Raw genomic sequence first — 135829 nt, 5'->3', positions numbered from 1 at the left:
TACTCTTACCCACCCCTGTTTTTATTTTTATTTTTTTTGGAGATAGCAGCCCTCCATCCTTCCGCTCCGTGAAGGTGGAACACCAACTACTGGCCACTGGCATCCCGCTCCGTGAATGCCTCTGTGGCTACTGCCGCTCCGTGCAGTGTTTTGCTGCCTCCACTTTATTCATGCCCTCTAGACTTGATGGATCCACAGTGTTTATCCCACACCCCTTTGAAGTTGTTCACAGTTTTAGACTTCACCACTTCCTCCGGAAGGGCATTCCAGGCATCCACCACCCTTTCCGTGAAGAAATACTTCCTGACATTGGTTCTTAGTCTTCCTCCCTGGAGCCTCAGCTCGTGACCTCTGGTTCTGCTGATTTTTTTCCGACGGAAAAGGTTTGTCGTTGTCTAGTGGGCAGGGGAGGCAGAACTGCATCGTGCTCTGGTAAATCCTAAGCCAATAATACTGCAGTTGTCAGCAGGTGAGGGTATTGTGTGTATCCCCAAGTGCCTTGCCAGGGATTAATCATGGGCCAGTGACAACAACACTAGCTTGAAAGGCATGGGGCACTACTAACTGATCCTGGGATGGTCACACCTGTATATTAAGCCATTCTGTACTTGAAAGTAAGGGTGAATCATTCGGGTGTCTTTATTAATTGTATCCATGCCATCTACACAAAATCCTATTCAAATGCTTGTTTCAGGGCAGGGTCTACCCACTGCTCCTGTTGGATGTCAGGAAACTGTGCTTTGTTTGCCACCAACCAGTCCTCTTAAGTTTACGTCGGAGTTTCCCATAACGTTCAGGTTGGCCCTGGCGCGTTTCTCCCTTTATCACGGTGCCCAGGGCTTCCATCCTCAGCCTGGACCTGTGAACAATTCTTCACCATGAAAGGGGAATACCTCTTCTAGGTTTTGATGTGTTTCTAAGGCCTTTATTGTCTGTCTGTGTGGCTACATAAGCGGCTTCTTCCCCTTCCAGATCAGGAAGTCTTGGCAAATCCCATTCTAAAATCAACTGAACTGGTAGTTTCTTGATGACGGCTATGCTCAAGGGATCCCTACAGTCTCCAACCTGTACTTCCACAGAGCAAAAGGGGTTACATTGCATTTTCTCCATGAACACACTGGATTTAAACCCTGGGGACCACATAGTAAGCTCCTTCCTTTTTTTTCCCCCAAATAATGCCAATTTCCTATTGCAGGGTCCTGATAACAGTGACCAATTCCTCCCCATGTCCAACAATTCCATGAGCCAAGCCATTCTTTTTCACTTCACTCTGAAAAGGATTGTTGGGTTGATTCTTCAGGTGTTCAAGGGGGGTCTGCTTTTACCTCTATAGAAATGTGGTATATGAAGACATTTGTGATGGGTATGTCCGATCTACCCACAAGCAAAGCACCTCAAAGAGGAATGTCTGGGCAAGGTGTCAGCAGCGGCCCAGCTGGGTAGTTTCTGGATAGGTCATTTCTAAACCCGATCCCGGAGTGATGTGCAGAGGGATTGGGAACCTTTACTCTGGTACCTCACTTCAGAATCCCTCCTTCCCTGAAGGAACTTTTCCTTACACAGAGAGTGGGTGTCAGCTGGCCTGGCACCCGTTCTGGCAGTAGCTGCCTCAGCCTCTAAAACTTGTTCAGACAGCATAACTGTGGAGCTTAATGTAGTACCTTGTTTAATTACCCATTCCTTCATTTTAAATGGGAGCGCCGTACATACTATGCTAGTGATTATCTCCATAATGAACTTGTTCTAATACTCTACCCACCTGCATGTTGGGTCTGTCAGGTGTTGTGCCAACACTCTTTGTTGAACCCCTACCTCCAAACGAACTCCTCAGAATCTCCTGCAAAATGCTTCCCTGGTCAACCACAAATGATCCTGAAGAGTAGTCTTTACAGTCTAAGCACCAACTTGTTCAGCATTTAAAGCCCTATAGGCTACTTGGACTTTCCCAGCCTGGCATGGCACTAACCTAGTGCCAACCCGCTATCTCAGCCACCATCTCATACATGATGCAAATGGCAACAGGGTCATCACCTTTGCTCATTCCTGACAATTTCCAACTCCCCTCAGCGGTCAGTAGATGGCTGCCCCCCCCCCCCCCCCCCCCCGGTCTTGGTTAGACAGCATACTAACTACTCTGTGGCAGTCTATCAAGCAACGAGTTGTCCAGTGTTCTTAATTTGTCCTTCAGCTAATGAATTAGTGACTGTCGCTGTTGGTTCTGTTGAACGGCCAACTGCTGAGGCATCTGATAAGTAGCTTCCTGTTGCTGTTGTAACTGGGCGACAAGCCACCTCAGCTCATGTTGTAATCCTGAAACAGTAAGAAACAGAAAACCGAGGGCAGACCGCTATAATTCAAACTCCTTCCCACTCCCACATTCACTCTGGCATGACCTCCTCTAGCCAGGGGTACATCCGGCTCATCATACTGAAACTGAAGGTACTGTTGCTTTAAGCTTTGATTTCCTTTCATGCCAGTGGATACCAGGCAGATCCCAGCCCTCCTCCAGTATCAGCTGCTCCCAATTCACGTACCTTTTCATTTAATTTGGTTGAACAGAGGAGTATCTGGAGGAACCACTCCCTTATTACAGCCAGCATCTGGGTCATCACCTATGCATGAGGTCCATCAATCCTGACACCACTTTATTATGGTCAGTCCTCTGACAGGACTTCCCAAAGTCTAAAACACAGCCTGGATTGTTGTAGTTGGTTCTCCTCTGCAGAGATGGTAGGTCCCTGCAGAGGAGAACTATCTAACAAAATTAGCAATTTTTGACAGGTCCAAGGGCCACAGTTACGGGATCAAACTTGTGGTAAACCTACTCATAGCTTCTCAATATGGTCCTTGACTCTCTTTTTAACCCCAGGAGCTCCTGGGTGAGTCAGTGGGGGAACAGGGCACAACGAGCTGTGTCCACACTTTCCCTGACTGCATCAGTGTAGCAACAATGAGCTCAAAAGGCTATATACAGTCTTAAGAAAACAAAATAAAATCCAGACCCAAAAATCCTGGTCCAAAGGGTTTAGATGGGGCACCTGAGGTACAATTCTGTCCCCTCATTTCCCCAGGAGTTGTAAGCTAGGCTATCCTCTTAGCAGTAGCACTATCCCTGCAGTCCTTGTCCCAAGTAGAAATGAAAAACTGACACCCAAAGAGCTTTGGGGGGAAAAGAAAAAAAGCACATGTTCACAGTCCTTTTTGTCACCTTTAGCTTTGCTTCCAAGAGAGATCTATCTAGGTATGTGTTCCAAATCAACAATTCAAAAAAACAGGGAGACCTCAGTTATTGTCCATGAGAATGTCCTCAGCTGGATTGCCCTGCAGCGTAGTAAATCCCAGCTTCATGTCCTCCACACTGAGTGTTTGCTGTTGGAGAGGTTTAAAAACCCCTGCCCCTGGCTGCCGTGTTTCCCAACTTGTCTTCTCCATCACCTGTGTCTTCAGGGAGACTGCAGTCCCCGCTCTCCCCATCCTTAGGGACTCCATCCGTAGAGCCCCCTTTGCCTAAGTCATGCTTAAAATCCTAGGAAATCCAGTTCTTATGCGTTGCAGACCTGCTCTGGGATTTCTCTTTTTAGGTCTGGCCCTAGGTCCTACCCTTGAGGGGTTCTGCCCTGAGGCAAATGGGCCACTTCTTCACAATATTCATTGTAGCAATCCTGGAAACTTGATGGGCTAAGTGGGTTTCCAGGAGAGGGTTGGGAAACACTGATCTTTTGAAACTGGTTCATGCAAGCGGATGGGTTCTTCCAGAAGAGGGAGCAGCAGCGATCTGTAAGTGCTATTCACTCCGTATATCATGCTGCAAATTCAGAAAGTACATTTATTGTCAACCAAAAAATAATGATAAAAGCAATGCATCTGTTGCAGAAGTATCTACTGCTGTGACAGTGTGCTAGAAGAAGTATCCTTGACCATCAACATTTCTAGATGGGGTTTATATTCTTAGTTGTGGTTTTCCAAAGTGGTGGCTGGAAAAGTAGGGGCCAAAAAGTTAGCATTCAAAAAGCACAAAACACAAAGGGCCACCAAAGAAGAACACAGGAAAGAAATTGGTAATTGCAGCACAGGATAGTGGACTATGGACAAGCCGGTTCACAGCCAGCACAGAAAAGACTGGTAAAACAGACCAATACAGAACAGAACTAGAAACAGTTACACATCTTGTCACTGGGTATGATGGGTTTATGTCAGAAGGCCTGCATACGGGTACAGCACGGTAGCATGACTTATTCATTGGAAACTGTGTAAACATTATAACATTAACATACCAAACAAACATTGGGAACACAATCTTAATATTATAGAAGAGAACAAAGAATTTGTGATCACCTGGGAATTCCTGTTCTCACTGACAGGAAGATCAATGCTAGAAAACCAGATATTGTGCTCAAGTATCAGCACCCAGCGAATATTCTGTGGATGAAATGGAGAAAATAATGATCTTTAAGTACCAAGAGATGTATTCAGAAACCAAGAAGATGTAGCAGAAAGACACAGAAAAGTCCCAATTATGTTGGATTCCACTGGCCAGATTAAGAAGAATTTTCAAGGGCACTATAATATGTTGCCTATAAAAATTACACCCTATGAAGAAGGCTTTCTTTGGAACAATATGTCATGGTCAGTGAGCCCTTTGAACTGAGGCATGGTTGACTCATCCCAGCAGGTGAACCCACTAGGCCCATGCCATCAATATACAAAAGCGCTCGAGGACAAGGTCAAGACTTCACCTTTATCTCTTTTCCCGCGGGTTGAGCCCTTGGGTTTGGGGACCGGCAGGAAATGTGGTCTGAATGAGTAAAGGAGATCCAATGACAGGCCAAAAGTCAAGACAGGCATCATTCAGACAGAGACAGAGACAAATACCAAACAGAGGTCATGGCCGGTAGCGTTCAGAGAGAGATAACAGGCGAAGGTCAAGCACAAGAAATCAATCCAGAGGAAAACAAATGCATGGAAAGGGAGCAAAAGAGTGCAAGGCAGGAACTGGAACAGGCAAGGTGGAGAAATGGATGGAGCCAGGGAGCAGAATTAGGATGGAAAGCAAGGCTAGGTGCGGCAGCAAGGCTGAAACAGGAACTGGAGGCAAGACAGGGTCAAGAACTGGAGAGACAGAAACAAGAACTGGGAGCGAAAGCAGGATCAGGAGAAACAACATGCTGTTAAGATTTGAGGCTTGTGGAAAGGCCCCGTGAGCCACTGGATACCCCCCGACACCAACACAGCTGTCCAGGAGCTCATGGCAGGATGCTGCCAGACTCTTCTCATTCAGCAGAGGTTGCCGCCATCTCAGCCACTCTCCAAAACATCTCTAGGTGCATGCGCGCTGGATCATGCATTAGTTAAAGTGCCCACGTTGGGAAAGTGCCTGTGGTGCCCATCGGTGACATCACTTCAGACATATTTAAGGGCCTCCTGGACTTCCCTCCTCCCCTCAGCATCAGATCTCCATCATTCCTGTGCAGTGCATGTTGCTTCTCCTGCGTTCCTAGTTCCTGCTTCATTGCTCCAGCCTTGCCTTCTTGCCTTGCTTTCTAGCCCAGCCTTGTCCAACCTTACCTTCCAGTCCAGCCTCATCCAGCCTTACCTTGTCTCCCAGCCCAGTCCATCCAGCTTGTCTTCCTTGCTGTCCTCTTCGGTGTGTCAACATCCACCCTCGGCCTGTTGCTCTGGATCTTGACCTCTTGCTTGGACCTGACCACGATTGCCTGCCGACTGGACCTGACTTCCTGCTTGGACCCAATTATGATTGCCTGCCACCTAGATCTGTCCACGTGCTTGGTCCCAACTATTCTTGCTTGCTGCTTGCCTAGGCCTTGGCCCTCCTCTGACTTCAATAAGCCTGCTGTCCCCTCGGTCTTTGGTGTATCTCTGGACTCTTAACTACCACCTCTACCCTAGGGACCTGCCTAAGTCCTGCTGGATGCCAGAATCCCAGGGCTCAACCTGCAGAGGAGGTGGCTGGTAAAGGTAGAGCTCCAGATTGTCCCGCTACAGGGTGCATTCTCCAGCTGCTGGCGTCGGACTTGTAGGCTCATCCTCAAGGCTGCGTCAACTACGCCAAAGCACTAAGGGCTCACACACACCCCCCTTCCCTTACACATGCACTGCAGAGGAGGAAGACTTGTTGCTAAAGTGCTGGCTGGTTGCAAAGAACTTCCTTATATACACATGGAGAATGTCATCAGCCAGTGCCACAGGAAGTCTCAGCTGTAGGACCTATAAAAGGAGTTCAGAGCTACAGGAAGTTCAGTCATGTTCTTTGGACGCAACATGATGCTAGAGGCTACTCTGGGAGTGTTTCAGATTAGACGTGAAGTACCTTACACAATGCAAGTATTAAGAAGGGCATTAGCAGTACATCTGAGAGACTGAGATCATCCACAACATACCAAGTCCTATGAATAAGGTTCCTTCTTGTCAAGGTATGAGCAAAATAAACCCATAAAGAATATCTGGCAAAACTGAAAGAAGCAAGAAAAGAGTCAGGATGGCCAAAGTGTGAATGGAAAAAAAGACTGAAAAAGAGGTAATGAGAGATGACAAGACTAGGTCAGTGAAAGAAGGAAGGCCGGAAGTGGTATTATAAGACTGAGAGCAGATGGAGAGAGAAGAGAAAACAAATAGAAATGCTAATACTTCTGATCAGTTTACACTGAAGAAGGAGTTGGAGAAGGACCACTGATAGTTGCCAAGCATACATATGATAGAAGAGTATATTCAACACCATTTACAGACGAGTGTGTCTGTATACAACTAGTGAGACTGAAAGTAAACACAAGCAAGGGGCTGGATGGGATGCACCCTAAGGATAGATAAGCTCTGGCGGGTCCTCTGAAGAATCTGTTCAGTAGATTTGGAGACGGACGTGGTCTCACAAGATTGGTAAAGAACAGATGTGGTCCCTTGTCATAAAGGTAATAACAGTGAGGAAGTTGGAAATTAAAGATCAATTAGACTTACCTCAGTAGTGGGAAAATTGATGGGAAACATAATGGACTTTCTGCAATGCAGCAGATTCCAGGATCTGAGGCAGCATGATTTTTCTTCAGGCAGATCATATCAAAAAATTCTAATTAAGAATTAGATCAAGCAAATGCAGTGGATGTGGTTTACTTGGATTTCCACAAAGCTTTGAATACTGTCTCACATGGCAGGCTCTAATAGGGATGTGCAGAGCAAAATTTTATGTTCATATTTTTTATGTCCGAAAGGGGGTCCCACTTGCGGCCAATATGGACATAAAAAAAATCCAATGAGTTGGGTATATGTACATATGTGCAAAAAAAAAATTTAAACCCCCTCACCCTCCTTAATCCCCCCCCCAGACTTACCACAACTCCCTGGTGATCGAGCGAGGAGTGAGGACGTCATTTCTGCAATCCTTGGCGAGAAGCATGTGACGTCGGTGGCACGTCGAGTGACGCGGCGTCACGTGATTCCCGGCTCGTTCGCCCCGGACGGCTCGTTCGGCCCAAAAAGAACTTTTGGCCAGCTTGGGGGGGTCAGGAGGCCCCCCCAAGCTGGCCAAAAGTTCTTTTTGGGCCGAACGAGCCGTCCGGCGCGAACTCGCCGGGAATCACGTGACGCCGCGTCACTCGACGTGCCGCCGACGTCACATGCTTCTCGCCAAGGATTGCAGAAATGGCGTCCTCACTCCTCGCTCCATCACCAGGGAGTTGTGGTAAGTCGGGGGGGGGGATTAAGGAGGGTGAGGGGGTTTATATTTTTATTTTGGCTCAACAATCGCGATTTCCCACATATCGAACATATCTATGTTCGATATGTGGGAAATCCGATCGTTTATGTCGAATCAATTTTTTAAGTAAAAAAAAAATATGAGTTGCGTTTTACTAATGCGGTCAATCCGAATGCACACCCCTAGGCTCTAATAAACTGAGGAGCCTGGCAATGGGTCCCAAGGTGGTTGCTTGAATTAGAAATTGGTTGAGTGATTAACAACAGAGGGTAATGGTAAATGGAATTCACTCTGAAGAGAGAGAGGTGAATACCTCAAGGATCGGTTCTGGAACTGGCTATGCTCAATATCTGTCAGTGATATTGCAGAGGAGTTAGAGGGAAAAGTTTCTTTATTTTTTTTTTGCAGATGAAACAAAGATCTGCAACACTTACTACTTAGTAACTTCATTGTGTGTTCCCTAGTCTTTGTATTTTTTGAAAGATTTAACAACCAATTTGTGTTTGCCCATTCCACTCCACCTCTATCATAGCTCCCCTCAGTTGTCTCTTCTCCAAGCTGAAGAGCCCTAACCTCTTTAGCCTTTCATCATAGGGGAATCCTTCCATCCCATTTATCATTTTGGTTGCCTTTCTCTATAACTTTTCTAATTCTGCCATTTGTTTTTTAGATGTGATGTCCAGAATTGCACAGAATACTTAAGATGGCATCACATATTCTCTGTTTTACTCTCCATTCCTTCCCTAATAATTCCTAGCATTCTGTTTGCTTTCATGGCCATCACTATCACTAGCAGAGGATTTCAACATTATTATCCACAATGATGGAATCTTGCATTGTGTAGCTATAATTTGGGTTGCTCTTCCCTACGTGCATCCCTTTGCACTTGTCCACATTAAATTTCATCTGCCATTTGGATGCCCAGTCTCACAAGGAGTAACCTAATGATTAGAGCAGTGGGCTGTGTATTAGGGAAGCCAGGCTTCAACTCCCACTGCTGCTCCTTCTGATCTTGGGCAAGTTCCATAGTCCCTCATGAGAGGCTTCTAAGAAATCTAAAAAGTCATGGGACAGGAGGTGATGTCGTTTCATGGATTACAAACTGGTTAAAAGACAGGAAACAGAGAGTAGGATTAAATTGTTAATTGGAAAAGGGTATTAACTTTCCCTCTTCTACCCCCCACCCCATAGTTTCTCTCTCTTTCTTCCACCCACCATCGCCTGTCTCCCCCTCCAGAGATGATCTCAGCATACTTCCCCTTCATCTCTCCCTCACCCCAGCACTCTCTTTGCTCTCTCCCCCTATAAGTCTCAGCTCCATGACTTATGCATCCTCACTCTACCCATAGCTGAGTGAGTCCCAAGTCCTGGAATAAGAGCTGCAGGCTGAGTTTTCTGTGTGTTGCAGCCTCTCTCCAGTTTCTCCCCACATGCTGCTTGCAGTATTTGTTCTAGACTCACCCCACTTTTCCTGTTCTCTGCAATTTTACTGAGAAAGGGGAGTGGCTGAGCTGTATACAGAGAGGCCCTGAGATTTCTAGTGTTTCCCCCTGAGACCCTGCAACTGATGCAAATTCACAGAGTCTCAGAGTGAAATCCTGAAACTTCCCAGCTATGGGTACTAGGTAGGGATGTGAATCATTTTTTGACGATTTAAAATATCGTCCAATATATTTTAAATCGTCAAAAATCGTTAGAGGTGATATATAATAGGAATTCCCCCGATTTATCGTCAAAAATCGTAAATCGGGGGAAGGGGGAGGGGAAAGGGGGAGGGCGGGAAAACCGGCACACTAAAACAACCCTAAAACCCACCCTGACCCTTTAAAATAAATCCCCCACCCTCCCGAACCCCCCCCAAAATGTCTTAAATTACCTGGGGTCCAGTGGGGGGGTCCCAGTGTGATGTTCCACTCTCGGGCCACAGGTGCGTTGATAGAAATGGCGCCATTTTGGTTCCTGTCCCCCGACGTCACGAGCGTAGGAGATCGCTCCCGGTCCCCCGCTGGACCCCCAGGGACTTTTGGCCAGCTTGGGGGGGCCTCCTGACCCCCACAAGACTTGTCAAAAGTCCAGCGGGGGTCCTGGAACGACCTCCTGCACTCGAATCGTGTTGCCATAATGCAAAATGGCGCCGGCCGTATGGCCATATTGCCGTACTGCAAAATGGCGCCGCCGTATGGCTGGCGCCATTTTGCATTACGGCAACACAATTCGAGTGCAGGAGGTCGTTCCAGGACCCCCACTGGACTTTTGACAAGTCTTGTGGGGGTCAGGAGGCCCCCCCAAGCTGGACAAAAGTCCCTGGGGGTCCAGCGGGGGTCCGGGAGCGATCTCCTACGCTCGTGACGTCGGGGGACAGGAACCAAAATGGCGCCGGCACTATTTCTATCAATGCACCCGTGGCCCGAGAGTGGAAGATCACACCGGGACCCCCCCACTGGACCCCAGGTAATTTAAGACATTTTGGGGGGTTTCAGGAGGGTGGGGGATTTATTTTAAAGGGCCGGGGTGGGTTTTAGGGTTGTTTTAGTGTGCCGGTTTTCCCGCCCTCCCCCGATTTACGATTTACACGATATTTTAAAAAACAAAACTGCGGCGATCCGATTCCCTCCCCCCCCAGCCAAAATCGATCGTTAAGACGATCGATCACACGATTCACATCTCTAGTACTAGGATGCAAAGGGTCTGGGAGAAAGAGCAGCCAGGAAGGGGTGGGGGCAGGCAAGGAAGCAAAGAACCAGAAAAAATCATGGGGGGGGGGGAATAAGAGGGAGAGGAGCCTGGAACGGCTCTTCAGGCAAACTATGGTAATTAAGGAAGATATTCTGTCTTGCAGTATATAAAAGGCGAACATTTACTGTAGCTGCATATAATTTTCTGGCAATTAGTGTAAAGAAGAGGAAGATTCATTAGACAGCATGAAATTGGAAGGCATTAGGCCACTAATCAATCATAACACAGAGGTTCTTTGTCATGTGGTCTCTGTGAATAAGAAAGAGATGGGTAGGATGGAGAGGAAGCAAGAAGGCCATGAAGGGGGGGGGGGGGGGATAAGGGAAGAGGAGCTGGGAAGTGGGCCATGGTGGGGGAACAGGAGGAGCATAGGCGTGAGAAGAGCCAAGAAGGGGCCATTGGGCTACAGGAGGAACAGGAGTCAGAAAGGGACCTTGAAGGGAGGGCATTTATTTATTTATTTTAGATTTTTATATTCCGCTTTTCGGCACTTCAAAGTGGATTACATTCAGGTGCTGTAGATAGGAAGAAGAGGGAGAGAACCCATGAGAGAAGACACGGGATCAGCCTCAGATCTCTATGCCTAGTGCCATGTAAACCTTAGGCCCTATAAATAAATAAATAAATAAATAATCAGTTCTGGCTATGTCACTTCTGAGGGGAAACTAAATAGGAGCAGGAAGGACTGAGTGACTCCATTTGCTAGTTAATTGCCTTTTGGGCTAATGCCACTGGAAGGAGGCCCCCTGCTTTTGTGATTAGGCAGGGGGTGTGGCAGGACCCCTTCAACAACTGCTGTTCATTGTCAAGCCTCTGAATGCCTGCAGTGCTCATTGACCATATCAGTCACGGCAATGACAGCAAGGATGCTGATAAAAATCCAATACAAAGGAACAGGACTTCCTGGATCTTAAAGGCATGCAAATGTATCTCATGCATATTCATTTTTCTTGTCCTGAAAACCCAACTGGCCATGGGGGTCACCAGAGCAGGTTTGGGAAGCCCTGTCTTGGAGATTGCCCATTTACACACCAGCATGAAACCTCTGCGCCTCGTTTTGTTTGAGAAGACATATTTGGGGCATGAATCCTGAAAAGAAAGTGTGTGTTGGCTGTACTTTGGTTTGGGTGCAGTGTCACAGTTTCGTTCGCTGTCAATGGCCTTTTGTCTGCAGTTAGCTGAGCCCTCTCAACAGCATGCACATTAGGAACTCATCACATGGCCTGAAGGAGGTCTTAATTACTATGCCATCGAGCACTTGGTAAATGGCATTTAAATCATCTTTTTTCTATTCCAATTTCCCAAAGCTTGAGACAAATACAGAACTTGCAGAAAACTGCAATAACACAAAATGTATAATCAGAATTACAGTAATCATAAAAACATTTAAATAATCTGCAAATAACATAAAATCTGTATACCATGCTACTTACCTTGAATATGCTAAACCCTCATTTGCATATGTTGCTCTTTCATTTGGAAGAGGAACTCACTAATCTTGTATGTTCAGGTTAACATCTTTTCAAACCAATTAAATGAGCACATTAAGGTCTTATTACATAACTCACTTTTTTAACATGCACACAAGGAGCTTAAAGTGCACCCCAAAGTTTAATGCATAGTCCCCTTAGTGTCATGCGTGTTATATACATTGTAGCTTAAAGTAGGATAATCAACTTTTTTACCAGACCAGGGGACAAAGTACTGTTTTGTAAAACTTTTAAGGGTCACATCTAATTCTTATACTACAAGATCTTTGCTGGGACCCAAAAATTATAGGTCTCAATTATGACCCCCTTCACCACTAATATTTTCACCCCTTAACATTTCAATTACCCCAGTATGAAATGTCAATCACCCCAGTATTGGTTAGTTCAGTATCTCATTGAGAAATGCAAGAGAGGTTAAGTTCCTAGAAGCTATAAATGACTACTTCATGGAGCAGCTGATCCTAGAACCAACGAGAGGGGCAGCTGCTTTAGATCTAGTCCTCAGTGGAACATGAGACCTGGTGCAAGGGCTTACTGTGGTGAGACAATAAGTAAAACTACTGCAATAGGATATAACTTTAAAAAGGGATACTATGATCTTATCTATGGAGACAAAATGGCAACTGCCTAGTGATCACATAAATACCTATCTGCTTGTCCAGGCCATTTTTCTTTTTGATTTGGTGCTTCTCACTTGACCCGGATGGAAAAGAAACATAAGGGTGTTACCCAAGTGATTTCTGCAGCTTCTGGTCCTCTGTATCTAACGGGACTCATGGATGGGTTTGTAACCCACATATCAACTCAGCCCAGTGTCTCTCTGTTGGAGGTATCGGCAGAGGATGATGTGCTGTCTATGTTCCTGATATTTCTTTGAGTCCTGGGCTTCAGACGACACTCGCAGATCCTGTGGGACCGTCACATGGCTGTGCCCCAAGTGTGGCTGGTTGACATGGTTGTAGTGGGTCTGCAGGAGCTCAACAGAGCAGCCCCCACAGAAGGAGTGGAAGTGATTCTAAGAGAGGAGGGGAGTCCTGTCAGAGCTTCCCTTTTACAGATGCTGGTAAAGGAGAAACTCCAGGTTTGTAGGTTGACAGCTCCACTGCTGTCAGAAGTCAGCAACCAGCAGAATCTTCTAAGTATGAGTTGCAACTTGACCTGGATCCAAGTGGCAAAAGTAACTTGAAGCTAAAAGCTGTGTCCAGTGTGACTGTCTTGAAACCCACAATAGTTAACTTTGATGTTATAAGAGATTTCCGTATCACAACAGATACAAGATCTCTCAAATTCAATGGAGAAATTCCATGAGGTCCAGAAAAAAAAGTAGTGGATATAGATCAATGTTTGGGAGTGACTGAAACTTCTTTCAAAAAGGTTATAGGAGTTGCAGGTTTGCTTCTATGTGAAACTTCTTAGCTGCACCATAAGGTTGAAAATTTGGAGAATGTGGTGAGGAGGAAAACATGACATTTTATTAACTTTACAAAATTATCCAGTGTGATACCAGTAAACATGCTTCAGAGACATCTGCTTGATATCCTGTCCACTATTTCTAGGCTCTTTGTTGCTTCCATTTGTTATAAAAGAAGCTCAGGCACAGTCTGTTGAGACAGCCCCTTCATTTGATCTACTAAATCTATCTCAAGTTTTAGAAAAAGATGATATTAGGACCATGCAGCTGCTGCTTTAATTACTGACTTTGTGTTTGAGCAGGATAGAGATTGAATCTTTTGTTTATTTTTTTGAACACTGAGATGCTTAGTTTTGTGATTGAAAATTTGTATATTTCCAGATGTGGATTAGAGCAATGCAGAAAAGAAGAAAGCAATGTTTAATATTGAGACCTAGCGATTTGAGGCTAGATGGATTATTTTGGTTGCATTTTCCTTGCAAATGTTATATCAAATATCAGTCTAATGTATAACTATATTTACCATGAGCCATCCCAGTTAAGTGCCTTTTCTGAGCTCCAGATCAATATCTATCTGCGACTGCCTTCTCCTGTACCTGTGGTTGAGATATCTGCTCCTTAAGTCCAAAGGAATGGGTATTTGTGGATATGTGATGTAGTAAGTTAGTTTTTGTCTTTTAGTTAATTCGTAAACTTATTCTAAATTTAGTGATGCAACAATGGCTGTTTACCTTGAGTTGTGGCCTTTTTGTCTCCAATATTGTGGACTGGGTTATGTGAGTAGACTTTTTCTTCTTTAACTTTTTTCTTATTGCTTTCCTGTATTCTACCATGTATATATTATTTGAACAAAAGAGCCCTATAATTAAATTTACTGTATAAATTCTAATAAAAAAAAAGGGAAACTATGATAGTAGAAGGAAATTAAAAGCAACTAAAAGGTTAAAAGTTTGCATGAGGCATGGACATTGTCTAAAAATACCGAGCCCAATATTCAAAGTGCGTTCAGCACTATTTAGCTGGATAAGCTGGACCTATGCAGCTAAGTTGCAGCCACTGAATATGTCCCTAAGTTTAGCGGCTGCCGCCTAGCCATAAAAGTCCCTTATAGGGCTCAAAGTAGGAGTGTACTGGGTGCATTGGGGCAGAGTGAGTTAAGCCATATAACTTATACGGCTAATTATTGATATGTGGAGTTAGCCACATAATTATACGTACAAGTTTAGATGCGCCATAGAGCAGGTCTAAACTTAGCTGGGTAGACTTATCTGGCTAAGTGCATATATATATATATATACACGCGTATTTTCAGTGACTTTGCCATACTGCTGAATATACTTCGTAACTTAGCTGATAAATTCTAACTGGCAAAGTTACTTACACGGCCAGCTTTGAATATTTACCCCACCATCTAGGACAGTGTTCCCAAGCCTCTCCTCAAGGCACACCTAACTAGTTGAGTTTTCAGGATTGACACAATGAATATGCATGAGATAGATTTTTATACCCTGGGTCTACTAGATATGCAAATCTATCTTATAAATATTAATAATGGATATCCTGAAAACCCTACTGGTTAGGTGTGTCTCCAGGAGAAAACTGGGAAACACTGATCTAGGAAACCAGATAAAATGTATTCCATGCATTAAAAACGGTTGAAGGAAGACAGATGACTGCCAGCATAGTTTAATGGTGAAGTGAAAGAGGCAGCTAAACCCAAAAGGGCATCGTTCAGAACGGAAAGCAGACCCTAATAAGTACCAGCAAGTTAGATGTAAAACAGATGTAATACAGGCCATCAAAATTTGAGAAAATTGTCAGACAGGCAAAAGCTCATAACAGAAACATCTTCAAGTGCATTTAAAGCAAAAAACCTGTAAAGGAGTCAGTCACAGTTTGTCATAGTCTGGGAGCATGCTCCACCGTGAGCTGCCACAAGCTTTATCAGAGTCAGATTACTTTATTGGCATGATAATTTTACTTATGTTACCAACATACTATACAGAATGATTAAAACAAATGGATAGACACAGAAGGGTAACATTACAAAACGGTAATAAACCAGGGTACAGATTACAGAAAGTTACAGTATTGTCTCTGCTTTTGATTCTGGTCTGTATTGTTTCTGGTCAGGTTTCATTTCTGGCCTGGTGGCAGGAGACCACATATCTTGCTGCTATAGCTGCAGTTTCTCTTCTTTTCTCAGGATTATTAAGAATTTTTCCTTGCTTATACTTTTGTGGGAAGTCTTGGATTTTCTCTGTCAGCTTTGGGAATGTGTATCTCCGATATCTATGCATTTTGCACAACACAGGAGGAAATGCATTTATGTTTCTCTTTCTCCAGTATTGATTTGCATACAAAGTCTGGCTTCTTGGGGTTTCCAGTTTAGTTCTTGTCTGCATCTTTCTATTTCTAGTCTGTGATCACTTATCCTGTATTTGATGAGGGTCTGCCTGTTATTTATTTATTTATTTGCATTTGTGACTGACTTGAGATATTATGCTAGCGTGTTCATTTCTATATAGGGATCTGAAACAGTCCAGATTATTCTAATTTGCTCCTCCCAATAGGAGGTGTATTGGTGTTCTAGGACCTATTACAATATTTGCATTGTCATCTTTTGTATGCTGGGATGTAGTTATTTGAGTTTCGGGTGTTAGTGCTGGTTTGGTATGGCAGTTTTCCTATATAGGTGGTGAGTGTGGTTTTATTTGTCACAATAGAAGGAGATTACATGCTAATTCTACAAGAATTACCCTACCTATATAGAAGGAGATTGCATGTTAATTCTACAAGAATTACCCTACCCATATAAAAAAAATCCCTCCTTTATGCACTTAAAGCTTCTCCTCCCACAATTAATCTCATCTTCAATCCTCCCTAATGAGTTCCATCCTACTGTTCTGCAGTTGTTTTCCTCCATTGGAAGAGTATTTAAAAGCTCTTTAACCTGTATGTGGCCTGAGTGTTATTTAATCAAGGTTGCTGGGACAAGCCTTTAAAATGTACCTATTTTACAAACAGACAGGCCAATTCAGTAAAGTCTGTGGGAGAGCGGACGAACGCCTGCTCTCCCAGTGTGCGCGATTCAGTATTCAAATTAGGTGGTATAGTAGAAACGAGCAAAAGGAGGCGCTAGGAACACTAGCGTGTCCATAGCGCCTCCTTTTAGCCCGGAGCGGCGGCTGTCAGCGGGTTTGACAGCTGACGCTCAATTTTGCAAGCGTCGGTTCTCGAGCCCGCTGACAGCCACAGGCTTGGAAACCGGACGCCGGCAAAATCGAGCGTCCGGTTTTCGGCCCGACAGCCGCCGGCCCTTTTTAAATTTTTTTTTTCTTTTTTACTTTTTTTAACCTTCGGGACCTCCGACTTAATATCGCCATGATATTAAGTCGGAGGGTGCACAGAAAAGCAGTTTTTACTGCTTTTCTGTGCACTTTCCCGGGGCCAGCAGAAACTAGTGCCTACTTTTGGGTAGGCACTCATTTCTGAAAGTAAAATGTGCGGCTTGGCTGCACATTTTACTTACTGAATCGCTCGGGCATACCTAATAGGGCCATCAACATGCATTTGCATGTTGAGGGCGCTATTAGGTGCTGCGGGTTGGACACACATTTTCCGCCCCTTACTGAATAAGGAAAAATGCGTGTCCAAGAGCAGGTTAACAACGCGCTCCGTCGGAGCGCACTGTACTGTATTGGCCTGAGACTGAGGTAGAAATTCTCTACCTGTTTAAGCTAAAATAAGACTAAGCTGATCAGTAACAACATTCATAAACAGAGTTCTTCTTAAAACATTTCCAGATCCCAAATGTCAGATCAGATGAAACTCAATTAAAAGTTGCCCCGCCTCAGTTTAATCCCACCTGCCTCAAATCTTCTCAGTCATGGCCTTTCTGTCTTAAATCAAATCCTTTTATTTGATTTTTTTTGTTGTGTGTCCTCTCCGTCTTAATGATATTGTAAGCATCAAGGGACTGTCCTTTATGGGGGTAATTTTCAATAGGATTTATAGGCATGAATCCCAGTTTAATGCAAGCGAATGGCCTTTTAAAAATCACCCGGTGGGTTGTGCATGTGAAAGTGCATGCACAAAGGTAATTTCTATGCACACTGCAAGGAGGCATCCTGGAGGTGGAGTTGGGGTGGGAACCTGAACTCCATGTCTACTTTCTGTTTCCAAATGTTATGCACCTATATATACACGCAGAGAGCTAGCCTTCAGAATTATCCCCCCCCCCCTGTGTTTGTACAGCGTGACGTGCATCTGTTATGTGCCACACAAATCATCCTGACAATAAGGCAGGGAGGCAGCATGTTAGAGCCTCTGACTTCAGCTGACACTGTGGCAAATTGCCGTGCTCCCACTGTGCCTACAGATCACTGGTCATGTTATAAGCTTGGCTGAAATGCGGACGGATCTTGTGAGCATAAAGCGGCATTTTTTTTACTCTTCATGTGACTGTAAGAAAAAATGAACTGTGTGCACAAAACTGGGCACATGGTCACATGGTCGATATAGCCTGATTTCAGTGCTGTTATCAGAGTAGAGTCATTATCAAGAAACATAAAACATAGGGTCAACCAGTGACAGATCATATTCATCAACATATACTTTACATTGGTTGTCATGAGCACTGTTTTCAAAACTTTGCACAGGCAGAGTGGCTTGCCCATGCAAACTGACCCTCAGGCTTTGCCTCCTGATATTGTCAATAGTGGGCATAGAAAGGCAGTGAGCAGAAAGAGTAATTTAGTCTGTGTTCTGCCTACTGTTAATATATATCTTGTTGCTTTTGGATTAGTGTAATCCCTTACCTGATTCTGCTATAGCTTGTAAAGTTCAGGTACAGATTTTGTTGGAAAGTCAGCCAAAACAAAAAAAATTGGAAACTGCACAAGATTCTTGCCAGTTTGGTAGTTAGTATATGTAGGGCTTCTGATTTTAGGTGTTTATAAATAGAAAATTTAGTTTATTTTCCAGCTAATTAGGGGTTCTTTGGGATTACCAAAAATTGGTGTTTATCTGTGCTTTCGCAGCACAGGTGATGTTGTTGGGTACCTTTTCTGGCTGAATCAAAGACATACATTTGTGCGGCTGAGGAGTCAGCAAGGAAAAGGCACTATAACAAAATGGAGGATCCAGTGTAAGGAGGGGTGAGAGAGTACTCGGGGAAATGATGTTTTTCAGCTGTTTATCTAATAAACACCTATTTTATTTTATTTTTTCAATGGGAGTGTTTTATCAGGATTTATTGGCTAAAACCTAAAATCAGAAGCCCAAGGCATATACTCACTCTTGCTTTCTGTGGTTTTAATGTGCTCTTTTCAAAAGCTGAAAGGACCATATCCAGTGAGTAAGAACTAAGCAAATTAATTAGTTAAAACATTTTTGCATCTTTTCCCTCACCTTACTGTTAAATAACCCTACCCAACTCAGCCCAGCCATCACAGTGACAGTCTTTGGCCAGAACCGCAAATCGGGGCTTCCTCCGGGGCCCAGCTAATGTGGACCCCAAGTCTGGTCATTAGGAGGGACCAGACACACATAAATGGGCTTTTTGGAAATTACCCCAGAGCTGTACATGTAAAAGTAAACAGAAGTGATTTTGCACGCACTTTTACATGTATTTGAAAGAGGCACTTCCAGGGGGTATTATTGGGGGCAGGAAAACCATGTATATGCGTACTTTTGATTTTCAAACATCAGTGCCCAAATATGCATGCTTTGAAAATTAGGGCTGAAGTCTGCATGCACTTCCTACACATGGACTTCAGCGCTTCATGGGTTGTTATAAAATGATCCTCTAGGTGTCACCACTGAGCAACGGCAACTGAGACGCTCTCGTTCCAGGGTCTGTGAGCGCTATTTCTACAGTTTCTTCAGCCCAGCTGAATCAAGGCCTGGGAATCTATCTTTACTGGCAGCGCATGGCCCCAACACTAAACCACTAGGCCAGGGGTCGGGAACCTTTATGGCTGAGAGAGCCATGAACGCCACATATTTTAAAATGTAATTCTGTGAGAGCCATACAAGACCTACCAAATTAATTTACTACAACCCCCTACTCTCCTGAGAGCCATACAAGACCTGCCAAATTAATTTACTACAATCCCCCACCCTCCTGACCCCCCCCCCCCCCCCAAGACCTGCCAAAAGTCCCGGGTGGTCCAGCGGGGGTCCAGGGCTCGCAGACAAATCTTTAATAAAAAAGTAAAAATCTAACAAAACCCTCCACCCTCCTGATGCCCCCCAAGACCGCCACAATCAATAACAGTCCAGTGTTGTATAAATTCATTCTCTATAACTAAAACTATGCAAAACCTTTTCTGAATGCAGGAAGCATTTACTGGGTTTTCTGGGAATCATTTGCTCAGTGTGTTGGCAGTACTGTCTCTTTGCACACGTGTGTTTGCTCTTAGGCACACACACCTTGCCTCTTATGTGCTTACAAATTCCAGATGCTGACATAACTATAAAAAGGGAGTCATGTTTCCTACAAGGCAATAATCTTGGTGAAGAAGAGCTCATAGAAATTAGCGAACCAAGCAAGCAAATCTCTGTGCAACTTGAATATGAGACATTCCATCAGAAGTTAAAATCCCATCTCCTGCCCATCTCACAGAAAGATTCAGGTCTCTCTATTGTGAATCTGGAGAAATTAATTTAATGGGGTAGGCATAACTCTACTAAAACAGTGCTTCCAAACCCAGTCCTTAAGGCCCACTCATCTAGTCTGGTTTTCAAGATATCCACAGTGAATAAGAATAGACACTGAAGAGATACACTTTAGTTTGTTATTAGTTTATTTGATGGGAAGGCGCATGTCTAGTTTAGTTTAAAAAAAAGAATGTGGAATATGAACCGGCAAATGAATGAAATTTCAGATGTCTAAAGCTGATATCGCTTGTGGCCCATTGCGTGGTGAGAGGCGGTGGATGTACACCGGGTTACACCAATTACTTCTGATGCCGTGTTCTTTTTTTATTCTAATAAAATATTTCTATGAAATTAGACTAAATAATTTTCTTGTTTAATATCCCTTTTCTGTTTTTTGGTTGATTATATTGGAGAGATATCTGCCTTTGTGCTTTTAGACATTGAGGATTGGCATTGCTACTCACACGTTTCAAAATAGTGCTAATTCAGTCTCTTTTTTTTTTGTGTGTGTGTCTTTTACCAATATGTGCAAATGTATTTTTCTTTGCATACACTGGAATGTCTGAAGTGACCACCAGACCTCTTATATAGATCTTGAGGAGGTATTTCTTGCAATTTGGGACTTTCTTTTACCATATATCTTGTCAAGAAGTACACCTTCAAGTATTACCTGGGCTCATGTCTTCAGGCAGGACTTCCCAAACCTATCCTCGGGACCTCACAGCCAGTCTAGTTTTCAGGATATCCACAATGAATATGCATGGGTAACACAAACCTAGGGTACATAAAATATAACCAGGTACTAAAGGATTCCAATCCTTGCACTGGACAGTGAGTTATGAAAAGTGGTCAAGCAGATGGTCTAGTGGACTGGCTGAGGGCATTCCTTGGTGATTCTCCTTACTGGACAGGAGAAATAGTTTTTTCTCTGTGGAATAAGACTTCCCCCATTAAATAGAATGGCTGCTTCTTGGAGCAGAAGGCCACTGGATACATATATTTCAGGTGAACCCAAACCCTAAAACAATGAATTTAGTCCACTCCACATCTAGGTTTGCTTATTCCAATAATATCAAATGTATTTCATGCAAAAATAGGGGTCTTTAACAAGTTCACCTCACAGGCTTCTACAGTAAGAATTACAGACAAGTAGCAAAAATAAAACAGTAGCAAAATAATTCCTCAGAAAAGGGAATCCCTGATAGAGATGTGCATCGGGTGCCCAATCATTTCCGCTTTCGGGTTCATGTGGCCGCGGGAAAATGTTGTATTCCCGCGGAGCAGCTTTTTTTTTTTGTGAAAAATCGTTTTCAGCTTAGTGTGCATTCCCATTAGCACACACTAACAAAAACTAACAAAAAGTATCAAAAACGAACGGATTTTTGTTAGTACGCGCTAACGGGAAAAACGATTTTTTACGATAATTCAGGGAAAGTGCAATCATTTTATCGGTTTCCTGATCCATGACGATTTAGAAAATACCATATGAATTTCCTAATCGTCAAAAAACGATTGCACATCCCTAATCCCTGATGGAAATCCTCGACAGTGCATAAGCAATAAATTCATCACTTACTCCAAATCCAAAGTTAGGATAAATGGTTAGACTTCCACAATGGAGGCTGCCCTCTCAGATGTTGCTTTCATTTTCCTCTCATGGCTTTTCAGAAAGAAGAAGATCTTAGGCCTAGGACTAGAAGTTTAAATTTTTTCCCTCCATAGCAAAAATTCATCTAATTGTTCTGCCCCAGGTAACAGCCATATCAAAAGGCAAACAAAAGAATCAAACCCCCTTTACACCCACTGCAATTCTCACCCTTTATGCTGATGACATCAGAGCTTTAAGCCACAAATCCATTTCATAAACTCTAATGCTGAAACAAATTTTGAATTTTGTTTCTATAGTGTTCTGGGTTCAAACCATGTGGGCTGATATTCTGTCCAAGGGCTTTAAACTGGGAGCTAATCTACTGGGGACTACACTGGGAGTTACCTGAGGGGCTTATCACCTGCATGTACACAGGACTGATAGTTTACCCAGTGTAAACAAACAGACACACAATTACTGGGATTATACCTGGGGACTTTAACCCAGGAGCTTCTTCCCTACACAAATACTCATATGTACACTCTGACTCAGTACATCACAGTTCCAGGTCTTTATGAAAGTAGGTTTATTTAAGCAATTCGAGGATAGAACAGCGAATATTACTAAAGAGAATACCTAAAGATATAGATATAAAGCAAAGTTTACTTTCCAAAGGATCAGTCTCTTCTATCACATCTGGGAAGTGATCTCTCTTCTCCTCTAGCTATCACTCTTCAGTTCAGTATTCATTGCTTGTCCCTTTGCCAGTTATATCCTTTCTATCTATATTTCTGAAACAATGTTTTGAGGAATGCATGCAATGTTCCCAAAACGCAGTCTAGGCTCTTTCTTGTAATTCTGAACCCTCACATCAGATTGTGTGCATCTGGTGTTTACCACTTATTCTTACAGTAGTTACAATCATGTGATGTGTGGCTGTGTGAGAACTCTGAGTTCACTAAAGGCCTAACTTCTAAATACATTGTCAGCCAGATTCAGGTCAAGTAATTCCATTACAATGGTGGTGGTGGTGAAGTATATTTATATAATTAGACATGAGGATGATGTTTTTGGGATCAGGGTCACATATGACATACATTTACAGATACTGGACCTACAGCAGTGGTTCCCTGTCCTGGGGACCTCACAGCCAGTCAAGTTTTCAGGATATCCACAATGAATATACATGAGAGAAAATGTGCATGCACTGTCTCCATAACATGCAAATTTTCTCTCATGCATATTCATTGTGGATATCCTAAAAACCAAACTGTCTGGGGTGGTCCCCAGGACAGGGTTGGGAACCACTGCTCTACAGCATGCAAATATATCTCATACATATTAATTGTGGATATTCTGAAAAGCTATTTGTAAGGTCACTAGGACATATTTAAGAAACCCTTTCTTAAGGCGTAAGTAAAGCAGCCGTTTAGAGTTTTCTAAATTAACAAACCTGGCATGCCCTTAACTGAAAGTTAAAAATCCCAGGAATGACTTACCTATTTAAAACTTTGGGTCAGAAAGACACCATAAGAGAACTCTACCATAGAAAGAAGGAATTTGATTCTAGTCTCTTCAATATTAAAGTTATATTTTGCAAATATTAGTGTGACCCTGGTCCCAGAAGTGTGAGGCTCAGGTCTAAAGAGGTAGATTTTTAAACATTCACACAATTTTATAACATGCGCATGCATGTTATAAAATCTGGGGTGGGGCATGCAAGGGGGGATGAAAAAATGCAATTTTCACGTGGCAACGCATCACAGCTTCCTGAGCTGGCATAAGTTGCACAGGCTGGCAGACTGCCGGCATGTGATCCCTCGGCACAGCGGCAAATGGCCGCTGAACCAGCTGCCTCTAGCTCTTCCCCTCCCCGGACTGCCCCTTTTGCAAGGCCTGGCTCCGGGTGTGCGTAATGGGGGTTATGCGCGCGGCTGGGCCCCTTCTAAATTGCGTGTGTAACCCCCATATTTTACGCACGTAGGTGATTTAAAATTTGCCCAATAATGTGTGCAAATTATCTTAACCTCTACATAGGCTTAACCTTTACCCATAGAAAACAAAAGTTTTCATTTATTCATCCTGTCGAAGTTGCGCAAGGATGTTTGAGCCTTTAAGTCTTGATGATGTCACTGGTAACATCTAGAGATTTAAAGGATGGGTCTTGCAGGAATGTATGCTCTCTTTTTTCCTAATTTGCTTGGGTTTTTTCCTGGCCCTTGTACCACTTCATTTTTATTCCAGTGCTTGCTGGTACATATGCCAGTACCTGCACATGTTCCTATGGAGGAAGTAAATCATCTCCTCTGCTCCTAGACCTAAGGCCTTATTTCTCAAGAGCCCCTGGGACATGGACAAAGTAAAGAAGATCAGAGCTACTGAAGTTTCGTCATTTACTTTAGACTCTGAAAGGAAGAAATGAATCATCTGCTGTTAGAAATTACTTGCACTGAATTTTATCAAATGAGCTGTTAACTCTTAAGAGATTAATTGCTGCTATATCTCTCTATATTTTCTGCCTTTCTGTGAACATTACTGTAGAACAGAGCTTTCCAAACTTTTCATGTTGGTGACACACTTTTTAGACAAACATAATTTCACAACATAGTAATTCAGTCTACCAGCAAACCAGAAGTTAAAGGTTAAACGAACAAAATGTATTTGAACAATTTATGTATGTTTCCTTAAATATATACATAAATAAAATGTTTCACAACACAACCTATCTCATAATAAATATTTGCAGGCTTCCACTTCCTCCATGCTGATCTCGTACATTGTGAGATCGGCATAGAGATCTTGCACATTCCCAAAGATTACATGTGCCAATCACTAAAAAGTAATTTTTTTTTTACCTTTGCTGTCTGATCTTAGTTTTCTAATCGGTTGGTCACAGGCTTTTTTTTCCACCTTTCCTTTCTTGTTTTTTTGCCAATTCCTTTTACAGGGTCTTTTTTTCTATTTCTTTTCTCTCCATCTGTCTTCCCTCAAACACACAATCAGGTTCTCATTCTCACACGCTATCTCACACATTCTCACACACACAGGCTCTCACTCACATGCAATCTCACACATCCACAGCTCTCACTCTCACATGCCTCTCTCTCATACATACATACATACTGTCTCTCTCGTGCACATGCTGTCTCACTCTCACACACACAGGCTCTCTCACTCCTACATGCTCTCTTGCTCAAGCACAGGCTCTCACTGGCACATGCTGTCCCTCTGCACGGGTTGCCGAAGGATGGGCTCTTCAGAGGCCCTGATCTTCCCTGGCACTGACATGGGATCTGCAGCGGCCCTGCTATCGGGTTTCCTCCTCTTCTCGGGCTGCCGCGACGTGGGATCCGCAGTGGCCCTGCTATCGGGTTTCCTCCTCTTCTCGGGCCGTCGCGACGTGGGATCCGCAACGGCCCATTAATGCTGCTCTTCTTCTGTATGCAGCAGATGCTCCTCCTCCTTCCTGCCCACGCGGTTCCGGCAACGTTTTTCTTCCAGGGCTGCACAGGCAGGAAGGAGGAGGAGTGAACGTGATCCTTTTCTTCGGGCCGTGGTGATGTAAGCTCCACCACTGCCCGCCGATCTTCCTGCTATAGTTCCCTGCTTCCGCCGGCCCTGTGGACCGGGCGACACACCTCCACACTACAGGCGACACACTAATGTGTCCCGACACACACTTTGGAAAGCTCTGCTGTAGAACCTGTATTTTGAATTTTTGTGAAGAAATTCTATTTAGTGCTAAATTTTGACTTGTGGGAACCATCGGTCCAATTTTGAACTGAACTCTTTTCCCGAGTTTGAGTTCACCTGAGGTGCAGGTTGTTAGCCAGTTGGTGTTCATGAGAAGAAGCCAACACTTAGGGGATTGACTGTTCAGCCGCGGAGAAGAAAATCACCCCGTCCAGTAAAGAGCTCACCTTGGAAGCAGAGTCCACTAAAATCACAACTCCGTAACCACTCGTTTTAAGAATCCAGTAGCCAGAGAAAATGTTTGGATTTTTCCCTTATCAGTAGCTTGTTATATTTTATGAACATCAAGTTGGGATTACAATAGCCTGCATTAGTCAAGGTGAGACTTACAATGTAACTTGCTTTGATGTTTTATAATGTGAACTGGGCAATCAAATTTGAATAAATAAATAAAGTACAGTATGTATCACAGTTCATGAAGAGATGTTTTCATTAGCCATCAAGAAGGCTTAGAGACTGAAGGATTGGGGGGGGGGGGGGGGGTTAGGTTCTAGTGTCAAATGACACTAGGAACCTACTATACTATTGAGTTAATAATATGAAGTATTCAACTATGGTAAAGTAGATGTACATTGCTGCATTAGTATCCAAGCAAAGGAAATACCACAGAGGCAGGCACCTGCAGTAAATGAATGCATTTATTCTTCTCACAGAGTATGTTCTTTTACAGGTAACATCACAAATTTCATCTCCTCCTGGAGCATGCCTTTCAGATGTTTACAACAGGTGTCTCATAAATAGATTGACTTAAGCCCTATGCAGTAACCTCTCCTGTCTAGACTGCTAAACTCATTTGATATTTACCACATAGGTGGAAGCCCCCTCACCTTATATGGGCCTTGTCCAATTGGTCAGCTGCCTCTCCTCACAGCCCATGCCCTCTCCAGCTTTTCCAAAGGATTCTTTCTGCCTAAAACACACCTTAATTGGACCCAGCTCTCACAGATCCTGTCCTGTTGGAATTACATTGCATAACAGTCCTCCAGCTATAGTAACATCACTTCCGGACTCTCTTCCATTTTCCCCTTTGTGATTCCCTCTGCTTCCCTGTTGGGGGTAACTGCACGGTATCTCTAATTTGCTCCAGCTGACTGGAATCCTAATTTTATTATAGATTAAAATCCCTAAGAGTCTTTTCTTTAAAGTCATACTCCTTTATTACTACTATTCCTTTTTTTTTAATCATTTTTATGTTGCTAATAGCTTATCTGCCAGACATGTAGCTAAGGGTAAGCTATGATAAGCAACAAGGGGCTTACAGGACAAAAGGCAAAGAGAAAGAGGCAGCAAGCACGGGCATTAGTAGTTCCCATGGGGCTGGGTAAGGAGGTGCCTGAGAGTGGGCTATTGCAAAGCCCATGAGTTATGTTGCTGTTATCTCTCCTTACGCTGGCAGTTAGTGCATTTAACTCTTCAGCTTCTAGTAACCGATGCTGCTCTTTCTCCTCCCATGTGGTGCCATGATTTGATTTTTGAGCTGTGCAAGGCTCTGTAGATACAGAATGCCCCTCAGTTAAAAAATGAAGTGATTGCACTGCATGGGAGGGGGAGAATGTCAGGGCTGGAAGTTGTGGGGTTAGATGTAATGACCGCCAACACTGTAACACAGAAGAGAGAGGTGAAGGGTAAAAGGTGCAAGTTCCAGGAGGTGAGAACTCCAGAGGACAATAAGGACTCAGCAGTGATTGGGGGAGACAAGGAGGCTTAGGGATTTTGGGACTGTGGGAGAGTGAAAACTCTGGGATTGCTTGAGTAAGTGAGGGCAAAGATGATTTGGGAATTGGGTGGGATTGAAGGAAGAATGGGGATTTAAAAATTAAAAGAAAGATTGGGGACTTGGGGATGGGTGGGTAGGTTAGTGAGGGCTCATGGAATGGGGGAAAATGGGCAAATGGAGATTGGCAATATAATGAGTGAAAGAATGGTGGAATCTAGGAACAGTAGGATGAGAGAGAAAGCAAGGACTCAAACATCGTGTGTAGTCTGAGTAGACAAATGGGACTTGACATATGCATGGCAGGGTATGAGATAGGAATGTTAGATGGGTTAGGAGACAAGAGTGAGGTGTTTGAGTCATTCATATATATATATATATATATATATATATATAAAGAGAGAGATAAGGGAATGGATGCTTTAGGATAGAGATGTGTTGAGAGGTGGTGTGAATGGAGGGGGTGAGAGGCAGTAGAAAAGGATAGGAAAAAGATTTGAGAGGAGTGAGAGGCAATGGAAAGTTATGGGTCTGTGAAGGGGTGAAAGATCACGGAAATGTGTTAGGAAGGAAATGAAAGAGAGGTAATAGGGAGATAAGTAGGGGATAAGAGATAGAAGAAAGGAGCTGGAGGTAGGGGAGGGATTAGCAACAGGGAAAGAGCTGGGGAGGGTGAGGATGAAAGACAGAAGAAAGTAGAAGAGGACTAAAGAAGGGGTGAGTACAGTGTGGAATTGGGGAATAGAGAATGAGTGAAAGACTGGCATAATAGGCTGAGGAAAGAATGCTGGAGGGGGAATGGGAGGGTGGAATGGGAAGGGAGAGATGAAAGGTGAAAAGTGAGATTAAGAATTCAAAATGAAGACTATTGTGCACAAATTACTTCAGTCTGAGAGAAATGCATATTATTGACAAAGTTGTGACAATACGCTCCAGGGAGAACACTAAGATCACAAGGTACAGCAAAGCTAGAATTAACCCTTAGTTGGAACTATCATCTGCTTCAGACATGTAATAGAGAGGTCTCATTCTCTGCCCCTCATATGTGGAATGCCTTTCCATAAAACTGAGAATTGAGCTTGATGTAAAACATTTTAGAAAAAGTTTAAAACATATTTGTTCCAGGACATTTTTACATAAGGCTACTTTTATTTTAGTTTATGATATGTTTTATTGGCTGCATATGTTTTATGTATTTATGTTTATAACTCACCCCAAACAATTGTATTGGAGGAGATGGGAAATACATTTTATAAATAAGTAGATGCTCATTCATTGCGGGGTTTTTTGGGGTTTTTTTTGCATTTGTTGTTAATGAATGCACATCCCTAATAGGTGATACCTTCTTATTGTATTAATTCTATCCAGGGTTGATTACTGTATTATTCGGTACCTTGGCTTGCCTATGGACCAACTAAAGCAGCTGCAACTTCTACAAAATACCGTGAATAAGGAGATTTGTGGCTTCTGGAAATTTGACCATATCTCCTCTGCTTTGCAGAAGCTACATTTGCTTTTTGTGTTGCATATAGGGAAAAATAATCCTTGCTGTAATTACACAATGTTAGGTTCCATATTAGGAGCTACCATCCAGGAAAAAGATCTAGGCATCATAGTGGATAATACTTTAAAATCGTCGGCTCAGTGTGCTGCAGCAGTCAAAAAAGCAAACAGAATGTTAGGAATTATTAGGAAGGGAATGGTTAATAGAATGAAAAATGTCATAATGCCTCTGTATCGCTCATTGGTGAGACCGCACCTTGAAAACTGTGTATAATTCTGGTCACCGCATCTCAAAAAAGATATAGTTGCGATGGAGAAGGTACAGAGAAGGGCAACCAGAATGATAAAGGGGATGGAACAGCTCCCCTATGAGGAAAGGCTGAAGAGGTTAGGGCTGTTCAGCTTGAAGAAGAGATGGCTGATGGGGAATATGATAGAGGTCTTTAAGTTCATGAGAGGTCTTGAACGAGTAGATGTGAATCGGTTATTTACACTTTCGAATAATAGAAGGACTAGGGGGCATTCCATGAAGTTAGCAAGTAGCTTATTTAAGACTAATCGGAGGAAATTCTTTTTCACTCAACGCACAATTAAGCTCTGGAATTTGTTGCCAGAGGATGTGGTTAGTGTAGTTAGTGTAGCTGGGTTCAAAAAAGGTTTGGATAAGTTCTTGGAGGAGAAGTCCATTAATGGCTATTAATCAATTTTACTTAGGGAATAGCCACTGCTATTAATTGCATCAGTAGCATGGGATCTTCTTAGTGCTTGGGTACTTGCCAGGTTTTTGTGGCCTGGTTTGGCCTCTGTTGGAAACAGGATGCTGGGCTTGATGGACCCTTGGTCTGACCCAGCATGGCAATTTCTTATGTTCTTATGTTTTCAGTATATTCTAGGGCCAGCCACCTTATTTGGCCAACCTTCTTGTCCTCTATGCTCCAGTAAGAGTTTGACGCTCCTCCCAGCAGAAGGTATTACATATTCTAAATCCTTCTGTGCTGAGACAAGATGGAACATAGTGTTCTTCATTCAGTTATCAAGCCTCTATTTTACAGAATGCCCTGCCCTCTGATATTCATGCTGAGCTAAACTCTTTGACATTCAGGAAGATTGCCAAATTTTGGGTATTTGGCCAAGTTTTCATCTGTTGACTGCCTCTAAGTGTCAAGAATCCAGATGGTTATATTGAATCACCTGACTGTGTGAGCTGTGACCCTTCCTGAGGTTTTTAGCTATGGCTGTGTACCTGTTATGTTCTCAGTTGTTTATAGTTTATGTTGTTTTGTTTTTCAGTCTCGTGCTTTGTAATATTTATGTATTTTATTTGCTTTGTTAAACACTTGGTTTCTTCAGAATGGGAAAGCCAGCTGGTCTCCCCGAGGGCTGCACGCGCATGTTATAAAATCGGGCGAACATTTGTGCACGCCGGGTTGCGCGCACAAATGTCACCGCGCGTGTATGTTTTAAAATCTGCCCCTATATATATATTTAGGTTTTGGCTTAAATTTCAGCTTATTTGCTATTTGTGCAAACCCAGTATTATTTTGGAAACTGAGGACAATAAGAAATGGCAGACACTGAGGTGGGAATTAGAAATCCAGAACTACATTTGTGTATTAACTTGTACCTAGTTCCTATTTTGGAAGGTGCAACTCCTGTGTAATAGTCATTTGTTATTGGTGCCACTTGAAATTTCCAAGAAACAGTTCACTGTAATTCCAATTTCGTTATTGCACAAGTCAGTTATTCTTAATAAAATGAAAGTTGTAAGAATAGAAAAGGTTCATAGTCGTGGGTTGTCTCTGACTTAGCTGGACAAACCACGGGATTTGGAAGTCACAGTGCACTGATTGGGTTTGGTTTTATCAAGGTAAACTCTTAGCGAGATAAAACAAACTTGGATAAATCGGAGACACTTTGGGGCAGGCCCAGCTTAGCTGGATAATTCCAATATTCAGAGTTTAATTGAGGGTTAGGCCCCTAAATTAGCCATTTTGAAGGTGTAGTATGGCTACATTCCTAAATTTAGACCCTTAGTTTCACTAGGCTCCTAAAAAGTGGGTGGCTATGGGGGCAGAGTTAAGGCAGTGAAAAATAAATTAGGTATTTAGCACTGATTTCAGTACTAGGCAACTAAGGGGGTCATTTTCCAAAGGTATCACATGCGAAAAGTCCCTTTTCACATGCAATATCTAAATTGGGGCGGAGTCGGAGCAGAGTCCGCACTGGAAGGGGAGGAGTTGGGGCGGAGTCCGCACCAGAAGGGAAGGAGTCAGGACGGACTCCGCGACGACTTCGCTGATGGCAAAAGCTAAAACTCCTTATCGCCGCCAGTATCGCGCCCAATAGCATTACCTTTCACGGTGGCGCTATTGGGTGCGAAAGCCGGCAGCAATCGCACCGCGGAGGTGCGATCGCTGTCGGCTTTCACAGGCCAGCCCCCCGCTTCACCCCTCCCCCCGCCCCCCGTTACCACCAGATTCTCTAAGGTCTGCGACCTTAGAAAATCCAGGCCTAACTTAGGAAACTAAATCAAGGCAAATGGCTAGCAGCAGCCCTAAATTTAGGGAATTAAATGTAGGTGAATCCTTAGGCTGCTAAGATCAGGTGAAAATAGGCACCTAACTTATAGCTAGATTTATCAAAATCTGATAATTTTCACATGAATAATGCCCGTAATAAGGATAAAGGGCATGGCTCTGATAATTTTAGAGTTACCGCACTGCGCGTTATCTTGCAACATACATTAATGTTGTTGCACACCGTGATATAGTCATCTATTAATACCACTATAGGAAGGCCAGCTAGTAACTTGAGGTAAGGTTTTGGGGTGGTCTAGGGTTTTGGAGCCAGTTTTACATGCAGAGTGAGACATACGAACAGCACAGTACACATGAGTGAAGAGTTAATGTGATTTGGAGTGAGGAAAGTCACACAAAGATGAGATTTCTACAATGTTCTCTCGCCCTACCACTCCCCAAAACCTCACCTTAAGTTACTAGCTGTTACCCTCCTATAGTGGTATAAATAGTTGACTGATGTGTGGCACCCCGGAGGTTCTCTATCGCTCTCTTGCTCTCCATTTCACTTTTCTGGCATTAAAAGCATCTGTGACGCTATCGCTTGCTGTGATAATGCCTCTCATTTTCACTGATCCTGCCCCTTTGAATAAATTTAAAAAATTGGCATTCGTGCTACACATCGCTGGTATTTTTGCGGGTGTTAGGGCCCTAACACCCGCGATAATGCCGTAACACATTTTGATAAATGATCCTGTTAGGGACAAATTAGATGACTAAATTTAGGTGCTCAGCTTTTTATGAATATTGGCCTCATGGTGGTCAATTTTCAAAACACTCAGTGAATCACTTACATTCCAAGTTTTAGACATTGAATTTAATGCCAAGAAGTGCAGAGTCATGAATCTGGGACATGGTAATCCGTAGGAACTGTATGTGATAGGGGGTGAAGAGCTGCTGTACACGGAACAGGAGAGAGACCTTGGGTGATAGTGCTAGCTATCTAAAGATGGCGAAGCAATGTGACAAGGCGATCGCTAAAGCTTGAAGAATGCTGGGCTGCATAGAGAGAGAAATGTCTAGTAAAAAAAAAAAGGAAGTGATAATGATAATCCCCTAGTACAGGTCCTTGGTGAGGCCTCACCTGGAGTACTGTGTTCAGTTCTGGAGACAGTATGTCATAAGGGACAGAGACAGGTTGGAGGCAGTCCAGAGAAGGGCAACCAAAATGGTGAGAGGTCTTCATCAAATGATTTATGAGGAGAGGTTGAAAGACCTAAGTATGTATACCCTGGAGGAGAGGAGGAGCAGAGAAGATATGATACAGACCTTCAGATATCTGAAAGGTTTTAATGATGCACAATCAACAACAAACTTTTTCCGCTGGAATGAATCCAATAGAACTAGGAGTCATGAAATGAAACTCCGGGGAGGATGATTCAGAAGCAATGTCAGGAAATATTTCTTCACAGAGAGGGTAGTGGATGCCTGGAATGCCCTGCCGGAGAAAGTGTGAAGATAAAAATGGTGCAAGATTTCAAAAGGGTATGGGATAAACACTGTGGATCCCTAAAGGCAAGGGGGAGGGGAATGAAGTAAGGCATGGGGGTATCTTGCTGGTGGGGCAGATACGACCCTTAACAAATAGCCTTCAAAAAATGATTCCACTCCATCATTGGTCACTACTTCAGCGGCAGGTGGAAAAGAGGAATTGGATTCAGACAAAAACCAACAAAGACATTGAACTGTATGGTGTGGGAAAACACATGAGCATGGGGGTAACTTGCTTGATGCGACGATTACTACCCTTAACCAAAAGCCTGATACAAGACTTCTGATGCAACTCCAACATTGCACATTGTTCTCTGATTCAACAGTGAGGGTGGGGTGGGGGGGAGGGTGGATGAGGGAAATTGGTCTCAGACAGTAACCAACAAGAGCCCTAACATTGGAGGTCTGAGTAACTGATAGGTATGGGAAACTGATAACTTTGGAAGCTTGCTGGGCAGACTGTATGGGGGCCATAGGGTTCTTTTCTGCCGTCACTTTCTATGTTTCTATTTTCCTAGATTTAGGTTCCAAAATTAGATGCCTAGTGCTGAAAATTAGTGCAAGGCGAAAATAATTTCCCCCCTACCTTAATGTCATCCCTATAGCAACGTACTTTCAGACACCTAAATTGAGGTGCTCAGCCCTAGTCAGTTTTCAAAGAGGTCAATTTAGGTGCCTAGTGCACCTAAATTGACCTAAATTAGGTTCTTAAAGCCCTTGAAATCTAACCCCTAGATGAAAACCATCAGTGACAAGATCTGAGCCTGCAAACTGAACATTAACTCATAGATGTTAGAGGCCAACAAATTATCTAGCCTAACTCTGCATCAACTTGAGATCTCAGAAGAGGTATTGGGGGTGGGGGGGGGGGGGTGGGAAGGGGACAGTGAGGCACAGGGTTCATTGACCTTACTGTTCAACTTTCCAAGGCAGATAAAATGAGGGCCAATTGCAATGAACACCACTGTATAATGCTTTTTGTAGACAGGCTTTCTAAGATAAATAGATCTTTAAAAAGCAGTCATTTCAGATTTAAGGATGAAGCCAAAGTATGGCAAAAAAAGTGCCAAAATCCTGAAATTGGTTTGCTTGCACAAGTTATAAAAAGTGGTTGAATTAGCAAACATTTGAAGCTTGGGAGTAGTAGCACCAATTATCAATGGGCTTGAACCATAGCTACTGTCTATTTGCATACACCAAGCAAAACCATTAAAGGTTCCAGTGTAAGTGCTGCTCGGCCATTTCTGATCCAACATGAGGTAAAGTAAATATGACATATACCCGCCTCTTTAGATACCCTTCAGAGTTTTACTCAGACTCAGTTTTTCTTTAGTCACTAAAAACTGCTCGCAAGCAGGGGAAACCACCTTCTCTAGGTTGTGCTGCATTTTCCTTCTGGGATGCCCAGGAGCTCGGCACTCTTTCAGCATCTTCCCGCACACTCACAGCAAACACCAGACAAGAGCAGTCTCTCTGTCTCTACTCCCACCCCATCTCTCTCTTCTCTCCTGGTCCCCACTACATCTCTCTCTCTCACCAAAAGCTAGCCCAGCCGGCACTCTCCCCCCTTTCCCTCCCCTGGTTTGACCCCAGCACTCTCCCCAGTCTGAACCTCTTCCCCTTTTCCCTTCCTTGCAGGTTGGATCCTAGCATTGTCCCTACCCTAGAACAACATCACTGTGAACTGAAACAGGTAGAAAGCAGAAGGCTGAAGCATACTCTGGCAGCTTTTTCCGGTCCGGCCTGAGTAAAATCTTCCCCACTGGCGGCTGGCCATGACTGCCACTGTTCTATCCAGATCAGCACTGCACCTGACTGCTCACCACATGGCACTGGGGGATGGAGGAGAGGAGACTGTGGGGTGATTGGATCAGGTGTTCACCAGCCCAGCAGACAGCACAGTGCGTCAGGATCCATCACTTGTTGACACAGGCTGACACAGACAGAATACCATCGCACAGGGAAGCAGCACTGGGGAGAACTAGAGAAGAGGACCATCCCGGTGCAGGCAGTTAGAACGCATTCAGGATATGGAAGGGAAGAGTAGCTCAGTGATTTAACTTTATCCGTACCAACCACACTATAGGACACACATGCTAGTGGTGATCAGATTAAAGTGGCTTCAACTGTTCCTCAGTGGTGCATGTGCATTCCAATAGTCAGTCTGTCCACATGCAAGGTGCTGCAGTAGCAGCAAGATTATTGGCTGAGGAAGATAGGGCCTCATTTTCCAAAGCTATCGCAGGCCCGCGCTACTGAAATCGGGGCGGAGCCGGCCCCGGAAGAGGAGGAGTTGGGGGCGTCACCGGGGCCGACTCCGCGAGGACGGCGCACAGAGCGGAAAGGTAAGGCCCTTTTCGCTCGCTATTTCGCACCCAATAACTACACCTTCTATGGTGTAGTTATTGGGTGTGATGCCGGCAGCGATCTCACCGTGGCGGTGCAATCACTGCCGGCTAGCACAGGACCACCCCCCGCCCCAGAGTAGCGCAATTTTCTACAGTATCGCAGGCCTGCAAATAGAAAATGAGGCCCATAGTGTTCTTGCTGTGTCTGGGAGCCAGGCGGGCAGACTCACTCACTCGCAGCAGGGAACAAGATCAGAGAACTATAGCTCTGGTGTTTGAGGGCTTAAATCTAAACAATTTCTGGACATTTTTTCACCTTCCTCCTGGCTTCCAGACATGAAGTAAAAAGTCAGTACAGTCTGGAAAAATTCTATATAGTTGGCAATTCTATGTGTATACCTCTAAGTAAAAGACTTGTAGCAATACAAGCAGAAGACTATAGCTTTAACTAAGCATGCTTGGCGTAACATCTGCAGAGAATACTGACTAAAAACAGGATGGTGCTGGGCTTAGATTTACAAAGGTAGGTCAAAGGAATGCCCAGATACCAGTCATACAGAGCTGCACAAACAGTATGACAGCCTATGAATCTATTTGGCCTCTACAGATAAGGGAGTCAGTATTCAGTGGCATTTAGCCTGATAACTCACTAAATGTTGACTTTTCAATATTTCCCTCAATTATCCAGTTAAGGTTTGGTCAGATATCTCATTAACTGGCTAAAATTTAACCAGATCACAAAAGGGGTGTCCAGGGGCATTCCAGAATGGAGTTAAGTTAGCCATATATATTATCTGGCTAACTGATATTCCGAGTTAATTGGATAACTTATCAGACTAACTGAGGTCATGCTGTAGAGTAGTCCTAAAGATTGCCAGATAATCTTAGCCTGCTATCTTTAAGATAGCCAGCTATATTCAATAGTGCACCTGCACCACTGAATATCCCTTCAAAGTTAGCCAGATAAGTTAAGAAACAGTTAAGCACCTAATATAAATTTGTTCAAAATTGTTTGCCCCAAAATTGTGCCGGAAGTCTGTACCATATAAAGATATTCAATCTGATTGTGAAAAAGAAGCAAAACGCCAAGCAGGTAATATAAAGCAGATACTGCTTTAATGAAATGAACCAATCAGCAATGTAAGAAGAGCTACGTAAACTTATTTATATAATAATGATTGCTCTGCACACGATAAGTCAGATCAAACTCTCCTGCCCTTAGCCACTTCAGAGACCAAAGCCCAAGGAGGAAGACTGAAAATTAAGGAGTTAGGGAATTCAACTGGTTACAGTTCTTCTTTCACAGTTTGGAAACGCTTTCAAATCAAAAGGTTTCCATAGGTGGGACTTTTGGTTCTCTCTTTGTTAATGGTGTGCATGCGTGCTTAATAAAGCTGAAACCTTGTGGTCTCTAAGCACACATTAGTGGCAAGTCTCAGGGCAAAGATCCTGTGTTTGATCTTCCCTCTTCGGCAATTTGCTGCAGCTCTTCCTTTTCTTGTCCGCTGGCTGCCCCACATCCAGTCCTTCTTGATACTGTCACCTCCCTCCTCCACATGTGTCAATAAAGCTGTTTGATCAGCAGTAGTGGAGGAAGATGGGCAATGGAAGGAGAGAGAACGGAAGACAGAAAGACAGGAAGGAGGAGGTGGCAGAATAAGAAGGGGGTGGTTCGCCCTGGGTGACAACAGGGGGAGGGGTGCCATTGCTGCCAGCACCTAGAAGAGTCCTGCGGCGGCACAAGGGAAGAAGTGATGTGCTGACAGAGTCCCCACTCCCCGCCAGAAAAAGTGAGGTCCTGTGGAAAAAGAGGCTAGCGGCAGATGAAGAAGAGGCCCTGCGATGCCTCTGGCAGTTGAAGAAAAGGTCCAAAATGTGTGTGAGAGAACGAGAGACTGGCTCTGTGAGAGTGGGTGCCAGTGTATGAGAGGGGGTGTGTTTGTGTGTATGTATGAGAGGGTGCCTGTGTGTGTGTGTATATATATATGAGGGTGTGCGTGGGTGTGTGTTTCTGTATGAGAGGGTGAGTGTATATAAGAGTGAGTGTGTGTGTATATGAGGGGGTGCGTATGTGTGGTTTGTGTATGAGAGGGTGAGTGTATATAAGAGTGAGTGTGTGTGTGCCTGTGTGTGTGTATATGAGGGTGTGAATGTGTGTGTGTTTGTGCATGAGAGGGTGAGTGTATATAAGAGTGTGTGTGTTTGTGTGCCTGTGTGTGGGTATATGAGGGTGTGCGTGTGTGTATGTTTGTGTATGAGAGGGTGAGTGTATACAAGAGTGAGTGTGTGTGTGTGTATATATATATGAGGGTGTGCGTGTGTCTATGTTTGTGCATGAGAGGGTGAGTGTGTGTGTGCATATGTGTATACATACTCACACAGGTACACACATAAAAGCATCTTCAGAAGGGAAAGCTGCAGGTAGCTGCTAGTCTATGGCAAGATGGTAGGAGTGGAAGTAAAGAAGAAAGTAATAACAATCAAAGAAAATAGAAAATAGGGAGAAAAAAATTAAATGGGGAAATAATGAATAAAAAAAACCCCAAAATTATCCAGGCATATGAAAAAGTTGATATCTATTAAAAAAAAAAATGTTAAAAGTAAAATGTTCCATAAATTCTCTTTATTTCCATTAAGTAATATAAGCTCTACATTAGTGTATGGGAATGTGCCACAGAATTGCTTTTAAATCTCAAACAGCGCCAAAGAATTTTCTAATCCTTTTTGGAGAATTGACCATGAGTTGCTGCTAATCTGGGAGGTGGGGGGGGGGGGGGGGGAGGCAGGCTTAACAGCACAGTACTGGAGAAGGGCAATTTCCAAATACATTTATTTATTTATTTAACTCTTGATGTGAGTAATAATGATTTACCCATGTAAAGGCTCCATCTGAAAACTTCCCTCTCTTAGCGGTAGATTTTAATAGGGATGCGCCGATTTTATAGCACGCCAGCTCGCACATGTTATAAAATCCGGGGGCCCCACGCACATGCATGCCGGATTTTATAATCCACGCGCGGGGGGTAGGGGGGCCTAATTTTATAAAGGCATGCACAGCGACTAGATTCCTTACCCCCCTGCCCATACTCCTTCCCTCTTCCCCTGACCTTCCCATCCCCTAAACCCTTTTTCCTACCTTTTCCTTTTTTTGTTATGTTGCTTACTGCTCTGTTGGAGCAGAAGCAACGTCCGTGCGATGGCCGACTGTACCGACCGCCTCCAGCCCCGCCTCTCCCTGCCCCCTGGACCACCCCTTTCTCTGGGCCCAGCACTTATTCGCGTATCGGGGTTTACGCGCGTGGCCAAGCCCGTTTGAAAATTTGTCCGGCGCGTGTGTACGGCCTAGAATTTACGCACGTAGGGGATTAAAAATGCATCCGTTACTGTGACTGGAAGTATTTGTGATGCCCCACAATTCATGCACCTTTAATCACATTTGGAGGCGGTGTTCCTGAGGCAGTATTAGGTCAGAGGAGGAAAGAAATGTGCATGTGCATGTAGCTAGGTCTTGAGGTTAACATGGGTGGGGGGTAGAGGGAGAAATGAATTATCTCTATCATGTATACACACTCTTCTTTCTCCTACTCTCTATCTCCACCCACCCCCAACCTCACCTGATTATGCTCTCTCTCAACTTCCCCCCATCCCTACCAGTCTCTCGCTCTCAATCCCCTCCCCTCCCCCCAGACTGTCTCCTTCTTCCTCACCAGTCTTTTTTTCTCTTTCTCTCTGTCTTCCTTCCCCTTCACACAAGTGTCTCTCTCACCAATTTCATTTCCCACATTCTCTCTTATCCTAGTTTTCACTGTACCTCTTTGTGTCTCGCAGGACAGTAGCTCTTCTCCTCCACCAGGAAGGTGGGGATGTTCCACAGGGCCATCTGGTCTGGGATTGGTGCACTCTCCCTCCTGGCAGTGGCCTTGAGCTTTGGCAGCTCTCCTCCAGTACTCCACACTGGCAGGCTGGCTTTTGGTTCTTGTCACCCTCCCTTCACAGGTGAGGTGCGGCAGGTCAAGTCGAAGGAGCTCCAAAGCAACCAGCTTATTCGCACCCAGCATAATGAACCAGTGACTCGGGGCATGCACATACGGAGCAGTCGCTCTCAGAAGTTGCTGCGAATGCGCATCCACCATGTGCATATGTGTGGAGCGCTCTTGCAGACTGCTGCGAGTGGTGGTGGGGTGGGGAGTACGGGCTCCCTGCTTTCTTGGGTGGAACATCCTCTTCTGGTCACCGGGGGGTACAAGGAAAGAGCCCACACTCCCTGGCTCTGCTGCTGCCACTGGGAGGATGCACAGGGCCTGAAAAAGGAGGCAGAGCAGCAATAATAAAGCTGCCCATTATGTAATGATAAATTCAACCCTGGCCCCACAGGCTGATACCTAATTGGGTAGGATGGGTCCAAAGTGGAAGGCCCATAGCTCACTCCTGCCCACTTTTGGCTAACAACCCTCAGACACGGATTGCATTTTCAACTCTACACACATTATATTCCATAGAAAAAGTACCTGCAGAAAACGGAGGCAAGGTTCTTTCTGAAATGTTACTGAAAAAGCAAACAAAAGCAAAATTGTACGATCTTGCTTTACAATGGAGAGCAAGAACTGCTAGATCTTGGTGCTCCCATTTGTAATCTAGATGGACAACGCGTTGTCGTAGAAGATAAAGAGACTAATAAGGCTTAAGGCGAGCAATTCTGAAACCAAGTGCATGGCCCTGGGATTTCCACATCCCCTTCTGATTTTGATTTTGGGCCCAGCACATAAACATTTTGCCTGAGGGATGCAAACTGCATATAGAATGAGAGACTGGTATGAGCTGTCCTTTTGAAAGTTAATTTTCAGAAACTGGGCACCCCATTGGTTGAACTCTAATAGCACTAAAATAGGGATGGCCAACTCCAGTGATGGAGAGCCTCAAACATATTTAATTTACAGGGTGTAGAACAGAATATAAATGACAGGAAATTAAAAAAAAAAAAAAAAAAAAAAAGGATTTTCTCCTGCTACTTTGGCCGTTCAGCTAAATCAGAACCAGCCCAGTGCCGTGAACGTTCATCCACACTAACCCAAGGTTTTCCCCACATTTTGCATTCCCTCCTCCTAATACAGTGTTTCCTAACCTTTTCACGCACAAGGCACACCTACATTAAGAAACTTGTTATGTGGCACACCAGCCTCCACTGGATATGGGGGGGGGACTCATGTGGCCAAAAGAAGCAGTAGGAAAGCACTGAAAGCCCTATCAATCTCTCTTCTAAATTTTAAAACAAAGGGAAAGAGGAGGTGAAAGCATACAGTACTTGAACCCATCACGATGGACCAGCTTCTTCTCCATGTCTTCAACAGCTATGTGCCCATATTTTCTCTCTCATGCTCTTTGTACCTCTTCCCAACATCTACTGGAAGTCCCTACTGTGAAGCGTGCTCGTTCAACACCCACTAGAGAAAGGATGCTTGGGATAGCTGGTCCAACCCTTAGACTGAAAACGCGACCTGCTTTGTTTCAGAAAAACTCCTTAAAACTCCCTTGTTCTCCATGGCTTTTGCAGATAGTAGATGCCACTGATTCCATTCTGGGTTCTTTGTACCGGTCAAGCAGATACAATCTGTCTTGTCTGTTGTAATTATGCAATGTGTATTAATAGGTTTCTGCTGTTTGTCTTGCTTGTAACTATGTATGTATTTTTGTTACCCGCTGAGATTTGTGGCTCAGCGAGCTATGCATTGTATAAATAAATAAATACTGTAAATAGTGCATACCTGTGGTAAGTGTCAACGTGACTGTGCAGGTGAATTTTCTGCTTGAAACATGTGCACAGTCTGTGGGTGAATGTACCTGTGGACTTTATCCCAGTGCAGGTAGTTTGAAAATTTCTCCCCAAATCAATCTAAAAGGGACAAAGAGATATTACAAGCACTTTGTATTCTTTTGTTTTAATTCCTTGGAGCCTGAGTCCTGGACAGCTTCTGCTTAGTAAACATAGGGCATGGCATCATACTAGTAGTTTGTCCAGTAAAAACTAACTAAGGAGACCAATGAACTCATAATCTGCTCTTCTATTGATTTAGTATGAACTTGGACTGTGAAAATCTGTGGCTTCAAGTTTGCCATTGCTGACTCTTATGACTGTTCCAGAAATGTCTTCATGTTTTAGTTTATCCAGCTGACATTAGGTAATGCTTATTATCTTGAAAATTACTTCCCTTTTTGGAAGATAACAAAGAGATGAGTCATTAAAAGTGGTTGTAAGATTTCCCAATCCAGAGATAGCTGCTGTACCCATGCTTCTGTGCTAATATGCAGTAGAGCCAGGTGCTCCACTATAGTTTGGAGACCCTTCCTGGTAAGGCCTTAAATGTATTTTTGCTGCTGGATATCATCAGAATGCCTTTATGCTCCTCCATCTGGTTGCTTGTGAGACCCCTTGTCTGTATTAGATTCCCTTAGAAGCAGGGCCGGCTTTAGAATGATGGCACCCACAGGCAGTGAACCAGGGGTGGGAGATCAAATGGCAGCAGAGGGAGTCCCAGTTTTTGGATGCCTTCAGAATTTGGTGCCCAAAATCACTCGCCTATGTTGCCACTGCCTAAATCTGGCCCTGCTTAGAAGTTTCAGATCCATTTTTTTTGTTTTGTTTCTGCCAAAGTCTGCAGAAGGGAGCTAAAGACACAATGCCACTTTATTTTAGGTCCTGTAACATCAAGGAAGATTCCAAAGCCCTCAGCCCATGTTTTAGGCTGGGCCTGCATCTATGGCCCTAGGAGAATAATGCGGAACAACCAGCAACATCTACACCTTCCGGGAGCCCACTGCTGGTAAATCTGCACATGAGAATGGTGAGAGTAATATCTTTGTTTAGGGACCTGAGCATGAGTCAGAGCCCTAAAGCTGGAATGCCAAAGATTTCTGGGATTTCAAAGAAGCAAGGGAGAAAATCCCTCAGCTCGTGGAAGCAAGGGCGCTCAACTGACAGAGCTTCACCCAGAAATATGCCCTTACTAAGAGGTAAGGTTTGAGGTTTGATATGGCTGCTTCTGTCTCTCAGTTATAAAAGAGCAATCATTCATTGTGAAATTACCTGTGAACAGGACTGTATGAACAGTGTTCTCTAAATAAACATATCTTTGTGGCAACCACACCTATCGCATGCAGCCTGAACGTATTATCTGGGATTTAGCTTGATAGCAAGAGAAAGGACTAGAGGGCTCCCTTAGGTAAGTTCTAAGGCTGTGCTTCAGAAGGAACTTTTAATATCCACAGTGGTCTGCTCAACCTTGTGCAGCGAGTGATTTACCCCCGATCCCCTACAACATCTGATCTACCACCTGCCTAATAGGAACCCTAGAACTCCTGTTTTGCATGTACCCTCACCACAGGGTTACAATCAGATTATGAAGCCTGTTGAGATCCAGTTTTATGGAGGGTCCTAATTACATGTGTGTGCATATACATTCAATTAATAGCCCATTTAGGTTTGCTCTCCCAGTCTTTTGATAATATTTTCTCCCATTTAGCTGTTGAAGTGAATTTTTGTTTCATTAACATTGATGAGGGTAATTTTATAACTGTGAGGGTTGGGGTAAAGTCTGCATGTATCATTTGCTTGCAGGCTTTATCATGAATTTTCAAAGTGAAGTTATGCACATAGCTTTTGCCTAGAAAATGAGTGTATAAGTGCAGTGGTAAGCACGCAAACTCACCCATGCAAAGTTACACCTGCTTTTCGGAGGGTGTAATTTGTGTGTATGAACTTATATACATGTTTCTTAAAACTAAAAAGTATGTACATATGTACTTTTACATAAACCGAACCCTGTGCAGCCATATACGCTCAGAAAACCGTGGTTTACGCCTGGAAGTGGCTTTGCAAATTCAACCCTCACAATCACTGCATACCTTGTTTTTTTTGGATTTGGTTGGAAGGAGAAGCTGGAAGATAATATATTGAGCACCTCCCTTAGAGCTATTGACCTGAGGATCAATGAGTGCTGTTCTTTAAAATATAGGACTTAGAAAGACCTCTAACAAAAAAAAAAAATACTTTCTGGCGTTGTCAAATAAACATAATCATGAACAGATAATACAACTCAGAGACCCTGCATATTTCAGGAAAAAGAAACCCTTGATGCAGTTTTTCAAACCTTATTCAGACACCTGTCATGAGACTGCACTCTTAGAAAGGAGGAAATACATTTGAATGTGAGGGCTCCCAAAAGTGAATAAAAGTAGTGCAGGGAACTCCAAAAGTTACCTGGATAAACCCCTGGAATATTGACTTCTCAAATTTTATACTGGTCCACCTTTATTTTCCTGCTATAATAGTATCAGAATAGTTGTCTGCAGATAAAAACTTCTTGCCTTTCTCTCTCTCTCTACTTCACTAGTCTGCCCAGTTGCTCCTGCCTACCCAGTGCTGTATATAAGTTTCTTATTAAAGAAACTCTCATCAGTTCTGTGCCACTAAGAATGTAAAATAATGTATACTGTGTCACTCCAAACCATACTCAATCTTTGATCCTTTCCCTCCTCACTCTTACCACCATTCTCGTATCTGTATCATATTTTTTTTTTAATTTTGCTATGATTTTTCTTAATACCATGTTTGTTAATAGCTATTGCAAGCATCAATTCCCCTTTTTGTACATGATTTTAAATACAATTATACAAGTTGAATTCTACACATTTTTGACCAACATATACATTTCATTAAAATAAGCTGTCATCAGATCTGAAGATTTCTCAGCGTACAGAAATTAATTGCACTTCAGTCTTGTAAGGTTGTTGGGTCACTTGATTCTTTTGCCTTTGCATTGTCATAAGTTATTGGCTCAGACTGAACTTTGTAACCCATTTTCACCACACAGTAACTGTTCTTGAAAATGACGTTTCTCTTTCTTCTCATCAGCGCTACTTGGACCCACATAAAGATTCAATCAAAGAGTACCTTCAGAGTTCAGCTATCATGCTACCATATCCCTAGACAGGAAATTTGCCTGCTGGATCGGAGGGTTCTGTAAAAATATTCAGTCAACTGAATCTTGGACCTTGGATGCTCTCTTTCCTGCTAAGAAAAGGCGTCTTCATTATCTCGGTACCTTGTGCTTGTGCAATGTTGTGCTTGTGTGCAATGCTGCTTGATAAACAGTCCTGACCTGTTTCATTGAAGTATAGGCTGTCTTGCTTTATTTACAGACTCAATATACAAACACCACCAGAATGTGTGGGAGTGCCCAGCTGGTGAGCACATACATTTTGCAAGTGAGCAGCAGGGCAGGGTCCTCCTCCCTTGTCCTGAGAGCTGTTTCTATTATAGCAGCATCACTTACTGCTGCTACAGTCCACTACTAGGGTCCCAAGCTCTGCTTTCCTCATTTTCTCTCTGTGCTTCTCTTCTGTGTTTGTCTCTTTCCTCTTCATTACCATCACTTCTTACTCCTCCCTAGCTTGTCTCATATCTTTCAGTTCTCCATTTCATTTTCTTCCTTTCTCCTACACTTCTATTCCTGTTCTTTGCCTCCCATCCTTTCCACCTCTTTTCCCTGTTACTCAATCTGCACATCATCCCTCATCCATAAGCCTTTTCTTTCCTTTTCTTACCCCTTGCCACCTACAACCCTTCGTTTCTTTCTTCCCCAGCATCTATTCTCCTGTCCCTTTTCCCCTCTTCCCCCAGCCTTCCTGTCTCCTTCCCCCTCCAAGCATCCATCCTCTGTCTTCTTCACCCAGAATCCTCTCCCCTGCCTCTTCTCCACCTGCCTCCCATCCTCATCTGCTTTCTGTCTCCCTCCTCCACCAACATCCTTTCCCCTGCCTCTTACCCCTCCATCGTGTGTCTCCTACCTTTCTCTTTACCTCACCCACCTCTGCATCTCACCCTTCTTTCAGGTGCACATTCTCAGCAGTGAAGCCGAGCATCAATCTCTCTGCCTCTAGGATCTCCTCCCTGGTATCTGCTGCCCCCTGCTTCTCCCCCTTCCCTAGCATCTACTCTCCCCTACTCTGCTGCACACGCACACACCTTAGACAGAACAGAGCTCTTTAATACATATCATGTTTGAAACTGTTTGATAACACTTTACAGATAGTAGTTAACTCTAACAATGTGCATTTGTTTGAAAGAAACAGGTAAAATATGATGAATGTGCTAGGCTAGGCCCCACTGCTATGCTTTTCTCTGTACGTGGCATGGTAGGTCGCAGCAGTGTTTTCGCGTGCTTTTTCCTTCACGTTAGGCTGCCTTCTTCAGGGCCATCGGTGCGTGCAAGTACGTCTGGTTGTGCATCTATGTTGTGTGACCAGCTTTTGGGTGCTTAGTCAGATGCTAGCTTAGGCTTCCAAGTGATAGTGGCTTCCGTGTTAGGCACACGCTTGCCTGTGAACACAATTTGGGCCACATTGGTTGTGCACTTAAGTTTGGAAGGGCGGAAGTGCACCTAGTTTTGCAACGCCTAGCCTTGGGATGCCTACATTTTGTGCACCTAACTTTTGGATACATATATTTTAAAGCGTAATTTCAGCTGGACGCACACCTCCAATCTCCTGTTACACGTACTGACAGGCTGATGGCACCTGTGGCTAAGAAACCTAAGTGCCTTTCTCTCTAGGCTGCCTGTCATATTTGGGCATCTCAACCTGGCGTGCCCTCTAACTTGTGCCAGCGCTGCTTAGAGGCTCAGGGAGAATTATCTTCCTCTGATTTTCCTAAGCCTGGTTCTTCCCAGCCTGGGTAAAGACGTGTCTGGAGGGGCACCTGACCTTGGAACTCCTATCACTGGTTCATCAACGGGGGAAAGTAGTTCAGTGGGCACAGCACAGGTGCTTCTGGCTTTGGCATGGATCCTTCTGCCTTTTCTTGGGTAGAATTCTTTCAAAGACTGTGATCCTTTCTTCAGGCGCAGTCATCAGCCCCATCCAATACTGTCGGGCCACATTCAGAGGCAATGACCTCTCGCTCGCCTGGTACTACTATTAATTGCCGAAGAACACTTAGATTGGCAGCAGGTCCTCCCAACAGGAATCTGGATGGCACAGATGATGAGGCCAATCCTGACTCTCTGGAAGTTGGGGAAATTCCTCCGGGACTGGAACCGTATAGGACTATGTTGCAGTTCTTTCATAGAGATGAGCTACCAGCTCTGATTTCCCAGATGTTAAAAATGCTGGGAGTACCTGGGGCAGATTCCATGACTGAACCAAAGAAAAATCCCATTTTAGTTTCTTTGTGTAAAGCCTCTTGTTTTTTCCCTGTTATGGAGGCCACTCAAGAATTGATTGATCTTGAGTGGGATGCCCTGGGGCAGGGGTCGGGAACCTATGGCTCGCGAGCCAGATGTGGCTCATTTGATGGCTGCATCTGGCTCGCAGACAAATCTTTAATAAAAAAGTAAAAATCTAACAAAACCCCCCACCCCCTTGATGCCCCCCAAGACCTCCAAAATTAATTTACTACAACCCCCCACCCTCCTGACCCCTCCCCCCCCAAGACCTGCCAAAAGTCCTTGGTGGTCCAGCGGGGGTCCAGGAGCGGTCCGGGAGCGATCTCCTGGACTTGGGCTGTCGGCTGCCAGTAGTCAAAATGGCGCTGATGGCCCTTTGCCCTCACTATGTCACTAGGGTCGACCAATGGCAATGGTAGCCCCTGTGACATAGTATGGGCAAAGGGCCGTCAACGCCATTTTGATTACTGGCAGCTGATGGCCCTTTGCCCTTACTATGTCACAGGGGCTACCGCTGCCATTGGTCGACCCCAGTGACATAGTGAGGGCAAAGGGCCGTCGGCGCCATTTTGACTACTAGCACCCGACAGCCCAAGTCCAGGAGATCGCTCCCGGACCGCTCCTGGACCACCAGGGACTTTTTGCAGGTCTTGGGGAGGTCAGGAGGGTGGGGGTTGTAGTACATTAAATTTGGAGGTCTTGGGGGGCGTCAGGAGGGTGGGGGGGTTTGTTAAATTTTTACTTTTTTATTAAAGATTTGTCTGCGAGCCCTGGACCCCCGCTGGACCACCAGGGACTTTTGGCAGGTCTTGGGGGGGTCAGGAGTGTGGGGGTTGTAGTAAATTAATTTGGCAGGTCTTGGGGGCGTCAGGAGAGTAGGGAGTTGTAGTAAATTAATTTAGTAGGTCATGGGGGGGGTCAGGAGGGTGGGGGGGGGGGGTGGGGGGTGTAGTTAGTATGGCTCTCACGGAATTACATTTTAAAATATGTGGTGTTCATGGCTCTCTCAGCCAAAAAGGTTCCCGACCCCTGCCCTGGAGGCTAATTTCAGAGGGTTGGGTTTTGGAAGGCCTGTACCCCCCTGGATCCAGTGGTGAAAGAGCTTTTGTGCTTGTCTGTGCCGTCTCCAAGTGGACGACTATCTCCATGGAGGGAGGAGCAGCCTTGAAGGATGTGCATGATAGGAGGATTGAGGCCATCCTTAAGCAAACATTTGAAGCAGTGGCAATGACCTTGCAGATAGCTTCTTGTTGTTCTCTGGTGGTTCACTCTTGTTTACGTCCCTCTCAGGACGTCAATGAATCTGGAGTGAATTCCAGGGCAGTTATGAAGCCAGCAGCCACCTTTTTGGCAGATGTGGGCTGCAAATTTTTTTTTTTAATTTAAAGTTTTATTAAGGTTCTATTAAACCAACACATACAGAGCTACATACCACAAATAAAAACAAAACAAACAAAACAGCACATCCTGTCTGGTATAACTCAGAATAGCAGAACAAAGAATCAAAGGCACACTCTAATTAAGAAACAATACAATAATAAAAATACAGGAGAAAACACGGCCCCCTCACTATACCCACACAGAAATGATCTCATGTAAAATAAATTACTACAGTATTCTGATATGTCTGTCGGAACCAAAACATACTCCAACCCCATAAACCCAACCTCCCCATCCCCTTCCTCCTGATAGAAAGATATCCAGTACACAAACAAAAAAGTAATAGTAGATCAACAACCATTGATCATTAAGAAGAACTATTACCAACTAAAAAGAGAGACAAATATTAAATATCATCCATAGATTGCCTCCACAAATCATAAGGATGCCACACTTTCTCAAATTTATGCAAAGACTTATTGTTGATTGCTGTTATCTTGCTTAACCTATACATCTTTTCAAGCCTAGCCTTGGTATCACATATCTGGGGAGTTTTAGGCTCTCGCCAACACTTAGCCATGTCACATCTAGCAGCAATGCAAATATATCGTACCAGTGAGCTAACATATTTGTCAGCTTGAGAAATAGATAAAATTGAGCAGTGCATGTTGAAGAAGAATTGAGATGGGAAGTTTGAGAATACTCTCTATCCATTGAAACACTTCTTCCCAATAAATTTTAATGAATGGACATTCCTACCATAAATGAATAAAAGAGCCTACTCCCTGACAACCCTTCCAACACAGATCAGTGAATAATGGATTCATTTTATGAAGTTGAGCAGTACAATACTTTATAACCATTTTCAATAATATTAGCCGAGATAAGGCCCCTGCCCTTAGCGTGGAAAAAAGTTAACCACTGTTTGTGTTTGGAGGAGAACTCCAACCCCAAATCACTCTCCCAGGATTTAACAAAAGCTGGTTTAGTTGGCAAGTCACGATTTAAAAAGGTAAATAATTTGGAAAATATCCCAGGGACCCTATCCACATTCTTACACAGAGATTCAAAATAGGAAATCCCTTGCGCCAAATGAGTTGCCAAATTAGCCCTGGACACAAAATGACGAAGTTGCAAGTAAGAATAAATAGCAATATCTGGTAGGTCATAATGGGCTTTAAGTTCAGTAAAACTACATAGTCCCTGCAGATCCCAAACTTGTTCCCACTATAATATCCCATGAGATTGCCAAACTCGGAGGCCTGGATTCATCAGGCCAGGTAAAAGGTGTCGGTTATGAAAAAGAGATGTGTTGTAATGATAACCTCTTGTGTCTACTAGAACTGAGCGCCATCTATGCCACAATGATAAGGAAAGAGACATAGATGGAGACACTTCTCGAGGCATATCCCAGGCATATTTAGGTGCCATATCAATGAGGATAAAGGAACAGTATCCAAGATAGGCTGTGATAACATAGCCCAAGGTTTTGAATTCAAAGACTGGTGCCACTCTACTACTGCCCTGAGATTGGAAGCTGCAAAATACCATATCAGATTGGGTACTCCCCAGCCACTCTTTGATTTCAGCAAATATAGAATTCGCTTTGCTACCCTGGGATGCTTGCCCTGCCATATAAATCTCAATAACCTAGACTGCCACTTTTTCAGAAGTTAATCTTGTATTCCCACTGATAGAGTCTGGAAAAGATAGAGGAGCCTAGGCAAAACATTCATCTTAACAGTAGCTTTTCTCCCCAGCCAAGAGATATGGTAATGAATAACGATCCCATTCCTCCAAATCCTTGTAGATGCCGGCCAACAATGGAGGATAATTCAGAGTGAAAAGATCCTCTCTATTGCCTATAAATACACCCAGGTATTTTTTTTTTATCAGCCCACCTAAATGGAAACATTCCCCGCAATATCCTCTCACCCTCCAAGAGACCGTGATGTTTAGTATCTCCAACTTATCCCATTTGATTCAAAACCCTGAGATGGAACTAAAGTGTTCCATTTCTCCCACTGTAGCTGGAAGGGACTCGACGGTATTTGTTAAGGACAAAAGAACATCATTAGCAAAAAGAGATAGTTTAGAAGAAAAGGCTCCAAGAGTGATGCCTTGTATAACCTGATTATGCCAAATCTTTGAAGTGAAAGGTTCCAAAAATATAGCAAAAAGCAGTGGTGAAAGAGGGCAACCTTGTCTCATGCCCCGTCCTACTATAAACAAATCTAAATAGCCCCCATTCACCTTAATACATGCTCTGCAGTTAGTATATAACTACTGTAGCCAGTGTATAAAAAAAATCCCCAAACTGCATTTTCTCTAGGGTTTGAAATAGATTTTCTCTAGGGTTTGAGTCCGCACCTCAGCCAAAGGGCTGACTTTGGTAATAGCAGCCAGGTGTCAATTATGGCTGAGAGATTAATCAGCTGATGCAACCTCCAAAGCTAATCTTATGAAATTGCCCTTTAAAGGCTCCCTCTTGTTTGGGGGTGAGTTGGAGAAACTGGCCAGTAAGTGAGGTGAATACCCAGTTCCTCGTTGCCAGCGGATAAGAAGCATATGCCATGCTGCTTTGGCATGAGAGGCTGTGCCAGGGAATCCAAGTGTTTTCGACCCTACAGGGAAGCAACCTTTCAAAGGACTTGACCTTTCAGTAGGTTTCAGTTCTTTCGTCCCAGACAGCCCAGATGGGTCACAGGCTCGGGTAGTGGAACCTCCCGAGCCTCCCAATGAAGGTTTGCCGACCCAACCCCGGGAACAGGTGATAGGAGGGCACCTCTCTCTCTTTTATCAGAGGTAGGTCAAAATCACATCTGATCAGTGGGTCCTGAAGATGATACGAGAGGGATATGTGCTGGAGTTTTGCTTACTTCCTCAGAACATGTTCATGGTGTCTCCCTGCTACTCCCCAAAGAAGAAGCAGGTGGTGGAATGTACATTCAAGGCTCCTCAGTCTGAGGGCTGTGCTTCCAGTGCCCACATCTCAGGAAAATACAGATCAATATTCCATTTATTTTTTTGTGCCCAGGAAGACGGGCTCCTTTCATCCCATCCTGGATCTCAAAGGGTTCAAATGTAATTTGCATATGACTCATTTTCACATGGAAACATTGCGCTCAGTGATAATGGCCATGCAGTCGAGGGGATTTCTGACCTCCTTGGATCTGTCCAAGGCATACCTCCATATTCCCTTCCAATTAGAGCATCAATGTTTTCTGTGATTTGCGGTGTTGGGATGTCATTATCAGTTTTGGGCACTGCCTTTTGGTCTGGCCACCGCACCCAGAACTTTTTCCAAGATTACAGTGGTGGCAGCAGAGTTGAGGAAGGATGGGATCCTGGTATACCTGTATTTGGATGACTGGCTGATTCTGGCCAAGTCTCTGGAAGAGAGCTGTCTGGTGACCCACAAGGTGATCTCCCTGTTGCAGGAGCTCAGTTGGGTGGTGAATCTGGCCAACAGCAGTCTTCCGCCATCTGAGTCATTAGAGTATCTCAGTGTTTGATTCAACATGAAGCAGGGCAGGGTTTTCCTGCTAGAAACTATTTATTTTTGACTTTTGGCAATTGCCTGGGCCTGCCTTCCTGTCAGGGTTAGATCTTTCTGTAGCACAAACTCAACAGACTGTTTCCTGTAAATGTCTTTCGTGGCCCAGTTTCTTATCCATAATGGCTTCCAGTTTTCCTAGTCAATCACAGCAAACCCTTCTTGTTTCTCTGAAGGTATGTAAAATAAAATATCTTCCTCAGTTTTTTTAAAATGTTGATATAGAGGAATCATTTGGGGAATGCCCCCATGGAACATTTCTCCTGTGTCTTCATTTATGTAGGGGTAATAGCCTAACCGGTCATAGTAGAATAGCGTGATGCTTTGGTTGGTGCTCGTCTTCATTGTATTGCCTATGAACTGAAAGAGTCCGAGATCGACATTGATTTTGTGCTTTCTCATGCAGACCTCAGTTGGAGCATTCCAGATGGACATAAAAGGGGACCCCATATTCAGGAGTTGATGGTACAGGTGTCTGTTGATGAAGACCATACGCTCAACAGTGTGGTCCTATTTGCAGGTACTTGGTTTGAGTACAGTGACCCTGGAAGTGGTGCCATGGGCGAGGGTGCATTTGTATCCTCTTCAGTGCTCCCTGCTGTCTCATTGGAGCCCACAGTGACTATTTGATTCAGCTCCACCTGCTGATGGAGATCTGTTCTCAACTACAGTGGTGGTTACAAGTGGATCATCTAAAAAAAGGGAATTTCCCTAAAATCACCAGACTGGTTAGTATTCATGATGGATGCAAGCCTCCAGGGTTGGGGAGCTCATTATAATGAACTGACAGTGCAAGGGCGCTGGAGTGCAGAAGAGTTTCTCTGGAACATCAACCAGCTGGAAGCCCGGGCGGTCCAGTTGGCATGCTTGTAGTTCAGTGGCAGGTTGCAGGGCTGAGTGGTTTGCATAATGTTGGACAATGCAATGACAGAGGCTTACATCAATTGGTAGGGAGGAACCAAGAGCCATCAAGTGTCGCAGGAGATGGACCAAATTATGGAATGGGTAGAAGTGCATCTTCAGGAGATCTCAGCCTTGCACATTGCAGGAAAAGACAATGTAAGAACAGACTTTCTCAGCAGGGAGAGTCTGGACCAGGAAAATGGATATTGTCAGATGAAGCTTTTCAGCTGATAGTAGATCACTGGGGCCTTCCATTTCTAGACCTGCTGGTGACTTCTCACAATGCAAAGGTTCCTCAATTCTTCAGTCTCAGGAGAGATCCAAAGTCCTTCGGTATCAATGCTCTCATCAGAAATGGCCAGAGGACAAGCTGCTGTATGCCTTTCCCTCATGGCCCATGTTGGGCAGAAAGGTTTGGAGGGTTGAGGGTCACAGAGGAATGGTGCTTTTGGCAGCACCAGATTGGCCCAGGAGACCATAATATGTGGATTTGCGACAGCTCCTGGTAGACTCTCCCCTCCCATTTCTGGTGCACAGGAATCTGTTGTGGCAGGAACCTGTGCTTCCCGAAGATCTGACTCAATTTTGTCTTATGGTATGATCCTTGAGAGGGACTGGTTACTGAAGAGTGGATATTCTAGTGTGGCGATTGCCACCTTTCTACGAGCAACAAAGTTTTCCACTTCCTTAGCCTATGTGCGGGTTTGGCGAGTATTTGAAGCTTGGTGTGAAGATCGAGGTATTCTTCTTTGTTCAGTTAAGATCACACTCATTTTGGAATTTTTGCAGGATACACTGAATAAAGAGTTGGCCCTTAATTTCTTAAAGGTGCAAGTGAAGGCTCTTGCCTGTTACAGGTGTCAGGTAAATGGTGAATCTTTATGGCCCTTCCAGATGTGGTCTGCATCTTGAAAGGAGTGAAACATCTTCGTCCTCCCTTATTGTTACTAGTCAAATATCTGACCTGCAGGCCTTGTCTTGCCAGGAGCCATTCCTTCAGGTGACTCCAGGAGCAATACAGCTGCATACTATTCCTTCCATTTTGCCAAAAGTAGTCTCAGATTTTCACCTGAATCAGTCCATTTCCCTGCCAAATCTGGATAGGGAGAGGGATACAGAGGAATATCGCCTGTCACACCCTTGGATGTCAAGAGACATATTGTGAGGTATCTGGAGGTTTCTAAACCTTTCTGGAAGACGGAGTACCTGTTTGTCCTTTATGGTAGAGGCAAACAGTGAGCCGGCTTCTTGGGCTACAATAGATCACTGGATTAAGGAGGTAGTCATGGCTGCATATGTGAATCCTGAAAAGCTGTTACCTAGTCAGGTTAGGGCTCATTCAACTAGGACTCAGGTGGTGTCATGAGTGGAAGTTAGTTTGTTGTCTCCCATTGACATTTGCCAAGCTGCAACATGGTCCTCTTTACACATCTTTTTCAGGTATTATCATCAGGATGTGCAGGTCTGGGAGGACATAGCCTGTGAATGTATGGTTTTGACAGGACCACGGGCAGCCTCCCGCCCTATTCAGCAGTAGCTGGGGTACATCCCACTGGTTCTGAATTCATCTGTCTGGGCACTAGGAAATGAGAAATTACTACTTACCTGATAATTTACTTTTCCTTAGACCAGATAGATGAATTCAGCTTCCCGCCCTTGGCTGCCAAATGATTGTGTTATGGTCCTCCTACATGGCTAAGTGTTCCAAGGATTACTGGTGTTAGTCCAGTCCTTAGACTAGTGTTAATGCATTCTTTGTCTTAGCTCAGTTGGTTGAGTACTGAAATGGTTATCTGTTTTAATCAAGTTTTTGCTAGTCTGTCCACAGTTGGCTTTTTAAGAGCATACTGGCAGGCTGATGTCAATGCAGGAGTATATATACTGTGACATCAGCTTTGCTCTATCTCAATCTGCTGGTAGAGGTACAAAACCCACTGGTTCTGAATTCATTTTCTGGTCTAAGGAAAAGGAAATTATCAGGTAAGTAGTAATTTCTCATTGCATTACATGCTTTTGCTTTTGCTGACTAGAACTCAATGGTATTATTATATTATTTGTTTGTTTACATTTGTTACCATGCACTGACCATCCCCCCCCCCCCCCCCCCCACAAAGACCACCTTGCAACCTGGGCAGCACAAACAAGTAACTAAGGAGACAGTCAATAGGAATGCAGAATCATACCACTAGCTAATGAACTGCTTCCCCAATTGATACTTTTTCAGTTAGTGTGCACTGGTAACCTCTGTCACAAGATAGGGAGAAAGGGTGGCTGGTGTCATGTTGACTAATGGCAGCTGGCCTGGGAACAGGAGGTCACTCCTGTCACCCCTCTAGACCACCAGGTATTTTTGGTGAATCTTGAGGGGTCGGAAGGGTGGGCGGAAGCTCTGCTGTTTGGGGGGGTTGTCAAATTCAATATTGTAATGATTATCAGGCCAATACAGTACAGTGCGCTCTGGTGGACCGCACTGTTAACCCACGTTTGGACACGCATTTTCAATGTGCTAGCTTTACCCCTTATTCAGTAAGGGGTAATAGCGCGTTGAAAACGCGCGTCCAATCCCTCCCAAAACTAATAGCTCCCGCAACATGCAAAGTAAAAACTGCTTTTCTGTACACACTCTGACTTAATATCATGGCGATATTAAGTCGGAGGTCCCAAAAGTAAAAAATAATTAAAAATAAAAAAAATAAAAAATTTAAAATCAGCCCGCGGCTCGTGGGTTGAAAACCGGATGCTCAATTTTGCCGGCGTCCGGTTTCCGAACCCATGGTTGTCAGTGGGTTTGAGAACTGACGCCGGCAAAATTGAGCATTGGCTGTCAAACTCGCTGACAGCTGCCGCTCCTGTCAAAAAAAGAGGCGCTAGGGATGTGCTAGTGTCCCTAGCGCCTCTTTTTACCGTGGGCCCTCATTTGAATACTAAATCGCACACGCAGGAGAGTGGCCTGTGCGTGCGCCGGGAGAGCGGGCGCTCACCCAGTCTCCCGCGACTTTTACCATATCGGCCTGATAGTAATGAATGGGAATGGTTAGGGTGGGTTCTAGTTTTTTTTTTTTTTAACCAAAAGGGGGAAATGAAAACAAAAAAGAAAGAATTGGGGGTGGACCTGAAATGGCCCACCCCTGAAATGAAACTGGAATGAATATTCTTTAGGCTACCACCCCTACTGACTAGAAATGTACTGATTTGAATGTATTTGTATGCTAATCAGTTCCTTTAAATATGTGCAGTGCTGGGGCCAAGAATAAGATGAGGTATTTCACATTCTTCATGTTGCCTCTGTGTTAGGCTATTTATTATGTATTAAATGATCTAATGTGGCTTAATGAATGAGCGCCTAAGTTTTGTACCTGAGGTAATGGAGGATGAAGTGATTTGCCCATTGTCACAAGGGAGTCGAAACCTGGTTTTCCAGAATGCAGCCTACTGCTCTAACTGCTAAACTAAACTCCTCCCCTCCCTCTTGCTCTTCTGTTTCAGTGTCTCCTGTCAGAGGACACACTGTAATCTTTTTTGACTGTTACAGGTTTACTGTGCCATTCCACAGGGGTAAGCGTAGTTTTCTTTGCCTCTGCACTCTGCAGCACAGTAGAGAGATATCTCTGTGTTTCACAGCAGTGGGTATAAAACAGTGACTGACTGGCAGCCAGGTAAAGCAGTTTTTTGCTCTTTGACTTTCTGTATAGGAAAAGGGGTCAGTATATGTATGTGACTCTTCCACAAACTGTTGTTACTTAGTCTCTAGTCAGTGTATGTCTACCATCAGCAAGGGGACTGTAGCATACCTTGCTTCTAACAAGAGTGACTGAGTCTGGTACGCTGTCTGTTTGTATCCACACTAGTACTGGGAGCACAGTATACTTATTATCCTCGCAAACAATACATTTGGACTTACCGGCACTTGGCCAAACAGTTTCTTATAGAACAGATGGGTGGGGAGGTCAGATGATCTGTCTGCACCCATATTTGCTTTATAATGGTGATGATGGCAGCTCCTCCCAAGTTTCCATGTTTCACATCTTATACCTTTCTGGCAGCATAGTATAGAGAATGCCAGCAAGCCAAATATTTTGAAAATTCACAAGATGGCTCTGCTCAGGACAGCCCACGAGCTTTAAAAATGCAGGTGGTGCTGGCATTGTGCAAGTGGGAGAAGCAGTGCAGTGGCTTGAATTGTGTGTGACAGATGAGGGGTCCAGAGACAGCAGGATTTTGCCAGGGATATGGTGGGGTTTCCCTCAGATTGCTGACCCCTGATGAGAGTAAGAAACGCTTACATTTAGTGGCCACGTAGAATCCTGATCCCTTCTATGAGCAGAGGAGAGGGCAAGCTGACTAAATTCTCAGTATAGAAGTTGTGACTTCCTTTTGAACATAACTGCTAAGGGTGAAAAATGAATAATTAGGCTAAAGCAGTCCTACATGCTCGGTTATGTGAGTTGCTTTGTTACGTCAGAGTGAGTGAACTTGGTGTGGTGAAATGGGGATCTTTGGGCCTGTTGTGATTCATTATTTTTTGTTTCCCTAGTAAGATCTCTTTTTTCTTACAATCCATGCACATGGTCCAGGATTATATATCTTTGAAGAATGCTAAGAAAACAGGTAAATTAAGGCATCCCAGTAGAGGGGATGTCTTTAAGCAAACTTACAAGCAACACTTCCTCTCAGCAGAAACACTTCTTGCAACCATGTGCTTCTGAGTGACTGTCAGCTTTCCCCCATCATCTAGTTTTAAAGTTGCCCTATCTCCTTTTTAAAGGTTAGTGCTAGCAGCCTGGTTCCACTTAGGTTAATGTGGAAAAGGCCTCCCCTTCCCAAAATGATGCCCGGTTCCTAACAAACTTTAAACCCTCTTCCTTGCACCATCATCTCATCCACGCATTGAGACTCTGGAGCTCTGCCTGCCTCTGGGATCCTGCACATGGAATGGGGAGTATTTCTGAGAATACTATCCTGAAGGTTGTGGTTTCAACTGTCTACCTAAAATCGACTTCCAGAACCTCCCTCCTACCCTTTCATATGTCATTGGTGCCCATAATGACCAAGAAAGCCAGCTCTTCTGCAGCACTCTCTAAAATTCTGTGTGATATGCAAAGTCTGCCACCTTCACACCAGGCTGGAAAGTTGCCAAGTGATCTTCATGTCCACCAGCCACCCATCTATCTACCTTTCTAATAATCAAATCGCTAACTACAATGGCCATCCTAACCCTTCCCTCCTGAGCACGTGTCCTTGGAGACCTCTCCTTGAGTGAGAGGATACTAGGGATGTGAATCGTTTTAGGACGATTAAAATTATCGTCCGATAATTTTAATATCGTCTTAAACCGTTATGGAACACAATACAATACAGATTCTAACGATTTATCGTTATAAATCGTTAGAATCGTGAGCCGGCACACTAAAACCCCCTAAAACCCACCCCCGACCCTTTAAATTAAATCCCCCACCCCCCCGAACCCCCCCCCCAATAACTTAAATAACCTGCGGGTCCAGCGGCGGTCCGGAACGGCAGCGGTCCGGAATCGTTTTCGTTTTCGTACGGAAAATGGCGCCGGCAGGAGATCGACTGCAGGAGGTCATTCAGCGAGGGTTCCGGCGCCTCGCTGAACGACCTCCTGCAGTCGATCTCCTGCCGGCGCCATTTTCCGTACGAAAACGATTCGCGGCGGGAAATCGCTCCCTGACCCCCGCTGGACCTCCAGGAACTTTTGGCCAGCTTGTGGGGGGCCTCCTGACCCCCACGAGACTTGCCAAAAGTCCAGCGGGGGTCCGGAAGGACCTCCTGCCGTCCAATCTTTTTCGTCTATGGCCGCCGCCATTTTTCGGCGCCATTTTGGAAAATGGCGCCGGCTGAAGACGACAAGATTCAGGAGCAGGAGCCCGTTCCGGACCGCCGCTGGACCCGCAGGTTATTTAAGTTATTTGGGGGGGGGGGTTCAGGAGGGTGGGGGATTTAATTTAAAGGGTCGGGGGTGGGTTTTAGGGGGTTTTAATGTGCCGGTTTTTCGATTTTTCGATTTTTAACGATTTTTAACGATTTTTCACGATATTTTACCCCCCCAAATGGCAACAATACGATTCCCTCCCCCTCCCAGCCGAAATCGATCGTTAAGACGATCGAGGACACGATTCACATCCCTAGAGGATACTATATCACCTTGAGGGCAGGTCCTAGTTATAGGATTGCTTTCTGCATCATCAAGGTGATGCTCTTCTTCTAGGTGACCTTTCTCCTCCAAAGGAGCACAGGGGCTACCAGATTAGAGGTAGGACTTCTCTACTATGTCCCTGAAGGTCTCCTCTGTATACCTCTCTGTCTCCTTTAGCTCCTCCAGGTCTGCCACTTTACTCTTCAGAGATTGGACTCATTCTCTGAGGGCCAGGAGCTCTTTGCACCTAGTGCACACTTACAACCTCTTGCCAGTTGGGAGATAATCATACATGTGGCACCCAGTGGGAAAGGCTGGAAAGCCTCCCTCTCACTGCCCGACTACTTTCTAAATCTTAATTTAGATGATTTGTTATCGAGTTAAAATTTCTGAGGGAGTAGGGATGTAAACCTAATCTAAAGTACATTTAGTCTATTGATTTATTTAGTATTTGTCTGACAGTGATCCTCAACACATTGCAATTAATCAAGATATTAATTACCCACCTTATTAACTATTGTTTTTAATTAAATTCCTTCTGTATAAATTTTATAGTAAATTTATAGTGAGGAAAATGAAGATGTTCGCACCATTAGTTGTGTACTTCTGATCCTCTTCTGCTGCAAGGGCTGCAGGACTTCTGGAAGCTGGATCTATGGAGCTTGAAGCATGGATTTGTTCGCGGTGGACCTCTGGAGTCCTCTCCCAGGAGCTACTGGGTAGAATATGCAGATGAGCCTTCTGGTTCTCTTCTGCTGGAAACTCAAGAGGTAAGAGGTTCCAAATATCAGGAGTCTGCTACAAAGAAGGTTGACTTGCGAATCTCATACAAACAAACTTAATGGAAAGAGGAAACTTCAAGTAAGGCTATTTGTGAAGAGTGCAATGCTCTTAGGACAATATAGCCTCAGCAGGGTTGTAGTACAAAGACTAGGGGACATGGAATGAAGATACTAAGTAGTAAATGTATAACAAATAGGAGAACATATTTCTTCACTCTATGCATAATTAAGCTCTGGATTTTGTTGCCAGTGGACAAGGTGAAAGCTGTTAGGTAACTGGGTTTAAAACAGGTTTGGACAAGTTCCTGGAGGTAATATCCATAAACCATTATTAAATTGGACTTGGGAAAATCCACTGCTTATCCCTGGGTTAAGCAGCATGGAATCAGTTTAACTTTTGGGTTCCTGCCAGGTACTTGTGACCTAGATTGGCTATTGTTGAAAACAGGATAATAGGCTTGATGGACCTTTGGTCTGATTCAATATGGCAATCTTAAATTACTATGTTCCAAAGTAGAATGAAAGACAGGAAGACAAAAGTAAATAGATGTTATCTGGTCTCACAACAAGGCATAAAATAATGTTAGTCTGGGGATTTATGTCATATATAAACCCTGTCTTTAGCCTTACCTTTAGTTTTTAGCATACAAATTCACTTCCTGTATATATTCTGAATCAAGACTAAACCAGACATATTGGGAGGGTAGCTTAAAGAACTGAGCATAGCCCCCATATACAGGCAAATATCTGACAACATGCAGATCTACCTTAGTATTTTATAACCCATGTATTGTGCTTTTTGAGACTTTCTGTCTAAGTGGCGATGTTTAGCAGCCACCACGTAGCTGGAGAAGTCAGAAGTGGCCCTGAATGCATACATGATGCAAAAACTATTTGCCAATCTATTTTAAAATTACACATGCAGATAATTTATATGTGAAAATAATGTAGAAGTTATGTACATATTAAGTCCCTATTTATGTGTGTAAGTTGGCAAATGTTTCTAACTTGTGCGTAAAGGAAATTAACCCATTTTCTGGTTCCTGAACCAGTTTGCACAGTCCATCTTGGAGAGCCTGAACTCTCTCCTAGTTCACGCAAACCTTCCACCCAGCCAACAATCCTGTATAAACATATGTGATATCACTTATACAAGATAAATTTAGTAGGTGTAAAATTGCGTGAGTAAGTTGCCAAATCTACCTGCATCTCTTTTAAAAGAGCAGGTTATACATATATATGTTGAACCTGCCCTGGAAAATCTGTAGACCACCCCTCTTTTACATGCATATATTTGCATATGAACCCTTATTTACACTCAGATGTTTGTTTATAAAATAGCATGTATACATGCTATTTACATGCATAAATGTTCATTTTTCCATGCCCAACTTTTTGAAAACTCACCCCCCTTGCTTATACTTGTTCCACTGACTGTACATGGCTATAAATCATTTCAGAAGAATGTATATTATTCATACCATACCTTTGTGTATCCTCACAAGTTGCAAGAGGTCTTTATTGTTTCAAAATCAGATTTGTGTGGCTGAATTGCCAATTTGCTGTCAGTGTAACAGGAATATCTTCAATTCCACTGGACAGTTTGCAAGCCTAAAAAGAATTAGACAAGCTTTGGAATTTTTAAACTAAGAGGACGAGGATCCCGGCAAGATCAGAGGCAATGTGTGATTCTTGCTACATTTTTTGTGATTTTTAGCCTCTGTCCCCTGAACAACATCCCAATTACTTAAAAAAAAAGAGCCTTCTGTTCCAATCCCCTTTACCCTACCATCCCTGCACAATCACATCCACATGAACCTTTATCTCCATTGATATTTACATTTCCCATATTAACTCTTCAAGAGTTTCAGCCTGAATACCGCTCATCCGTTTCTGACCCAATCATGAGGTTTTTTTTATTATACTCATTACTTTAAATGTTTTTCAAAAAGATGCTTGACTTGTGAATGTATAGCTAGTAGTGAATGGTCAGTAGCTGGGGCTGAAGCCTTGCTGCTCACAAGTTTCAAACATGTGCTAATTCAGCTCCTTAATGTATGTGTAATAGTCATACATATTTTACAGTGGATCAAATTTGTTAACTAAAATAATTCTGGGCAACTTAGTTCGCCTCCTTAGGAGCAAAAACATTGCAGCACACAAAGAATTTTGTGCTAGCAGTTTTTTTTCTAATAGAAAGTTCATTGTATTTCGTGGGCATGTCCCGTACTGAGTCTTCTGACAGACGGGCAGCCAGTCATAAGCGCAGGGGAAACGCTCGCCCTTTCCTAGGTGTGGCTCTTCTGCCACTTTATAAAAATCGCAAGCCTAAGGCTTAATTCCTCTGCTTTGTACTATAGCTCCCGGTGAATTAACATTCTTGAGCTGAAATAGACAAGTAAGTAAGAGGTGGTGGTTTTGCTTACGGCTGTTTAGAGGATAATTTTTCTGAAGTTTCGTTCTTCGTTGTGCTTGTTGTTTCTGCGCTCAGGAGCATGGGGGAAAAATGGGTGTGCTCTTAGCATTTCAAGCGCCGGTGCTATATACTATATATATTTTTTTTAAGTATCTTGCTGTGTTAATCAGTCTTGCAAATGTTGACAGCTTATTCCTTTTTTTTTTTTCTCCTGGGAAAGAATACAGTTGTGCAGTTTTTATTAATGCTGAAAAAAGTCATACTGTTTGGGACTGATTTTCTCCTTTTCTCGGTGGTAGTCATGGAAAGGAGGATCCTGCTGCATTCAAACTGTTGCATGAGTCACAGGAAATGAATGTTCCACGTCTGGAAACTTAAAAAAAAATATATTACTATGGTTTGTGTTGGCTTGCAGTGTTTCTGACTTAACTGCTTCGCATCCACTGCCCTAAAAGCTGCTCCTAATAGACTGTGTTCATTTTGCAGGTTATCTCTCATCCATTTAGATTGTCTGATAACATAAGGACATATAAACTGACTCATATACACTTTACTGCCAATGAGTTATTTGACAGCTCACTGGTTTAACAAAAGTCTTTTCCTTTAAAATTCCACCCTGCTTTTTTTTTTGTATAGGAAAGGTGAGGCTATGGCACTCTTCAGCTCTTTGTCTTTCGTGAACTAGTTTGCCAGGTTTCTTAAGTACACTGTGAATGTAAATAATTACTGTACTCAAGTGATAGGCCAAAAAAAAAAAAAGAAAAACAATTGCAAACCATCTCTATTCTCTGAGCATTTAACCACAGGTAGGCATATCTGATTTAAGATGATCTGGGAGCAAACTAGGCATTTTTTTTCCATGGTTCTTTTAGGCAGAAATGGAAGGGTTTCCCTGTGGTCCATATGATGTGAGGGAGGTGGTTGGGGGTGGCAGTAAATATTCAGCCTCTTTTTCTTCTTTAACAAAATATTATATATTATATATATTATATATGCCACAAATTTATCAAAGGTTAAATCTCTGGTTGTCTTCCACAAATTTGTAGATTATACAGATATATATACAGATTTTCCTCATTTGACTGAGGCTTGTGGCCAAATCTGTGATTTGCCGATTTTCTGGAAGGTCCATAGAATTATCCGCAAACCTACATTTAACAGGCTTTGCGTATATCAGCCCATGAGCAAGGTTTACTGAAGCATAAAATAATTCAAATCCAGAGAATCAAAGTAAAATTGACAGTCTGTGATACAATCGGGGACTTTGTTTTTACCCCAGGTAAAACAGGGTTCAACTCATTGTACTGCTGGAAGGCAAATTCAAAACATTATCCACTGTGAACACTTTTAAACTTATTCATATATCACACAGTTTCCATGTAGGCTCATTAAATTCACACAGCATGCATGGTTATATTTAGCAATGTACCCCGTCCTCCCCCAATAGCAGCATCAATTTAAAAAGAATTTTTTTTTTTTTGTTTGGAAGAAGGAGGGAAAGGTTTGCATTTTGATGTCACCCACATGCCATTCCCATAAAATAAAATTGGGTATCCTAAGTAATAGATTATTTGGTATTTGTTATAATCATAGCAATTAAGCATGTTTTCTGTGGCATCAGTATTGTACCTTCATTCAGTGACTGCTTGTATGATCTATCACAGCGAAGCACGTATCATGACAATAGCGCTGACGGTACTGGCATGGAGCATCTTCACAATGGAGGGAAAAACCGCATCAAAATTCAAGAAAATATGGGATAAGCACCAAGAACCCTTGGCAGTAGTGAAGCAAGGGTAAAGCTGGAAATCAATCAAGCAGGGTCTGTGGGACTGCAGTAGGGAAGGGAAATTAATGCATCATGGGGTTAACCGATGAAATGTTATATTGGGATGCTTTACTACATTTCTCCTTTGCTCCTAGTACTTACATCTTTAGTCACAGTAAAAATTCTCCCTCCCATTCTGGTTTTAACCATCCCATTAGTCAGAGCATTTGACTCATCCATTCAGAAGTGAACTTTGTGAAAACCGAGGGACCCACCAAAAAAAGAAATATTTCAAGAACCACAGCCTAATGCAGAGCTTCTCTTAGTGCTGGTGCTATCGACGTCGTGTTTTAGCTTCTGGTATTTTTTTTTTTTTGCTGGTCTGCTTTCTACCACTCTTCCTCTTGTGTAAAGTACACTTTATCTTGTGACCCACTTAGGAGTCTTTAGGGAGCCAGTAGAGGATGCAGACCTTTGGATGGGGCCCCCAGTTCCAATATTCAGGTTAAATATGTGGCAGTAAAACCATCTGTGGAAAGCTTCTTGAGCATGAATGCAAATAATACTATTGGCCTGCTCACAACACACATCGTAGAAATACAGGATTCAGTGTTTGCCAAGCTGTTTAGATTTCACTTTAATTTTTCTTATAGTGAATACCTGAACACTTGAGTTTCTCAGCCTCTGCTTTTACTTTCAGGTCCATGATGGGGCCCTATCCGAGGGTTACTTAGCAGCTCTCTGAAAAGGAGGTAGACTCGAATGACAGTTTAGCAGAATAGGTGTTTGATGCATAGAACACTAGTGTCCCAGCAAATGTGGTGGCAAAAATATGATTTACTAAATCATGGACAAACCAGAGGGTCTTCAGCTGAGAATAAGCGAGGGTAAAATTAAAGATCGTGTAGGATCTCTGGTATTGACAAAATCCATTATGAGGCTCATCACAAAATTAAAGTTAAGTAATAGTAGGTGATATCCTATTGCGGTTGGGTAACTAGTTAAAGAATAGGAAATAGGGTAGGACTGACTGGAGGTCATATTTCTCAAAGGAGAAAGGTGCTAGCGTTTTGCAGACCTGTGCAAACAATTACTGTGCTGCCTCTCCTCTCCCCCACCCAATTCATTCAGCCTGTGTCCTGCTCAGTCAAAAAAAAAAGCACAGCTCCCTCCATATTTTTAAAAACTGACACCCCTCCAATGGAACCCATGGTCAAGGGAAAAGTATTAGGTACGCTGGGCAAACCTTACAGCCTTGCACACACACACACACACACACACACACACACACACACACACAATTATGCATTTATAACCAATTTTATCTGAAAAAAAGAACATTCAAAAGTACAGTCTTCTGAGGCAAAAATATCACTTAGAGCATGCATATTTTATTTACATGCACTGCTGTGGTGCGATCCAGAAACCTCTGCAAAAAAGATACTTGGAACTCCTATGGATTTATGCCTTTTGTAATGCATGTTGGGTGTGGGCTTGGCCCTCAGAAAGCCATGAATAAACAGAATTACCATTACAATATAGTAAACCTCCCATACCAAAACAACTCTATCTGCCAGCACTCAAACAGTAAGAACCTTATCTATGAAAAGGCAACACTATACATATTACACCAGGCCCTAGAATGCCAATACATTCACAATAGGAAAACAGAAGAAATCAGACTGCTGTAAATCCATACAGATAAATTACATGGCAGCAGAATACCTCACCTCAGTATCACATGCAGAACAGAGAGAGACCTTGACCAATACAGAATGAAGACAGCAGAAAGTGTAAATAGAAACATGCTTAAAAGAAATGAACTGGATCCCACAACAAGCCAGCCTCTGTATGCAGAGCAACAATGGAAAAACAGAAACATTACCATTCTTCATAAAACATAAAATAATAAAATAAAGAAATATAAAACAACAATCATAATAGTAAAATCAAATTCATAAAAAGAATAAATATTTCAAACCAGTTAATAAATAGAATATTCAGAACTTCCCAAACACCAATAAAATATTTGAAAAAAGGATGAATACAAAAAATACAATAATTAAAACATGTTCTCATATTTCCCCAAAAAATAATAAAATATTTCAAAACAGCAGAAACATCAGATTACACCCAATAATTAAAACTAATAAGGATTAACAAATCCCCTGTTCTCCATCCCTGGGATCTTTTGATTTCCAGTCACCCTGTGATTGCCATGGTTTGGGGGATGCAGGGCTGCACAAACTTTATCTTCACACACATACACACACACAAACATAACATATTCATTCTCTCACACACTCCCTCTTTCATATACATGCCTATATTGTCATACCACTCTCTCTCTCTCACAGGCACACACACAATCGCACATGCACGCAGACATGCAGCTTTCACACACACACAGGGTCTCACACATAAATACACACACATGCACAAGCACAAAAGCTCTGACATAGTCACACAGACAAGCTCTCACACAGAATACATGGTCGCATGTTAGTGCGCACTAACGGAAGCTAGTGCGCACTAATGGGAGTTAGTGCGCGCTAACTCGAAAACGATTCACCACGAAAACAAAAATAAAAATACCGATCCGCGGGAGATACAAGATTTCCCATGGTTTTATGAAACTGAAACCAGAAACAATCGCCGGCATGATAAACATCTCTAATTCACACAGGCTCCCACACAGACACACACACACAAACATGGCCTTTTCTTTTCTTCAGGCCATGGTGGGAAGAGCTCCACCACAGCCCCATTCAGCCTTACCTTCACTTTCGGCTGTGGTGGGATGAGCTCCACATCATTCCTGTGGGCTCATCTTTGCTTTGGCCCTGCCGGCCTTTCTGTGATTTGGGGGGGAAGCAGTACGCACATGTGCACAGCTAAGAGGGAACACTGCCATGGTCTTTTCCCATATTTGGCCACTGGTGGTTTACACTCTCCTGGCAGCCCGCCTCTCTTCTTCACGGCCAGCAGATTGAGCTCCAGCAGCCTGTCTGCTGCCGCTGGCCTACTAGGTGTGCCACCCCATGCAAATCCACGGTGTGCACACCCGGTTGCCTGGACCTGAGTGGAGTACTCCAAAGATCTATACTGGGACCACCGCATTTTAATATATTGATAAATGATTTGGAAAAGAAAGTGAAGAGTGAAGTGCTCAAATTCGCAGATAACACAAACTGATTCAAAGTTGTTAGATCATGAGCCGATTGTGAGGTGTTGCATATAGATCTTGCAAGACTGGAAAATTGGATGTCTGTCTAAATGTCAGGTGAAATTTTAATGCAGACAAGTGCAAAGTGATGCTTATAGGGAAAAATAATCCAAACTATAGGTTCATGATGCTGGGTTGCACATTAGGCATCACTACCCAGGAAAAATATTTGTCACTGTGGACAATAATTTGAAATTGTTGGCCCAGTGCACAAGGATGATCAAAAAGGCAAATAGAATGCTAGGTATTAAGTAAAGAATAAGAACATAAGAAATTACCATGCTGGGTCAGACCAAGGGTCCATCAAGCCCAGCATCCTGTTTCCAACAGAGACCAAAACCAGGCCACAAGAACCTGGCAATTACCCAAACACTAAGAAGAACCCATGCTACTGATGCAATTAATAGCAGTGGCTATTCCCTAAGTAAACTTGATTAATAGCTATTAATGGACTTCTCCTCCAAGAACTTATCCAAACCTTTTTTTAACCCAGCTACACTAACTGCACTAACCACATCCTCTGGCAACAAATTCCAGAGCTTTATTGTGCGTTGAGTGAAAAAGAATTTTCTCCGATTAGTCTTAAATGTGCAACTTGCTAACTTCATGGAATGCCCCCTAGTCCTTCTATTATTCGAAAGTATAAATAACTGAGTCACATCTACTTGATCAAGACCTCTCATGATCTTAAAGACCTCTATCATATCCTCCCTCAGCCGTCTCTTCTCCAAGCTGAACAGCCCTAACCTCTTCAGCCTTTCCTCATAGGGGAGCTGTTCCATCCCCTTTATCATTTTGGTTGCCCTTCTCTGTACCTTCTCCATCGCAACTATATCTTTTTTGAGATACGGTGACCAGAATTGTACACAGTATTCAAGGTGCAGTCTCACCATGGAAAATATAGAGGCATTATATCTATCAATCCATGGTGCAACTGCAGCTTGACTATTGTGTAGAGTTCTGGGTCAAAATGATGTAGTGGAACTAAAAAAAAAGATACAGAGAAGGACAAAGATACAGGGAATGGCTCCCCTAGGAGTAAAGGGTAAAGAGGTTAGGGCTCTTTAGCTTGGAGAAGACAGTTGAGAGGAGATGTGATAGATGTCTGAAAAATCTTGAGTGAGCTGGAATTGGATAAACAAGGTAGAATTATTTACCCTTTCAAATAGTACTAGGAGACACGCCATAAAGCTTCTAGGTAGCATGTAATTAAGCTTTGGAATTTGTTGCCAGAGGATGTGGTAAAAAGTTAGTGTAGCTGGGTTTAAAACTGGTTTAGACAAGTTTCAGGAGGAAAAGTCCATAAGTTATTATAAGATATGTAGATTTGGGAAAGCCATTACTTATCCCTGGTTATGAGCAAGAAGGATTTACTCTGTTCTTTGAGATCCTGCCAGGTACATGTGACCTGGTCTGGCTACTGTCAGAGAGAGGATACTGGGCTTGATAGTTTTTGATCTGATCCAACATGGCATTTTTTGATGGTCGTACGTTCGTATTAGAACAGGAAAAGAAAATGGGCAGAGTGGCTTGGCCTTATGGTCATCAATGGGTATCATAACTAGGGATGTGAATCGTTTTTTGACGATTTAAAATATCGTCCGATATATTTTAAATCGTCAAAAATCGTTAGAGCCGCGATACAATAACAATTCCCCCGATTTATCGTCAAAAAATCGTAAAGAAGGGGGAGGGGAAGGGGGAGGGGAAGGGGGAGGGCGGGAAAACCGGCAGACTTAAACAACCCTAAAACCCACCCCGACCTTTTAAAATGAATCCCCCACCCTCCCGAACCCCCCCCCAAATGCCTTAAATTACCTGGGGTCCAGAGGAAGGGTCCCGGTGTGATCTTTTACTCTCGGACCTCCGTGCATTGTAGAAACAAAATGGCGCCGGCGCTACCTTTGACCTGTCATATGACAGGTCAAAGGTAGCGCCGGCGCCATTTTGTTTTTTTGTCCCCCGACGTCAGGAGCGTAGGAGATCGCTCCTGGACCCCCGCTGGACCCCCAGGGACTTTTGGCCAGCTTGGGGGGGCCTCCTGACCCCCACAAGACTTGCCAAAAGTCCAGCGGGGGTCCGGAAAATGGCGCCAGCCATACGGCGTATGGCCGGCGCCATTTTCCGATTCGCGGTAGGAGATCGCTCCCGGACCCCCGCTGGACCCCCAGGGACTTTTGGCCAGCTTGGGGGGGCCTCATGACCCCCACAAGACTTGCCAAAAGTCCAGCGAGGGTCCGGAACGACCTCCTGCAGTCGATTCGTGTTGCCGTACGGCCGGCGCCATTTTGCAGGAGGTCGTTCCGGACCCCCGCTGGACTTTTGGCATCTTGTGGGGGTCAGGAGGCCCCCCCAAGCTGGCCAAAAGTCCCTGTGGGTCCAGCGGGGGTCCGGAAGCGATCTCCTACGCTCCTGACATCGGGGGACAAAAAAACAAAATGGCGCCGGCGCTACCTTTGACCTGTCATATGACAGGTCAAAGGTCGCGCCGGCGCCATTTTGTTTCTACAACGCACGGAGGTCCGAGGTCCGAGAGTAAAAGATCACACCGGGACCCTTCCTCTGGACCCCAGGTAATTTAAGGCATTTGGGGGGGGGGTTCGGGAGGGTGGGGGATTTATTTTAAAAGGTCGGGGTGGGTTTTAGGGTTGTTTTAGTCTGCCGGTTTTCCCGCCCTCCCCCCCCCCCCACTGCACCCCAGGTAATTTAAGGCATTTTGGGGGGGGTTCGGGAGGGTGGGGGGATTTATTTTAAAGGGTCGGGGTGGGTTTTAGGGATGTTTTAGTGTGCCGGTTTTCGATTTACACGATATTTAAAAAACCCAAACTGCGACGATCTGATTCCCTCCCCCTCCCAGCCGAAATCGATCGTTAAGACGATCGATCACACGATTCACATCTCTAATCATAACATATGCTGCTTCTATATCTCTCTGCTGTAGTACATCCTACAGTGCAGAACACGCCCCACTAAATTCATCACATAAGTAAAATTTAAATACTGCAACAGTGCCTCTATACTCTTCCTTTCCCTTGTGTTGTGCAAAGTTGAGTTTAAGTCTGTAATATAGAAGTAGGTTATACCATTCCTGATAACTTGTGAGTTATCTGGCTAAATGGCGATCTTTGAATATTTTGGGAACTTAAAATTTAGCCATGTAACATAGATGGGTTCTGGAGGCATTTTGGACAGAGTAAGGTTAGCCAGATATATTATCCATCTAAACCCTGATAATCGGAATTAGCCAATCTTATGTTTGGTGGCTTGCAAGCTGCTGCACTCACCCTGACACTGCCAGCTCCCTCCTTTGCAGCACACACCGCCAACCTTACCGAATGTGGCAGGATGCCGCCGAAACTGCTGTCTCTAGCTTCTGCCTAAGCGTGCATGTGCCTGATGCTTCTATATTTAAAGAGCACGCTGTGGGAAAATGCTGCTGCGCCCACAGATGATATCATCCTCTTCAGCCCTATAAAAGGGTCAGCAGATGACCAACAGATCCTCCAACCTAGTGTGGTGTGTGGTGTTTTTCATCCTGTCAGCCTTGCCTCATCCTTCCAGCCTGCCCTGCCTCATCCAGCCTTGCCCTTGTCTCGCCGGCTTATTCTGCCTTATCCTTGTCTCCTCCTTGGATTGACTTCTGGAACTGATCCCCTTGCCTGAACATCAACCTTATTTGCTCGCTGCCTGCCTCTGACCCTATTCTCTGAGAGACTCTCGCCTAAGCCTTGCTGGACCCCGGAACCCAAGGGCTGAACCTGCGGGGAAAGGGGCTGATAAAGGTGAAGCTCTAGACCAGTCTCCCGCCAGAGATTCTCTGCCAGCTGTCAGTGAGGGCCTACTACGGTGCTCACCCCATAGGCTGCATCAATTTCATCTCAGCAGCTTACAGCATATCCAGCTAACTTTGGTACTGCTGTAAAACTTATCCAGCTATCTTTAACATAGCCGGCTATATTCAGTGGTGTGGCTACAATGAATATCCCTCCAACTTTGGAATTTGGCCAGTGACTGAATATTACTCCCTATGTAAATATCTTGCATAAAGATAAATGCCAAGTTACTAATCTGGTTGCCAATAATTTTCAGATTCTGTTTAGCATGCTGAAGTTTGAATCCTTGTGGAACTTGCTACATGGCTTTTTTTTCCCAATATTTTTTGAATAAAGATTTCTTGATGGGGTGAGGAGGGCTTGTATGTATGTATGTATTCCCCCATCCTATCATAAAATAAAATTAAAATATATATATATATTATATATACAGTGGGCCGGATTTTAAGAGGTACGCAGGGGCCTACATTTGTGCACGCAAGCCGGCGCACACAAATGTACGCCCAATTTTATAAGATGCATGCGCAGCCGCGAGCATGTTATAAAATCCAGGGTTGGCGCACGCAAGGGGGTTTACAATTGTGCAACCTGCACGTGCCGAGGCGCACAGCCTTCCTCTGTTCGCTCCTGGGCCACTCCGAGGCCAACTTTCCTTCCGCCCCCGCCACCTATCTTCCCCTCCCTTCCCCTACCTAACCTGCTCCCCAACCCTACCTAAATCCCTCCCCCCCACCTTTGTTTTGTTATTTATGCCTGCCTCCGGGCCCAGCGGCAGAGGAGAGGCTTTTGGCCACGCCCACGCCCCGCCCCCGGACTGCACCGCCCTGCCCATTTTTTCAAGCCCCGGGACTTACACGCGTCCCGGGGCTTGTGCGCGTCGCCGGGCCTATGCAAAATAGGCTTGGCGTGCATAAATCCACCTGGATTTACGCGCGTAGGCTTTGAAAATCTGCCCCAGTGTGTGTATATGTCTGTGTAAATGTATCCATTTGCTTTTCAGCTGAAAGTGTTTGCATACGGTAGTTGTACTACACTGTTAAACATGTCTTTTGTTCCCTTCCCCCACACTCGCAGCTAACATGTGAGGAAGATGGAAGGGTGATAGACAAGCTGTAAGCCATTGTCAGGCCTGGACTTGGGGCACAGTGAGCTCTATGCACTCCATTTCTAAAGGAAATGAAAAAGCATCATGCTAAAGCAGGCCTGTTGAGTATAGTTTGTGATATACTAGCCTTGCAACATACAGACCCTCATGCATCATTGGCACTACTTAATTTTAAAACCTAGGAGCAAGACTCCTGTGAGCTCTAACTTATCTGACCTTGCAGGCAACATGCTAAGTAAAAGTTGCTTATTCCTATATAACTTACATTCCTAGACTAAAAATTAATGGGAGGTAGTTTTCCAAATCATCCATTTTTGTAATTGAAATGTTTTGTTATATAAAGGAAACATTTGGTAATATTTCTTTTCTTATTTGCTGCCTGTTTTTCAGGAACTTGAACCATCATGTCTCGTCCATCCGTTATTCAAGAATTGCTAAAGCAGACCTTCTACCAAGATAGTCAGAGTCAGCTCTCCACTTCCGTAAGTATATCTGACAGAAGCCAGATGTGAAAATTAAGGGAGTTTCAAAGTAAGTATTTTGGGCCAGTCTTTGTCTAGCATGGACTGGAAGAGCTGCAGAGACAATAAATACTGTCTGAGGGCTGCTTGGACAATGCCCATAGTAACAATCAAGCTGTGGAATACATTGCTAGAAGATGTGGTCATAGTTTATAGTATAGATGGGTTTAAAATAGGTTCTTCCTAGTGACATGAATTGTCCACTGTTGGAGACAGGATTCTAAGGCCTGGATTTATCAAAATGCGGTAAATATTGCATGCAATGGGAAAAGGGGTGTGTTTTATGGAAATAGGGAGTTGGTTGCAATTTGTGCTAATACCAATAGGGTAGATTTTATAAATTTGCGCACACGCGTACTTTTGTTTGCGCACCAAGCGCGAACAAGAGTACGCGGGATTTCAATAGATACGCGCGTAGCCGCGCGTATCCATTAAAATCCGGGGTTGACGCACGCAAGGCTGTCCAAAATTGGCAGCCTGTGCGCGCCGAGCCATGCCTCGGAGGGAACTTTCCTTTGGCCTCCCCCCACCTAACCCACCCCCCTGGCACTATCTAAACCCCTGCTGCTGAGCCTACTCAACATAGGCTCAGAGCACACAGGGGGAGTTTGACCCTATGTGAAGAGCTGTTAACACAAATTGTGATCACTTTTTCACACTTTGAGATAAGTGCCAGAATGTGGAGAGAGAGAGAGAGAGAGAGAGAGAGAGAGAGAGAGAGAGAGAGAGAGAGAGAGAGAGAGAGAGAGAGAGAGAGAACCTAGCCATAATTCCTTGAGCCTAGATAGGTATTTATATCTCTATGTGAGGCCCACCTAGTAACTCGAGGTGAGGTTTAGGTATTAGTGTAGGGGTTAGGGGCCACTTTGACATTCAATGTGAGCTGTATGAAGAGAACAGTGCTCTCTTGTGAACATCTGAATTCTTTATTTATAATTTTTTTAAAGAAGTCTTAATGTTAAATGATTCAGATTTTCCCTTAATTAATAGTGTTCGTATGTCTCACATTGAATGTCAAAGTGGCCCCAACCCCTACACTAATACCTAAACCTCACCTCGGGTTACTAGGTGGGCCTCCCATAGAGATATAAATACTAGGGGTGTGCATTCGTTTTGAACTTAAATGGAAAACGCAACTTTTTTTTTTTTTTAACTTAAAAAAATGATGAGGCGTAAACGATCGGATTTCCAACTTATTCAACATAGCTATGTTGAATACGTTGGAAATCGCGATTGTTGATCTAAATAAAAATTTAAACCCCTCACCCTCCTTAATCCCCCCCCCCAAGACTTACCAAAACTCCCCAAGCTGGCCAAAAGTTCCGTGAGGGTCCGGGAGCGGACGCGTGGGGAATCACGTAACGTCGGCGTCACTCCGACGTGACGCCGACGTCACGTGGTCCATCACGGTTCCGCTCCCGGACCCCTCGTTGGACCCAAACGGCACTTTTGGCCAGCTTGGGGGGGCCTCCTGACCCCCCCAAGCTGGCCAAAAGTGCCTTTTGGGCCCAACAAGGGGTCCGGGAGCGAACCCGAGGGGAATCACGTGACGCCGCGTCACTCCGACGTGGCGCCGACGTCACGTGATTCCCCTCGGGTTCGCTCCCGGAACCCTCGTTGGGCCCAAAAGGCACTTTTGGCCAGCTTGGGGGGGTCAGGAGGCCCCCCCAAGCTGGCCAAAAGTGCCGTTTGGGTCCAAGCCTTGGGGGGGTCAGGAGGGGGCTCCTGACCCCCAAGGCTCCTGACTCCCCAAAGCTTGCCAATAATCCCTGGGGGTCCAGCAGGGGTCCGGGAGCGATTTCGTTGTCGGCTGCCAGTAACCAAAATGGCGCCGATAGCCTTTGCCCATACTATGTCACAGAGGCTTTCGGCACCATTGGTCAGCTCCTGTCACATGATAGGAGCACAAGATGGCGCTGATGGCCATGTGACAGGGGCTGACCAATAGCGCCGAAAGCCCCTGTGACATGGTAGTTCTGGCTATTCGGCACCATTTTGAGGCGCACGGCTTGCAGTAGGGCACGGAGGGCAAATGGAACCCGGGACCCCGCTGGACCACCAGGGATCTTCGTAAGTCTTGGGGAGGGATCGGGATGGGGGGGGGGGGGTTGTATATATATACGAAAATGCTTCTAAATGTTTTTAAATGCTTGGGGTGGGTTTTTTTAAGCTTCGTTTACCGATTCGTTTTTCGGCCCGGTTTCGGGTTTCCTCGTTTCGTTTTTCGAAAAAACGAAACGAGGAAACCCGAATTGTACCACGAAGTATCCGAACCGAAAAACGACCCGGTAGAAAAAAACGAAGCACATCTCTACAAAACAGTAAACCTAACTCCTCCTCTTTTTCGGATTTGCATCGCACCATACGATATGGTGCTATCGCATGCGAAAACAGCTTAGCACATTTTGATAAATGAGGGGGTAAGTTTGATGGACTATTGGTCTGATCCAGCATGGTACTTGTTCTTATACCTAAACAAAAAATAGAGGAAAATATACTATAACCACTGTTACCTCTATTAATCATTTAAATATATTCAGAAATATTTGTCTTAAATGGAGACAGTCATAATTCAAAACAGGTGAAATATGGTCCTTGGTTAATGATTATTTAAAATGTAAGTGGAAGCTGAGAAGCTGGTTGTCCCTATTATGATGGTTACTAGGGATGTGAATCGTGTGCCCGATCGTTTTAACGATCGGGTTTGGCTGGAGGGAGAACAAAATCTGATCGGTAGAGATGTGAATCGGAATCTGTTCCGATTCCAATTCACATCACTAATTTTTTTTTAGTGAGGCCTGAGCAGATAAAAAAAACCCCACCCCGACCCTTTAAAATTGACCCCTCCCGAACCCCCCCAAAACCTTTTACATGTACCTGGTGGTCTAGCGGGGGGGGGGGGGGGGGGCCGGGAGCCATCCTCTGCACTCATACACTCCGTCTGGTAACAAATGGCGCCGATAGCCTATGACCTACTATGTCACAGGGGCTACCGGTGCCATTGGTCAGCCCCTGTGACATGGCCATCGGTGCCATCTTATTTTATTTATTTATTTAACATTTTTCTATACCGACCTTCATAGTTGAAGACCATGAAGATCTTGTGCTCCTACCATGTGACAGGGGCTGACCAATGGCACCGGTAGCCCCTGTGACATAGTAAGGGCAAAGGCTATCGGCGCCATTTTACTTACTGGCAGCTGACGGCCCGAGTGAAGGAGATCGCTCCTGGACCCCCGCTGGACCCCCAGGGACTTTTGGCAAGTCTTGGGGGACCCTCCTGACTCCCACAAGACTTGCGAAAAGTCTAGCGGGGGTCCGGGAGCGACCTCCTGCACTCCGGCTGTCCGATGCCAGTACTCAAAATGGTGCCAATAGCCTTTGCCCATACTATGTCACAGAGGCTACCGGTGCCATTGGTCAGCCCCTGTCACATGGTAGGAGCACAAGATGGTGCCGATGGCCATGTGACAGGGGCTGACCAATGTCACCGGTAGCCCCTGTGACAAAGGCTATCAGCGGCATGATGAAACCGGCACCGAGGGTGTGAGTGCAGGGGATGGCTCCCGGACTCCCCGCTGGACCACCAGGGAGTTTTGGTAAGTCTTGGGAGGATTCAGGAGGGTGGGGGGTTTGTTTAAATTTTTATTTAGGTGGCTGTATAATTCGGCGAAGATTCGTGTATTCGTGGGGAATCGCGATACGTTTCGCTTCCCCACGAATACTACGAATAGTGCATTATACGTTGTGGATTGCCAATACGGCGAAAACGAATGCACACCCCTAATAAGTCCTTATCAAGGATGTTGCAGGCTGGCTCCCATGTGTTGTCCTCGGATCCACAACCTTCCCATGCGATGAGGTACTCCCAGCGACGTTGATGGAATCTGACGTCTAGAACCTCCCGGACTTGGTAGGTGGTGTCTCCTGGCATGGAAGGATCTGCAGATTTGGGAGCTCGGGGATGGTACCTGGAGAGGATAAGAGGCTTCAAAAGCGACACATGGAAGACATTGTGCACATGCATCGAGGAGGGTAAGCGCAAGTGGTAGGAAATGTTTCCTACACGCTCGGCAATGCGGAATGGTCCACAGAATCTGAGGGCGAGTCTGCGGGAAGGAATCCAAAATTGTAGATTCTTTGTGCTCAGCCAAACACGGTCTCCAGGGAGGTAGACTGGTGCTAGCTGACGGTGGCTGTCTGCCCATCTTTTGGCAGCAAGAGCAGCCCTTTGCATCTTCCTTTGGATAGACGTCCAGAGGGCAAGTAGCTGGTAGAGATGTGCAGTCGTTTATCATGAATTAGGCAATTACAACGAAATTGCCTAATTCATAGTGGTTCGGGGGCCCCGAAACCCGAAAAGGATTTTCCCCGAACTTCGGGGAAATTTCGTTTTTCGGGTTTGCATGGGGAGAGGGGCACTTTTTTTTTTAAAAATTAAAAACCACCCCAAACATTTAGATTAACTATAATACAACCCCACCCCCCATCCCGATCCCTCCCCAAGACTTACGAACATCCCTGGTGGTCCAGCGGGGTCCCGGGTGCCATTTGTTCCTCCGTGCCCATGTGTGCCATTGCCAGCCTTGCTCAAAATGGTGCCGAATAGCCTCTGAACTATTATGTCACAGGGGCTACCGGCGCCATTGGTCAGCCCCTGTCACATGGTAGGAGAACCGACCAATGGCGCCGAAAGCCCCTGTGACATAGTATGGGCAAAGGTTATCGGCGCCATTTTGATTACTGGCAGCCGACAACGAAATCGCTCCCAGACCCCCGCTGGACCCTCAGGGATTATTGGCAAGCCTTGCTCAAAATGGTGCCAAATAGCCTCTGAACTACCATGTCACAGGGGATACCGGCGCCATTGGTCAGCTCCTGTCACATGGTAGGAGCACAAGATGGCGCCGATGGCCATGTGACAGGGGCTGACCAATGGCGCCGGTATCCCCTGTGACATGGTAGTTCAGAGGCTATTCGGCACCATTTTCAGCAAGGCTGGCAATGGCGCACATGGGCACGGAGGCATAAATGGCACCTGGGACCCCTCTGGACCACCAGGGATGTTCGTAAGTCTTGGGGAGGGATCGGGATGGTGGGGGGAGTTTGTATGTATGTACGAAAATGATTTTAAATGCTTGGGGTGGGCTTTTTTTTTAGCTTCGTTTCCCGCTTCGTTTTTTGGCCCGGTTTCGGGTTTCCTCGTTTCGTTTTTCAAAAACACTAAACGAGAAAACCCAAATTTTACCACGAAGTATCCGAGTCAAAAAACGACCCAGTAGAAAAAAACGAAGCACGTCTCTAGTAGCTGGCGGGCAGAGAGAGTTGCACTGCTGGCAGTGCGCTCGGTTCAGGAGAGGGCAAGGGCGGCCGAAGTTGCTTCCCATAGACAGCTAAGAAGGGAGAACTTCCAGTAGCGGAGTGTATATGATTGTTGTATGAAAATTCCGCCCATGGGAGAAGTTTGGCCCAATCATCTTGTCTTTCATTGACAAAGTAGCACAGGAAGGTCTTTAGAGTCCGGTTCGTACGTTCAGTCTGCCCGTTACTCTGAGGGTGGAAGGCTGATGAGAGACTCAACTGGACCTTGAAGCGTTTACATAACGCCTTCCAGTAGCAGGCGGTAAATTGTGGTCCTCTGTCTGATACGATGTCCTGGGGAAGCCCATGAAGTCATAACACATGTTGAACAAATAAATTCGCCAAATCAGGGGCTGAAGGTAATTTTGACAGGGGAACAAATTGTGCCATTTTGGAGAACCAGTCCACAACCACCCAGATGACCGTGTTCCCGTCTGATACTGGGAGGTCTAGCGTACCGGTACGGCCCACATGCCCTCCAGTGAGGGATTCGTGGGCCCATGCCAACACAGCCCTACGAGAGCGGCTTGGGACTACGGTCTTTTCTTCGGAAGACACGGAGGTGACGGCGAGACACACTTTCTTGGGATCCAAAATGTACTGGGGCGCCTCAGGGGTTTCCTCAATCTCGGTGGACCGTGACAGGGCGTCTGCTCACACATTCTTTGAGCCAGGGCGATATCGTAATGTGAAGTCAAATCGGTCAAAAAACAAAGACCACTGGGCCTGTCTCGGGTTCAGGCACTGGGCTTGGTGGAGAAAAGAGAGGTTTTTATGATCTGTGTAAATGGTGAAGGGATGGTTGGCTCCCTCCAACCACTGCCTCCATTCTTCCAAGGCAAGTTTCACGGTGAGCAGTTCTTTGTCGCCGACTCCGTAATTACTCTCAGCCGGGGAGAACCTCCTAGAGTAAAAGGAACATGGGAGAAGCTGTCCATTGTCGGAGTGCTGGCTCAGCACTGCTCTGACAGCTACACTCGAGGCATCGACCTCAACCATGAACGGCCAACTGGGATCAGGATGGTGGAGGCATGTGTCTTGTAAGAAGGCTTTTTTCAAATCCTCGAAGGCTTGGCAGGCTTGTCCACCGGATTGGCTCCATTCCGGGTGAGCGCAGTCAGAGGAGCCACTATGCATGAATAGCCGGGAATAAAATGCCGATAAAAGTTAGCAAAGTCGAGAAAACGTTGCAATGCCTTGAGACCCCTCGGCTGCGGCCAGTTCTTAATTACAGTGACTTTCTCCGGATCCATCTGGAAGCCGTCAGCCGAAACAATATACCCCAGGAATGGCAAGGAAGTCTTTTCAAAGCTGCATTTCTCAAGCTTAGCGTATAGGCTGTGCTCTCTGAGAATTTGGAGCACCTGGCGAACATGCTGGTGGTGCGTAGGCAGGTCACCGGAGTAAATCAGGACGTTGTCGAGATAGACGATCACACAGATGTTGAGCAAATCCCGTAGCACCTCGTTCATCAGGTGTTGGAAGACCGCTGGGGCATTACAAAGGCCAAAGGGCATTACGAGGTATTCGTAATGCCCATCCTGGGTATTGAACGTGGTCTTCCATTCGTCCCCAGGACAGATTCTTACTAAATTGTAGGCCCTGCGTAGATCCAATTTAGTAAAAACTCTTGCGCCTTGGAGCCGATCAAGTAGTTCTGGAATCAACGAAAGAGGGTAGCGGTCCCGTTTGGTAATTGCATTGAGCCCTCGGTAGTCGATACAGGGCCTCAAGGAGCCATCTTTTTTGCTGACGAAAAAGAATCCCGCCCTGGCGGGCGACTTTGATGGGCGAATGAATCCTTTTGCCAAATTCTCAGTGATGTACTCAGACATGGCCCGTGTCTCGGGCAGGGACAAGGGGTACACCCTACCCCGAGGTGGCATAGATTCGGCCAATAAGTCAATAGCGCAGTCATACGGACGATGCTGCAGAAGAATCTCTGCTTTAGTCTTCGAGAAGACATCCGTAAAGTCCTCGTATGGCGCTGGAGGTCCAAGGGCGGAGTGCAAAAGCAGAAGTGCTGGAGGCTTGGGAACCTTCATACAATGAGAGAGGCAATAGGGACACCACTTAGTGATCTGCAGAGTATCCCACTGGATCACAGGCAAGTACTTTTGGAGCCACGGCAGCCCTAGCACCACAGGGTGGACAGCCTTTTCGAGAATCAAGAAGGCTATCTCCTCCGAGTGGATCACCCCAATGTGGACTGTGATAGTTTATTTTATTTATTTATTTAGAAACTTTTATATACCGGTATTAGGGAGGGAGATAAACATAGGCAGAATGGAAGATAGATTAAATAACAAAACAAGATGTCGTAACAAGAGAATAACAATTTACAAAGTATTATCTCCTTAATGTAAGGAAAAGGGTGGTCTCCTGAGGGGGAACGGACTGAAGTGAGGAAGGAGTGAGCCTATTCTGGGTAGTCATGGTTGAACAGAAAAGTTTTTTTTTTGATAGGCGCTGTGGCGGTCAATATGCGACCTGGAAGGAGCATTCTCTGAATGGAGGTAATCCGGAGTGGAACTTCTCGTCTCTGCGTAGGAATCTGTAGTTGAAAGACCAAGTCTTGCTGGATAAAATTACCTCCGGCTCCGGAATCCAGGAAGGCGAGGGTTTCCAAGGACCCTCGATATTCCAAGGTAATGGGTATCATACTCTGAGGAGCCTTGGCAAAACCTAGGAGGAGCTCCTCCTGACCTCCTAGGTTCTGGAGTTTTCCACACGCTGCTGACAGCATGCCAAGAAATGGCCTTTCTGACCACAGTAAAGGCACAAGCCCAACGAGCGGCGGCATTGTCTCTCCTCAAGGGAGAGCGGGGCACGTCCCAACTGCATGGGTTCAGAAGCAGAACCATCAGGACGGGCAGGCCTGGGTGAAGGCAGCAAGCGTGGAGAACTGCGGGCAGGGCTGTGCTTTGTCATGCGTAACTCGTGCTCACTGTTGCAGGTGGCGATCGATGCAGGTAGCCAAGTCAATGAAGGCATTAAGATCTTCCGGGAGATTCCGGGCGGCAATCTCATCCTTGATGCACCCTGACAACCCTTCCAAGAAGATGGCTTTAAGGCTATCGTCCTGCGAACCTACTTCCTGAGCGAGAGTTCTGAAATCCATTGCATAGACCGCTAGGGAACGGGATCCTTGGCGAAGTTGTAGCAATTCTGACCTGGCTGAGGCTGGCGGGCAGGTTCGTCAAAGGTTTGGCGAAAGTTGGTGACGAACTGCTGTAAGTCGTCCAAGGAGGAGTCGTTACGCTCCCACAGGGGGGAGGCCCACACCAGGGCCTTTCCGTCAAGCAGGGAGAGAATGTATGCTACCTTGACGGAGTCCATGGGAAACTGCCGGGGCAAAAGCGAGAAGCGCACGAAACACTGGTTCAAGAACCCACGGCAGATCCTAGCATCTCCAGCGTAGCGAGAAGGCGGCGGCAGCTGAGTCACGGGTGAGGCTGCATCCTCTGGTCTCGAACCCACAGCAGGCAAAGAACGGGTATCATGGGCATCCATTCGGGCAGCCAATTGCCCAACGGATCCGGCCAGGACATCCAGGTATTGTTGTTATTGTTGTAGCTGCAGAGCCAACCCAGGAAGATCCTGGGATCCTGGTACCTCGGCCGAGTCCATGGCTTTGCAATCTGTTGTGAGTGAAGTGTTTAGTGGACCCTTTGGTCGACCTGTGTGAGACTGGGGATAGGTGTACTATAGTCTCTGGAGAGTGACAGGTCGGGAGGTGGATACCAGGCAGGAGCAGAAGATGAGGTTCACCCTGGAAGCCGGTACTCCCCCGGGAGGAGCCCGTAGGAGTCCAGCCGCTGGGACTTAGGTGATTCACCCTGGAAGCCGGTGCTCCCCCGGGAGGAGCCCGTAGGAGCCTGGCCGCTGGGACTTAGGCGATCACTGAAGCTGGAGCAGGCAGGCAGGGCTCTGGTGACAGGCAGGAACTGAAGCAGGCTAGGACTGAAGCAAGCAGAAACTGGAGCAGAACTGGCTACTGGAACCAGACAGGAGCTGAAGCAGGACTACTGGAACCAGACAGGAACTGAAGCAGAATTGGCTACTGGAACCAGACAGGAGCTGAAGCAGGACTGGCTACTGGAACCAGACAGGAACTGAAGCAGGACTGGCTACTGGAACCTGGAACCAAGCTGGAACTGAAGCAGAACAAGTTACTGCAAGCAAGCCAGACAAAAGCAAGACTTGAGCACGGAGAGAACACAAGTCTCAGGCAGGAACGGAGTCGCTAATGCAATAGCGCACTCCAGGGCACGGAGCAACTGAGAACCGCAGGGAACCCCGTTGCAAGGCAAAGTCCTGGGCTCCAGGGTGGCCTTACATAGGCCGCGGCGTCTGATGTCATCGGTGGGGCGGAGCTTCCAGTGGCGGCAAACGGCCTTCATAAGCGCGGACTGCGCGCGCCTAGGGAGAAGGCGTCCAGGCAGGGCTTCTTGGTGGCATCCCCCACGCGGGGATGCCGCAAAACAGGCCGCAGACCCTCTGAGACGGACCAGGGCCAAGGAGGTATTAAACAAGGTAAGGGCCCAGTCGTGGCTGTCACGACTGGGACCGCAACAATGAAGATCTTGCCACAAGTGGAATTTGGGACTGCATATTAAGTTTTGGATTAAAATAGACTCCAGTATCATGGGCCTTTTTAGTTATGTTTATGTTAGAATTATCAATCAAAATATGGTTTGTAATATCAATGAAGGAAAGATTACCTAAAAACATGATTTCAGTTTTGGAAAGATTCAAGCTTAATCTGTGGTGAAACAACCAGGATTTAATCGAAATTAAGCACAGCGTGATGAATTTTAAGGTTGCATTCCAATCATGCCGTGTAGAAAAGAAAAGCTGAATATCATCTGCATAAAGACGGTAAGAAATTCCAAATGTGGACAGCAACTGATAGATTGCGGAAAGATATATGTTGAACAAAGCAGCGGAAAGAGCAGATCCTTGATTTACACCAGTATTTAATGGAAACCAAGAAGATGTGGTAGAATTAATGAGTATTTGTTGAGAGCGGTTGAGAAGATATGATTTGAACCATTTATAAACAGTACCAGAAAAACCAATACTAGATAAACAAGAAAGAAGGATATCATGGTTTATAGTGTCAAACGTTGCTGAAAGATAAAGAAAAATATAAACGTAGTGTTGGGAATCCCAGCCGCGGCAACCCGTGGCCTGTTACCCCTACCTGCCTTGATGCTCAATGGAGCTTCCGATGTTCGGTGCAGCATGCTCTGGCCCCGAGCCGGCCGACGCATTTCCTCCACGCGGCTCCAGATGCTGCTGACCTCCTTTTCGCATACACTTCCCTAGGCGCGCACATGCAGGACTGCCCGACTCTTAAAGGGGCCGCGGCGGGAGACAATGGCCTGGCCCCTGAAGATGACATCAAGACTGAGAGGTATTTAAACCCTGGTTCAGTCCTCAGATCCTTGCCTACGCAACAGGTCCTGCTCCTTTGGACTGCATAGTTGCTGTTCCTGATCCAGTGTTCCTGCTGTTCTTGACTTCATGCCCTTCCTTGTTCCTAGTTCCATCTTCCTTTTTCTCGGATTGTCCTCCTGGTTCTGACTTCGGCTTAATTCCTCCTCTCTTCTCGTCTGTTGCCTGTCCTGATCTTTGGCTTGGTTCCTCATCTTCGCTCGTCTGCTGCCTGCCCCTGACCTCCGGTTTGGCTCTCCGTATTGCACCATCGCTGCCAGCCTCAACCCGGATTCCCGATGCTGCCTCAGCTTGCTTCTGGACTCTGCTTCTCCGAACAGACCCACACCTAAGACCTGCCGGCCCGGTATGAAAGGGCTCAATCTGAGGGGAATGAGAGCCAGAATAGGTGAAGCTCCAGCCTAGTCATCCTCACCAGCACCGCCTTCCGGCGATGAGGACCATTGGGGGCCATCCCTCGTCCCGGCCCAAGGGTCCACAACACTAACACGTAGGATGTATCAGAATCAAAACCTCGGTGTACAATATCACTGCAGGAAAGAAGCAGAGTTTCTGTGCTGTGATGCGGTCTAAAGCCAAGCTGGTATTGATCAAACATTGAGTTTTGATCTAGATAGTCAGTAAGTTGTTTTAAAACTACAGATTCAATAATTTTAGCGAGAAAAGGTAGAGCAGAGATCAGACGAAAATGACTGAATGTTGGGTTGACATTCATGGAGTATGTAGGGATTGGATTAATAATAGATGATTTTAACGAATCAGGAAAAGATCCAGTAGATAGAGAAGAATTTACTATATGAAAAAGGGCATCTGTAATGTTTCTTACTAAGCTCCAGTGAGCTTTAATTAAAAGTTTACTATCTGAGCTCTTCCAATCTAGGCAGATTGCACAATAAAACATTCATAAATTAAAACATTTTCCATGGATAAAAAACTTAAAGTGCAGGGTTCATAAGCTGAATTAGAAGAAATATGAGGAAATACCACATGGCTGTGAAGGTCCTTGGGCCTTGGGTGATGTTTGAACTGGTAGGCCACACCCAACCATGTGTTTATTCTGGGTGTTAAGAAAATACCATATAATTGATAGCTTGTGGTCTTCCAGGGTCTTTAATCATATTAGCTAATAAACAAACTGTGTACAAATGAATAGGCACAAATTAAAAAAAAAAACCTCTCTGATAGTTCACTCCAAATTTATCAACATAATTGTAATAGCCAGCTGGGCAAAATGACTTAGATATGGAATTCATATGTCTAAAAACCCTTTGATTATATTTCATCCACAACTACATTCTGCATCTTGGTGCCCATCAAATAAAAAAAAATTTTCAGATAGTCACTGGCAGATAAAAGAGGTTATCTTAACCTTTTGTTAGCATACTTTTTAATGTGTGCAGCTAAAGTAAACTGAACAATATGTTCAAGCAAACCAAGCAACTTTCCATTTTATTGGACAATCAAAACTTTCAATAAGACCACAGAAAGCCATAACACATTCAGAAATATGTTTAAGCAAGACTTTTTTTTTTTTTTTATATAATTTGGTGTCAGTACAGCCTTCTGTAGGGCATCCTTATAAATAGTCCTTCACCCTTTCCTGCTTCTCACCATTTTAATACTGTTTGAGATGTTGTGTGATGCATGTTTCCAATTACTGAATCCAAAATCTTATATTGCAAACTTTGATATAATGGTAGGTAGGGATGTGAATCGTTTTAGGACGATTAAAATTATCGTCCGATAATTTTAATATCGTCTTAAACCGTTATGGAACACAATACAATACAGATTCTAACGATTTATCGTTATAAATCGTTAGAATCATGAGCCGGCACACTAAAACCCCCTAAAACCCACCCCCGACCCTTTAAATTAAATCCCCCACCCTCCCGAACCCCCCCCCAAATAACTTAAATAACCTGCGGGTCCAGCGGCGGTCCGGAACGGCAGCGGTCCGGAACGGGCTCCTGCTCCTGAATCTTGTCGTCTTCAGCCGGCGCCATTTTCCAAAATGGCGCCGAAAAATGGCGGCGGCCATAGACGAAAAAGATTGGACGGCAGGAGGTCCTTCCGGACCCCCGCTGGACTTTTGGCAAGTCTCGTGGGGGTCAGGAGGCCCCCCACAAGCTGGCCAAAAGTTCCTGGAGGTCCAGCGGGGGTCAGGGAGCGATTTCCCGCCGCGAATCGTTTTCGTACGGAAAATGGCGCCGGCAGGAGATCGACTGCAGGAGGTCGTTCAGCGAGGCGCCGGAACCCTCGCTGAACGACCTCCTGCAGTCGATCTCCTGCCGGCGCCATTTTCCGTACGAAAACGATTCGCGGCGGGAAATCGCTCCCTGACCCCCGCTGGACCTCCAGGAACTTTTGGCCAGCTTGTGGGGGGCCTCCTGACCCCCACGAGACTTGCCAAAAGTCCAGCGGGGGTCCGGAAGGACCTCCTGCCGTCCAATCTTTTTCGTCTATGGCCGCCGCCATTTTTCGGCGCCATTTTGGAAATGGCGCCGGCTGAAGACGACAAGATTGAGGAGCAGGAGCCCGTTCCGGACCGCCGCTGGACCCGCAGGTTATTTAAGTTATTTGGGGGGGGTTCGGGAGGGTGGGGGATTTAATTTAAAGGGTCGGGGGTGGGTTTTAGGGGGTTTTAGTGTGCCGGTTTTTCGATTTTTCGATTTTTCGATTTTTAACGATGTTCCGGCGAGGGATGGGGTTCGGGAGGGTGGGGGATTTAATTTAAAGGGTCGGGGGTGGGTTTTAGGGGGTTTTAATGTGCCGGTTTTTCGATTTTTCGATTTTTAACGATTTTTAACGATTTTTCACGATATTTTACCCCCCCCAAACGGCAACAATACGATTCCCTCCCCCTCCCAGCCGAAATCGATCGTTAAGACGATCGAGGACACGATTCACATCCCTAATGGTAGGTCCTGGACATCTCTCCCTTTTGTCCACTGGGTAAAATGTCTGAGAAACTTCCAGCAGAAGTAGTAGCAATCAAAAGAATGACAGAATTCAAAACACACTTGGTACAGATACAGAGAATGGTAATGAGGGCTGTGGAGGAACAGGGGCAGTAAAGAAATGGGGAGATACCCCTCCGGATTGGTAGAGGGTCAAAGGGGTCAAAAAACCCACTCGTAGGGCTACATCGCGCTCTCAGGGTGAAGTGGGATGACTGACTAGCACTGACCAGCAATACAACTTTTATAGGATTGCATGGGATACTGGGAGGTGGTGTTGGATCATCTAGTATGGGTCGCAATGTGGCTAGGTTATCCTTCCCAGCTTATGGTAAAAAGAGTCTGAGACATGACCTCTTGCAGGCTGTCAAACTTAAGGTTGCTAGCTGGGCGGTTTCCTTTATCTTAGAAGGCAGCTGCAGGGGCAAGGAAGGGCGATGATGGCCAGAGCTAAAATATTGGTGATGGGATCAACTGAGGAACTAGGTGAGCCAAATGATCCTGCTTTGCTGACACAAGCTATGAATGAAATCATTGCCATGAAATATAGCCACATTAAACGCATTCACACCTAAAGGTGACTCCAAATTAAAAATGTATAGTCCAGCCAGGGGAACCTGGCTCGGAATTTTAGAAGCACATGCGTTTAGAGTTAGCTCACCTTGGTGAGCTTTTGCAGCACGAAATGGGACGTTCCTAGCAAAAAAAGGGGAATTTGGCTTAGGACCTGTTTCAGTCTAAACCAGGGCATCTCAAAGTTTTAGCCATTGTGACCCCATTTTAGCACTTGAAAGTTCACATGATCCCAGAGGACAACCAAACCCTTATCTTGAATAAAGATAAACAAAATTAGTAGAGGTGTGGTCACCGTCCAGAAATCACTCTCCCCGCTCTCCAGCTGATCCCTCTCTCAACCTCTAACCTCCTCCAGAAGACCGCCTCTCTGCTTCCCTCCAGTTGACCCCTCTTACATCCCCCAGTTCCCCTGACCCATCCAGGTCATCCCCTTTTTCACCCCTCCAGTCATTTCTTAATTCCCATAGCTCTGTCTTCCTAAACCCTTTTTATAATCCCCCAATTTATTCTGTAATCCCATCCTTCTCACCTCGTCTCCTCCTCATCCTCCTCTCCAATCCCCTCTCTCACTTTCTAGCCTCACCACTCTCTCCAGCCCTTCTTTCACATCCCCCAGCTGATCCTCTCTCACCCCTTCTCCTCTTACAGCCCCCAGTCAATCTTCTGTCATTCCTCCCCTCTCATCATTCACAGCCAATCCGTCTCCACCAGTTCCAACCCTGAAACTCTTCCTGCATCTGATTTTTCCTTTCAAACAGCTCCCTCCTCCGAAAATCCCCCTGGTCAGAGTCAGCAGCAACATTTTCCTTTGGGCTCTGGGTAGGGTTGCCAGCTGGCTCCAGATTTTCAGGACAGGTTGATCCAGCCCTGGTTTTACCCCATTGTATGCTGGGATTTTTTCTGATTCCCTTATTGAATTCCCTAAGAAAAGCAAGACTATAAGTACCTACATGAGGTGAGTAAAAGCAGGACTGGATCAACCTGTCCTGAAAATCTGGAGCCAGTTGGCAACCCTAGCCCTGGACTAAAGGTGGATGACAACTGGTGGGAAACGAAAGTAAGCTGATGGAAGGGGCAACATTTTTCTCATGGGTAGATTCAGTGGTGAGTGAGGAGAGAAGAGCAGTGGCAATTTCCACCAGTCCACACATAAAGGTAGATTAAAAAAAAAAAAAAATTTGCGCACATGGACACTTCTATTTTATAAAATGTGCACGTTGGCGCACGCATATTATAAAATACGAGTCCCACACGCACATGCACGCCGGATTTTCATGTCCGTGCGGGTGGGTGGTCCGTGTGTGGGGGAGGGGGGGATTTTAGAAAAATATGTGCAGGAACGTAATTGGGCCTCCCCCAGTTCCCTCCCAGTCCACTCCAATTAAGGAGTGGACGGAGGGAACTTTCCTATCCCTAACCCTACCCTTCCTACCTCTTACCCTCTCCCTCCCAACCCCTAAACTAACCCTAACCTTCCCCTTTTTTTTTATTGTTATACTTACTGTGCCTCAGGAGCAGAAGTAAACTCCATGCACCGGCCAGCTGCCGGCACGTGCTTCCCCGGGGCAGCGGCTAATGGCACTGTCCTGGCCCTCCCCTCCCAGACCACGCCCCCCAGCCCACCCCTTTTGCAGGGCCCCGTACTTCTATGGGTAACGGAGGTCATGCGTGTAGCCGAGCCAATTGTAAAATGCGGGCGGCGTGCGCAATGCCCGGCCACGCGAGTTAGCCTCCGTTGTTACACGCGTGCTCCTTTCAAAAGTCGGGCCTATACTGAGCCCTCCCCTCCTTTCATGGGGACTGTAATTTGCAAGCAAACGTAGCATTAGTAATGAGTCAGCGTGCAGCCTGCAAGCTAGTGCAAGCTCATAGGATCTGCAATAGCCCCGATTCCTCCTCACACAGGATTTCCTGCTACTACAGATAATCATGAGAGGACAGGACAATTGCAGGGCCTGTGAGCATCTGCTGGCTCACAGGCCCCCCGTGCTGACGTGTACACTAATGCTGTTGTTGGTGCTGGAAGAGCGCTGCTGTTTGAGGCACCTGTGTGACCCCAGTTGAAGTTTTTGTGACCCTATTTGGGGTCCCGATCCACAGTTTGGGAAGCTGTGGTCTTATCCATGGGTTGTAGCCAGGTGGTTGCTTTGAATTTTGAGCATCTATGTTCTATCTTCAAGCGCATATTGCTCTAGACTATATCTGCTGTTATAAAAGTAGTTCCACCTGGTGTAAATTGGTTTACCTTTAGCTGTAATTGCTCTTTCAGCAACACGCTGGGCCATCCATTAAAGCATTCCCGGGCTTCAATGCTGCCACTGATGCTGCCACCCTGGAGAAGGCCATAAAAACTAAAGGTAAGCGATAACAGTAAAGTGGACAGTGAAACATATCAAGCACTTTTACATGCTTGCATAATACAATGGCATCAAATAATTTTAACATTATGGGTCAAATCACTAAACGGCATTCAGTTAGCAACCTCATGGCATCAGCATCTGTGACTAATTCATCAAGTTAATGATACATACACACACTTAAAGGCCCATTCTAGGATGGCCGTTGGCCCTTTACCATGTGCCTGCTCTGCATCTCTAAATCCCCCATGTCAAACAGCTCAAAATGCAATGTCCAGTTAGCAGTGGGATCCATTCCTCCCCTCTCATGTCTCCCTGAAACGCCCCTTTAGCATTCAGTCCCACCTCTCTTGATACCACAAAAGGCCAGGTGATTGCCCCTTTCCTGCAGTAATAACCCCCTCTTTCCTGGGGTCTAGCTGAATCCCCCCCCCCCCACACACACACACACACACTTCAGGAATGCTACATAACATTCTGGGGGTATCCCCACCCAGTCTTCATTGGCAGCTTGGAATGGGGAGCCCTCCCTCTTGCACAACACAGCTTGATACATTTTGACATGACTTGAGGCACTGCCAGTTAGAACTCAGCGGTGATGCCAGCAGGAGAACTCACCACTCTCATCTACTGGCAAAGGGGTAGATTTTTTAAAAAAGCGCGTTCGCGTACTTTTGTTTGCGCACCAGGTGCAAACAAAAGTACGCTGGATTTTATAAGATACGCGCGTAGCCGCGCGTATCTTCTAAAATTCTGGATCGGCGCACGCAAGGCTGCCAATTTTGGACAGCCTGCGCGCGCCGAGCCGCGCAGCCTGTCACCGTTCCCTCCAAGGCCGCTCCGAAATCGGAGCGGCCTCGGAGGGAACTTTCTTTCGCCCTCCCCTCACCTTCCCCTCCCTTCCCCTACCTAACCCACCCCCCCGGCCCTATCTAAACTCCCCCCTTACCTTTATCCACGGATTTACGCCTCCCGGGGGGAGACATAAATACACGCGCGCCAGCGGGCTGCTGGCGCGCCGAGACTCGACCCGGGGGCGGTTCCGGAGGGTGCGGCCACGCCCCCGGTCCCGCCCCCGAAACGCCGTGCCCCGCCCCTGAAACGCCACCTCATCGGGTCCCGCCCCTCGACACGCCCCCGACATGCCCCCTTCCAAGAACCCCGGGACCTGCGCGCCGGCGCGCAAGGCCCTGCTCGCGTAAATCCGGGCAGATTTACGCGAGCAGGGCTTTTAAAATCCACCCGAAAGTGTGTGGAGGACTTCCAGAATCCATGCCATGCCAGACAGGTAGCAGGAGGGGATGTTTATCTTGGCCATTTAGCTGCCATTTTACTCATAACAGAGGGGAGTGTGACACATTTTTCTCTAGAAAATTGCTACCTGTTCTTATGGCAAGTTTTTTTTAAAGAGATAGTATTGCTTTCTAGGGATGTGAATCGTTTTAGGACGATTAAAATTATCGTCCGATAATTTTAATATCGTCTTAAACCGTTATGGAACACAATACAATACAGATTCTAACGATTTATCGTTATAAATCGTTAGAATCGTGAGCCGGCACACTAAAACCCCCTAAAACCCACCCCCGACCCTTTAAATTAAATCCCCCACCCTCCCGAACCCCCCCCAAATAACTTAAATAACCTGCGGGTCCAGCGGCGGTCCGGAACGGCAGCGGTCCGGAACGGGCTCCTGCTCCTGCATCTTGTCGTCTTCGGCCGGCGCCATTTTCCGTACGGAAAATGGCGCCGGCAGGAGATCGACTGCAGGAGGTCGTTCAGCGAGGGTTCCGGCGCCTCGCTGAACGACCTCCTGCAGTCGATCTCCTGCCGGCGCCATTTTCCGTACGAAAACGATTCGCGGCGGGAAATCGCTCCCTGACCCCCGCTGGACCTCCAGGAACTTTTGGCCAGCTTGTGGGGGGCCTCCTGACCCCCACGAGACTTGCCAAAAGTCCAGCGGGGGTCCGGAAGGACCTCCTGCCGTCCAATCTTTTTCGTCTATGGCCGCCGCCATTTTTCGGCGCCATTTTGGAAAATGGCGCCGGCCGAAGACGACAAGATGCAGGAGCAGGAGCCCGTTCCGGACCGCTGCCGTTCCGGACCGCCGCTGGACCCGCAGGTTATTTAAGTTATTTGGGGGGGGGGTTCGGGAGGGTGGGGGATTTAATTTAAAGGGTCGGGGGTGGGTTTTAGGGGGTTTTAATGTGCCGGTTTTTCGATTTTTCGATTTTTTCGATTTTTTTAACGATTTTTCACGATTTTTCACGATATTTTACCCCCCCAAACGGCAACAATACGATTCCCTCCCCCTCCCAGCCGAAATCGATCGTTAAGACGATCGAGGACACGATTCACATCCCTATTGCTTTCTCTGGAAAAGATCATGACACTTGCCTTTTGAAAAGCACTTGGTGAAACCTTAGTTTACAATAGGGCTTCCAAAAATAGCGTTGACGAACCCCACATCCCATTAGCTTTCAGGGTTATCCACCATGAATATGCATGAGATAAATCTGCATACACTGAAGAACCAGTATATGCAAATTTACTTCATACATATCCTGAAAGCATGACTGGTTGTGGGGCCACCAAGAGAGGTTTGTGAGGACCTGCCCTACTTTCTACTCAACTAGCTTAACGCGGTCAAATTACTCTCCCTTCTTATGTTGCATTATCTTGATATACTCTCATACATACACTAGCAGTGCACACACATGCATGCTCTCTCCCCCTATCCACCGTTCAGTCTCACTCAAAACATTCTCTGGCCATTCTGCCTGCAAAAACACACTCACTATAGCCACACATGACTCTTCCATATATACTCCCTGCCTCGCGCTCATATGGCAGCACTCCATGGCATTATATACTCTCAAAAAATGGTCATTCACTAATTGTACCTTCTACTTTGTAAGACTATGCCTGCTTATCCACACTACAATATTCACCTGAACTTCCACACACATGACTCCATCACATACACATCACCTTGAGCACAAGTGATCTAAGCCCCTGGCTTCATGTAGCAGCACAGAATAAATTCTGCAGCATTGTTTTTTCTTGAATTGCTGGTAATTCTGTAGTAAACTTATATATCATTTACATTAGTATGCATTAAAATATTTCTCAGTCAGCAAGCAGGCATGAATTAGCCGTAACATGTCGGTGACCCCATTCAGTGCTGGTCACATGGACTCAGCTCTGAGATCAGTAAAGATTTTACTGTTAGAGTACCAGATCCTCATGCATGCACATTGTCTCTATTAGCTCCTCAGTTTTTTGTCCAAGCTACTACATGGACCTGTCCCAGTCTCTCTTAAAATTCTTTTGGTTCTTGGGGTTGTTTTTCGGCTTTTCTGCCTCACTGCATCTCGTTTTCTTGCCTCTTCCTTGACAGCCCTGAATAGCACATTTCATTTCTATCAGAAAAAGGAAGAAAAAAATATAAAAGGCCAAGAAGACCGCTGTTAGTGGTTTCAAGGCCTGGTTTTTTTTTTTTTTGTAATAGCAATGAATGACCAGGTGTTGTGCATTGAAAGTGCTGACAGTCTTTGAATTATTAGTCATTTTTTTAAGCTGGCAGGGCTGGAAAGAGGCAGGAAACAGACAGAGGAGAAATGTAAAATATGAGGGAGAAGACTGAATAAAGAATTGAGATCATGTACATAGTGAGATGCCAAATAAGTTTTTTTTGAGCCTGTTGACGTGTTTTCTGTTAGTGTAGGTGTGTCCGCTTGTAGGGAGGGAGGTAGCTACTAGCAGCCCACTCTGACAAGTCAGAACACCTTCCAGCTGACTTCTGCAGTATACTATATATTTTATATGAGTGTTCAGTAAAGTTGCCTAAATGACAATTTATCAAGTTACACATTTTTATTTGGCAGAAGGTCACACCTACCTTAAAGCACTCTGTCAGGGATAGAGAAGATTGGTAGATCTGTGTTTTGATCCTCTGAAAGCAGTGCACTGCCCATTAGCTCTTGCAGTGAACACTTCCCACAAATACATTAACACCCCCAAACTCACTGCTTCTATAAGATCAGCAGCTTGTTTTTCTTTAAAGCGGCAGCCAGCAATTTCTGAAATGCATACAACATACATAGACATTGTATGCTTCATTATTAGGGTTTAGAAAATTTCAGGGATTAGATTTTGACAAGGATTTAGCAGCTTGGAGTACAGTTCATAGTCTGGTATACAATGTCCCACAACTTGGAGTCCTTTGCAAAAAGAATTATCCACAATTTTAATCAGAGAGAGAGAAAGAGAGAGAGAGAGAGACTTTACATAAGTATCAATATGTCACTCTCTATTTATACCACTGTAAGAGGGGGCACATTTAACTCGGAGTGGAGTTTGGGGGTGAGGGTGGGGTGTGGTTACATACATAGTAGGTGGTAGGAACAGGAAAGTACACATCACTGATGATTTTCTGTCATTTCAATTGATGAAAGGTACAAGAGGAGTTGATTTGTACAATGCACTCTCTGCCTAGCTTCAAACAGGCAGAGAGTGCAACAAGTGTTAAGGCCCTAAAGCAAAATGATAAATGACCCTGTAAATCACTAACTACCCAGCTAGATCTCTTTTTGAAATGCCCTCTTTAAGGACAAGTCCCATGTTGAATTAATATTTTGTTTTTAAATGCAAGCTACTGCCTTTTTTTAATTAGGAAAACCCATTGCTATGCCTTACTTATGAGCCACTGTCTCTAGCTAATAGTGCACCCACTTTTCTCTTCCACAGTGAACTTTTAGTGTGACAATTAAGAATATATAACTGCTGTGATCATGCAGTCTTACTTATACTTTCCTCCCACGACATGAATTTGACTATTTTTTCCCTGTATAGTTAGAGATGTGAATCGGAACCAGAATCGGTTCGGATTTCAGTTCCGATTCACATCTCTATAGATGTGAATCGGAACCAGAATCGGTTCGGATTTCAGTTCCGATTCACATAATATACAATGCTATTCAAAATCACATTAAAACTGAGCCATGGAGCTTCTCAGTCAATAGTAATGTTTGAGTATATGAAATCATTGCAGTAAAACAGTGATGCCATATTTTGTATAAAATTTTGTTCTTGAACATTTTAATTAAGTGGATCTTTAACAGGAGGAGTTTCAGGTTTAGCATATTCAAGTAGGAAGTCTGATTTTTGCAGCTGAATATCAGAGGGCTCTGCTCTTCCACTTTCCTCAGATAACTGGCCTCAGCCTCATGCTACATTTAGGGGTAGATTTTCAAAAATACGTGCTACCCGGCGCAAATGTTATAAAATCGGGGGTCAGTGCACGCAAGGGAGTACACACTAGAGTACCTTCCGTGCGCCGACGCCCACGGCCTTCCCCGTTCCCTTCCCCCTATTCTAACCTTTCCAACCCTTCCTCTAACCTTTCCCCCCCCCCCGACCTCTGTCTTACCTTTTGCGCCTGCCTCTGAGCAGGCGCAGGTTGCGCAGACCGGCAGCCTGCCAGCACCCGATCCTCCAACACAGTGGCAAATGACTGCTGTACTGGAGGCCTCTGGCCCAGCCCCCGCCCCCAGACCGCCCCTTTTGTAAAGCCCCAAGACTTAGATGCGTCCAGGGGCTTTGCGCGCATCGCTGGGCCTTTATAAAATAGGCCCAGTGCGCGTAGGGCTTTTAAAATCAGCCCCTTAGTTTTTTAAGTATTTATAATGGGTGGTAGCCCCAAAAAATGTTGCCATTTTTAAAATTTTTCATTTTAGGGGTGGGCCATTTTGGGTCCACCCCCAGATCAGGGTTTTTTTTTTTGTTTAAAAGAGAATGAAGAAAGCCAAATCTGCCCCAACCTTTTACCCCCAACGCTTCCCTTTTAGTAGAATATTGAACCCCCTACCTGCTGAAAACTCTAGCCCACCCTCCCGAGACCCCACTCCTGGACTCACCAATACTGCTCTGGTAGTCTAGCGGTGGGCCTAGGAGTGATCTCCCATTCCTGGGCCACCGGCCACTCTTTGCCCTTTTCTTGTGACAGAGCTACCGGTGCCATTGGCACTGACCCACTAATGATTGTCTTGACTTTTGAGGGGGTAGAGAAGAGCTGTTGCTGTGCAGACATATTCTTTTTTTTTTTTTTTTTTTTTTTACTTTTGGGCAGTCAAAACCACCTTGAGTAGTAGCCTCAGGTATCAGCCCTGACCTCCACTCAAAGTTTTCTCGAGCCGCAGGCTTTTATTTTTTTTTGCCGGCTGTTTTCCCAGGATGGTATAAGGTTTCACTATCCCATTTCTGATCTTAATCTCATGATCAGTTTGCACAGCATTCCAAGTATAACAAAAATATCCAAGAGTCTAGGTACAACGTTGACTTCCTTCAGCCTCACTTCTTAGTACACACATGAAATGTATCTTCAACAGAAATCCCTCCACCAGGAAGTTCACATAATGTCATGCATGATCCTCTCTGAGAGCAGTTGGAAGCTCTGTCTGATAACATCAATTGCTACTTCCTTCCTCCCCAGCTCCTTCTCACAGTCTGACTCACCTCTGCAGGAACATGCCCAGTCCCCTCAGACTAGACCAAATGTGTGTTCTGTCTGGGGGTGACTGGATTATATCAAAGGGGTTTAGTAACAGTGGGGTTACATCAGGAACTTTGTGCAATAAGTTTTAAAATGTCTTAACTCCTTCGGAAGTAGTCAATTATAATTATTTTAAAATGCACTGAAAAGGGTAGATTTTAGCTGATATTTGCCCATTAGCCATGCAATATAAAAAGGGGCTGAGAACAGAGCTTGAAAATTAACAAAGCTTTTGTCTTTTAGGTGTGGATGAAGCAACCATCATTGACATCGTAACAAAAAGAAACAATGCACAACGTCAACAGATCAAGAATGCCTACCAACATGCCACCGGAAAAGTAAGCACAAGCCTGTCCTTCCCGGAAGGAATGCAGTACTATAGTAGTGGTACTATAATGCATTGTTTTTATTTTGTTATTTAATTTTCATCATACAAAAACAGATCAAAAACACCAGTGCAGAACAACAAGAAAAGGAAGAAAAAAATAAAGCGTCAATAATAGCAGGACCATGGATCATTTATTTTTGTAAATTTTTCCTCAGTTGGGAGAAATCTTTTAATGCATCCTTCTGTTTATTGATTCTCCACAATTTAACAGCATTATATAACCATGCAATAGCTTCATTACTTGGTAAGACACTGCATGCATGATGGAAATGTATAACACGTTTTTTGCCTTAAAATGTAGACTGGATAAGGAAGGAACTTAGACATGGAAAATCATATTTTATGAAGGAGCATATGCTGGAGAAATTATTCAGTTTAAGATATTGTGGGGTGCCCTTTGTAGGGTGGTTTTTTCCCCCAAGAGAATTTATGGGATGATGTGCAAACAATTTGGGGATATTACAGATTTTTGGCATGAATAATATGCAGTGAGATATCTTTATTTTGACCTTAATGTTGTATGATCAATTATTATATGCACAACTTGTTTGAATCTATCCCATGTGAGTATTTGCTTCTTCAGCACAAAAACTGAACTGATTCTTCAAATCTTTTTTTTTTTTTTTCCAGTTTTTAGCACTGTATTTAATTACAATGAAAACCTGTTGCAGGATCTTGCCCCTTGTCCAAACCAAGCCACATTTAGATGTGGCCTTGATAATCCATTGTGCAAGTTTGAAAGTTGCCCTCGCTTCATTCGGTGTGCAACTGAGAGGAGGATATAGTATTTAATAAAAGATCAGATTCTTTGCAAACAAGTTAAGTCAACACATAGCTGCTATGTTACACTTGGTGTCTCTTTCCATGGCATCTTCTGTAGTCATTGACTAATAATGAAGAGAAGAGTTTTTTTTGTTTTTTTTTTAACTAGCTTATTTATACCCTGAATAATGGACATATTAAAGCCAATTAATTCTATACCATTGTTTATTGTAGTCACTGGCAGATGCACTGAAAGGTGCCCTCTCTGGTTGTTTTGAAGAAGTTGTTTTGGGTTTGTTAAAGCCTCCTGCTCAGTTTGATGCCCATGAACTCAAGTGGGCCACAAAGGTATGACATGATTTTATTTTCTTTTTTCTGAATCTGGCAAGTTATTTCTCCAATAAACACTTATCGCTGAACCAAATTTCCTTGGACTATTTCACCATGGATGCACTCTTTCGTTTACTCCAATCTCTTTTCTCACCATTAAAATATGCATTTAACATTGTATTTGCTAATTATTTTATAGCATAACTCAGTGCCATCTTAACTACTGTAAATACGATATTGCAATTCATAGGCTGAAATCCAGTAATTAAATACCATCTACAGTCGTTTCCTAAACATGTAATTTTTTTTAATTTTTAAGATCTAGAGGGACAGATTTTTAAACCTACGCATGCGGGTACATTTGTGCTTGCTACCCAGCGCACAAATGTACGCCCAATTTTATAACATGCATGCGCAGCCGCGCGCATGTTATAAAATCAGGGGTCGGCGCGCGCAAGTGGGTGCACACTACTGCACCTTGCGCGCGCCGAGCTCTCAGGGAGACCAGTTGGTTTTCCCCGTTCCCCCCACCCTCTCGCCCGAAACCCCCCCCATACCTTTGTTTCACAAGTTACGCCTGCTAGCGCACTAGCCCCTCTGTTCACGCCCCCGCCCTGCCCATTTTTTCAAGCCCCAGGACTTACACGCGTCCCGGGGCTTTACACGCAGCACCGTGCCTTTTGAAAATAGGCCCGGCACGTGTAGGCTTTTAAAATGTGCCCCATAGAGAATAGTAAGTTTTCATATTAAGGGCCGGATTTTAATAGCTACGCGTGGGCATAGATTTGTGTGCGCAACCCGGCACGCACAAATCTACGCCCAATTTCATAACATGTGCGCGCAGCTACATGCATGTTATAAAATCCGGGGTCAGCCCGCGCAAGGGGGTACGCACTTGTGCACCTTGCATGCGCCGGGCCCTAGGGGAGCCCCGATGGCTTTCCCTGTTCCCTCTGCTCCCCCCAATCTTCCCCTCCCTTCTCCTATCTAACCTGCCCCCCAGCCCTACCTAAATCCCCCCCCCATCTTTATTTTGTTATTTACGCCTGCCAGCTGCCGGCATGCAATCCCCTGACACAGCCGCTGTTCAGGAGGCCTCGGTACCGCCCCCGTACCGGCACCCCACCCACGCCCCGCCCCCTTTTCAAAGCCCCGGGCCATACGCACATCCCGGGGCTTTTGCGTGTTGTTGGGCCTATGGAAAATAGGCTCGGTGAGCGTAACTCCCCTGCACGCGTAAATCCAGCCAGATTTACGCACGGAGGGCTTTTAAAATCTGCCCCTAAACTCTTAGTTAATGCATAAAATTATCTCAGTTATTTCTACAGAGTGCTTTTTAATAGCAATGAACATATGTAAAATAGAAAGTCTTTGGCAAAAGTTTATACAGAATTGCCATAATACATAAAATAAAAATAATGTAATTACCCATCATGCTTAGAGAATGGGGGTAGAATTTGTTTTCTGACTTTAACTTCAGTGACCTTCAAATTTTATACTCCAGTCATAATGATGTGACTTTGGTTCTACTGGTAAAAGATTAACTCTTTGGGTATGTAAGTAAAGTTATTGCATCAAGGGACACTAGAATGTCCAAACGTTTTCAGTAAAAAGTACTACGGCTGAAATCAGCTTGAAATCTGATCCAGCAATGAATAATTTTTAAACAGGAAGCTATACATCCATCTATTGTCTTCACACAATTTTGCTTATGGAAAATGCTGAATACATGTTAGAAACTAGTACATATAACCCGATATCACTATTCTGTCTCCTCCAAAAAAGAACATGAAAGGAGAAAACATTCATTGTGCTATTTGGGATATCTTCTTGTCCCTTACCAGTAGCGAGACTGAATTAGGATTCCGAGAATGGCATTGGCCTAACCGGCACAGAGCAGTAGTTAGAAACCTAACAGGCAAAGTATGGTTGCATTGAGCTTCCAAGAAGGTACTGGGGTATCCTGCATGGAGTGACAATGGTTGGAACCTGAACTTAGATGAACCTGGGGAGGTCAGTTTTGAGCAATATCTTTGCTAGATATGGTGGCTGTGTGGATTATTGGAAAACTTGCTAATAAGACCTGGGGGTTGGATTTAGTGCTTGTCTTGTAAGACTCAGAAAGAAAGATGCAAGGCTAGAAATGGAGATAGCGGACTACTTTTAACAAATTCTGGGGTGGATTTTAAAACGGTTACGTGCGTATATTACGCGCATAACCCCGAAAACCCGCTCCTGTGCGCGCCGAGCCTATTTTGAATAGGCCCGGCAACGTGTGCATGCCCCGGGATGCCTGTAAGTCCCGGGGTTTGAAAAAATGGACGGGGCATGGGTGGGGCGGTCCGGGGGCGGGGCGTGGGCATGGCCAGAGGCCTCTTCACTGCCGCTGGGCCCAGAGGCAGGCGTAAATAAAAAAATAAAGGTATGGGGGATTTAAGTAGGGCTGGGGGGACGGGTTAGATAGGGTAAGGGGGCGGAAGGAAAGGGGGCAGAAGGAAAGTTCCCTCCGAGGCTGCTCCGATTTCAGAGCGGCCTCGGAGGGAACAGGGAAAGCCATCGGGGCTCCCCTAGGGCTCAGCACGCGCAAGGTGCACAAGTGTGCACCTCCTTGTGAGCCGACCCCAGATTTTATAACATGCGCGCGGCTGTGCGTGCATGTTAAAAAAAAATTGGGCGTAGATTTGTGTGCGCCAGGTTGCACGCACAAATCTACACCTGTGCTTAGGTACGAATATCTGGTCCTCTGTGTATGCTTGGGACAGATATGGAGGGCAGTGGGGATAAAAGGTCAGGTAAAAGACAAGGAGAGGTGAGAAGCTGAGGTTGAGCCTGTGTATTTATATGCTTTTCTATCCAAAGTGGAAGAATTGCAAATGCACAAACTGGATGGGCCATTTACTATGTTAACAGGGAGTTGATTTGCATTGGAAGGCTTTTGTTTTGGGGGTTTCTTTGTTATTCAACATTGTCTGATTTTGTGATTTTGTCAAGGCTTCTAAGCAGAACCCAAAGAAAGCAAAAGAAAAACTGTCGGGCCGATACAGTAAAATGCGCGGGAGAGCCAGCGTTTGCCTCGCGTTATTACCCCTTACTGATAAGAGGTAATAATAGAGCGTCGAAAATGCGCGTCCAACCCCCCAAAAAATGAATGCATGTTGATGAGCCTATTAGTTATTCCCGCGCCACACAGAAAGTAAAATGTGCAACCAAGCCGCACATTTTACTCTCAGAAATGAATGCCTGCCCAAAGGGTTGGACACACGTTTTCCTCGCGTTATTACCCCTTACGGTATAAGGGGTAATAATAGCAAGTCGAAAACGCGTGTCCAATGGGGGCTAACGGTGCACTCTGCCTGAGCGCACAGTACTGTATCGGCCCAATTGTGAATTGCGGTCCCATAACACCTATAGATTCTACCCAGTTTCTTTTATCTGTTCAGTGAATTGTGAACTTTTTATCACAATTTCATGAGGGTGATTTTTGGGCAGGTCATCTTTCTGTCCAAAACCTTTCACCTAAAGTGGGTAGTGGCCACAGGTTTTGTTAAGATTTTCACAACAGTTCCAGAACATGTTGAAAACGTACAGGAACAACTGAAAATCATTCTTGTTTCGCAAATGTTTTCTATTACTTCCCCTTTTTATTTATTTATTTTTTCCTGCAATGCATTTGTTAACTGTTTATATACCAGGACCTCTCCCTACCTGAGAGAGAAAAAAATTACACCAGAGCAGGGACAATCCCAGAGCACCTGATTTCACCAATTCACAATACCCATTTTGAAGAGGGAGATAACAGACCCATCCAAGCTTTTGTCAACCCCATTCTGATGCATTATGAGCCCTGCAGCACTGATTTCAAAGGGAAGAGTCAGGGACTCCAGACACCACAGAACTCTGGGTTGGAAGGCTGGCCCAGGGTTCTCCCTCCTGGAACAGAGACACTCAGCTCAGCATGTCACTGAGGATAATCTTTCCTTTACTTAGACCTTGGCTATACTTTCTCTAAAAATAGTTCCTTTTTCCCCTACCCTTTCAGTATAATACTTAGCAGCACAGGTAAATCGGTCATCATGCCGTTAGTGTTATAAGAAATTGAAATACGCCTTATGCCTCTTGCACTGCCACAAGCCCACAACGGCCCCCTTGCCCCCACCTCATCCCCCTCCAAACCCACCATTTACATTCCCTACCCCAACCATCACCTCCTGCCCCCCCCCACCCTCCTTCCTAGTTGCCACAATGAACGTACCATACAGGGGTAGGAAGCTAATTTCTTAAACTCTACCTGCAGGCCCTCTGTGCTTACTTCAGCTGCCGATTGTTTCTGCACACTCCCTAAATTGGAAAAGGGAGGTGCTCGTTCTTCACCATTAGTGACACCAGCCTAGACATGAACTTGGTGGTGAAATTTGGCTGCTTTGCCCGGGGCGTAGGTGGCCTTATGCACACCGGGCCTATTTTAAAAAGGCCCGGCCACGTGCATAAGTCCCGGGGGGCCGAAGAAAAGGGGCGGGATGGTCCAGGGGGCAGGGCGGGGTCAGAGGCTCCCAGCACAGCAGCCGTTTGCCACTGTGCTGGGGGATCACGTGCCAGCAGCGTGCCGGTGCGTGTAATCTGCGCCTGCCCCGAGTCAGGCGCAAAAGATAGGATAAAGGTCGGGGGGAGGGGGTCTAGGTTAGGGCTAGGGCGTGGGTAAGTTAGGGGAAGGGTGGTTAGTTTAGGGGTTGGGATGTTCCCTTCCAAGCCGCTCCGAAATCGGAAATTGGAGCGGCCTGGGAGAGAACGGGGGAAGGCCATGGGTGTCGGCACGTGCAAGTTGCACTAATGTGCACCCCCTTGAGTGCACCGGCCCCCGATTTTATAACATGAGCCACACCGGCGCGCACATGTTATAAAATCGCACGTCCATGTGTGCGCATCGGGTAGCGTGCGCACATAGGTCATAAAATCTACCCCAAAGGCATTAAGTATGTAAAAGACCCAGGGCACAGGCCCATAAGCCCTCCTGATCCCCAATGAGATTTTGATAATTAAATAACCAATTATGATCAGCAGCTTTTCCTCCCATTTCCCTGAAAACCGTCCAATAAAATAGATAACTAAATATCACTTTTCATAATTAATTCTTTATTGATTTTACTTCATACAATACAAGAAGAAAAAAAAATAAAAAGTGAACATAACAATCATCAATCAACTGATGCAAAAGGTGTGTATATATATATATATATATATATATATATATATATATATATATATATATATATATATATATATAGTCCACAATTTTGGAGCTGCCAGATATAACTCTCACCTGGTCACTAACATCTAAATTTACCGATTAGATTTATTCAGCAAAAATGTTTCCAAATGTAAAGGGTCCAGAAATACAAACTTATTTCTCTGATAAGTAATAATACACTTACATGGGAATCCTAGATTAAACATAGCACCAAGTGAGAGGGCTCGAGGTTTAATTGAAGGAATTGCTTTCTTCTGATCTGTGTCTCCCTAGTTACATCAAGAATCACCATCACTCTATGGCCACAAAATAAAATCTCCTTATATTTAAAGTATTGTTTAAAAACAACATCTTTGTCCATGGACAATGCAAAGGAGACAGCAAAGGTAGCTCTGTTGGAAACCTGATCATCAGAGGTTTACAAAAATGGACTCTGAGCAGGAATCACTCAGCACATGTGCCTCACCTGACCCACTACCAGAAAATCTCTTTTTATCAGGTATATAATAAGTATTTATCAAAAATGTCTTCTCAGGCAGGAATTGTAATACTTCAACCACATAGTTTTTAAGTTATTCCTCGCCTGAAATCAGATTGGAAATAGAAAAATTTAACAGATGAAGGTTGTTAGACCTAAGTCTGTTTTCCAATATTTCACATTTAGTATACAGAAAAATGCTATCTTTAATTCCTGCAGTTGACACCAACTGTAAATTACAAATAACAGAAGATTGAGCAGACATTGCAGAATCTAAAGAAGATAGCCTGAAAGAAACTGAAAACTCTACTATTCAAAAAGGCCTATCCAGAATAGTTTCCCTCCTACTCTATCCCTGCACCACCCCTGGTGACCACATCTTCCTTATATTAAGGAACTAGCTATACTGTTATTTATGCCTGTTAATGTTACGTTACTCTGTCTTTCCACTCTGCGCCTTGTTATCCCCCTCCCAGTTCACTCTCCCAGTTAATATGTAATTTCAAGCCTTCCTAGTTCAAATGTAAACCGGTATGATGTCCCCACTAATACCGGTATATAAAAGTTTCTAAATAAATAAATAAATAGCCTAGTATTAACAGTACCTTATGAAAATTGACACAATTGAGTTATTGAATTTGAAAGTTTAGGTTCTATTCCTACAACTACATTCCAAATATTTTTGAATGAAATCTCATCAGAAATAGATAAATGATTAGACTCCTCCATGACGCCTCCAGATAACACTTACACTGGGACCAGTATTGGAATAACTGACTTAATTTAATTTGTCTGACTCATACTTAAAATCCAATAAACAGCCTCTAATGGCTGAGAAGAAATAGAAATACCAGTCATTCCAGGAATGGTCTCTTGTTGCACAAATGGACCACTTGAAATGGGAGGTGAAAGCCTCGCTTCTGGACTCAAGAAGACAGTCTCCAGTTCTGTTCTATCGTTACTGTGCAGTAATGAACTGGAAATCACATGACGATCCAAGGGACCAGTTATGGGAGTAGAGCTGGAGGCCTCCCATTCTCGACCAAAATCAGATCTTGAAAAAAAATCAACATAAGGGATGTGCTCTTTTGGCACGCAACTTTGGTGCGCCGGCAGCAGCGGCGCACTGAAAGGCACCTCCTCCAATAGGCCCCCGATGCTGTGATGACATCAGCGTCGGGCAGTCATGATGGTTCCTGCTCTCTCCAGGTCCTTCTCCTCCTCACTGGGTCCAGGCAGCAGGACAGGCGACTCCAACTAGATATCACTTTTAAACTTTAAATGATCTCTGTCCTACATTCCCACGCAGCTGCCATCAGGGAGTCATCCTACATAACCTGTGATGGTGGCAGGGAACTGCCCTGTTAGTTTGGTATTGGCAGGCATTGAATAATTTTCTCTGCACCCATCTCTTACTAAGCTCCCTCTGGGCACATGGGATGCCCCTGCACCATTGTTTCAAGATGGGCATGCAGGCCGGTAGTATTTCTAAATAGAAGGGCCTTGTTTGCAACCAAGAAACCACCAGCCAGTTTCAAGTATCCAATAAAACTACCATTAACATTATTCAGTAGTGTTATTCAATCAATTCGTCTATATGGGAGTGAAGTGTGGAGCCTATACAGGATAGAATAGAATCCCAATTTCAACCAAGCACCTCAAGCACCTCAAGTCCACAGCAACTCCCCCCAACAATAGGTACAAAGCACAACTAGGATGTTTGACCTGATTAATCATCATACAAAAATAATATGCAAATTCTGGTACTATTTAAACAACAGTAAAACAAACTCCCTCTGCTACAAAGAACATGTGAAAATGCAAAACCCTACCAAACTGCACGCACAATCCATACAGCAAACTTGCCATACTATGACACACTTACTGCCAGACTCAAACAGTAACGACCTTACCAATGAAAAGAGCACTACAAATATTACACTAGGCTCCAGAGCAGCAATATACCTTTTACTGGAAAACTAAACAAGCTGGACTGCTATAGATACGATTGCTACATGGAAACTACACATTTGCAGATTACCTCACCTGTGTCACAGACAGACCCTCACCAGTTCGTAAGTGGCTTCAAATTAGAAATGTACAGACAAAAATGGAAAAAAAAATTCCCAATCTCTGTGTGTGGTGCAGCATTACAAAAAGAGAGCCATAAATGCATGTCCTCCAGTTCTGCGCAAACTACAAAGGTATCAGAAATGCACATTCTAGAAGCTGACTTGTTCCAATTTCTAAACTGAAAATATGTATATTTTTTAACCTTTCGTGTCTGGGCATTTTAATTTTCTAATCATGTTGGTCCCAGTCTGCTTTCCTTTATTTTCTGTCTTCTAACTCCTTTTCTTGTCTTTCCTACTCATTTGCATTTCTTTTCTTCTATCTTCTCCAATTCCTCCCTTACATCTATCTTTATCATTTATCTTTCCCTTTCATCTCTTTACATCCTTTATATCCACTAGGGATGTGAATCGTTTTCCATATCGTCTTAACGATAGAAATCGTGTGGCAGGGCAAGAAAATCGTCTTAGGCACGATTTTTTAGTTAAAAAATCGTTAAAAATCGTTTTTTCCGATTAGTGCGCACTAACTCGAGTTAGTGCGCACTAACGGGAGTTAGTGCGCACTAACTGGGAGTTAGTGCGCACTAACTGGGAGTTAGTGCGCACTAACTGGGAGTTAGTGCGCACTAACTGAAAATGATACAATTTGACACTTTTCAGGTCAGTTAAGGTCAGTTTAGGAATGAATATGTATTCCTATTGGCTGCCCTCTTATTTATTCATGTTACCAAGTTTCCTACTGACAGTATATGGGGGATGGGAAATGGAAACAGTTGGTAGCTTGACAAAACAAGTAATGTGATCAGTCAATGTGACTAGAACTTGTGCCCTAACCCTGATACCAGGGGTATTGTGATCTTCCTGCACACAGTGCCCTATCCCTATTAATACCAGGAGTGTTGTGATCTTCCTGCACACAGTGCCCTATCCCTAATACCAGGGGTGTTGTGATCTTCCTGCACACAGTGCCCTATTCCTGATACTGGGGGTGTTGTGATCTTCCTGCACGCAGTGCCCTATTCCTGATACCGGGGGTGTTGTGATCTTCTTGCACACATCCCGATATCAGGGATAGGGCACTGCATGCAGGAAGATCACAACACTCCTGGTATTAATAGGGATAGGGCACTGCATGCAGGAAGATCACAACACCCCTGGTATCAGGGATAGGGCACTGTGTGCAGGAAGATCACAATACCCCGGAGGAGTGAGGGTCAGGCAGCTCCCCCCTGTCTGTGAAGCCAGCCTCTCACTAGTAATGCAGGGAGGGAGCTGTCTCAGACTTCACCATCCTCCCCCCCCCCCTTACCCACACACCATTCACTAGCTGGGACATGGGGGAAGTCAGGAGTGAGGGTCAGGCAGCTCCCCCCTGTCTGTGAAGCCAGCCTCTCACTAGTAATGCAGGGAGGGAGCTGTCTCAGACTTCACCATCCTCCCCCCCTCCTCACCCATACACCATTCACTAGCTGGGACATGGGGGAAGTCAGGAGTGAGGGTCAGGCAGCTCCCCCCTGTCTGTGAAGCCAGCCTCTCACTAGTAATGCAGGGAGGGAGCTGTCTCAGACTTCACCATCCTCCCCCCCCCCCCCCCTCACCCACACACCATTCACTAGCTGGGACATGGGGGAAGTCAGGAGTGAGGGTCAGGCAGCTCCCCCCTGTCTGTGAAGCCAGCCTCTCACTAGTAATGCAGGGAGGGAGCTGTCTCAGACTTCACCATCCTCCCCCCCCCCTCACCCACACACCATTCACTAGCTGGGACATGGGGGAAGTCAGGAGTGAGGGTCAGGCAGCTCCCCCCTGTCTGTGAAGCCAGCCTCTCACTAGTAATGCAGGGAGGGAGCTGTCTCAGACTTCACCATCCTCCCCCCCCCCCCCTCACCCACACACCATTCACTAGCTGGGACATGGGGGAAGTCAGGAGTGAGGGTCAGGCAGCTCCCCCCTGTCTGCGAAGCCAGCCTCTCACTAGTAATGCAGGGAGGGAGCTGTCTCAGACTTCACCATCCTCCCCCCCCCCCCCCTCACCCACACACCATTCACTAGCTGGGACATGGGGGAAGTCAGGAGTGAGGGTCAGGCAGCTCCCCCCTGTCTGTGAAGCCAGCCTCTCACTAGTAATGCAGGGAGGGAGCTGTCTCAGACTTCACCATCCTCCCCCCCTCCTCACCCACACACCATTCACTAGCTGGGACATGGGGGAAGTCAGGAGTGAGGGTCAGGCAGCTCCCCCCTGTCTGTGAAGCCAGCCTCTCACTAGTAATGCAGGGAGGGAGCTGTCTCAGACTGGTATCAGGGTTAGGGCACTGTGTGCAGGAAGATCACAACACTCCTGGTATTAATAGGGATAGGGCACTGTAAGAGATGACTGTAGTAGATTGAATAAAGATCTGATGTTTCTGCTCTCCTCACACCAAACAAAAACAACACACAAGCAGAGAAGCCCTTCTTACAAAGCTGAGCTAGTGAGTTAAGTAGGAGGAAAAGTAAACATACTGGTGCCAGTGTGGCTACTTAAAAAATACACTTACCAACAATCAATTACATATATTTGAACTGTGTACAGTTCCAGCCAGGACCACCTTTCTAAAATGCACAGTGATTGGCAAATTCAACATGCACTAGCATTTCAGGTGCCTGCTAACAAAAATAATAAACAAACAAGTTCTAGTCACGTGAGTGCTGATCATTACATTACTTTTTTTGTCAAGCTTCCAACTGTTTCCATTTCACATCCCCCCCAACCATATTGGTAACATCAATAGATAAGAGCACAGCCAGCCAATAGGAATACATACATACATATTCATTCCTAAGTGACCTTTACTGACCTGGGAAGTGTGAACACTTTGTTTCATTTTCTGTTGGTGTTCGTTAGTTTCCAGTTCCATTTCCCATCCCCCCAACCATCACCTCAGTGGTAACCTTGGTAATATCAATAGATAAGAGGGCAGCCAGCCAATAGGAACACATATTCATTCCTAACTGACCTTCAGTGACCTGGAAAGTGTTTATTTGTATCATTTTCAGTTAGTGCGCACTAACACGATTTAACGATTTTTAACGATAAATCGTTAGAATTTCTATTGTATCGTGTTCTATAACGATTTAAGACGATATAAACATTATCGGACGATAATTTTAATCGTTGAAAAACGATTCACATCCCTAATATCCACTCATAGATACACCTTCTTATCATCCTCTCTCGTTCTCCATTTCTCAATATCCCTCTTTCACCTTTCATCTACCTACCAGTTTTCCATCTCCCTGCACTCACACCCCCTCATCAGCCCTCTCATTTCTTATCCCTTCTATAGCCCCAACTCCTTCTCTCACTCATTCCCACTCCTGCCTCCCATCCCTTTTCTATCTTTTACTGCCTAGACAGCCACTGCCTTCAAAACCGCATTTCTGCCTTTTTTTATCCAAAGATTCAGCCCTTTCCACTGCCTCTCTTCCCTGCCCCAGCTGTCCAGGTCCTTCAAACCATATTTCAACCTTTCTTCACCATTCAGGCCCCTTCCCCTACCCTACGTCTCACATCCATAGCCCTATCTCATACATCCTAGGCCATCTAACACATCCCCCACTCATATCCCCATCCTAGTTTGTGAGTTTCTGCTCTCCCCACAATACCAAAGTCCCCATCCTGTCACTGAATACTCACTATCCCCACACATCCCTGAGTCTCTACTTTCTCCTCCACACCCAACCTCCATTCACATTTTCCTCCTCTCCCACCCAATCTGGGAATCCCTGCATGTTTTTCCAGCCTTACCCACCCACCAAAAATGGGAATCCCCTCTTCTTCTACAACCATGAATTTCTGCTCATTCTCTACCCAAAGCCAACACTCCCCTCATCCAGTCTTGGAGTCTCTAATTCCTCTCCCAGAATCTGGGAGTTCCCCTTCCTCTCCCATCTCCTTACCCACTAAATCTTGGAGCTCCCACCCAGCCCTGGATCTCCACTAACTTCTTCACCCAATGTGAATCCCCCCAACCCTGAGTCAGTACTTCTGAGTCCATGCCCACCCTTCCAGAACTTTAAGCTGTTTTTGTGGCAGCACCTGCCTTTTCTTTTTTTATTTATCTTCCTCCTCACTTTCTTCCTTCATGATATTTATACTGGAGCCGCTTCTCCTGCTCAGTGCCACTGCTGGCTAGGGGTGTGCATCCATTTTCCACGTATTTGTAATCCGCAACTTATTTTTTGCAATCTGAAAAATACATGGGGAGGCGAAACGCATCGCGACTCCCCACGTATTCAACAGATATCCGTTGTATTCGGCCTCCTAAACAAACATTTAAACCCCCCCACCCTCCTGACCCCCCCAAGACTTACCAAAACTCCCTGGTGGTCCAGCGGGGAGTCAGGAAGCCATCCCTGCACTCATTTGCGGTTTCCTCATGGCGCTGATAGCCTGTGTCACAGGGGCTGCTGGTGCCATTGGTCAGCCCCTGTCACATGGTCACCGGCGCCATCTTGTGCTCCTACCACGTGACAGGTAGGTCATGTGGCAGGAGGTCGCTCCGGGACCCTCGTTGGACCCAACCCGAACTTTTGGCCAGCTTGGGGGGGCCTCCTGACCCCCACAAGATTTGCCAAATGTCCAGCGGGGGTCCGGGAGCGACCTCCTTTCACGCCATCCGTCCGATCCCAATACTCAAAATGGCGCCGATCCCCGCCATTTTGAGACTAAAAATCGCCGTCCCGCCAATACTCAAAATGGCGCCGATCGCCGGCGATCGGCGCCATTTTGAGTATTGTGGGAGTCTTGTGGGGATCAGGAGGCCCCCCCAAGCTGGCCAAAAGTTCCGGTTGGGTCCAACGAGGGTCCCGGAGCGACCTCCTGCCACATGACCTGTCATGTGGTAGGAGCACAAGATGGCGCCAGTGACCATGTGTCAGGGGCTGACCAATGGCACCGGCAGCCCCTGTGACACAGGCTATCAGCGCTGTGAGGAAACCACAAACGAGTGCAGAGATGGCTTCCTGACTGCCTGCTGGACCACCAGGGAGTTTTGGTAAGTCTTGGGGGGGGGGGGTCAGGAGGGTGGGGGGTTGTAGTTAATTTAGTAGTAACGTATTTACAGATCGACAACTTATTGAATTCTCCATACTTCCGCATGAAACGGAATTGACCCCCCACAAATACGTATCACGTACGCAACGAAAACTTTTTGCCTGCACATCTCTACTGCTGGCACTGGTGCTGGTGCAGTTTAATGACAAGTTGTTTGAACAGCAGGGTGCTGAATCAGCAGGGGCCCCCTGGTTCAAACAATTTGTGATTGAACCATGCTGGCACCAAGAAGGAGAAGATTCTCCATTACACGTGCAAGACAGGGAATGAAGGAGGGAGGTGAGAGGAAGAAGAAAAAAAGGCAGGAACAGTCAAAGAAATTCAACATAGTGTTCCAGCAGGGAGGGGAGAGCATAGATTTGGTACCCACATGCCTATATCTAGCCCCTGTGAGCAAATACATGGCAATGCACATAGGAACAATAATCCTAACTATAGGTACACAATGCTGCATTCTTTGAGTCACCTCACAAGGAAAAGGATCTTGGACAATATGTTGCAGTCCTCAGCTCTGTATGTGGTATTGGCAAGTAGAATGTTGGGAATTATTCAGAAAGGAATGGTGAATAATAATAATAACACTGTAATGCTTCTGCATCGCTCCATGGTGCAGCTGTACCTTGTGTTACGAGCGCGCGTGGAGCGCGGTCGTCTCAAGCGGGTGGTGAGCCCTTGGGCCATGGCAGGACTCAAGGAGGAGCCCCAAGCCACACCGTGGGAGGTGAGCTGAGCAGGCATGGGGAGCCAGGCGGGTACAGTAGCAGGGAGTCCGACCCTCAGCCGGACCTGCACGCCCATGGCAACCAACACTGGGAAGTTGATTGATGAACGGTCCTCCGACTGTTCCCGGCCCTTTCGGACCTGCCGCTGGGTACGGCAATGGGCGGCAGGCCGGACAGAGGCGAGGGCAGACAGAGTCCTTTACACTGAAGACATCATAGACAAGGCAGGTGCAGACATCGAAGATGAGGGCTGGAAGGAAGACATGGCACTGTCCATCAGGGCGCCCTACTCAGCCCACCCGTGGGACTGAGTCGCGGACCACCCCATCCCAGACGCGCCCTACACAGCCCAGGAAGGCTGGTCGCGGACCACGCTGAGGAAAGGAGGGTGCTGGGAAGAAGAAGAGGCAAAATACTGCACTCCAGGCAGCACAAGGCAGGACATCAAGGAAAGGCAGGAACTGGATCAGACATCAGGTAACACAGCAAGGCACGGACTGGAACAGACATCAAAACAGGACAAGGCACCATCAACACAGGCAAGACCACGGATGACCTGGATCGAGGAGAAGGTTACAGGCAACTGTAGAGCCCGATCCGAAGGCAAGTTGCAAGTGACAAGAGAGTCCTTATATACTGGAAGTTGTAGGCAACTCCCTGGGAGGAGTTTGCCAGGACCACCCCTCGCTGGCCCTATAAGTGGGGTAGAGAGCTGTGGGCCGGCCCCTAGGAGAAGGGCGTTGCCAAACAGGAAGTCCAAACGCATGCATGCAAGCCACAGGCAGGCCTCAGGAACAGCTAGGCCTCCCAGGCCCTGGAGCAAGTCCCGGATGGTGCACAGGAGAGGCCCTGGCTTCGAAGCGCCTCCGGGAGGAAGGTAAGATACCTCCTGTAGCGCAGCAACAGGAGGGATCGCAACACCTTGAGTACTGTGTACAAGTCTGGTCACCCCTCTCAAAAGAGACATAGCTGAATTAGAAAAGGTGCAGAGAAGGGCAACCAAAATGATAAAGGGGAAGGATCTGCTTCCTTATGAAGAAAAGCTTAACAGGTTAAGGTTCTTCAACTTGGAAGAGAGGGGATATGATAAGAGGCTTATAGAGGGATATGATAAGAGGCTTATAAAATCATGCATTAGTAGGAACAGGTGAGCAGGAATGGTTATTTACATGACACTAAATTAACAAGTAGAAGATTGGAAAAATTGTTTTTTTCTACTCCAATGCACAGTCAAGCTGGGGAATTTATTGTTTGGGGGATGTGGTCCATGCATCTAGCATAGCTGGATTATAAAAGGGGTTTAGACAAGGTCTTAGAGGAAAAATCCTTAAATGATTATTAGCCAGGTAGATTTGGGAAAGCCACTACTTATTGCTGAAAGTGAGCTACAAAGAACAGAGCTACTCTTTAGGACCTTCCAGATACTTCCAAGTGACCTGGATTGGCCAGCTCAATGACCTTTGGTCTGACTCAAGGCATATTTTATGTTCATCTGAGGTATTATTTGCATATTTGCTCAGTCTCAAAATTGTCTGGCTATGAATAGAAATGTAATTACTAATCATTTGGTTTTAGAATGGTTGGTATTTCAAGCTGTGCTAGAGAAATTATCCTAAACTGGAAGGAATAATTCTGTAGTAAAGCCTAAATTACTACAGTTTGAGACCAGGTTCAACTGAGCTGGGTGAGCAGAAGGAAATGGCAGATCCAAAAATGTTTTTCTGTTTCTCTTTTTAAAGATCTGAATAGACTGACAATGTCCATTTTCCACAGGGTCTTGGAACTGATGAAGAATGTTTGAATGAGATCTTGGCATCACGATCCAATAGAGAGATCAGAGATATCAACATTACCTATAAAGAAGGTAATCCTCAATGGAGTTTAGACTACTCAACTCACCAATTATAAATTAAGGAAGATATTTATTTGGATACAAATATTGAAGGCCAGAAGTATTATGCAGTTTCCCCATAGACACAATGGGCCTGATTTACTGAAGTTTTTTTCCCCCTATTTTGCAGCCAGTATTCAAAAAGCTACCACCCAGGAAAATTATCTTGTTGTCATAGTGGATAATACATTGAAATCATCATCTCAGTGTGCTGCAGCAGTCAAAAAAGCAAACAGAATGTTAGGAATTATTAGGAAGGGAATGGTGAATAAAACGGAAAATGTCATAATGCCTCCATATCGCACCAAGGTGTGACCGCACCTTGAATACTGTGTACAATTCTGGTCGCCACATCTCAAAAAAGATATAGTTGCGATGGAGAAGGTACAAAGAAGGACGACCAAAATGATAAAGGGAATGGAATGATTAAACAGGTTAGGGCTGTTTAGTTTGGAGAAGAGACGGCTTAGGTGGGATGTGATAGAGGTGTTTAAAATCATGAGAGGTCTAGAATAGGTAGATTTGAATCAGTTATTTACTCTTTTAGATAATTGAAGGACTAGGGGGCACTCCATGAAGTTAGCAAGTAGCACATTTATAACTAATCAGAGAAAATTATTTTTCACTCAATGCACAATTAAGCTCTGGAATTTGTTGCCAGAGGATGTGGTTAGTGCAATTAGTATAGTTGGGTTTAAAAAATGTTTAGATAAGTTCTTGGAGGAGAAATCCATTAACTGCTATTAATGAAGTTGACTTAGGGAATAGCCACTGATATTACTGATATCAGTATCATGGGATCTTCTTGGTGTTTGGGTACTTGCCAGGTTCTTGTGGCCTGGATTGGCCACTGTTGGAAATAGGATGCTGGGCTTGATAGACCCTTGGTCTGAACCTGTATGGCAATTTCTTATGTTATTATGTTCTTAGCTTAGCTCAGATAACTTTGAAGTGATCCTGACAAACCCAAAGTTTTTTAAATTTCCTGCCCTTCTCAGTTGCTATATTTTAACCTGATAAATCCTTACTTGGTTAAAATTTAACCAGATTGCAAGGGTTTTCTGGGTCAGGGCTAAAATTTATTTGGTTAGTGTTGATATCTAGCTAGGTCTGGTCATAGAAATTGTAGGCCTCAGTTTAGCTTGGTAATTGCTACCCACCTGGTTGAATATTGCTCTTGATTAAAAAATTCTAATGGAGAGGGCTCAACAGCCCCTTGATGGATCCTTCCTCCATTCTGGTGAAAAGATATGATGTGGGGTGCTGGGACGAAACCCCCAACCTCACCGTCTAGCCTCTCCTTCCAGTGTTACACAAAAAATGTCTTTCCTCCTCAACCCTCCTAATCCTATTCCCACCGATCCTTCCCCCAGATATTTATATAAAATAAGGGAGCCCGGACCGACGTGCCGCAAATGCGCAGTAGAGAGCAGCTCTACCGCGCATGCGAGCACGTCGGCCAGAGCAGAGCGTGCCCGGAAAAAAAAAATGGCGCCTGCTCCTTAGGAGCAGGAGCGACGGCGGCAGCGCAGCAACCATCAGGAGCGGCGGCGGCGAGCAGCAGGAGCGGCGGCGACAAGCAGGAGCAGCAGGAGTAGTAGCAGTGGCGGCGCGCGCGCGCGAGGGAGGGAGGGAGGAGCAGTAGCGGCGGCGACGCGCGGGAGGGAGGGACACCCCCTGTTTGTCGGTTGTGGATGAGCTGGGAGGGGAGTGAGTGAGGGGAGGGAGGAGAGAGTGAGCTGAGGGGAGGAGGGGGGAGGGAGGGAGAGTGAGGGGAGGGGTGAGGGAGGAGAGAGTGAGGTGGGGGAGGGAGGAGAGGGAGAATAGGGGGGGAGGTGGGAGGGAGGAGAGAGTGAGGGGGGAGGGAGGAGAGAGTGAGGGGAGGGAGAATAGAGGAGGGAGGGAAGAGAGGGAAAATAGAGGGGGGAGGTGGGAGGGAGGAGAGAGTGAGGGGGAGGGAGGGAGGAGAGGGAGGGGAGGGAGAGAATAGAGGAGGGAGGAGGAGGAGGGAGAATAGAGGGGGAGGTGGGAGGGAGGAGAGAGTGGGGGGAGGGAGACTAGAGGGGGGAGGTGAGGGGGGGGAGAAAGTGGGAAGGAAATGGACCGAAATTGTTTTTTTAAATGTAGCCGTTGTTACGGGCTTAACGGCTAGTATTTATATAAAAGACCATGACTCTGAGCCTCCTCCTAGAATCCCCAAGTCAGGAGAGGGAGGGTTTGGGGGCTCCAGGTAGATCAGGAGGGGACCTGGATCCATGGTTCTCTTATTTAAATATCTGTGGTGGGAGTGGGTGGGGACAGGATTAGTAGGAGGCATAAGATTTTTGTATAACATTGGAGGAGTACGCCGGAGGGGAGGCAGTCCCAGTGCTGCACATTTTCTTCAATTGTTTTGACTAAAAAGGTGTGTGGGGGGGGGGGGGGGGGGGGGGAAGGAGGTGTTGGATGCCCCAACATTAACTACATTGTAAATGATACTGACAAGCCAGTGAGTGGCAAAGTTATCCAGCTTAACTGTATCAGGGTAAATTTGGTCAAGTATATTCAGCGGAATATCTGGTCACAGTTATCTGGGTAATTTTCCCCGCATACTCGGGCACACATGTGCATGCGTTTGTTGGACCGTGCCCAGGGATGCGGCCACTTTATAACATGTGCGCCAACGCCATTACCAGTTTTCCCAGTTCGTACCCAGTTCACCTAGGTAAGGGATAGGACTTGCAAACCCCCCCTAGTTTAAAAACTTCCCTCTCCAATCTATTTATCTTTATTTCATTACTTGCATGTCCTCCATAGCAGAAATAAAGTTAGGTGGCGTGCACCTGTGCCCATAAGTATTTACGCGCTAATTTGAAGTTGAAAACCAGGAACACCCATGCCCTGGCCCAGACCATGCCCTCATGCCGCCCCTTTTTTTTGGGGAACTTTTCATTTGTGCACGCAGCGGGAGATACGCGCGTACTCGGGTGGGCAGTTTTTTAAATCCACTCGGCATGTGCCGGCCCAACGTATCCGCGTATCTCCCAGTTTTGGCGCATCAGGCTTTTAGAATTCATCTTTTTGCGTGTCAATGTAGAAAATATGTTTAGTAAATTGGGCCCAAAATGGAAGAAATACTTGAGTGCAGTGGTTCACAAACCTGTCCTGGATGATCCCCAGCCAGTCGGGGTTTTTGGGATATGCACAATGAATATGCATGAGAGACATTTGCATGCACAATGTTGGGCAGAACTTTGTGGACCAAAAGGGCATAACTCCTTGATAAACTAGCACCAGTCCTCGACACCCACAAGCAGGCCTGGTTTTCAGGTTAATTAAATTATGCAAACTATGGCTATTGCCTCCAATACGCAAATTGCATTAATATTCATTATGGAAATCCTGACAATTGCTCTTTGTGGCTGTTTTTGGGTTTTTTTTGACACATTAGGGCAAAATTGATCACTCAATAATTTCAGTTTGATTCTATTATAATAAATGATTATAACTGAATAGATATAAACCATTAGAATTGCACCTCTGAGAGCAGGCTTGAACTGCCTATGCTGTTATGTCCAATTGATGGCAAATTTTAAGTACTTGCTTTTATATATATTTTTAAGAATTTTCACACTGCATGCAAAAACTTAATGGAATCCTAGGAGAAACATGGTTACTGGAGTTAAAAAAAATATGCTTATCACTTACCTTTTGTTGAAGCTGAATATCCCTTATAGAAGAGGAGGATAAGAGGTTCTTAAACCACTGTGTATAAACCTGAGGTCTACCGATATGACTTAAAATACTGTGCATGTGCTCCATGTTGGCTATTTCTTTTCTTTTCTTTTTTTTTTTTTGCAGATTTTAAGACTGATCTAGCCAAAGATATTTCCTCAGATACATCTGGAGATTTTCAAAAGGCTTTGCTGGCTCTAGCCAAGGTATATTTATATTTGGATATATTTTGAAAGGGTTTTCTTTTTAAATTGAAAACAATAGTTTTCGGATAAACATGTATTGAGCTTTCTAACAAGACTGGCTACCTTGTCATGTACTGTGGCATGCAGTACATGACAAGGCATGCAGTGCAATTTCCACTGCATGCCACAGTCATGCAGTGGAAATTCAGCATTTCCACTGCATGACTGTGGCATGCAGTGGAAATGCTGAATTTACCAGTGACATTTTTCAGTGTATGATTCTCATTCATTTCACCTCTAAACATTTTTTCCTCCTAGAAACAAATTGAGAGAAAAGCTTTAGTAAATCACCCCCTCAGCGTAAATATACTTTGTCTATTCTTTAGTTCTAATATCTGAGCAGTGCAGACCTTTTCTGTAAGGCAAATAAAGGTAAAAAAATGATTGATATAACAATAATGAAAGAACGGAAGATAAACATAGCTACACCAGCAAAGGCCTATAGTGAATGATCGTCACAAATCATAGAAACAGAATGGAAGAGATGTGCCTGCCTCTATAACCCTACATACCGCATATGATTCGTAAGCTGTTTGTTAAGCATCCTGGGCTCAATATAAACTACTATGGTGAAAGGGGCAGGTTTCAACGTTTTCAATCAGTCCCAATCAAGGGGTGATTTTTAATGAAAATAATAATTATCACATTTCACATATAGGTATCCCTGTTATTTCCCTATTTACCTGAAGCCACATCTTGAATGTAAAAGACTTTAGGAGTATTGTTGTGTATAGCAATATTTCACGTTTTGTCCCAGGGGAATTTGGTCTTCTGTGGATTATTTATTTACACAGCAAACCTAGGGGGTCTATTTACTAAACTGCGGTATTTTCCCTGGAGTACTTTGTCTCATGAAAGAGGCTAAGGTATGACATCAGCTGGCCTATACCATTTTGAAAAAGGTGGCTCTGGGTCCCACTGCAGCACCAGGGTTAGTTAGGTGAGAGAGGATGGGTGGAGGTCTAGAGGGAGGTGTTCAGCATGGGGAGATATTTGGGGGAAGGGAGCTGGGCCTGCACCTGGTGCAATATTAAATGGCTTATCTGGTAAATTCTAACTGGAAAAATAGTTATCCAGCTAGAATTTAGCCAGATAAGGCAGGGGCGTACCTAGGAGGTAGGCACTCTAGGGAGGAGCAAAGTTAACTTATCCAGCTAACTCTAGCCGCACCGTACTGCTGGCCTAAAGTTAGCCAGATATACATATGTGGCGAACTTTAACATAGCCATGTGTATTCAGTGGCAGTGCTGTGCCACTGAATATCCCAGTTAAATTAGCTGGATAAGTGTATCTGGCTAACTGAATACGCACCCCATTATGTATAGCATATATTTCCCTTCACCAGAAGTTTTAATATCTAAAGGCCAAATTTTAAAAGCTGTGCACGCGTAAATTTCGGGGGTTACGCAAGTTACCAGGCCTTTCACGCCCCATGCCCATTTTACAATGCGCCCGGGTGTAACCCCCAATATGCGTACAAGTGCCAGGCTTGCTGAAAGGGGAGGCCCTGGGCGTGTGGTCTGGGTGGGGAGGCGGGGTGGGTCAGCGCCATTTGCCACTGTCCCAGGAAAGCACGCGCCTGCAGCCAGCCAGCACCCGGAGGAGCCTCAAAGTAAAAAACCCCAAAAAATGATAATAGCTAGGAAAGGGTTAGGGGTTGGGGATGAGAGGGGAAAAGGTAGGAAGATTAGGTAGGGGAATAAGCGCACATACGTGCGTGGACATGAAAATCCGATGCCAGGAACCGCACATACATGGATGCGAGCGTACTCCTTTTAAAATCTACCTTTAATGCCCCAGTAAAAGAAGACATGAGCGAAAAAAAATGTGCTTTGAACTTCAGTGCACAATTCCTTTACTTGCACAAAAGAAAAGTTATCTCTTGATGCAGTAAGATGATATGCTAATGTATTGGCAGTTTAAAAAAAAATGTGCCAAGCATGACCATTTGCATATTTTCAGGTTAGTGCGCATAAGCGATGCTTTCTGCACACAACATGATTTATGTGATATGTGCATCATTATGTGCAAAAAAAACGAATGTGCGCCTAAAAGTTGTACGGACTATGAGTTATGGGCACAACTTTTATGCTCTTAACTCATTTTTTGTGCGCCCTACTTTTGTGCTCCTCAAATTTGTGTATTCAGCTTTTATGCTTACCAACCATGTTTCATGTGCAACAAACATTTATATACAGATTGGGGCGGATTTTCAAAGTGTTAGGCGTGTAAGTTATGCGCGTAACTCCGAGAATCCGCTCCTGCATGCGCCAAGCCTATTTTGCATAGGCCCGGCGACGCGCACAAGCCCCGGGATGCGCGTATGTCCCGGGGCGTAGCCGCGCGTATCTTATAAAATCCAGGATCGGCGCGTGCAAGGCTGCCGATTTTGGGCAGCCGGCGCGCGCCGAGCCGCACAGCCTGCCTCCATTCCCTCCCTTCCTCTACCTAACCCACCCCCCCAGCCCTATCTAAACCCCCCCCCTACCTTTGTCCACGGATTTACGCCTCCCGGAGGGAGACATAAATCCACGCACGCCAGCAGGCTGCTGGCACGCCGAGACGCAACCCGGGGGCGGTTCCGGAGGGCGCGGCCACGCCCCCGGACCGCCCCGGGCCGAAACCATGCCCCCGGGCCCGCCCCCGAAACGCCGTGTCCCGCCCCCAAAACGCCATGTCGATCGGCCCCGCCCTCGACACACCCCCGACAAAAAACCCTGGGACTTACGCGAGTCCCGGGGCTCTGCGCGCGCCGGCAGGCCTATGGAAAATAGGCGCGCCGGCGCGCAAGGCCCTGCTCGCGTAAATCCGGGCAGATTTACGTGAGCAGGGCTTTTAAAATCCGCCCCTTACTGAGCTAGGGTGGGGGCAGTCTGGGGGCTCATCTGATTCCGATGTTCGTTTTCAGTCTGCCAGCCCAAACAGCTGAGGGAGTACCATCTGTCAGCCTCCACACTCGGAAGCAGCAGCAGTGTATGAGCACTGTTCGATCCAGAATGAAGCCATTACTGCCCTAAACCCAGTGGTTTAGGGCAGTAGAGAATGAATCACTTGTGATTGCAGGTGACCGGGTGGGATCCAGTACCTGGGGGACTGCCGCACGGATCCTGCTTTCTCTTGCAATAACTGCCACCCTGTGGACTGCTGCCGGTTCACCGACCAGTAGTTGAGAAACTGCTCTAACCACTAGACCACTCTTCCACTCAATTAATGCTGCAATTGTAAAAATATCCTTTTCTGTTCACATTTTATTCTAATTTTCATTCTTGGAATAACTCATGTCAACCCTTTTTTTTTTTTCTTTTCTTTTAAATACTGTTAAATGTATGGTTGAAGCAGTTGCAGTCTTTTATTGAAAGGTGCATTGAAACAATGCAAAATGTTTCAAATAAGCATGGCATTAGAAAAGCTCTTAATTTGTGGCATCTTATTTTTAGGGTGATCGTTCGGAAGATACCAGAGTAAATGAAGAACTTGCTGATAACGATGCAAGGGTAAGAACATGTTTTAGGAGAAAATGAAGAAATGTCATCTTCCTTTGCTTCAGAATGTAATTTCCACGCCAGTCGTTGCTAACCAGATGTTCTAAGTATTTATCACATAGACAGAGAATGTGAAAATCCTTTAGTATGGTGACCCCGTACTACTGTACTGTAATCTCATGGGGTTGGAATAATAGGTATTGGGGAGTATGTTAAGTGGGTTATTGCTATATAATTTTATATTTTGTCTGGACGAGCAAAGTTACTGGTTATTTATATAAGTGATTATGTCCACACTTGAATACCAGAATTATATAGTAATACTGAAGCATTTTGAAAGCAGAATCAATAAGTGAGCTGATCGTATTGGGGACAAATACGTTTTCTCTACATTACCAATTAAGTGTGTCAATTGCTGCATCATAATGCTCCCTTCATATCTGACTTTCGGCTGTTTGATTTACACCTGCTCAGTAACCCGTAGTCTCCTGGTACAATCCAGTGAATTGGTAGTAAGGATGTGCAACCCCAAAACTGTTTTTCTTTTCAATTTCAGTATTGGGGATTTTTTTTGTTCTGGGTATTATTTCGTTTTAATATTTGGTTTTGTTTCTGTTCTTAGACCGTAACAAAATAAACATTAACTCCACCCCCTAAAAAAAGAAAAACAACTAAACTGGGCACCCTGATTCCCTCACCCCTTTAAAGGGCTGGGAACCAGCCTGACACCCCCCCATCCCCACTTACCCCATTCATGGGTATTCTGTGCAATAAAAGGGAAGTCCCTGGGTCATCCCCTTTGAAATGGCACCAGTTGGCCCTGAGACTACAGTGCCATAGTTACTCAAGATGGCATTAGGTCTTGGGGCCGACCCACCTGAGATGGCACCTGAGATGGCACCATTTTGAGAATCACTATGGTTCTGATCTCAGGACAGATGGATGTCATTTAATAGGTGACAACCCAGGGGCAGGAGGGGAAGTAGGAATCCTCCTGTCCCTTTTACTGCACAAGACCCTCACAAGCAGGGTAAATGGAGGCTGGGGTGGTTCCTGGCCCCCCCGTACCTTTTCAGGAGAGGGTTGGAGGGGATCTAGTCCCCAGCACCAATTATTTGGGGGATTTGGAAGCCCTGTGCCACTTTGTGGAGGGGGTGGCCAGCAAATTGTTTTGCAGAGGGCCCAGGGAAACCATGGGTTGGAATTCGGTCAACCCAGAGGAGGCTCAAAGCAGCAGTGGAGATTTATTCTTTTTTTTTTGCAGCTACAGGGAGATTCACTCACAGGAGGCCCTGAATATTCTGTAAAAACTCTCACTAGGATGAAGCAATCTGTTGTACTTTGCACATTGAAGCGTGGGGCCCCTGATCGCTGTAAGAGATGACACCTCCCACAGGGCGGCGCCCTTTGGGGAATTGCAGCAATAGGCTAGCTCTAAGCAGAGATAGACGCAGAGGGGTAGATTTTCAGACCGCGCGAATAGGCGTACTTTTGCTGGCGTATCAGGCGCAAGCAAAAGTACGCGGGATTTTAGTAGATGCGCGCGTAGCCGCTAAAATCCTGGATCGGCGCGCACAGGGCTATCAATTCTGTATAGCCGGCGCGCGCCGAGCCGCGCAGCCTACCCCCATTCCCTCCGAGGCCGCTCCGAAATCGGAGCGGCCTCGGAGGGAATCCTCTAACGCCCTCCCCTCACCTTCCCCTCCCTTCCTCTACCTAACCCATCCGCCCGGCCCTGTCTAAACCCCCTCCTTACCTTTGTCGGGGGATTTACGCCTCCCAGAGGGAGGCGTAAATCCCCGCGCGCCAGCGGGCCGCTAGCGCGCCGGGACGCGACCTGGGGGTGGGTCCGGAGGGCGTGGCCATGCCCCCGGACCGCCCCGGGCCGTAACCATGCCCCCGTGCCCGCCCCCAAAACGCTGCCGACACGCCCCCAAAACGCCGCGCGGCTCGGTCCCGCCCCCGACATGCCCCCCTCGGAAAACCCCGGGACTTACGCGAGTCCCGGGGTCTGCGCGCGCCGGTAGGGCTATTGAACATAGGCGCACCGGCGCGCAGGGCCCTGCTCGCCTAAATCCGCCCGGATTTAGGCGGATTTAGGCGAGCAGGGCTCTGAAAATCCGCCCCAGAGAGAAAGCTTTATTGTACTGCAATGTACATAGTAACCTGAGGATCAGGTGATGATTCCAGCTAGGAGAGGAGAACCCAGATGATGATGTTCCGTCTGAAGGTTGCAGAGAGAAAAAGGCAGTTCCTCGGTCTCACCAGACCCACGGTGCAGGATAGGTCAAGTCTCTATGGAGAGATGAGACAAAGCAAGATAGAACAAGAGTGGTAGTACTCACTCTGATGCTGGTAGTTGTAGTAAGGGAGAGCCCCGAGGAGCGGAAGTCTCGGATGAGTAAAAGGCCCCCGAGGAGAGGGTGCCGTAGGTGTCCTGGTAATAGGTAGATAACCCCAAAGGGTAAATAGGAGCAAGGCAAGGTCCTGAGGAGCGGGTACCTTAGGCGTCCTTGTTGGTAGCAGATACCTCGGAGGTTAAAGAGCGAGGCAAGAGCCTCGAGGGGCGGGTACCTTAGGCATCCTTGTTGGTAGCAGATACCCCGGAGGGTAAAGAGGAGCGAGGCAAGGCCCCCTTGGAGTGGGTACCTAAGTCATCCTGGAGCAAGTGTACACAGAGCGGGAGCGTCTGGTAACGAGGAGAAATCAGCATGGAGGATTCCTTGCTAACACATAGTTGGAATTGAGAATGGAGTTTAAATACCAGAGCTAGTGACGTCATAAGGTGGGGACACCCCTGAGGTTCCTGCCATGACGCACGTAAAGGACGGGGCTGCACGCGCGCATGCCCTAGCTGACTCCTGGAGAAAGATGGCAAACGCAATCGCCCATGCTGGACCAAGATCGCCAGAGGGTTCAGTGTGGAGAAGCGGAGGCAGCCATCTTACCAAAACGGACTAAGTCAGGCGCCGGCGCGCGCAGGGCATTTAAAATCTGCCCCTAAGTTTAGCTTACACAGTAATGGAAAATTAATGCTTGGGTGGTATTACTGCTGCACACCACCCCACACTATTTACTATCTGTGCACTGTTTTGGGTATGGTCAGTGCTGTATTTCTCCTAGCTTCCCTCTCACTCTCACTAGCTCTCAATTTATGAACGAGATGTGCTCTGGCTATCACTGCTGCATGCAGATAGGTGAAAGAAATTGGATTTGGGGTGAAGGTAGAGAAGCAGGTGATAGAGAAGGAGATTTCCCTTCCTATTGTTTTTTGTCTTCTGTGTGTAAGGGTCAGTGTTTGGTCTGTCTAACAAGTATTGTCAATCTGCAAGAGAAGAGTGACAATGCACGAGAATGAAGCATGGGAGTATGGTGTGTGTGTGTGGGGGGCTGGGGGGAGTGTGTGACTGTTTTTATGGATATGACTGAAGAGAGTGTACTTAAGAGGATAAGAGTTGGGGAGAGGTCATGATTGCTAGGAAGAGCAATGGAATATAGGTTATGTTAAAGAGGGAAGAGGTAATAGAAGGATGGGAAAGTTGTAGTTAAGGCCCAATAGGCACAGGGGAGGAAAGCAGAGAACAAGAGGAGGAGGAGGAGAAGAAAAGACCATGGGAGGAGATGGTAGGGAAGCCCAATAACACCAACCAATAATGCTAAGAGGCAATGAGGAGCAGGATGAGAGAGAACTGAATGTCAATGATGGTAAAAGCAAGAGGGCGGTTGCAGATGCTCCAGTTCAGTCAAGCAGAGAATGAGAAGATCTGGAATATATTCTCAGACAATTGCAGCATCCTGTTTGGTAAAGATTCACCACTCAAGTCCCTGCCTGCTAGGAAAAGCTGAAAAGTAAGAGCAGCAAGCATCCTGGTGCCCAGGACCAGCAAACACATTAAACACTGATACTAAGACTGCTAAATTTATCATCTGGAAGAAGGCTTCCAGGATATAGGTACACCAGAACAAGCCAGGAGATGACAATCCTTGGATAAATTGGCTGATTAGGGAGGAAAAAAGGGGTCTGTGGCATCATGGGATCAGAATCCATTTTCAGCATTTTACAGGAGTTGGACGCCACTGCAAAACTACATGACAAAACAGCAGGTCAGTTGGTTATTATACCAAAATACGGTCCAAAGTCCAGCCTGATAAGTCTTATCTGCTTAACTTACTTAAATGCTGATCTTTCAATATCTACCTCTCTAGAGCTAGTCCAGTCACAATTTTAAAAGTAAGAATTAACATTTTTAACAGAGTCCTAAAAACTGTAAGGCTCCAGTGAAGTTGCTGCAATCAGGAGAAGTTACCTGTACCCCCAGTCTGCTAAAATTCTTGAAATGTTTAATTTTTTCCCCCTCCCACCCTTCTGATGAACATATTTTGGCATGTAGAAATGCTTTTGGGTTTCCCTGGTTGCAGGCAAACTGAAACATCTGGCTTACTGTTCTGATGAGCATCAATATTTGTGTTATTTAAATCAGGCCTTATACGAAGCTGGAGAGAAGAGAAAAGGCACAGATGTCCCTACATTTATTAGCATCCTTACTACACGAAGCCCCCAGCATCTTCAAAGGGGTAAGAGTAGAATTTCACTTTCAGAGTACTGCAAAGCAGCATGATGAAACAATTGCAAAACTAACATTTCATCGTGCTGTAGGTTATGCAACTACTGAGGCAATCCTACTTCTAATGTCTGACACGGTCTGTTTTAAGTGACTGGTAGGACAGCATGACCTCTCCTGAACTAGATGTTTTTACTTGATGAAGGGACTTGATTAGAAAGTGCATTTTGACTAATAAAAGCAAACTGTTCTGCCAGTCTGATAAAGCAAGGGTAAAAAAAAAAGTCATTTTACTTCTTTTTCTAAAGATGGACACGTTTGTAAGCCAGTTAAACTGCAATAATGTGTTCATTGAAGAAACCCTTATTCCAACACTATGGGTTGGATTTTCAAAGGGTTACGCGTGCTGGGCCTATTTTCAAAAGGCCCGGCGACGCGCGTAAAGCCCCGGGACGCGTGTAAGTACTGAGGCTTTACTAAAGGGGTGGGGCGGGGCCAGAGGCCTCCAACACAGAGGCCGTTTGCCGCTGTGTTGGAGGATCGCGTGCTGGCAGGCTACTGGCGCAGGCAGGCGCAAAAGGTAGGATAAGAGTTTGGGGGGGGGGGGGTAGATTAGAACTGGGGGGAGGAAAGGTTAGGGGAAGGTGTGGGAAGCTTAGGTTAGGGGGAATGGAAGTTCCCTCCAGGCCTTTCTAATTTCAGAGCGGCCTGGGAGGGAACTTGGGAAGGCAGCGCAGCTCGGCGCGCACAAGGTGCACAATTGTGTACCCCTAGCGCATGCCAACCCCCGGTTTTATAACATGTGTGTATTTGCACGTGCATGTTATAAAATTGCGTGTCCATGTGTGCGTGCCGGGTAGCATGCGCACATGGACGCGCTCTCGCAAGTTTAAAATCTACCCCTATGTTCTGAAAGTTAAAACATTTGGAGGATAACTTTCAAACAGCTGCAAGTGGTGGCATATACACGTGTATATGGCTGTGTGCAGATTTATGATAGTATTTTATAACCCACGCGTATCAGATATGCATACTATAAAACATGTGAAAGTCAATTATAATTTGATTATAATGTACTTTGTACAGCAGTAATAAAAATTATTGCTTTGCCAAGAAGCTTTGCTTGGCCTAACAACCAGATGTGTCATCTTTAGTTTTCCAGCGATATGCTAAATACAGCCAGCATGACATGAGCAAGGCACTGGATCTGGAACTGAAGGGAGACATTGAAAACTGTCTGATTTCTATTGGTGAGTAACTCTTCATACAAATGGATCCATACTTCTGTCTTCGAGAACAGATTGCCAGTATTGCTTTACCGTTGAGTTAGCAGCTCACAGTGACGTCCTCTGTTATTGCTGTGGCCTTACTAGGAAGCCCCTTCCTGCATTGTGTGTCCTCCCTCCATATTTTGACCTATTGTATATAATATAATGCCTTCCCAAGGGATCACCCTCCCAGCCCTGGGGAGCATTGATTGAGTTCAACCAGGGGCAGGTATCAGTCTCTCAGGGCAACATGGACTGGGAGGGGCAGGGGGACTGAACCATCAGCATGGCCCAAACCTGGTTGATGGCGCATGATGTCCAGAAATTCCAATGCCCACTCTTCACTTCTGCTCCAAAATTGAAAACATTTACTTTAAAACACACAAAACATAGTAGGAAAAACTTCTGGTTCAAAGCATAGTCCATCTCCATAGTCACCTTTATATCTTGGTCAGATCACAAAAGAATCACTGTCCAATTATTTTCCAGCTCTAGCATTACACTTTTACACTTCTTAACTATTCCCCAGAACCTTTGTGGCGCTAGCTTATTTTTCCACAGTTTCTCTACATACATCTCCTCAGGGCCAGTTCTCGCACTTCTCCCCAAAGTCTCTTTCCAGGTCTCTCCCCTCGCTCTCTGGGACTCTTGGGGGATCCCTGGGGTATATACCCATTACAACGATAACAAATCTTGAACCACCAATAACTAAAATGATAACTGACATCGTAAACCTTTCCCTCACGGAAGGAAACTACCCAGAATGCCTAAAATTGGCAATCATCAAACCCATTATGAAAAAGAATAATCTGGATCCAGAAAACCCACTTAACTACCAACCTGTATCAAACCTACCATTTATTGCCAAAATCATTGAGAAAGTCATCCACACATGGCTCAGTGACCACCTGGAAGAAAACAACATCCTGCTACCCACGCAATTTGGCTTCAGAAAGCAAATGAACACAGAGACTCTACTACTAGCAATGAACGACTTCGTACTCAAAGGTTTTGAAAAAGGCCACAGCTACCTTCTAGTCCTACTCGACCTATCAGCAGCCTTTGATACAGTAAACCACTCTATCATGATTGACCATCTATCTGAAATTGGGGCAAAGGAAACAATCTTTCAATGGATCTCTTCATACCTATCACAAAGATCCTACCAAGTGCTGCTCAATGATACCCTCTCAAAGAAAATTAATCTAAACACTGGAGTTCCCCAAGGATCCACTCTATCAGCAACACTCTAACATCTATCTGCTTCCAATATGCCACTTCCTATCAAATCTTAATCTGAACCACTTCATGTATGCTGATGATTTTCAAATATTAATCCCAACACAAAAATCACTAGAAGAAACATACAAACTAACAGCCACTTACCTAAGCAGAATAAAGGAAATACTAACCAATTTAAAACTCATCCTTAACTTTGACAAGACTGAAATAATCATATTAGACAGAAAGAACAACTCTCCTCAACTTCCCCCACTCAACCTAATGAACAAAATACGGTTATATCTCTGGTCAATCATGCCCGCAATCTTGGAGTAATAATTGACAAGGAACTTTCTTTCAAAAACCATATCACAACAAACATCAAAGACGGATATCATAAAACAACTAACACTCCATCATTTAAAACCTTTCTTTTCCACCAACGACTTCAGATCAGTCCTTCAATTACTCATTTTCTCTAACCTAGATTACTGTAACTCACTCCTTTTCAACTTACCTCTAAACACTATCCGCCCACTCCAAATCCTACAAAATGCAGCTGCAAGAATCCTCACTGGATCCAAAAAACATGACCACATCACTCCAACACTTATCTCACCACACTGGCTACCAATAAAATTCAGGATTGAATACAAAATACTATCCATTCTACATAAAATTATATATGAAAAACAAGAAAACTGGCTAAGGTCCTCCATAAAACTACATACCCCAAACAGAAACCTCAGATCAGCAAATAAAGGACTTCTAAAGACACCAACTACTCGTTCCAAACAACTCACCTCAACCCAAAAGAGAGCAATCTCTCTAGGAAGCCCAAACCTCTGGAATTCCCTCCCAACCGAACTCAGAACTCAAGAAAACCTAAAAACTTTCAAAAAAGATCTAAAAACATGGATGTTCACCAAAGCATACCAACTCACCCAATGAACAAACAATGTCAACCCCCTCCGGTCTAACCTGAAGAAAACTGTAACTCAACACAAGTATGTATTATAACAAAGAATTTGAAATGTGAAAAAACTGAACAGCAAATACCTTGTATATGATTTCCCTATGTAAACAATCTTTTGAACCTTTTTGAAAACCTTGTTATCTTCCTTAACCTTGTAGTCCTTCGTGTAAACCGTTATGATGGCGAAACCAAATGAAGGTATATAAAACTCGATAAATAAATAAATAAATAAATACCCCCTCTCCACATAATTCACAACAGTTCAGTACTCACAGATTAGAAGCAGCTCAAAATTCAGTCCACACACACCAGGAGTAGCTCCAGGACGGTGCACCCCATTCCTTTGGGCATATGTTAGTCCTGAGCTCTTCAGTGAAATTACCAGCCTAGCACCTCTTCCCCAAGTCCAGCCCCCTGCCCCCCCCCCCCCCCCCCCACCACCACCACAGTTCCTGTGTCCAAACTCCAAACTTCTCACTCAGCACAGACTTGTTCTCCACACGTTGCAGCTTAAGGTCACTCTTCATGAATCTTTTTTGGGGGGAAACCCTGATTCTTCTTCATTTCGCCAGTCACAGAACACTCTCAGCAATTCCTAAGGACTACCAATTAATCCTCCCACAGTTAGCCTTTTTCCCTTTGCTTGCTATTGCCCAGGCCAGAATAGGGGTGAGAAATAATTTGCAATGAAATAGGAAATACATATGACATTTCCTATTTCTTTTCTTTTTGGGGAAAAATAAACGATGGAAAATACAGTCAATTTCGTGTTACTTTTCCTTTGTTTTTTGAAGGGGTTCAAAAAAATGCAAACTTAAAAGGGGAAAAAAAATTACCTAGAACCCATCCCAACCCTTTCCCATTTATTAAAATACAGAGCCCTCCACCAGCAGATCCTCGCCCATCCTCCCGAGCCCACTCCCCATGACTGACTGCAAACACCCGATGGTCTAGCATGGGACCCGGGAGCGACCTCCTGCTCCCGGGCCAGCAGCTGCTCTCATTCAAAATGGCATCGGCCACTCTTTGCCCTTTGCCCTGCCAAGCTCTCTGCTAGACCACTGGAAGGATGGATGGAGGGCTCTGTTTTTTAATAAATGTTGGGGTTTTTTTTAAGACGAAACAGAGCGACGAATTAAAAAAAAAAATATCCAGAGGTGCACCCGAAATAGCCCACCTCTGGAACCAAAAAGAAAGGGCAATACAAATTTTCAAGGCTCCCACCCCTAATTGTAAAGTATAGCAATGCACTTTCAACATCTCACATTAAACCTGAACCCAATGAAAGCATAGCCTTGAAGATTACAAAGCTAGTATGCGTTCTAATGAGCCAGTAGAGTTACAGGTAGAAGGTTTGTGAATACACGCCCTGTTCTTTACTGTAGTGCAAACCTGGCTAGGACGACAGATAGTTTTCCATGGGGAAGGCAATAGTGGTGGACTTTCCACAGTACTTATCCTTTGGTATTGGAATGGGATGCTACAGTCTCAAACCATTCTTAAGATCTGTATACACTGTACATATGAAGATCTCTATTTCAGTAATTTATTAGGAGAATGCAGTAAGAATCATTTGAATACATTAGACACCTCTCATCTCCCTGTCAATCAACCTTGTGCAAATGTCTTGACTTTCTTTTCTACACTTTGAAATGGGGGATGAACTAAGCTAACAGCAACATATTCATGCTATGCTGCTAAACCTGTCAGGAGATACAGAGACAGCAGATTTAAATGGATCATAGGAATCACTATAACCTGGATGTTCTAAGGTTCGCGCGCATAAAAACCGTGGTTTACACGCTTGGCCGGGCCTTGTGCGCACTGCATCTGTTTTAAAACAGGCCTGGCCACGCGTGTAAACCACGGTACGTGCACAAGTGCCGGGCCCTGAAAAGGGGGCTGGCCGGGGGGGGGGGGGCACGGTCTTGGCGGTGAGGGGCAGGATGGGGCAGGACAGAGGCCAGCTGGGACAGTGGCCATTAGCTGCTGTTTTCACTTATTTTTTTCCCTTTTTTGTTTGGTATAATAAATTGATAAATTCCTAGGACAATTAAAACAAAAAGTGAAAATGGAAGGTCTAGGTCTGCATACCGCACGTGATACAACATATAAACTGCCTGTAAGAGTTTGTACTGAAAAATAGTTTGGCACATGCATTTCACTGCATATTGTAAAACTGATCAATCAACAGTCTATTTCCTTTTCAGTGAAATGTGCAGCAAGCAAACCAGCTTTTTTTGCTGAAAGACTCAACTTGGCGATGAAGGTATAGCATAATGAAATTCTTATCCCTAGGAATGACAGCTGTTCCTGCAAATATTTTTTTGTTTGATAGGAGCTATTAGTAGTTAGCTGCTTTTATAATGTATCTTTACTAAGGGCTGGATTTTCGGAGGGTTTATGCACGCCGGACCTATTTTCAAAAGTCCCGGCGATGTGTGTAAAGCCCCGGGACACGAGTAAGTCCTGGGGCTTTACTAAAGGGGCAGGGAGGGGGTGGGGCGGTCCGGGGGCATGGCCAGAAGCTTCGGCAGAGCAGCCATTTGCTTCTCGGCCGGTGTGCGCAACTTACCTCAGCCCCAGGGCCTGCACGCGCAAGTTATAAAATCGGGCGCGCAGCTTTGAAAATCTACCCCTAAAACTATAGTATACATGGATCACAAAATCAATGGTTTGTTTTTTTTTTACATATTTGTACATATTATACAGACCAGCCTTGTTCCTCTTAATGTACAGATTTCTAAACCAAAATGAATTTGTATTATCAAATTATTGGTAACCTAGAACATTAAGTTATGATATTTATGTATGCTGCAGTGACAAACTTGTTCCTATTTATTGAATACATTACCAAAGCATAGGATGCATCGCAGGTACTAAATGACAGAATATACGATGACATACTTCCTCCTAGTTAAGACTATGATAGCAGCTGTTGCATGATGCATGCATGAACATGTGAGCCATTTGCAAGCTTAAGGCCCAACTCAGCTGTTGAAGGCAGCTGCCTATAACATGGACTGATTCTTAATGCATAATAGTTTATGATGATGCTTTAATTTCCAACAGGGTTCCGGAACTAATAATAGAGCATTGATCAGAACTATGGTTTCTCGTTCTGAGATTGACATGAATGAGATCAAGGCACATTACAAGAGTCTGTATGGCAAACCCCTCCGCCAGGCTATTCTGGTATGTACTTTTCAATTGTTAACATATGAAGAAAAAAACTGCAAAGAAAGTAATCTTGGATTTTTTTAAGAATCTCTACTACTAGTGGATCAAAGGGGGTCATTTATCAAAATGCGCTAAGGCGTTTTCGCATGAGCGTTAAGCCGTGCGATAGCTTGCATTACAGGGCGGCAAGGATTTAGCACATTTTGCGATGTCTCCTGAAAGGATGTTTTAGTAGATTTCAAGCTCTCGGAGCACCAGCCTAGCCATCTGTGGGGGTGGGGGGGGGGGGGGGGAGGAGAGAGAGAGAGAGAGACTAGCCATAATGCCCATGCCCTAGATAGGTATGTGTAGCCCTATGGGAGGCCCACCTAGTAACAGAACAGTGGTCTCTTGTGAAGATTTGATGACCGTTGAATGTCAAAGTGGCCCCTAACCCCCTACACTAATACCTAAACCTCACCTCGAGTTACTAGGTGGACCTACCATAGGGATACAAATACCTATCTAGGGAGTGGGCATTATGGCTAGTCTCTCTCTCTCTCTCTTGTGGGGGTCAGGAGGGTCCTCCACCAGGGAATTTTGGCAAGTCTTGGGGGACCCCCAAGTCTTGGGGGACCCCCACAAGACTTGCCAAAAGTCCAGTGGGGGTCCGGGAGCAACCTCCTGCATTCCAGCTGCCAGTAATCAAAATGGCGCCGACAGCCTTTGCCCTTACTATGTCATAGGGGCTTCCAGTGCCATTGGTCAGCCCCTGTCACATGGTAGGAGCACAAGATGGTGCCGATGGGAGTTTTGGTAAGTCTTGGGGTGGGGGGTTTGTTTAAATTGGCTCCTTTAAGCATCCAAATAATTCGGCGAAGATTCGTTGTATTCGTGGGGAATCGCAATTCGTTTCGCTTCCCCATGAATACAACGAATAGGGCCCTATCCATTGCAGATTCCCAATTCGTAGGGAACGAATGCACACCCCTAGTATTTATTGGAAGCAATTTTAAAGAGGATTGCACGTAAAATTAGCATGTATCATAGCAATTTTCAAAGCCCATTTACATGTGCAAAGCACATTTACATGTGTAAAAACCCTCTTATGGAGGAAATTTACATGCTGGAATGCAAGGGAATTTTCAAAAGCGAATTCCCTGCTTAGTTTCTCTTTGAAAATTTGGGGGCTGGTGGCACTGCAGGTAATCTGCAAATTGAGTGCCTGTGTATCCACACAGAAATTTCAAACTGAAATCCTTGCATGTTACTTGCTTGCCTTGTCTCTTTTAAAGCATGGGTGAAAGTTTTTACCTACACAGGGATGGGGGGGGGGGGGGGGGGGAGAGCAGTTTTCCATTACTGCTTAGCATGCTGGGTAAAATAATTAAAAAATTGCCCCCATAGTTTTTTTCAGCTTCTTGTATTAAGTGTGGTGTATGTCTGTAAAGTAAATTCCATTCACTGTTCTTCGCATATAGGGCCAGAATTTAGTAGCTACGAGCGGGCATAGATTTGTGCGCGCAACCCGGCACGCATGTTATAAAATCTGGGGTCGGCGCACGCAAGGGGGTGCACACTTGTGCACCTTGCGTGCGTCGAGCCCTAGGGGAGCCCCGATGGCTTTCCCCATTCCCTCCGATTTCAGAGCGGCCTCAGAGGGAACTTTCCTTCCACCCCCCTACCTTTATTTTATAAGTTGTGCCTGCCTCTGGGCAGGCGTAGGTTGCATACGCCGGCCAAGTGCTGGCGCGCGATCCCCTGACACAGCCGCTGTGCCGGAGGCCTTGGTCCCACCCCCGCCCTGCCCTTTTTTTCAAGCCCCGGGACATAAGTGCGTCCCAGGGCTTGCGCACGTCACCGGGCCTATGCAAAATAGATATTAAAAGCCCTGCGTGCCGGCGCGCCTATTATGCATAGTCCGCCGGTGCTCGCAAAGCCCCGGGACGTGCGTAAGTCCCGGGGCTTCCTAAAATGGGTGGTCTGGGGGGGCGTGTCTGCGGTCCGGGGCGGTCTGGGGGCGTGGCCGAGTGTCCCGACACAGATCCTTTTCACATTTTCTGAGGAGATTTGAAGTGGATGTTTTGGGTTCTCCACAGATCTGCTGAAATCTATAGATTTTTCCAGTGAGATGACAGAGAATCCAAAATTCACTTCACCCAGGCTGAAATCCCTACCTGTTTTTCTTTAACTTTGAATTGTTTGCACATCTCTAGGTAGATAGGCTTAAAAGTAATCTTTGCAAAACTGTGAGTTAATGGGAACCTAATTATTCCTTTGTATCAAATGTAAGATTTGCTCAGAGAAAATTCTTATTGTTGTAGGGAAAACATGCACCATGAGGAAGTGGAACACCGGTTAATTTTAATTTTATGAAAGCACGCTTAAGGGTGTTTTTTTGTTCTTTCATAATTGACTTTTTTCTAGATTGTTAAAAAGTTTTCTCAGTTTTATAAATGGGTTCTCAATTTCTTTTTTCCTGTAATTGTTGCTGCCTTTATTTTTGAAGTTAGCATGTTTGTAGTTTTTGGGGTAGAAAGTGGTTCTGAAAGCAAAGCTCATGGTGGAATAAGTCTCCCTTCATCTGAGACACTTTTGTGCTCACATTTTGTTAAAATGGGGGAAAATGATTATTTTGCTTATGGAGCTGTTGGCTTAAGTTTTTACTTGTGCAAAGAGAAATCCAAATACTCTAGCTCTTTCTCCAGGTTTTGCACTAGTAACATTTTGACAGAAATGCTTCTTTTATTAAACATGCTTAAAAATCTCAAAATAACTGCATAAGGAAACAAAAAACTGGTGCCAAACAGGCATCATTGTGCAAACTTCTGCAGAATAACCTGATTGAAAGTTAAGTTCACCTTGTGGCAAAATTGAATACAAATAAAATAAAATTGTGCAAGCTAAACAGTGCTAAAATTATTATGGTAATTTTTGTCCAGTCCTTAAAGCTGGCACTCAAATGTAAATTAACTTCCTGTTGATCTATATTCAGCCTAATGCTAGATGCATAGTTTTATGATTGTCGTTAGTTAACTCCAGATGGGTCTCACCATGTTATTAAAGTATAAGTCCAACAATTGGAGTTACAAATGCCTAACTGAGGTACAAAAAAATGGCCTGACCCAGAAAGCACCATCCCATACAGGACTTTCTGTGCAATGCATTAGACCTGCACGGCAACAGAGGTAGCTAAGGCAGGATGTGGAACTTGTTCATACTGTAGGGGCCAATGTACCAAAGTGCGTTATCACTATTGCAAGCATTAACATGTTAAAAGTGGTGCTAATGCACACAAGCTAATTTGTACGCATTAGCAGCACTCCTAATATTCATACTCTGGCTTGCAATAGTTTAAACACAAAATCTGAGCTAATGAGATAATGAAATGCAAATCTATGCAAAATAAAAGTAATTACACAAATTACTTTGCAGATACTACACTTTGGGAAGGCGTTGTTAAGATTTTTTGTAATACTGTCCATATATACACATGCACTTGTACATGCATATGTTACCATCTGTCTCATTTGATTGTTATTAACATTGGCTATCAGTATATGTGATTAGAGATGTGAATCGGAACCGGAATCGGTTCCATTTCCGGTTCCGATTCATATCGTTAATTTTTTTTTGTGCGGCCCCATCGGGGTTTTGTTTATCGGCTGCGCCCGAGCCGATAAACAAAAAAACCCACTCGACCCTTTAAAACTGATCCCTTAGCTTCGCCCACCCTCCCAAACCCCCCCAAAACTTTTTACAAGTACCTGGTGGTCCAGTGGGAGTCCCGGGAGCCATTTTTAAAGATGGCGCCGACCGTCCATTACTCCTACCATGTGACAGGGGCCAGCCAATGGCATGGATACCCTGTCACATGGTAAGGGCAAAGGGCCATCGGCGCCATTTTTATTAGTGGCAGCCGACGGCCCGAGAGCGGGAGATCGCTCCCGGGACTCCCACTGGACCACCAGGTACTTGTAAAAAGTTTTGGGGAGGGTTTGGGAAGGTGGGCGAAGCTAAGGGATCAGTTTTAAAGGGTCAAGGTGGGTTTAGGGATTGTTTTGGTGTGCCGTTTTTCCCGCTCTCCCTCAAAACGATAAGAGAACCCCATGAACAATTTCATGGGATTTTCCTATTGGTTTCGGGGAGCCCCCGATTTCTGACGATTTTGAAACTATCATACGATACTTTCAATCGTCAGAAGAACAATTCACATCCCTATATGTGATAAACACATTTACATGCCTTAATGGCCAGCATTAAAGCACTTTATTATAATGATCCCCATAATATGTTGTAATACCCTGGCCTGTTATAATTAATTTTCTTCTTGTGTTCTTTTCTTGATAGGATGATACTAAAGGGGACTATGAGACCATTCTCTTGGCACTGTGTGGACCCGATAATTAGCCTACATAGTCTGATGTGCTCCAACTTTACCACATAAGATATTGTTACAGTATATTAGCTTCATTTGTTTACATAAAACACTTTAAAGCAAAGATACTCTGCCATGTATGAATTTTAATTCTTTGACAGGCATATATATTTTATAGGGATGTGAATCGTTTTCCATATCGTCTTAACGATAGAAATCGTGTGGCAGGGCAAGAAAATCGTCTTAGGCACGATTTTTTAGTTAAAAAATCGTTAAAAATCGTTTTTTCCGATTAGTGCGCACTAACTGGGAGTTAGTGCGCACTAACTGAAAATGATACAATTTGACACTTTTCAGGTCAGTTAAGGTCAGTTTAGGAATGAATATGTATTCCTATTGGCTGCCCTCTTATTTATTCATGTTACCAAGTTTCCTACTGACAGTATATGGGGGATGGGAAATGGAAACAGTTGGTAGCTTGACAAAACAAGTAATGTGATCAGTCAATGTGACTAGAACTTGTGCCCTAACCCTGATACCAGGGGTATTGTGATCTTCCTGCACACAGTGCCCTATCCCTATTAATACCAGGAGTGCTGTGATCTTCCTGCACACAGTGCCCTATCCCTAATACCAGGGGTGTTGTGATCTTCCTGCACACAGTGCCCTATTCCTGATACTGGGGGTGTTGTGATCTTCCTGCACACAGTGCCCTATTCCTGATACCGGG

General features: G+C 45.1%; 1 protein-coding gene, 1 long non-coding RNA gene and 1 pseudogene across 3 annotated transcripts; 1 reads left to right on the top strand and 2 right to left on the bottom strand.

Annotated features, from left to right (window-relative positions):
- Positions 1-51133: 51133 nt before the first annotated feature.
- On the bottom strand, positions 51134-51684 carry LOC115098858 (annotated as a pseudogene).
- A 7034-nt stretch (positions 51685-58718) lies between these two features.
- Positions 58719-61747, bottom strand: LOC115096928. 2 transcript variants are annotated; one of them, XR_003858168.1, is made up of 3 exons: positions 61402-61747; positions 60462-60586; positions 58719-58955 (listed from the first exon to the last, which is right to left on the bottom strand). It is a non-coding gene; the product is annotated as an uncharacterized LOC115096928 (long non-coding RNA). The 2 variants fall into 2 exon arrangements; XR_003858170.1 differs by having other exon boundaries at positions 58719-58945.
- On the top strand, positions 61225-135384 carry LOC115096922 (annexin A1-like). Its single transcript, XM_029612224.1, has 13 exons — positions 61225-61373; positions 71714-71805; positions 88471-88558; positions 95355-95449; positions 96496-96609; positions 111977-112067; positions 115935-116014; positions 119491-119547; positions 124017-124110; positions 125252-125347; positions 129773-129831; positions 130635-130757; positions 135072-135384. Exons 2-13 carry the CDS (start codon positions 71728-71730, stop codon positions 135129-135131), a joined length of 1035 nt encoding a protein of 344 aa, XP_029468084.1. The 5' UTR covers positions 61225-61373; positions 71714-71727; the 3' UTR covers positions 135132-135384.
- The last annotated feature ends 445 nt before the right edge of the window (positions 135385-135829 follow it).

This window comes from Rhinatrema bivittatum, chromosome 1, assembly GCF_901001135.1.
Source record: "Rhinatrema bivittatum chromosome 1, aRhiBiv1.1, whole genome shotgun sequence".
NCBI lineage: Eukaryota > Metazoa > Chordata > Amphibia > Gymnophiona > Rhinatrematidae > Rhinatrema > Rhinatrema bivittatum.
Note: the sequence above shows the minus strand (reverse complement) of the source record. Positions and strands in the feature narration are given on the sequence as shown.

Coding starts and splice junctions, on each gene's coding strand:
- LOC115096922 (XM_029612224.1), top strand. CDS start 71,728: ATGTCTCGTCCATCCGTTATTCAAGAATTGCTAAAGCAGACCTTCTAC. Junction 96,610..111,976: donor AACTCAAGTGGGCCACAAAG/GTATGACATGAT, acceptor CATTTTCCACAG/GGTCTTGGAACTGATGAAGA. Junction 112,068..115,934: donor CAACATTACCTATAAAGAAG/GTAATCCTCAAT, acceptor TTTTTTTTGCAG/ATTTTAAGACTGATCTAGCC.